Genomic DNA, 135811 nt, shown 5'->3' on the forward strand with positions numbered 1-135811 from the left:
GGAGTCTCGGTCTCAGTCATCTCTCCCTCCGCGATTCTCACCTCTTCCCCCGTACTGTCCGATTGATCATTAACCGTAATTGGAATATCAAGTGAACAAGTGAGAGGGTCTGATTCAGGTGTGTAATCGGCAGAATTTGACGTTGATACGTCAGTTGACGATAACAGATCAGTTTCCACATTCGTATATTTTAATAATTGATCGATATGCCTCTTACCTACAATATCATTCTCTAATTTTACCTCATACATTCTATTGCCAAGTTTCTTAGATATACACGCTTTTTTCCAACATGGTTTACGGTTTTCATAACATCTGGCCCACACTAGGTCACCTATTTCGAACCGTCTAACATTTTTATTGTTATCATTTTCCTTATTATTGTTTCCGCGCGGCGCCGGCGCCGGCGGTCGCAACAAGTCCAGCCGACAGCGTAGCTCGCGGCCCAACATTAACTTAGCCGGGCTGGCACCCGTCGTACAGTGTGCAGTGTTACGGTATTCAAATAAAAAGTCTTGTAACTTTTCATCTATGATCTGAGCACACGAGTGACACTGTAAAATGGACTTTAGCTGCGTCTTACAAGTGCGAACATTTATCTCGGCGATCCCGTTACTGCACGGGTGGTAAATAGGCGACGTAAGGTATTGTATCCCGTTTATTTTGCAAAACTCGACAAATTCCTGAGAAGCTATTTTTGCATCATTATCCGAGACAATAACTCTTGGAAGACCGAACCTAGCAAACAAAAACTTCAATTTTATTATTAAATTCCGCGTAGTTAAATTGTTCCCCATATCTAAGCATTCCAGCCATTTACTAAAGGCATCTACTACTATTAAGAACGACCTTTGACCCACCGAGAAATAGTCTATATGTACCCTTTGCCACGCAGAGGTGGGGCGGGCCCATGGCGAAGGAGGGGCGCGCGGGGGCGCGCCGCGCTGATGCACGCATACGGTACATGCATTAATCAGCTGTTCGATATCCTTATCTATGTTAGGCCACCATAAGCGCGCTCGTGCATTACTTTTTGTTTTGACTATTCCCTGGTGCGATTTGTGCAATTCTTGTAGCAACCTAGACCTATAAGTCGCCGGAATAACCACCTTATGCCCTCGTAATAAGCAACCTTGTTCTACGTCGAGTTCGTTACGGCATAAAAAGTATGGATAAATATTCCTACATTTAATTTTACGTGGCCAGCCATACTGTATATACCTAAGTACAGTACGTAAACACTTATCGCTGGCTGTCGCTACCTGAATATCTTTATATGTTAACGGGAGACTGTTTAATTGCATTGAATTTAAAGTATGTATTTCCTCATCTTCAAGTGCTGACTCCTGCGGATCCTGATTCTGAGTCGGTATACGCGAGAAATAATCCGCAACCTCGTTTTGTTTACTGGTAATATATTTAATTTTGTAATTATATGCTGACAAAATTATGCCAAACCGGATTAAACGCGACGCTGTCATTACAGGAATACCATTGCTCTTGCCAAATATTGCTAAAAGCGGTTTATGATCCGTTTTCAAAATAAAAGGCTCCTGCCGACCATATAAATATTGGTGGAACCGTGTCACACCAAATACAATTGCTGCAGCCTCTTTGTGAAGCTGGCTATAATGGCTGGCTGGCTGGTAATGCACGAGCGCGCTTATGGTGGCCTAACATAGATAAGGATATCGAACAGCTGATTAATGCATGTACCGTATGCGTGCATCAGCTGTTCGATATCCTTATCTATGTTAGGCCACCATAAGCGCGCTCGTGCATTACTTTTTGTTTTGACTATTCCCTGGTGCGATTTGTGCAATTCTTGTAGCAACCTAGACCTATAAGTCGCCGGAATAACCACCTTATTCCGCCTCCACTAAGTTTTGCGAACACTTCTTCGATACGGGGAAGCGGATACGTATCTATGTATACATCGTTATTTATAGTTTTGCTCGCCGGCTGTTAGGGACCTTGAACCATAGGCGAGCGGTCGCTCGATGCCATCGGGGCCAATTTGACCCAGTACTGCCCCAAGACCGTAGGGACCAGCATCTACAGCTACCGTCAGCTGCGCGCTCGGCTCAAAGTGTGTGAGTACGCGATCTGACGCCAGCTCGCGCTTCATCGCCTCGAACGCCGCCTGCTGCCGCTCTGACCACTCCCATTGCGCGTCAGCGCGCAATAGCTCATGTAAAGGCCCTAGCAAAGATGATGCATTTGGAACGAAATTTCGGTAATAGTTAGACATACCCAGGAATCTTTTCAATTCTGTCACATTATTAGGCCGAGGAGCACTCACAATTGCCTCAACTTTCTTTGGGCACTTCAGTAACCCGTCTTTATTAATAATATGACCTAAGTATGTGACGCTTTCCTGAAAAAAAGCACATTTATCTTTACCTAACCTCAACCCCGCATTTTGGAACCGCTTAAAAACTTCCTCTAACCTTTTCAGATGTATTTCTTTAGTGGGCCCCGTTACACACACGTCATCTAAAAACACGGCTACCCCTTCGATACCCGCTAGTACGCTTTCGAGCGCCCGTTGAAAAATCGCGGGCGCACTTGCCAATCCAAATACGAGACGTGTATACATAAACAGGCCCTTAGTCGTATTAATAGTAGTAAGCCTTTGAGAATCTTTGGAAAGTCGGAACTGATTGTACGCTTGACTACAATCCAACTTGGAAAAATGTTGCCCTCCACTAAGTTTTGCGAACACTTCTTCGATACGGGGAAGCGGATACGTATCTATGTATACATCGTTATTTATAGTTATCGAATAGTCCGCGCATATTCTTACACTACCGTTAGCCTTTCGTACCGGTACTATAGGCGTCGCGTAGTCGGAATGATTGACGGGTACCAATATTCCTTTGTCCACGAGTTTCATCAACTCCTCCTCTACGGGACCCTTAAGTGCAAAAGGTAGGGGTCGAGCTTTGCAAAATTTCGGTTTGACACCATGTTTAAGCTGTAACTTTACTTCGCCATATTTAAAACAACCCAAATCATCATTAAATAATTCTTTATATTTATTTAACAACTTATCGGTATCTATATCGCACGAACAGTTTAAATTGTAATTTTTATTTATAGGCAATATACCTAATCCGAACTTGGCCATAAAATCTCGCCCAAGCAAGGCTGGACCTCCATTTCTTATGACATAAAATGAAATTTGCTTTGTCATGCCATTAAATGATACTTGTGTGGAAAAATAACCCAGAGGTAAGATTTTATGACCGTTGTAGAAACATATTCTCATACTACAACTACTTAACTGTGTTTCTGAAAATTCTGTTCGATACATGCTATCTGAAATTACGCTACTGCTCGAACCGGAATCGACTTCCATATCAAACTCCTTTCCGTTAATGGCAACAGACATTAGTATAGGATCATAGTGTACGCACCTTAAACTAAAGACTTTACATTCCTGACAGTCACTGCAATCCTGGTCGTCTGGAGTTACATCTTCAACAGAAATGTTGTTCACACGCGCACTACACACCTTTTTCAAGTGACCTTTATTGTGACATTTTTGGCAACGATAATTTTTAAAACGACACTTATCAGCCTCATGCCCTTTCAAACCGCACACACTACACCGACGCATAGGCTGGTCTCGGCTGGCCGCTTGGCCCGCCCGGCCCATGCTCGCCTTGTACAGTGGCTCTTCCTTAACGGTCACGGTAGGTAAGGCCTTCACCTTCCTTGCACATTCCGCCTGCTGAGCCACTTCTACGGCTTTCGCGAACGTGAGTGTTGCAGCATCCTGTTCGAAAAGCTTGTCACGCTCCGGTCCTGCCCTGAACCCCAGCACGAGCCTGTCCCTCAATATCATATCCAGCGCGCTCCCAAACTCGCAATGCACCGCAAGTCCTCGAACTCGAGCCGCCCATTGCTCGATACTTTCGCCAATATCCCGCGTAGCCGCGTAAAATTTCGCACGGTCTGCGAAAGTACAGCGCTTCGGAGTAAAATGTTGATCGAGTACCTTCACCAACTCGTCGAACTTGACTTCCTCAATCTTCTTAGGATGAACAAGGTTCCTTGCCAATCGGTATGTTTCATCTGACAAATGCGTTAAAAGTAACGCGCCCTTTTTGTCTTCCCCCACTTGATTTAATTTGACAAACTGCAACAGTCGACTATGAAAAATCTCCCATTCCTGGGAATTATGGTCGAAAACAGACAAATTTCCGAAAAAATGCTCCATGTTTTTTTTTTGTTACGCGCGGGTAAGACACGACTCGTCGCCACTGAGATATATGTGGGTAGAGTGGGGAGCAATGAAACGCAATCGTACCGAGGCACAGCTGGTTTATTACTGACTTTGTATGTGTAGGTAATGGGATGCGTGCGCGCGCACACATAGACATGCATACATACATATCATTTACATTTTAATCCTTATTCTGTATAATATTTTTGAGAGCGCGACCAACCGCGGCGGGAAACTAGACGCCAATGAAGAACAAATTGAAATCTGGGAATGAACCAAAGTCATCCCCACTGCCAGGTGGAGGGAGAAATGAAGAAGGGGTATAGAAAGAGATAGCAATAACCGGCGGGAAACGTGCAGCCTATCTCAATTAAATAAGCTTCGAATAACGGTCAAGTCAAATTAATTGATGTAATGTTTGTTTAATTTGTTTACTTTGGGATTGTCGTTAGACGCGAGCGCTTCATTAAAAAAAAAGTTTCAGTTTATTATAGCATATTTCGTCACCAATTGAAAGCAATTCCAGCATGTTATATAGTAAGTATAATGCACCATTAAATAAGCTTTTACAGTACATATGGGGCTACTTTATAGCACTAGTGCGAGAAGTAGCATATTACGTTACTGTGTCGAACATTTAAAGGGCCATATGTACTGTAAAACGTTGTACGATACATGTGCGAATAGGTAATTCGCAACTCGTGTCGATTTAAAACACTCCCTTCGGTCGTGTTTTAATTTATCGCCACTCGTTTCGAATTTCCTATTTTTCGCACTTGTATCGTAATGTACTATTATATCATATGTACGAATAATAAGGAAACAGTAATCATAATTATCGGTAAAAATCTTTCTGATAGAACTTTTGGATCGACTAAGTATACAATATAATATTATTTTAAACATATTTATATTCTATCTGTAACTGTAACTGGAAACATTTTTCTTGAAAATGATCCGAACAAATAACACTTTTCTCGCTCGTAAACCAGTTAGGGCCCTCTTCCTGTAGCATTTATCCATTTTTCGTTAATACTGGGATTTTCGGGAAACTGTGGGGGCCAGCATAAATGTAATACTGTTATTATTTTATTTCTGAAATAAAACATTTGTACATTTGTACAATTGTACTTAATTAAATCAGTTTATTTTTTGGCTTACCTTTTCGATTTTTAATCCAAATTAATAAGTATTAAATTAAACATTAGGTGCATATAAAATAATTGTAAAATTTTATTTGAAAAATAATTACTTTCGTATGAAAGTAATTATTTTTAATGTGTGTATACAGTATATCCAAACATTTTTATCGATAACGCTCAAAGATCAATTATATGCACGAGCACCACTCTACTTCGCGGCGTCAATGAAGGGAGCGGTTGGCGGTCGTACCAAGAAACAATAATGTCACTGTGAATATCGTTAGCGGTTTAATGCATTGCGCCGTTGCTAAGGACACTACAAATAGTTTTCCATGCCAAAGCGTCAATGTAGAATGCATAGACAAATTGCCACGCGTTTGTATGACAACATGGTCTGACTCAGAAAAATCATATGTCACTGGATTTATTTGTTAAAATGTGTGGTTTTATTGACTAATACGTGAAAAAAAATGTACTATGTAACTCCATGATCCTTATAGTTTTTGGATGCACTCCTATTTCGACACAAAATAACGCTATAATTCGGCATTTCAATAAATTTGACGCGCACATTGTTCAATGACAGCTAATTTGCTACTGTCTTACGGCGGGCCGGTATGGCCACGATGTGGCCATGTCGCGGCGACACGCGCCACGCCTCCGTCAGCCATCTAGTACTTTCTATGATCTGAGTTTATTATGAACAATATTTTATTACCAATAGTATTTTCAAGCTAAATTGCACCCTCTTGTATACATAACAAAGCAGATTATGCGACAAACCGACGCTTTGATAATGTAAATAACAAATATAATGATGATTTCTTGTTTTGGTGAGATTATATTTCACAATCTAAATAACCTTCGTACTGTCAATGTCATGTGTTACGAAATGTTATTAACCAAATAAGGAGGAAGTATGGAGTGTGGAATTAAGAGGAGTGACATCTCTTATGGTAGAACTGTTGCAAAAGTGTCCAGCTGTCAGCTATAAATAATAGTTCCAAATCTCTCCAGAGTAGCGCTAGAGTAGCTAAGAATCTAGGCGCTATTGACGGAGTGAAGTGGGCTGTCTATGATTTGATTTTTTTTTTTCAAGTATTCTAGGTATTGTAGCGCCACCTATTTATGGTTTTTTGATGACACTTTTTGGTACATGGAGATTTATTTCCTTACCTCCACTTTCCGTAGGAGGAAGGGTGTGTGACATAATTAAAAAAAAATTGTTAGTATCAGAAGTGGCTAAATGGATCAGAGGAGGCTTATTATAACCGTAATAACACTTGACACTGACATAATATATCCATAACAAATGCGGATCAAATTTATATCTGTTATTACAATTAGAATAAGCCTCCAGGTGACCAAAATAACTTACGTCTTTCTATACGCAACGTGATTTAAGACTAATTGTTATCCTAAAAATATAATAGGCAACATAGGCACAATGATGGTCGATTTGCGGAAAATGTCCGGCAAAACTATCATTTCGACTTATAAATTTCTACTCATTAATTGTTTCCTCTCTTTTCTTTTGTATCTTTTTACCGAGTTGTGCCAATAAAGAGTATTCTTTTTTTTTTTTAATACTACGTCGGTGGCAAACAAGCATACGGCCTGCCTGATGGTAAGCAGTATCCGTAGCCTATGTACGCCTGCAACTCCAGAGGAGTTACATGCGCGTTGCCGTCCCTAACCCCATCCCACCCTCGTTGAGCTCTGGCAACCTTACTCACCGGCAGGAACACAACACTATGAGTAGGGTCTAGTGTTATTTGGCTGCGATTTTCTGTAAGGTGGAGGTACTTCCCCAGTTGGGCTCTGCTCTAGATCTGGAATGTATCTATCTATCTATCTAGTAATTATTGCTTATATTTATATTGTTGTCAGTCTGTATAGTTTTGTAGGCAGGCAGTACAATATATAGCGGTATAGCGATACAAATCTTTTGTAAAAACATTTGAAACGCAGGTCAATATGTCATACAGTTTTTTCTATTGTCAAAGTTCATTGCCGTTGCATTGTTCACAATGTTAACAACAAGGTGGCGCTCAAGAATACAAATAAATAATATAACATATATGAAATTCACGAAGACACTGGTTGACTGACCCTCCCACATTGATCACATCGTCATATTCATGTTTTAAATATTTACAGATATTCATACAAAGTTCCAAACATTGTACATTTCCCTGTCAAGCGACCCGTTACGAACTTACGTTCGTTTAAAAGTAGTATTAAGGGTTATTGTTAACCCGGTGTATACTAGAGGGTCAAGGGAGACCGGGCCTTAAATTTACAGTCTTACAGTCTGTGTGCACTTTGCTCGCTAGAGTTCAGTGCCTGCCCTACATCAGTGTTCAACCGCTGGTGTATAGTACTGACAATAAAGAGAGCCAAGGCGGCTGAGCAATCGTCTTTCAACAAGACATTGACTCGGTAACCTTACTGAACCTAATCCTAACCTAGTCCCAAAGACATCCAAAATCTATCAAGTTAAACTTGCTGTCCTAGTCAACACTCCTAGAACCCAACTGTCCTTAATTCCTCACCCAAAAAGGGAGGGTTCCTTAGTACTTCCAAACTGCCCTCCTGGTCATCGCTCAGTGGCCACGGCCGCTCTGTGTTGACCGCTCTCTCTCGTCAGGTACTAGGGCCGCCGCGCCCGGTCGCGCACTCGGGACGGACGAAGGGGGAATCGGTGCAGGCACATACAACGACTTCACGCCGCTGCTGCCCACTGCACTAAGTTAGGTGAGTTGTTGCACACTTCTTATCTCCGGGTACTTGAAAGCATCATGTCAGTGTCGTTTTCAATCAAAAGGTACCACTTTTTCGCTTAATCTAAGGACGAAATTTGCTTGTATCTTTATACGAATAACCTTTCAAAGCCTCCTTATGGTAAGCGACAAAGTGGTGTCTTTTGATTGAAAATGACACGTATATCGATTTTCTAGCTCTCTACGTTAGAATATTCAAGAAAAACACAGAGGCAAATAACGAAATTTAGATTTTTGAAAGTAGTTCAATTTGGAGACAGAAATGTATCGAAAATTTTGAGTGAGAGAAATCAATATTCCGATGATATTATGTAAAAAGTATAAAATAAAAATGTGTTGTACATTTATTATGCGTAACCTTAGCGACTTGATTTGTTTATTGTTCAAGGTACGTTATAAATACGTCGTAGGGGCGCCTAGATATTTGTGGAGACGCCAACTATGTTTAAATATAAAAGCAATAACTATAATTGACATTGGAATTTATTATTTGTGTCTGTATGTCATAAATAGATCTACTATAATAATGTAGCGCACGATATGCCTGCATCGAGTAAAATATTATCAATTTACTATTTTTTGCGGTAATCTGAATTGGTATTCGATAATCCGAAATCATCACGTCGCAAACCGTGCGTGCTGCCGTTGCAAGAATTTAGGAGTCTTGCGAAATCACAAAAATCATAGTTAACACGTCCGCCGCGATATTTCGTAATCATTAATTTGGTTGCATTAGATTTGCCTTGGTGTAGTTACACTAGTTACTCTAGCATTTCCTCACTGTAAGGAAAAGCGTTGTTTGACCCGGCAGCAAAGTTTATTTCCCTATAGTGCCCTCGCGACGCAGTAGAGTCCGCTTTTTGAATATTTGATAATTATCTTTCGACAGTTTCCACTAAGTGATTACCGGGTAAAGGTACCTTAGAGCGCCTAGTTTACGCTGTTTATTAACGACGCTCCAATACAAATACGGCAAAGCGGTAAACAACTGCCCCTTGCAAACAGATTACTGCATAAAAAAATCGAACATAGCAATAGTTTTAACTTCCTTATTGTACAGGTGCCGATTCACCCTCCGCTCGCAAAAAGCCCGACGATGCAGAGAGCGGGCGCGAGGCACCCGGATGCTAGCCCGTCCACCTCCGGCGCCATGGAGGAGCACTATGCTACGCTCAACGAGTACCTGCAGATGGAACACAAGTTCCAGCCGAGACTGTGTCTGCCTAACGAGTCCGAGGTACGTAGCTTATACCCTAATGTCTCGCTCGCTGTCAGGATGGCCGGGTTGTGCACTAACAACTCTGCTATCCTGACTGTGAGCAATTCTTGTTACCTATGTCTATGGACATTGAACCTAAGATGAAGATTCTCGAGCTAGATCCTTAGTCGTTGGAACGACGCATTTTCAATGTAAAACTGTAATAATTATTCTAATGTCTAATCTACAATGCTGTCAATGCCATCCCAGCATCCCACTCAGCTGGCGACCTTTGAATTCATTCAGTCATTAAACTCGTAAACATTATGATTTGCTATGTTGATTTAATACCTTAAGGCAATTCTCTCATTACCTACACTGTACAGTTTCAAACACATCAGCAATCCGACTATATTATTTTATTCAATACATATGCATATATTTCGATGATGACAGCACATCTTGTTTAGTAAATCTAATCTCTGATAAAAAATAAGTTTTTTTTTTAAATGTGTAAGTGTTTTAAGACACAAGGACAAACAATTTAAGCTTTGCCTCTGTTTTATCTAGAGACCTCAAAACTTCCCGATTAACCAAGTTGACAAATATCTGCCCACATTCTAATACATCTGCGACCCCAGCCGGACCGCATAGGAAGCAATCAAACACATGAAACCAATTCCCATCCATCTTGAACATTCAAAACACGCCTCTATTACGTATGGAATACGATTTAAAATCGGCCGAGTAAAACCCACCATGAAGGGCAATGTTAAACGCGACTGATTCGGCCTTAAACATTCACAATTTTGCATTAATTCGAGGTCTTTCGAAGACGATATACGCTACATTTCAAAAAGCTGTATGTATCTAAGAACAATGTTGGCTTACAATACGTTTTAAAATTCAGTAGAATTTTGTTTACGCCGACAGTAAACCTGTTTGAATTTCGTTATTAAAAATCAATGATAAGGAATGTTCGCGAAAAGTTGGTTTCTATTATTGAGGTCGTAGTGTACACGGTGCTAAGAAGCCTGAATGCCTTTTTTTTTGTTGGTTACAGCCTGACCTTCGTATAATGTTTTTGTTAACAACGTTTCATTGCATAACTGACGCGTGACGTTCTAGGCTCGAATCCCGACAATCTGTGTGATAAATGAGCGCGGATATTTGTTCCTGAGTAATGTAGATTATCTTTCGTGTATATCGCGTCTAGTCTAGTGCCTAAAACACAAGCCTAATTGGGTTTATTTTATTGATAGTATCGAATATATTAAATTTAATCCCCATAATCAAGCCGCTTTTGTACCAAGTTTTTACTTAAATGACAGATCGGTTGGACGAATTGTGACAATCGAACTGTTTTGTTAGTTGAGTTATCAAAACGACTACTTACTTACTCCTCTGGCGCAGCGGCCCAAAGTGTGTCTTGGCCTCCAACACGACCGCTCGCCACTGATCCCGGTCCTGTGCAGTTTCTCGCCAGTCTTCAACCCGGAACTCACTCAGATCCGTGTCCACCACATCCGCCCATCGATACCTAGGTCGGCCGGCCGGGCGGCGTGCTGTCGGTTTTCCCTCAAACGCTCTTTTCACCGCCCGATTTCCCGATTCCCGATCCATTCGCTCTAGATAGCTGAGCCACCGAAGCCTTTACGCCTTTGTGACACCCATGATGTTTGGCTCAGCAACTATCAAAACAAGATGTTTCCTTTTTTATGCATTTACTAATTGAATATAATTGTTTACAGAACGGGGAAGTAACAACTGGGGCCCGGGACGGCGCGGCGCATGTAATGCGCTGCCTGAAGGTGTGGTACGACTTGCCGACCGAGGTGCTCATAGATGCCGTCAGCCTCTTCGACAGGTGCGAATCCCTGACTGCTTGTACTGACGCTTGATAGTGACATTTCCTATTGAAGACCAGGCCGTTTAGCATGATTGGCGTTGTCGTGCGCGGCTACAAATATCAAGTCCATCCATACTTGAAGTCGCGTTCAAGAACGCAAGGCATGCTAAGCGTTCAGGTCCATAAGCTTCTATTTCTCCCCAAGCGTTGAAAGAATGTCCTTGATTAATATCTTTAAATGTTGTGGAGTAATGTTGATATACACCGTGTTTTTTTTGATTTGCGTTAATTTCAAGGGTGCATTCCTGAGCTTAAATTAAGTAACTTCCTCAAAGGTACCGGTATTCTAATTAACTTCATTTCGGAGATAATCAATATTTTATTTTTATCTTATAAAGCCCTTACGAGTGTGTACACTTACCTTAGGTTCCGTTCACATATTGATTAGTGTTTAGTAATTTTACATTTAGTTAATACATTTGCTACTAAACGTAAGTACTATCTCGGACGATCGATGTTCGAAATGACATTGACATGTCACAGTTTTCAATTGTTTGATTGAGATAAATGTAATGTCCGTGCAACAATAACGCTATATGCAACATTTAATTACTTTTTATTACAAAAAAAAATATTTAAAAAAAATAAAAAAAAATTTTTTTTGGAAAATTAACTATGTCATGTAGTTTTCTTAAACGTACTTACCAATACCCCGAAGTTAACGGAATTCAATAAAAACACGGTGTATACTTTTGTTGTGCAGGTTCCTAACCAAAATGAAGGTGCGTCCGTGCCACGTGCCGTGCATCACCGTGGCCTGCATGAACATCGCCATCGACCAGTACGCCGCACAGACTAAAGAGGCCCGCAAGGTCTCCGTCGAGGAGTTGGGTGAGTGACAATATGTCTTTAGTGATTAGACCGTTTATATTCTCCGATCCGATGTCGTATGCGAAAACAAAGAAGTAAACATTTGAATAAAAAACGCCTTCTGATATTTATCTATTGAATTTGAAATCATTTATTTCATGTAACTGTGACACATACATTTTGTTAGTAAAAAACAGTTTCCAAAGGGTTAGTACCTAAGCCTCAAAATTATACCTAAACCTACACACTTAACCTACCAGTTACCACTGTATGTGCACTATTCATTGTAAAATATAATCGTGAACCAAAATAGGAATTGATGCGATAGGGCACTTTCTAGCAGCTGCTTTTTTCCAAGTATTGTCGGACATCCAATATCGGATCCGACAACGTGAAAACGCTTTCAGGCTGGTCCTCACAGAATAATATAGGTTCTCTATAATTGCGTACTTTTCATGTATGGGCTTCCAACTCAACTATAATATTCATTTCGATATAATGTTGTCAATTATTAAGTTAAAAAAGAAACGCCGCCGCGCTCCCATAGAAAAGACATAAACGGGCAACTGTTGCACGAGCATATTCATTCAACGCGCGTTTATGTCTTTTGTACTATATTTTTGTTTACTCAGACTACTTACCAACTTTTATTAATGATGTAGGTTTTATAGTAAAAAAGTATTATTTAAGATGACTCGTAGAAAAAGTATTGTATACAATAGTGATATAATCAAGCTTTTCAATCTTACTTTACTTAGGTAACTCAGCCAGCTTCGTTGCTTAAGCACGGTACTCGACTGAAAAGCTCCCTATTATATGACGATTGTATAAAATACTAGTGTACTTGCTGCACTACTAGTGTAATGTTAGTGGAGTGCAAAAAAAGCATCATTTAGTGAAGTGTAAATAAATAAATAATAAATAAATAAATATTATAGGACATTATTACACAAATTGACTAAGTCCCACAGTAAGCTCAATAAGGCTTGTGTTGAGGGTACTTAGACAACGATAGATATAATATGTAAATATTTATAAATACTTAAATACATAGAAAACACCCATGACTCAGGAACAAATATCCATGCTCATCACACGAATAAATGCCCTTACCAGGATTTGAACCCGGGACCATCAGCTTCATAGGCAGGGTCACTACCCACTAGGCCAGACCGGTCGTCAAAGTGGTCGGAGCGTCAAGTGTAATCGCTGATGAAGGCCATAAAATGAAAGCATTTTAAATTGTCGGTCGTTTGTTTAACTCTTTGATCGCCAAAGACGTGAACTGACAGCTCAATATCAACCTTCGTGCATTCCGACAAGGTTCACGATGCCGCCGCGCGGAATAGGCGTGGCTTTCAAAGAGTTAAAGATCATCGAATTTTCGATATCTGTTACCACTTAACTATTTTGGACCTTTATAATAAGTTTTTTTTTGTTTTAGTGTCGATCTCCCAGTCGGCGTGCACGGCGGGCGACGTGGCACGCATGTCGCGCGTGGTGGTGGACAAGCTGGCGCTCGCGCCCGGCACCCGCGCCGTCACGGCACGGGACTGGCTGCGGCTGCTCACTCGCCTGCTGCAGCCGCACTGCCCTACCGCACCCGAGGTGAGTGTCTGCAGGACTACATGTAGGTCAGGCGCATGTCGCGTGGTGGTGGACAAGCTGGCGCTCGCGCCCGGCACCCGCGCCGTCACGGCACGGGACTGGCTGCGGCTGCTCACTCGCCTGCTGCAGCCGCACTGCCCTACCGCACCCGAGGTGAGTGTCTGCAGGACTACATGTAGGTCAGGCGCATGTCGCGTGGTGGTGGACAAGCTGGCGCTCGCGCCCGGCACCCGCGCCGTCACGGCACGGGACTGGCTGCGGCTGCTCACTCGCCTGCTGCAGCCGCACTGCCCTACCGCACCCGAGGTGAGTGTCTGCAGGACTACATGTAGGTCAGGCGCATGTCGCGTGGTGGTGGACAAGCTGGCGCTCGCGCCCGGCACCCGCGCCGTCACGGCACGGGACTGGCTGCGGCTGCTCACTCGCCTGCTGCAGCCGCACTGCCCTACCGCACCCGAGGTGAGTGTCTGCAGGACTACATGTAGGTCAGGCGCATGTCGCGTGGTGGTGGACAAGCTGGCGCTCGCGCCCGGCACCCGCGCCGTCACGGCACGGGACTGGCTGCGGCTGCTCACTCGCCTGCTGCAGCCGCACTGCCCTACCGCACCCGAGGTGAGTGTCTGCAGGACTACATGTAGGTCAGGCGCATGTCGCGTGGTGGTGGACAAGCTGGCGCTCGCGCCCGGCACCCGCGCCGTCACGGCACGGGACTGGCTGCGGCTGCTCACTCGCCTGCTGCAGCCGCACTGCCCTACCGCACCCGAGGTGAGTGTCTGCAGGACTACATGTAGGTCAGGCGCATGTCGCGTGGTGGTGGACAAGCTGGCGCTCGCGCCCGGCACCCGCGCCGTCACGGCACGGGACTGGCTGCGGCTGCTCACTCGCCTGCTGCAGCCGCACTGCCCTACCGCACCCGAGGTGAGTGTCTGCAGGACTACATGTAGGTCAGGCGCATGTCGCGTGGTGGTGGACAAGCTGGCGCTCGCGCCCGGCACCCGCGCCGTCACGGCACGGGACTGGCTGCGGCTGCTCACTCGCCTGCTGCAGCCGCACTGCCCTACCGCACCCGAGGTGAGTGTCTGCAGGACTACATGTAGGTCAGGCGCATGTCGCGTGGTGGTGGACAAGCTGGCGCTCGCGCCCGGCACCCGCGCCGTCACGGCACGGGACTGGCTGCGGCTGCTCACTCGCCTGCTGCAGCCGCACTGCCCTACCGCACCCGAGGTGAGTGTCTGCAGGACTACATGTAGGTCAGGCGCATGTCGCGTGGTGGTGGACAAGCTGGCGCTCGCGCCCGGCACCCGCGCCGAATGACTATTGGTCTAAGCTAAAACGGATATTGGTCTAAGCTAAAACGTGTGCCAGACGGTCACCGACAAGCCCCTCAGACCACGTGACCTTGGTCTGGACGAAGCGTGTAGACCGTTGTTTCCAGCAACATTTCGTTTTTCCTCCAGACCAGGCGAGCGCGCGCCAGCGACCATTTCGCTCGGAGGACGCACCGTTTACGTATCATAGTCATGGCAACTACTTTAAAAAAAAAACATTTCAACAAAATTGTAAATGCAATGGTAGTCCAGCAAATTAGGTTTAAATGACTTTAAAAAATGCAGTTCTCACAAACTTATACTCAATTTGCAGGAGGCGGAGCTGCTGAAGCTGCTGGAGATCGTGGTGTGCGACGCGGCCTGCGCCAACGCGCGCACCAGCGAGCTGGCGCTCGTGCTGCTGTACCAGCGCCTCGAGCAGCAGCTCGTGGACCTGGCCCGCAGCGCGCCGCTGCCCGACCACGCCTACCAACTGTTCGAGGTCGGAGCCCAGCTGCAGCACTACTGCAATGTATGTATATTGAAACCTTTAAAAAAACTGTTTTATGAGTTCTGTATTTCAAGGAATACTTAGAATTACTATTTTCCTTGCTATCTGTCAGGATGACTTATTTGTTCGTACGGAACGCGAGGAAATCGTTCGAAGCGGCTTAGTTTGCGAAGACGTATTTCACTAAAAACGTTGTAATTGTCTGTGAATTTGTCTTTTTGTCTGAATCCGCCTATTTATAACTATCTGAAACGGTTTCTCAAGTACTTATAATAACGATAATAATTGTTTAACTTGCAGATGTCAGACGCGTCGCTGGTGAGCACGCGAGGCCGCGTCCAACACGTCCTGGCGCGCTACGAGGCGCGCGCCGCCGCGCCGCAGCGCCAGCGCCTCGTGTGGCGCCTCTCCGAGCGCACGCTCAAGGTACCATCCCAAAATAGTCATCATTTTCGAAATCCGCACTATCTAGAACCTATAAAACGACATCCGTGACAACTTCATGACTTAGTGCATGGCCGCCATCTTGGATTCTAAAATGGTCATCATTTTCAAAATTCACACTCCCTAAAACCTATAAAACGACATCCATGACAACTTTTATGACATATATGGCCGCCATCTTGGTTTCCATGATAGTCATCATTTTCGATATCTGCACTCCCTAAAACCTATAAAACAATTTCCATGACGACTTCTGACATAGTGCATGGTCGCCATCTTGGATTCCAAAATGGTCATCATTTTCGAAATCTGCACTTAAAACCTATAAAACTATATCCATGACGACTTTTATGTTATGACATAGTGCATGGTCACCATCTTGGATTCCAAAATGGTCATCACCATTATTTTACCTGTTTCTAAAATAAAAACACCAATCAAACAAATTCCCACAATACACTTAGTTGTCTAACTAGAAAATATATTTAGTTGTCTAACTAGAACAACTAATCTAACTACCGATTACGAAATTACACGTGCGAAGTGACACTGCAAAGTTAATTGGTCAGAATCCATTCAGAAAGGATAATTTTTTTTATTAAATCAAAAAAAAAGTTATCAATATTAAAAAATATGTATTACTATGTATACATTTACATACAAATGTGGGTCAAATCGTGGAAGCTAAATTTGACCCACTTCTGAACTGAATATTGTCATACATATATAAGTTAATATTATGGTACCATCGAGCTGATCTGATGATGGAGACAGGAGGTGGCCTTAGGAACTCGGAGATGAAACAACACAACCTAATTGTGTTTGGGGTTTTTAGAATTGTACCGATGAGTTAGTTGGCTGTGGTAAAAAAAGAACAGTTAACGATAAAAGCTTGTACCAAAAATGAATTTTTTGCTAAAAACTTACAATGTATGTGGTAATGTAGGTGCTGCGGCCCACGGACCGGCTAGGCTCGCTGCTGCCCACCATCGAGGAGCAGCACTACGCTGTGGAAGCCACGCCAAACAGGAACAGGTACGCTTCATAACCTTTATTCTTAAGCCTTTTCCAGACCACACTTGTTTTTAATATATATATATTCCAATTTATAAAATTTTACGACCGGTCTGACCTATGGTAAGTGACCCTGCCTATGAAGCCGATGGTCCTGGGTTTGAATCCCGGTAAGGGCATGTATTTGTGTGATGAGCACAGATATTTGTTCCTGAGTCATGAATGTCTTCTATACTAATACCAGTCGGACGCCTAATTTAACTATCAATTTTAATGAAAAGAAATATAGGAAACTCACAATTAAGTCTTCGTATACATAATCGTATACATAATAACAATCGTGTGATATGAAATTTAGCATTTGGAATTACATATACAATTATTATCTTTATTTTATCCACCTCTGTCCAAATTTCGATACCTATGAAAACGATTAAGCTAATAGTACAATTTCCTCAACCAGATCCGGCAGCGAAAGCAGCGAGAACGAGGAGACCTCCGACTGGCCGCGCAGCCCCGTGCTGCCCGTCTACTGCGACCACTGAGCACTGCGCCCGCCTGGCGGGGGCCCCGCCACTAACAACTGATGTAACACTACTCCATTCTCACTAGAACACTTTGAAACACTTCCACCCGCAGGTTTTAATACAGTCAAAATAGACTAAAGTTACTTTAACAGCTCTCATGGCGACCCCGCCAATGCATTATGTATGGGTTAATTTAGCGATCTATCACGACTGTACTGCCTGAGCATTTTGATAAGACATGTTGTTACATATTTTATTATAGGTTTTTTAATGATCTGATGTGGAAGCGAGGCCCCTGGTCGTCTTTAAATATGGCTGGCGCTGTCCTGAGTGGTCGTTCGGGGGCTGCACTTTTAAAACCTCAACCGCTAAAACCAGATTGGTGAGACATGAGTAGTTCCTAAATGTGTGTAATTTGATTTATTTTGAAAATACGATCAAAATAGTGCAGCCCTTAGTCCCGTAAGTATAGTTTTCCTGGTATTAGGCAGCTTGTATGTCAACTGGATGAGAGCATGTGATCCCAATTTTGAGAAAAAGTCAAAAGTCCGTGATCCTGAAAGGTGTTATGAGTATTTAAAATAAACTGTTGTCTTTTACGATATTTCACTGTGTAGGCTGATTATTTTTGTTTTAATAGTCTAAATAGCGAATGTAGTAAACATTCTGGTTTAATTAACTGATTACGAAGTTTTACGGCCGAGCGCAGTGAGGTGTCGCAGGAGACGGCTGTATAGTTTAGTTAACGGTTAAGACATGGTCCAGTGCCAGTTCAAGCGTGTTTTAACGTTTTATAAACGAGAATAGGTAATTTTTCTACAAATTTACAGTTTTAAGATTAAATAGTGCAATTCAAGTCGAAATTTGTCTTGACATTTTTGGAGTATTATTGAATTTCTTTATTGCATGCGTCCCGGGCGTCGCTTATTCCAGAGACAAGACATACGAGCGCAAAAATACACTTAAATACTTAGATCTAAGTTCTTTCTTTTCTTATTTTTTTTCCTTGATTGCGCTTGTATGGGCGAGTCGTTATTGTAAACTAATATCAGTCTTTTTAAGCTTTATTAAATTTAATTGTAATTAATAGTTTTTATTTCGAGTAAGCGGCGACCGTGTTGCCCATAGCTTTCTACTGTGATGGTTTTATAAGAAAATGTTAAAAGAAAATTCCATATTGCGTAGATTATAAGGATACCCATGCGAGAACAGTGTGTAAGTAACGATATCCACCGAAATGAAGTGTACATGAGCAGTAAATTATTTACTATTATATGATAATTAATATATTTTTTCTCTTTAAATACCACTGACTAACTCAATTGAAGAGTTTCTAAATTTCATAACATTTAATCTAAAACGTTGGCATTATTATTTTCATTTATTTATATTATTTTATAACTTAATAATAATTCTTATAAAATATTTCGATTATTTCATAATTATGTCTAGCTATAAACAAATAAATGACAAAAAAATTACAAATCTTTGAAAAAATAAAAAAAATGATCTCAGGTAATGTTTTCAATCTGTCGCGAAGAAAATAAAATAATAATAAAAAAAAACAAATGTGAAAAGCATGAGCGGCGTGTCTATGGTTTGCATTTTCCCGCTTTTCTAAAAACGCACGCCGCTTGCGCTTTAAAAAAATCTTTCTAAGATTTTATAACTTAGCCTTAAACAGAGTCATGTATCGTGTGTAGCGAGTGAGGTGAAAATGTGTCTTAAAAAATGTAAAAAAAAATGTCCAAAAATCTTAGTAGCTAGTAAAACTCTGTGATTAAGTCTTATCAATAATGTTTCACTTTTTGAGCATTTTTACTGGTGCAAAAAACAGAGGAATAAATATTTATAAGAAATAATAAGAGATAGTCTTCTTTCCAATAATGATTTGTAAAAACATGAAATACAACTCTGTTTTTCTTGTAATGAAAGTGATAATAATTTAGAACATGTTTTTACGAATTATTCTCTTCTATCATTCTTCTGAATATGATTAGCTTAAGTGTAATTGGCATTTTGTGTGACTGGATTCAGTCTGTAAAACACCTGTGTATGCTTGAGTGTTTTGTGGTACAATCATGAAACGGAAAATATCTGAAATCTCGAATCAATAAGAGAATAAATGTTGAGACTCTTTACTTTTGTGTTTTATTTTTTATACCACTTGCTTCTTAGGGCCTACGATAGCTGACGCGGACGCCCGCCGCGTGCGCACGCACGCGGGTGCTATTTGTAGGTGAAATCCGCCGCACGCGTCCGCTTCAGTTAGCGTTGCTCATACTATTATTCGTTAACCCGCTCGTCCGCTCCGTGCACCCGCGTCAGCTAGCGTAGGCCCTTAGCCTCAACTATGGTCCTATCGGGCAGAAAGCACGAAACTTGGCATACAACAACAACATTGGCCGCCAACCGTAATGCCGAAGCGTGTTTCTTTTATAAACGTAAAAGAACGTTTTTGGTTTTTTAATGTCACCTTTTGCAACTTCTGTTACTTCTAGTTGGGATATTACATCCACACTTCCCGATAACGGGCCCGATTTCGGGCCTGATAAGCGTATTCCTTTCACGGAATTATCAGCACATCGTTAACAATATTTGAAATGAAATGTAATAAAAACGTTGTCTATCTATAATGGCCAAAAATGTTCAATATTTATTATTTTTACATATGAACCATTTTTTACATTATAATTATTGTAAGCGATGTGCTGATATTTGTGAAACGGAAAAATACTCTTTCTCGGGCCCGAAATCGGCTCTGATATCAGGCCTGATAAAGTGTGGATGTAATTGGCATTATGCGGGCATTCTTTTTAATTTAGAGCGCTCAAATAGCACCATAAATCTAAAATAAGTGATTGACTTCAATTTCTTTTCCGATCAAATCGGTCGAAGGGTCGAAGTACGTGTTGACTGGGCGCTAGACGAGATTGACACCAATTTTTTTCCTGATTGGGTTTATTAATTCGGCTAATAAACTAGTATCCAAATCTAGAATAGTTTTTTATAGTATTTTAAATGACAGTAAATTAACTGTCACTGTCATATTAGTTGACTGCTGTGCTGTTTGTGTTGTCATCTGTTTCGCCTTTATGTTTCATATTTTTACATTATGACTGAATTAAAACCATTGGTTACACTAAAATGTAAGCAACAAGTCATACGAGCTGTACGTTTCAACATTGACGGAACTTACTGCCTCACTTGCGGCGCGGACAAGAAGATCAAACTATGGAATCCTCACCGGCAGCTCTTACTTAAAACTTACGGAGGACACGCGAATGAGGTCCTGGATGCCGCCGGGAGCTGCGACAGCAGTCAGATTATATCCTGCAGCGCTGATAAATCAGTAATTCTCTGGGATGTAACGACGGGGCAGCCGCTGAGACGATACCGCGGGCACGCCAGCTCAGTGACTCGCGTTAAGTACAACGAGGAGTCTACTATGGCTGTGTCCGGCTCTGTAGACAACACAGTCGCCTTTTGGGACGTTCTAAGCCGTCGCCAAGAGCCTGTGCAGGTTTTAAAAGACGCTAAAGACACTATAACCTCAATACAAGTGACTGATTACGAAGTTGTGACATGCTCTGTAGATTCCCACGTAAGACGGTATGATATGAGAGTGGGGAAGATGTTTTCAGACTATATTGGACATATAATAACTTATGGGAGCTTAACTCATGATGGCCAGTGTTATATTCTAAGTTGTGCAGATAGTACTGTTAAGTTATTTGATAAGGATTCTGGGGAGTTGCTAAATACATTCACTGGTCATGAGAGTAAAGACTTTTTGCTAGAAAATGCAGTGAATGCTAAAGACAGTCATATTATCTCTGGCTCGGCAACAGGGGAAATATTTTTCTGGGATTTAATTAGTAGTAATGTTACTTGCAAGTTAGTTCATAATAAGAATAAGCCTGTAGTATCTTTAAGCCACCATCCTACAGAAGATTACTTGTTGTCGGCTTGTGAGGATGAAATCATTTTGTGGGGTGATGTCCTTCTACCATAAAATGGACTGTTAAAACTTAGTTATGCACAAATAAAATTTAATTTAATAAAAGTGGTTCATTGATTTGCTTTATTTCTCTAGCTTTTCAGAACACCATGGTAAATTAAAATACATTAACAATTAAAAATAATTCAATCATAATCACATAAAAAATCAACACAATGCTAAGAATCATCACAATTAAAATAAGTAGACTTAGGATTTTGGCAGCATACCATGGTTCTAGAATCCATGGAGTCGCAAACTTTTATTTTTTCAAAGTCAGAGTAAATATTACATGTATATGTATATGTAAAAATTACGTGAATTCTAGTAAACAGAATAAACGATTGGGGTATGGGGTAGGAGGGTCGTTTTTGGAACATATAATTTTTTTTCTTTTACAATCGAAAAGAATTGTTAGATACAGTTTTTTCTCCAATCAATATTTAATAAGATAAGATCAGAGAAGAGGAGGGTTCTTCAGTACATCTTGGTAAATATTGAATGGAGAATAGAAGTGGACATAACATAACACTCTTATTAGGCGGATCCACACAGAGCCAGCATACGCGCGAGGCAATTTTCTCACGCACAAACCGGCCAGTGTAGACGTGACGCCGCCCCGGATGAGGAGCTGGGGCGGCGCGCACGTTTTCGTTGCCTGATCGCGCCGCCTCGGCCGAGGCACGTCTACACTGGTCGCTTTGTGGGTGAGGAAATTGCCTCGTGCGTATACTCTCTCTGTGTGGACCCGCCTAATTAAACACATTCTTTACAATTGTAAAACAGAAATATAATTTTTTTCATCAGACATTTTCTGTCCCAAAACCAAGACTCCATAGATTCTAAACCACGGTATGCTACCAAAAGTCCTAAGCCTGAAAACAAGTTATATTATGTTACATAAACAAAACAACATTCAAATTATAGACTTTCCAATTTATCAGTCCTCGTTTATGAATAATTATAATACCCTATTTAAATTTATTATTAAAATCATAGTTTATAAATTGTTCATTAAACAACATATTATTTAAGTCATTTGGTTAACATTTATAAAAATTATCTCATTATAAGTTCTTCAGGAAAGTTGAATTTAGAATGTCTGGTTTACCTCAGGTTTTTCATTACTGTGTACTTTCATGTGGCGCTTCAAACGGTATGGCTGTCTAAAACCGGACTTGCAAATCTCGCATGTGTATGGTTTATCTTGGCTATGCGTCATCATGTGCCTTCTTACGCACGAGGGTGTTCTGAATGGTTTCCCACAAATAGTGCATTTGTGAAGTCTCTGTTCTGTATGAGTTTTGAAATGAGTGATAAATTCACTTTCTATATGAAACGTCAACTTACATATTGTGCAATCATATGTTTTTTCCTGGTGAAGTATCAGATGCGTTTGTAATTTTTTACTTGTTTCAAATTTGTCTTTGCAAATCTTACAAGTAAATTTTTCATGTGTCTTTGCATGCCTTTGTAAGTACTTGCTATACGGAGTTTTATACTCGCATATATCACATTTATATTCAAGCGTGTTATGAGTTTCCATATGCTGTTTTAAATGACCATTTCTTTCAGTTTTATAATCGCATATGGTGCAAGCTTTGTAATTTTTCTTTGAATTATGAATTTTAATATCATGGTTGATAAACTCCCATTTATTCAAAAATGCGCCCTCACAGATTGGGCATGAATATGTTTTAACTTTGTTATCAATATTTGTAGCTACATTTTTAACATAACTATCTGTTATGTCATTGATAATGGGTTTTCCATCAACTATCTGTCTATTGTTACTGTTATTATTCTCATTTTGACTAATATTTTCATTTTGCTCATTCAAATGACTTTTTAAAAATTCACCCTCAGAGGAACATTTATTCTCATCATAAATTGGTGCAACTTCCAGAGGCTCTGGGATGTGCACATTTTCTTTGTTATCAACGGAAGTCTCAGTAATAAGCTTCTCTTCATGAAGTATTTTAGAGATTACGTCGTTTTCAGCTTCACATTTTACTGCTGAAAAACAATAATATTAATAATTAACTTTGTTTAGTCACACGAACCTGGCCGCCACCATACAATCTAAGCTCTCATTTTAAAACGACGTCAGATATAACATAACTATGCGTCAAAATGGTCGAAAAACCAACAGAGTAGAGAATTAGGTGATTGGATTAGATACGTATTTCTATGTACTTCATTTCGCTCTAAGGGCACCAAGGGGAATTGGGTACTTGACACATGTTGAATATTATAACAAAATTTAGTTAGATGGATAGAAAATGAACCATCCATTATAAAAAAGTGGAATTTAAAAAATTATATTGCGATTATAAAAAAATACAAAACTCGGAAAATCTCAAAAAAAAAAAAAAAATTGTCTTTCAAAAATAGAAAAGAAAATGGTACCATTCGATTCCTTATATTTTATTGAAAAATTAATTGTATGACTATACACATAAACGCAATATTTCAGGGTCAAAATGGCAATTTCCTTGATCTTCCATACATTTAGGACAGACTTATATGATGTGACGTCACATCACCTTATCATTTTGTTAGAGGCGTTTCAATCGTCGAGTGGAAGCGTCAGACTTTAACTTTCATTTCTGATCTTTGTGTTGCTTAAATACCATGAGTCTTATATAGACATTTGTTCCTCAGGAAAATCAAGATCGTTTGACATTATTTACAAAAAACAGTCAAGTAGCCAATTTCATTGCAGAACTGAGATATCGGTATTTTAGTCAAAATGTCGTCGTTCAGTGAAGCGAGGCATTATTTACCGAGTGTCTGTGTGCAGGGCGCGTGGTACCGCCGCAGGTCCACGCGCAGCTCGCTGGCGAACTCGCTCCCGTAGAACACCAGCAGCTCCGTGAAGCTAGGGATTATTTTTATTGTCCTAAGAAAAACGTTTTTATTATTTTAACTTTACACAAGCCTTATTGAGCTTACTGTGGGACTTAGTCAATTTGTGTAATAATGTCCTATAATATTTATTTATTTATTTTATTTTTACGTTGCCTTGACGAAAATTCAGTCAGTGATACTGAAACGCTAAGTATGTCTGCTGACTATAGTAGTATAGAGCCGCGAGCAGCTGACGTATTTGTAGACTATGTGATGTGTACTATAGTAGATGCAAACCAAACTGACGACCGGGGTCATATTACTATCTCTCTCACTCTACCTATAACCACGCGAGTGTGAATGAGAAGTTTTATGACCCCGGTCGTCAGATTGGTTTGCGGCTACTATAGTCCGGTGCTCGCCTGTAGTACAGCTGACCCTGGTACTGGAACGCCACAGGGTTCTGCTCGCTGAAGTGCCGCGAGCAGTTGACGTAGCGCATCCAGTTGGACTTGTTGTGTCTAGTCTAGTACTCGTGCTAGTCCAGTACTCGCCTGTAGTACAGCTGGCCCTGGTACTGGAACGCCACAAGGTTCTGCTCGCTGAAGTGCCGCGAGCAGTTGACGTAGCGCATCCAGTTGGACTTGTTGTGTCTAGTCTAGTACTCGTGCTAGTCCAGTACTCGCCTGTAGTACAGCTGGCCCTGGTACTGGAACGCCACAAGGTTCTGCTCGCTGAAGTGCCGCGAGCAGTTGACGTAGCGCATCCAGTTGGACTTGTTGTGTCTAGTCTAGTACTCGTGCTAGTCCAGTACTCGCCTGTAGTACAGCTGGCCCTGGTAGGTACTGGAACGCCACAAGGTTCTGCTCGCTGAAGTGCCGCGAGCAGTTGACGTAGCGCATCCAGTTAGACTTGTTGTGTCTAGTCTAGTACTCGTGCTAGTCCAGTACTCGCCTGTAGTACAGCTGGCCCTGGTACTGGAACGCCACAAGGTTCTGCTCGCTGAAGTGCCGCGAGCAGTTGACGTAGCGCATCCAGTTGGACTTGTTGTGTCTAGTCTAGTACTCGTGCTAGTCCAGTACTCGCCTGTAGTACATCTGGCCCTGGTACTGGAACGCCACAAGGTTCTGCTCGCTGAAGTGCCGCGAGCAGTTGATGTAGCGCATCCAGTTGGACTTGTTGTGTCTAGTCTAGTACTCGTGCAAGTCCAGTACTCGCCTGTAGTACAGCTGGCCCTGGTACTGGAACGCCACAAGGTTCTGCTCGCTGAAGTGCCGCGAGCAGTTGACGTAGCGCATCCAGTTGGACTTGTTGTGTCTAGTCTAGTACTCGTGCAAGTCCAGTACTCGCCTGTAGTACAGCTGGCCCTGGTACTGGAACGCCACAAGGTTCTGCTCGCTAAAGTGCCGGGAGCAGTTGACGTAGCGCATCCAGTTGGACTTGTTGTGTCTAGTCTAGTACTCGTGCTAGTCCAGTACTCGCCTGTACTACAGCTGGCCCTGGTACTGGAACGCCACAAGGTTCTGCTCGCTGAAGTGCCGCGAGCAGTTGACGTAGCGCATCCAGTTGGACTTGTTGTGTCTAGTCTAGTACTCGTGCAAGTCCAGTACTCGCCTGTAGTACAGCTGGCCCTGGTACTGGAACGCCACAAGGTTCTGCTCGCTGAAGTGCCGCGAGCAGTTGACGTAGCGCATCCAGTTGGACTTGTTGTGTCTAGTCTAGTACTCGTGCTAGTCCAGTACTCGCCTGTAGTACAGCTGGCCCTGGTACTGGAACGCCACAAGGTTCTGCTCGCTGAAGTGCCGCGAGCAGTTGACGTAGCGCATCCAGTTGGACTTGTTGTGTCTAGTCTAGTACTCGTGCAAGTCCAGTACTCGCCTGTAGTACAGCTGGCCCTGGTACTGGAACGCCACAAGGTTCTGCTCGCTAAAGTGCCGCGAGCAGTTGACGTAGCGCATCCAGTTGGACTTGTTGTGTCTAGTCTAGTACTCGTGCTAGTCCAGTACTCGCCTGTAGTACAGCTGGCCCTGGTACTGGAACGCCACAAGGTTCTGCTCGCTGAAGTGCCGCGAGTAGTTGACGTAGCGCATCCAGTTAGACTTGTTGTGTCTAGTCTAGTACTCGTGCAAGTCCAGTACTCGCCTGTAGTACAGCTGGCCCTGGTACTGGAACGCCACAAGGTTCTGCTCGCTAAAGTGCCGCGAGCAGTTGACGTAGCGCATCCAGTTGGACTTGTTGGCGTCGCGCGCGTCCAGAACGTGTGAGGGCTTGCGCTCTCGGTCGAAAATCTATACAAGATAATGCGAGTTTAGGTTGGGTACATTTCGAAGTGTGTAAATGACCCCTAGTGTAAATTTATTCGATAGCGTGACGTGACGTACGCGTTTGCGTTAAGTCTCATTTGGTATGGGATTTAGAAACAGCGCGCCAAGCGTTTTGGAAACTCAAAATCCCATAAAAAATGAGACTTAACGTCACGTTTCGCTATCGAATAATTTTACACTAGGGGTACTGATTTGCACTTTTGAAAACTTTCCAACAGCACAGCACGAAAGTTATCAAAAGTACCAAATAATCACTTTGCAATTTTTTGAAAACTTCTCATTTTATTTATACTATGTCGGTGGCAAATAAGCATACGGCCCGATGGTAAGCAGTCTACGTAGCCTATGGACGCCTGCAACTCCAGATAAGGAACATGCGCGTTGCTGACCCTAATACTACGCACCCTTGTTGAGCTCTGGCAACCTTACCGGCAGGAAAACAACACTATGAGTAAGGTCTAGTGTTATTTGGCTGCGGTTTTCTGTAAAGTGGAGGTACTTCCCCAGTTGGGCTCTGCTCTACATCTGGAATGATATCCGCTGTGCTGTACCACACAAAGCGACATTCACAGGACCTTTAACCTAGATAGATAGGGTTAAATTTTACATACCTAATTTCTGACACCTGAATGCCCATTAAAGGGTTAAGGGATCTCATATATTTCGGACGTGTACATACCTACCTGATAGACACCTACCTGCCAACAGTAGGACGAGGTCACGGCGCGGGTCTTCAGGCCCCGATAGGGCCCGAAGCGGACCCCTGAGGGCAGCGTCAGCGTACTGAACACTCCTATCCCTGCACCTGCATCATGTATCATGGGTTTGTCACAGGATTTACCACACCAGCTAGTAAAACGGCTATTTATTCTTCCAAAACTGATTAGGAAGTTGCATGTTATTCACAAGTGTGGCAAAGTGGACGTTTAAAGTGATGATTTTGATTGTTAAATATTTCTCTCCTCCAGTTAGTGGTGAAATATTTTGTGTTTCACTCAGTAGCAAAAGTTTATCCCTGGTGTCTTCAATCAAACCCTCGCTACGCTCAAGATTCAACTTTTTGAACAACTCGCTACGCTCCTGTCTCAATTTTAGAATGTTTTGCTTGGGTATTAATATTAGCACGAGGGTTCAACAACATTTTGCCCCCTTGCAAAACATAACTATTATAGATGTCGCCAGCATAGGTTTCCTCAAGTTTCTAGGTTTTAGCTTACAGAGCAGCAGCATCTAGGTCATAAAACTCCAAAAAATACAAAATTTTACATTGTTGTTAGGATTGACTTGCAATAATATGTTACTTATGGAAGGTGGAGGTAGGGAAAGAAATCTCCATATACCAAAAAGTGTCATCAAATAACGCCTAGATTCTTAGCTACTCTAGCGCTACTCTGGAGAGATTTGGAACTATTATTTATAGCTGACAGCTGGACACTTTTAGCGCTACTCTGGAGAGATTTGGAACTATTATTTATAGCTGACAGCTGGACACTTTTAGCGCTACTCTGGAGAGATTTGGAACTATTATTTATAGCTGACAGCTGGACATTTTTGCAACAGTTCTATCATACGAGATTTCTTTCCTTTTATATCCACACTCCATAATTTAACAAACCCGAAAACACGAAAAAAAAAATACTCTCCCATAGAAATTATCATGGTCAGACAGCCATAATGTATGAAAAAGCTAATTTTTTTTTGCGATTTCGGGGTTGGTCCCATAGTAAAAGTTGCTCAGTATGACCTATATATTCACCCCGTAAATTATTGCAGGTGACTAAATAAATACCATGTATAATGTTGTTAGATATAAGTACTTGTTTTTGTCTGTTTGTATATTTAATTTGTTGCTGCATTATCGCATTGGGTTCAGCCTGTAATGATAATTGTGTGTGTGGAAATAAAATAAATAATAGTTCAAAGTTGGTATACCTGGTATGGTGGTCGGAGCCAGGTGCAGGAAGGCGCGGGGGAGGGTCAGGGCGGCGCGCGGGACGGGGGGCCCCGTCGGGGACGGCACCTACATATGTTATACAACGTGTGGTATTCCGTGTAAGGTGGGTTGGGATCACTTCGGAATCGGGGTAATTGACGACCGCTTTTGGTTAGACATAATTTAAAGAATAATGGTAGAAATAGGTTTTTACCGTAATTGTTATATTTCTAAATAAAAAAAGTGTTTCAGTACCAAAAAAAGTCCAAAAACATTTAACATTGACAGTTACTCCTGTCATAGGGATCAATATATATAGTGGGTTAGTGACCCTGCCTACGAAGCCGATGGTCCTGGGTACGGTATTCATTTGTGTGATGAACTCAGATATTTGTTCTTGAGCTATGGGTGTTTTCTATGTATATCAATATGTGTTTATATATATAAGTATGTGTATATCGTCGCCTAGTACCCATAGTTGGACAGGTCTGTGGTACAAGCTTTGCTTAGTTTGGGGCTAAGTGGATCTGCGTAAGATGTTCCCTATTATTTATTATTATTAATTATGAAAATTGCTAATATATATCTACTACGTGTAGGTGCACAAGCACTTTATATTATAGCGACAGTATGCAAGAAGTAAGCGTTGCAGTACCATTAAGCGTTGTTATAGTATGTCATATTAACCGGTTTAGAATAATAAAAACCGGTTTCTGCCTATGTCGGCACGTGTCTTTGTTTACGCGGAACACCACCAAGCCGGCCGGCCGGTTCGTCGCTTGTCGAATAAACCAGTTTATTTAGTTTACAATAAAGTTCTTCAAACGTTCGCGTTTTTATGAAAGTTCGGACTCTGATCAAAATAAACCGGTTTTTACCGCTATTTTTAAAACCGGTTCCGAGCGTTGGTTACAGCAGATACCTATGTATGTAATTAAAAGCAAGGCTCGGACCCGATTTATAAAATACCGGTAAATATCGGTTTCCATCCGAAATTTTATGAGAACGTGAACGTTTTCAAAACTTTAATGTAACCTAAAAAACCGGTTTATACGACGAGCGAAGAAACGGCTGGCCGGCCTGGTCGTGTCCCACGTAAACCTAGACGCCGACGTAGGAAGAAACCGGTTACTATTGAACCGATTAATTGGACAAGACCTGTTCTCATAAAAACCGGTTTAAAAATAAAGGTTTTTCGAGCGCAACCGAAATTAAAAGGCCAATTACATGATAACGGTTTGGAAATTTAACTGGTTTCCGGGCCTTGATTGAAAGTACAAAGGCGAACTTATTCCTATGATATGAGGGATGCTTAGTATTCGTCAGCACATTATTACTGGTGAATCTGAGACTACCTTTATTAGAAAACTAAAAGAGCTACTGATTTCTAAAAATTATTACTCCTTAAATGATTTTTTAAATGATAAGTTTTAAAAATATAGTTAATATATATAAAATAATATTAGATTACATAGTGCCTTCCTCCATATTTGCTGCGCCCAACAGGGTACATAATGTGAAAACATAGAATTAAGATTACCACCTGTATTTAACCATTATGTGCAATAAATGTATTGAGTATTGAGTATTGAATTCTCAATGTGACTACCTCGTCGTCGGGAATGACCAGCAGCGGCCCGTGGATGGAGCAGTACTCAAACACGTAGTCGCCACAGCTCGAGCAAACTGGAATCAAGCTATATTTATTATTATATTTATTTTTAGCTATTATTTATTTATTTTTGGCGAAAATCCACAAAAAAATGTTTAGCTTTCATCCTACGAGTTGGACCGAGCTACTCTGCGTGGCATGGTATCTGCACACCATGGTGACATGGTATTGCATGACAAAGTATGATAATATCATTAATATCAAATTACTTTATCTGGAATATCCGCAACAACAAGCTAAGCCAATTGCCAATAAAGAAATAAATAAACATACTAAAACTTACTAAATTCAATTCAAATTCAAAATTCAAAAATTTATCCTGCAAGTAGGCCTCAAGGGCTCTTTTACAAGCCAATACAACATTTATAGTAACATCATATAGTGACATGAAAAATACATAACAACATTTATAAATACAACAGCCAATACCTGGGTAAACATTACATTATAATAATCTTAAAATAAATAATTACTACAATACAATAGAGATGTATAGTCTCTATGGTTAAAAACAAATTAAATCTGGAGATGTAAAAGGTCCCCAATGTCAGAATACTAATACTAATAAAATTTGGAGGTGTAAAAGTCTCTCCAAGTGTCAAAATAAAAATTATACTAAATAACTAAGAACTTAAACTAAAGATAAAAAATTTGGCCCAAATCGCCGTCAATGGGCAAGGTGCCTAGAAAGCTGGCCGTATTTCCGCGCTGTATGGCGATACTTATACGCTGTACGAAATAGCGCCCAGTGATATATCAAATTACTTTAATAATATGACGTATATAATGACTCGTCACTTTTCTCCTGTTCAATTTGGAGCAAGTCAGCTTAGCCTGCTCTACGCGTTACATTCCTACTGACTACAGATGTGGACGGACTAAAATACAAAACAATATATATAAAGAAGTGGTGGTGGAGTAGATATGACGTCCAATGAGCTTTTCGGAACTTATGTACGAAATATCATTTGATATTTTACCACTAGCTTTTCGGCGAAGAAAAACATCGAGAGGAAACCTGCATACATCTGCGAAGAAATTAAAAGGTGTATGTGAAGTCCCCAATTCGCATTGGACCAGCGTGGGGACTATAGCCCAAGCCCTCTCGCGCATGAGAGGAGGCCTGTGCCAAGCAGTGGGACGTATATGGGCTGAATTATTAAATATAAAGAAAATAAATGAAACTTACAAATAAAGTTGTCGAAACTAGGCTCCTCCGGTTCATAATAAGAAACGCGATTTCGATTACGCTTTGCACGACTCATTTTAAACGAGAATTTATTTTTACGTAAGAAAAATATAAAAATGTAAATAACTGGCTGGACTGAGAGTGGGTGTGAATAGTGTTTCCCGCCAAAGTTTCCTTTTTTTCTCGAAACTTTTTTTAGGGTGCGTTCAGGAACATGTAAGAGTACAAACTTGGTAGTAAGAATGCATACATATCGCAATAAGCTCCATACTTGGCGTAAAACTTAGCATGAAAACTTACCGTGGGCCGACCCGTTTTTGCACATCACACACACCCAGATTGTAAATAACCGCTACTATAGTCAATATTGACAAAATAATAAAATACAAAAATTTCACAACATGAATAATAAACTAAATCTAACTACAATTAAAATAACTAAAGCTAAAAATTAAAAATACCTATCAAAATTTTGCGCCCTTGGTAGGGTGCCCATCACGCAGGCAGCGTTCCCGCGCTGGATTGCGATTGCAATTCTCTGCGCGAAAAAGCTGCCCGCGCGGGGGTCGCCCGTTGCCTCCCTCAGCCGCTTGCCCAGCGCCTTGTGGAGTATCTGTGCCCCTCTGCCCCACGAACCAAGTGTCTCGACGCCAAACGCAACGAATTCGTATTGAGCGCCGAGACAGCTATATTTGGCTACCTTTTGACGCTCCCGAGTGTCCGCCGCCGCACCAGCATGCCTGCTGGTCGATGGAAGGTAGGAAGCCGCTAGCGTGTCAGCACAAGTGGCGTCCCATACCAACGCGCGGCCCATCTTCCAGGGAATTAACGACATCCCGTCAGGGCGTTTACCGTCGTTCCGCACTATTTGGGGCTCCAGAGCGGCGGGAATGCCGGCACTGACGAGTGCCCTTCTTAGGATGTCGTTAAGGGCGGCATGGCGAGACAAGCGGCCGGCACCCGAAGAGCAGGCGAGCCCATGGTGTCCGAGGCGATCTACATGTGATCCACAAGACGCGCAGTCGTGGTCGGCACAGAGTGCAACTCCAAGCCGGAGACCGGCGGCTATGCGAAGCGTCTCTGGGTCGATAAAGGTGCCGGTGTTAGGCGAAGGATACGCGTGGAGCCAGTGACCTGACTCTGGCCTAGATGATGCCAGGAGCCTCGCTCGGTCCCTGCCTGTCGCGGTGTCTAAAAGTGAGTTTAGAGTGGAGGCTGAAGCTATGTTATCCCAGGCCCTTTGTATCTTCGGTCGAGACGGAACGTTTTGACTCGGTCCAGCTAGCCAGGCATTCGAGGCCTCAACCAGGCCCGCGATCTCGCAGTTTGTAGCCGGAGAGGCTTGGAGAATTTTACCTGCGAGATCGGAGGAGCTATGAATTGAGGCCAAGAATGCCGGCAGAGCAACACTTGAAATTTTACGGGTACCCAAACCACCATATCTTATCGGTAAGGTGGCTACTATAGTCTGTCAAGTCCTTAAAAAAAACGGGAAATTTAAAAATGAAGACGCGAATAATAATCCCATAAAAAATATGAATTTTCGCCTTTTCCTTTGGCAGTTGTTTGACAGACCATAAAGAGCTCTATCGATCTTGCAACTATAATCTGGCAAACCAAATTTAGTCAGTAAATAAGAAAAAAAAACTATACCTACTCATTCCTATTTTTGGTGCTAGTACTAGCGTAAGACAAAGACAGCATGATTCTCTGTTTGAAATAAGCATGAATCTAGTATTAAGTACGCCACTTTTTAATATTTAACAAATTGAACACATATACACAGCGAAAGAATAAGGATCAAAGTCAAATGGCGTTCTAAAAGTTTAAATTACGTGTCGAAAGATGGTAGTAAATTTACGTCGCTACAAAGTTCAATCAATTTTTCGTGTTATGGCTCCATCAAGGTGTTGATGATTCTGCCAATGTCGAGGTTGGATAAGACACGGCTAGTATATGAATCTTATTTCTTTGACAATACACCTCTATTCAAATTCAGAAACAATTACTTATGAAAGAAAAATAATGTAAATTATCGCATATGATTTATAATTCTTACATATTTGCAGTCACTTATTTTTCAAAAAAAGACACGTCAAAATCGCTTACTTTCTTTCTAGAAAACGGACTATACTTCTGCGAATTATCTAATCTCATAGGGAGTATTTCTGCAATGTTCTGCCGCCAGAGTGCAGGGCGGCTACCGGGAAAATCGTAATTCGTCAATTGCGGGCATTTTTCTCTGTCACTCTAATTACGTCTTAGTGAGAGTAAAAGAGAAACATCCCCGCAATTTGCGAATTACGATTTTTGCGGTAGGCCCCCAGCAATAGCACCTTTCGTAAACCATAGAGCAGGGGTGGCCAACAGGTCGATCGCGACTGTTAGTCCAGTCGATCGTGGCAAGGCAAAAAATATAAATACGTAGGCCGGTTTAATTTAAGGTTTTAAAAAGTATGTAATTGGTAGATCGCACAGGGTTTCGTTAGTAAACAGGAGATCGTGGGTCTAATCAAGTTGGCCATCCCTGCCATAGAGTAACTTATACATACTGTGCCTAAAACTGTTTTAAGTTTTCGCAGATAAAAAATATGATATTGATGCATCAAGGAGGTTTGTTTACAAAGGGCCTACCGGGAAACGCGAATATCGAAATTTCGATATCTGCCTCTTCATCGCTCGAATAAGCAAGAGTGATAGAGAGGTTAGATAACGAAATGTCGATTTTCTTGTTTCGCAGTAGACCCTCAGTTTGTGATGGATTGTGGTAGTGGCGCCCCCTACGCAGAGTTTCGCGTAATATTCCCTATTCTCATTCTTATATCAGTGTCATCAGTAAAATATTTCGACCGGTCAAACCCATTGGTTAACGGTTGTCTGGAACAGATCGCTGTTTAGCGAAAAGTCCGCCTGTTGTTACCTACATATTTTGTACCATTTTTTTTGTAGTGCATTTTATTATTATTGGTTTGATCGAGAATAAAAAAGTGTTAGTGCATATAGTTTATTTCGCTTTATGGGGCTTGGCTGACTTGGCCCGCTCCTTGGCCTGCTGCCGCTTCTGCAGATGCGTCTGGATGTGCCGGATGAGGTGCTCTCGACTCTGCAACAACCATATAAACACATTTCGACTTTATAGCGACTGACCAGTTTTAATATACAGTAAAACCCGCTTATAAAGATTTTGAAGGATACATTTTTCACCACACCAGATTGTAAAGGCTCTCTTAATTGTTAAAAAACCGGACAAGTGCGAGTCGGACTCGCCCACCGAGGGTTCCGTACTTTTTAGTATTTGTTGTTATAGCGGCAACAGAAATACATCATCTGTGAAAATTTAAACTGTCTAGTTTTAATTTTATCTGTCTAGACGGACGGACGGACGGGCAGCGGAGTCTTAGTAATAGGGTTCCGTTTTACCCTTTGGGTACGGAACCCTAAAAACGGATGAGAAATGCACTTTATCCATGTGTGGCAAAGTAATCAAATGCAAATTTTGAGTCGTTTCCTTATGTTGGCTGGTAAAATTGACGTGTAAATAAAAAAATGTGTTTCACTCGGTGACAATTTTTTTTAACCCTCGCAACGCTCAAGATTCCAGTTTTCGTAACACTAGTTACGCTCATCATTCCATTTTGGAATCTTTCGATTGCTCTTTCTTTAATTTACCATGCGTGGCGCTAATTATAAAAGCTTTAAAATATTTTATTTGCCAAAAACTATCTATATATATATATATATATATATATATATATATATATATATATATATCGTTGTCTGAGTACCCACAACACAACCCTTCTCGAGTTTACTGTGGGGCTTAGTCAATTAGTGTAAGGAAGAACATATAATCACGCCTATTACCCGGAGGGGTAGGCAGAGACCACGGATTTCCACTTGCTACGATCCTGACATACCTCTTTAGCTTCCTTCACTTTCATGACATTCCTCATACACGCTCGTCGGTTTAGGGTGCTCTTGACCTGGCCTTTCTTCAGGATTTCCCCGATATATCAGAGAAACAAGGAAGTTGTAAGGATGAAGGCGTATTATATTTACAGTGTAGACGCGGCCGCAGTAGTCGCAGATCCTGCCGGTGGACTTGAGCCGCCGCTTCTTGTACATTGCGGTGTTTATCAATCATCATCCCGCAGACGCTAGTATTGTATAAGTAAGGTATCGTGCACTCACAGTGTAGACGCGGCCGCAGTAGTCGCAGATCCTGCCGGTGGACTTGAGCCGCCGCTTCTTGTACGCTGCGGTGTTTATCAATCATCATCCCGCAGACGCTAGTATTGTATAAGTAAGGTATCGTGCACTCACAGTGTAGACGCGGCCGCAGTAGTCGCAGATTCTGCCGGTGGACTTGAGCCGCCGCTTCTTGTACGCTGCGGTGTTTATCAATCATCATTCCGCAGACGCTAGTACTGTATAAGTAAGGTATCGTGCACTCACAGTGTAGACGCGGCCGCAGTAGTCGCAGATCCTGCCGGTGTACATGAGCCGCTGCTTCTTGTATGTTGCGGTGTTTATCAATCATCATCCCGCAGACGCTAGTATTGTATAAGGTGTCCACGAAAGGACAAACAATAAGAAGTCGTAGTTTAAACTTGTAGATATTTAATTGAAATTATAAAAAAATACAAAATGTGTATGACACGCAAAGTTCCGTTGTAGAGATATGAGTAGGTATTGACAGATATACGATGATGTGGAGTTATTTTGACACTTGGTCCGTGACGTAGCTCTACTCGTCCGGTAATCATGTTAACCGTTCCGTTTCGCGTGAACATAAGGTATCGTGCACTCACAGTGTAGACGCGGCCGCAGTAGTCGCAGATCCTGCCGGTGGACTTGAGCCACTGCTTCTTATATGTTGCGGTGTTTATCAATCATCATCCCGCAGACGCTAGTATTGTATAAGTAAGGTATCGTGCACTCACAGTGTAGACGCGGCCGCAGTAGTCGCAGATCCTGCCGGTGGACTTGAGCCACTGCTTCTTATATGTTGCGGTGTTTATCAATCATCATCCCGCAGACGCTAGTATTGTATAAGTAAGGTATCGTGCACTCACAGTGTAGACGCGGCCACAGTAGTCGCAGATCCTGCCGGTGTACATGAGCCGCTGCTTCTTGTATGTTGCGGTGTTTATCAATCATCATCCCGCAGACGCTAGTATTGTATAAGTAAGGTATCGTGCACTCACAGTGTAGACGCGGCCGCAGTAGTCGCAGATCCTGCCGGTGGACTTGAGCCACTGCTTCTTATATGTTGCGGTGTTTATCAATCATCATCCCGCAGACGCTAGTATTGTATAAGTAAGGTATCGTGCACTCACAGTGTAGACGCGGCCGCAGTAGTCGCAGATCCTGTCGGTGGACTTGAGCCGCTGCTTCTTGTGTATGTTGCGGTGCTGTTTCATCTCGGCTTCTACAGCGAATTCCTGTAATAAAATTTATTTTTAGATCTTTGGGCATAACGTAATAACAGATTTTTATTGGTGAAATGAAGATACATTTTACAAGTCAAATTAAAATACAATTTCACAAGCAATAATTATAGATTCAATAATAGAAAACAATATTTCGTTTCAGTGTTGGGTCAATGATCTTTGGTTAAGGTTATACAACTCGTCAATTGAGTAGCATGCGTCAATAAGTAATAATTTAAGATTTTTTTTTTATTGAGTCAATTTTGGAGTCCTTCCTTCGTTGTATTTTTATTTATTATTTTTATTAACCTTGGGGCAGTCGGGGCAGTGGAAGGTCTGTTTGGGGTGGTCGCTGAACTGCACGTGCATGCGAAGATGCGTGGCCGTCGCGAACTTCATGCCGCAGTGGTTGCACGCTATCCTGGAATATTTGCTATTTTAGTGAGTCCGTCTAACACCATACCATCATGGGCGTAGGCAGGTACACGCAGAGGGAGGGGGGGGGGGGGGGGGGGGGCAGCTGCCCAAATTATCAAGAGCACAAATTTTACATACACAGGCCTGTATAGGGGGACCCTTTGCGGCGTCCCCCTGTACAGGCCGGTTCAATGTTACAATTTGTATTTGAATGAAATTGATATTTTCAAGATGTCTGACAATGTGTATAAAAAGAATGTGATTCAGTTGCTTCAAACAAAACATTATTATAGTCGCCCCGGTGGACCTTGCCGTTTTTACTTGCTCATTAAACTGTATCTATTCAAAACTACTTCTGCTAACTCAAAAAAAACTGTATCTATTCAAAACTACTTCTGCTAACTCAAAAAAAAAACTGTATCTATTCAAAACTACTTCTGCTAACTCAAAAAAAAACTGTATCTATTCAAAACTACTTCTGCTAACTCAAAAAAAACTGTATCTATTCAAAAATACTTCTGCTAACTCAAAAAAAACTGTATCTATTCAAAACTACTTCTGCTAACTCAAAAATTAATTTGTTAATGTATCTATAAACCTATGTTGTAACCGTAGCTGTGTTAATTTTAGCTTTATATCCTTTATATTGTTACCTAGCGCTATATATTGTAGATTTATCAGTAGGTAATCTAGTAATCTGTGGACGATGTTGTTGGTCTCACACTTTATTATTCTTTGTATTCTATTTATGTGTCTAAAACTCTGTTACTGTTTTTTTGTCCCAAATAAAATAAAATAAAAAACACCAAAATTAAATAAAGAACAAAAAGCATCAATAAAAGGTGTAGGTTTGCTATGTGCGTTGCAGCAAAACAAAAGGGTTCTGGCTCAGTAATATGCTCCACTCTTTCGGGTGAAGCACTTATAAGCCTGCTAGACCCAGATCACGAACATTTTCATTTTTTCATTTCATTTATTCATAAGCAACTTGTACATCACATTTGAAATTATACATTAAAGTACCGTAAAACCACCCAACTATAGTCCAAAGCTCCTAACTATGGTCCACAAATAAACTCAATTTTTCTCGTTCAGGTGTGTATTTTACTATATTTTTGTAGTTCTAAGGCAAAGTATGTTTATAAATAGAAGGTAAAACTAGGAGTAAACCAAAAGGAACATTGGTATAGATACTTCATTTCCTTTTGAACTTGTGGACCATAGTTGCAGTATTGGACTATAGTTGGGTGGTTTTACGGTAGTCTTACATAAACACAATACCCTATACACACACATATTACACGTTAATTTGCTCATCGATAACCAAAATAATTCACTAATAAAAAAAATATATATATATAACAAAATATAGAATGTCAGAACTTATAAAACTAAAAAAAATAAAGAATATGTCAATTATGTCAATAATTCTAATTAAAGTGTGTATAATGTCAATCCAATAAATAATTCTAATTAGTAGGCTGACAAAATTCTTCCACTGTGTAAAAACACAAAACAGATCATCGATGTAACAAAAAATATAATTAAACAAAAATAATTAGTCGCTTGCCTATTAAATAATAATGTCAAAATCGTAAGTGTCATTATGTAAAAGTGTGGTGCGTGTTGGTGTATAGTTATTATATCAGATGTGGAGTGTGAAACGGCCTACAATAATATAAAGTGTTTGTATACATACAGATTAGATTCGGTAATCTGCAACCAAGTACCGGTGCAGGATTCCTGCAATTTGTACATTTTAAAATGAGACTTAAGCGATTGCTTTGTTTTAAGGCATCTTTTTTTTTTATACTACGTCGGTGGCAAATAAGCATACGGCCCGCCTGATGGTAAGCAGTCTCCGTAGCCTATGTAAGCCTGCAACTCCAGAGGAGTTACCTGCGCGTTTCCGACCCTAAACCCGCCCCCTCCCCCCCTCGTTGAGCTCTGGCAACCTTACTCATCGGCAGGAACACAACACTATGATCTTAATGGTGGAGGGATATTATTCCAGCACTTGGTTGCGAACTACCGGAAACAGCCTGTAAAAGCGACGGTTTTGTGCGAGTCGGTTTCTAAAAGATAACGTCTGGTGGATCTAGTACCATGTCGTCTGTGGAATGAGGAAATATATATTTTTGAGTAAAAATATCCGGTTTTTGTCATTCAGGGCACCAAACAAGACATGCAAGGTGTAGGTGTCTGCGAGACGTCATACGTACGTAGTGCGTCTGTATCTTTACGTATTTAAATAAAAGTTAACAAACAATTTGTAAATTTTCGGTTAGTTTTAATATTTATTGGTTAACCAACCAAATACAAAACCGCCTGGATCTGTCACTGACCGACCTGACTTTAAACCTATATTATCTTATCATGTAATGTTTTCATCTACCCTCAACTGGATTAAGGATACATTTGAGGGTAGATTTTGTTTACCTTTTTTTAAATACCTAAAGATACAGAGTATAAGTATTGAGGCTTTATTTAAATGTGTAAGTTAACATACAGTATAACAGCATTTTTTAAAATTGGAGAGTTGAACGGGGGGTATTTGTTGCATACTTGCGCGGGTTGCGGTGCGCGGTGCTGTAGAGCACGTGCGCGTTGTAGGCGTGCCACGCCTTGAACTGCAGCCCGCACGGCGCGCACGCGGCGCGCGCGGCCGCCGCGCCGTGCGCGCGCATGTGCGCCGCGAACGTCGCGCCGTCCGTCAGCGTGATGGCGCAGTGCACGCAGCGGTACAGCCGCTTGTTGTGCAGCACGCTAAAATATTACTAATAGTACATTGTGCAACGAAGGGGGTGACTGAAATTTTGGATACGAGGGTGGTAATTAGATTAGATGATTTATTTCATTCATCAATTACATAATAAATTTGCATTGATGTCAAAAATTAAGAATTTCTATCATGATCGTCAAAATAAAATATATTTTTTTTCTCTTTATTTTGGGACAAACAGTCATTACAGAAGAGATAATAACAATACTAATAAAATAAAAGTATAGCTCCAATAAGGATTGTCAATACAATTAGAATAACAGTAAAGACCCGAGTTTGTAAAATTGTTACCCCCGGAGTTACACACAATGTTTTTCACCACACATGCGAAGAAAAAACAAAATTTAAGCGAAATAATTCTTAACGGCAACATATCAAAAACATCGTCCGCCATTTTGTAATTTCTTGACAGGTTACGCATCGAAGGCCCAAACCTATATGGCATTCAGTCACGATTGAAAATTATGTAAAAATATTTTAAACGGCGGTTAATTTAATCAAATTAAATAATTTTAAACATAAACAGAAATATTAAATAATAAACGTCAGTATTTTAAAAGTAAAGCTCATTTATGCTACTTAGTTTGTATGAATAATTGACATAATAAAAAAAAAGCTTTTTGTTTTCACCATCCAAAACTCCTGCGGGAACAATATAGGCCTTTGTCCTTCAGTACACCCGCATGAAATAAGATCTTTTTCGAGCAAGTGCGATGAAAAAATCATTTACAGGTCTTAAAACCCATATTACATCACATTAAAAAATATATAGGACATTATTATACAAATTGACTAAGCCCCACAGTAAGCTCAACATATCGGCAGCTAACGATGATGTATGTGATATACTCACGCCATGTGCCGGGTGAGGCTGGGCCGCGTGGCCAGCACCACGCCGCAGTCGGCGCACGTGAACCGCTTGTGGTGCTGACGCTTGTGTTTCCTGAACTTCTGCGGGGAGCTACAAGATTTAAAAAAATTAACTCGATACGGTTTTTTTCGTATGAAACCTAATCTTAGAAGAGCGTCCGAGCCTGGAACGCTTTCGTGTAAGACCAAATATCTTTTAAGGGTGAGTGTAGCCGCCGTGCAGGTCAGGATGTCGACGACTCAAATAAAACTTCGTTTTATAATGAAGTGAAGTATAATCTTCCAAAAGGTACTGGTTAATGGTTCTTGACAAAACGGTTACATGTAGAAAGTGGGTGTTGATAGTATGGAGGATGATGAGAGTGATTTGCAATATTTGATTAGTACAAAAGGTGGTTTTAATTTAGGTGCCTTTAATTGGCCGCGTTAGAAAATATGTGGAGCGCTCCTATTGGTGCTTTTGAAAAGCCTCCGAATACTAGCCGAGCCCGACGGCTGCGTTTAGCTACTGCATTGATTTTTATACAATAATAAGTTGCATTCGCAACAGTGAGCCTCCCCTCTGCGCCTTCAACCTAAAGCGACTCGAATTGTTGCCAGCATATATCAGATTGTCTCGACTTCTTGACGCTGCGTGGAAATGTGGCCTCGCTCTGCATTTTCTATCGCATGTATAACGGGGAGTGCTCCGAGGAATTGTCCAGATTAATGTCTGCTTCTTCCATCTACAGTACTGAGATGGTTGGCAGTCGTTTGAAATTTCCATCTACAGTACTGAGATGGTTGGCAGTCCTCAACTGTGACTTCCTCCAGAAACTTCCTATGCTATACATATATAGCTAAACTGTGGAATGAACTATCGCCTGCGGAATTTCCGGACCGATACGACCCTCAAACCTTCAAGGAATGAGCGTACTCCCTTCTTAGGCTGCGGTCTGGACGCACGCGGCGCGGCAAACCGCCGCCGCTGTCGTCCAGAAGTTTCATTCAAGTCTACACATTTTGATCGTACCGCCCGAACCACCACCGGTTCCGAGCGGCACGATCAAAATGTATAGATACAAGATATTTATTCATTCGTGTTTGAATACAAACAGTAAAAGCATAGCATTAAATAAACCAAGAAATACAATGTCCATTTAACTAAAACATTCATTCAACATCGACTTGCATGATATATAGACTTGTTGTTAGCGATATATAGACTTGTATGAACCTGTTTTGACCAACAGCGGCGGCCGCTCACCGAGTTCATCCAGTCCGCGGCCTCAAAGGCAAACAACGCAATTTCAATCCCTCTGGTGTTGCAGCAGTCCGTGGGCGACAGTAATTACTTACCATCAGGCGATTCGTAAGTAAGGAAATATTCTTTAACACTACAAAGAAATTTGAAAGGAAAATAGCACTAGATAACAACAGGCGGTCTTATTGTTAACAAGCGAGATCTCCATTTACTAGACTTAAATCGACCGGGATATAAACCGTGATTACCTTTTTTTGTTGTTGTTGTTGTGTTATTGTTGTTGTTGTGTGTTGTATTCCGGTCGATTTAAGTCCAGTAAAACTAACCGCGAATCATTCAAAACTGAGTTCTCGATTCGTCTACACGTTTGGCTCCTATATAAAAACAACATCAAGTAAAAAAACAGGCAGACTCACTCGGTGGTGTAGTGGCACTCGGCGCAGCGGAGACAGTTGTCGCCGTGCTGCTTCTTGTAGTGGTGCAGGGTATCGTCGTAGGTCGGGTAGCGCGCGTCGCACTTCATGCATTCATACCTGCGACACAGTATAGATTTAGTAACCCGAACCAATGGGAGAAGGGCGAGACGAGACAAGTAAGAACGAGGCGAGAAGTTTGTTATTCAGTTGCAGCCTGGGGACAAAGTAGTAGAGTCGGATAGAAGAACTGTTGTACCATGTTCTACTAACATGGTTAGTAGATGAAGATGACCCTTTTCAGAAGGGCATATTACCACAAAAGTTAATGTTGGTAATTCAAGTATAAAAAACTAGGATTTTAAGTGTCCCAAGCGACCGTAACCATAGCAAGAAAATGTTGATGGTGAATCACCTGGTGAGGTGTCGGAACATGTGGGTGAATCAACCACTGTCTGTAATACACGCTGGGTTCCTGTACAGAATGAACTGTTCACCTGGTGAGGTGTCGGAACATGTGCGCCGCGAGGCTGCCGGGGGGATGCAGCACGGCCAGGCACACGTCGCACGTCACGCTGCCCACTGTGTGTAATACACGCTGGGCTCCTATACAGAATGAACTGGTCACCTGGTGAGGTGTCGGAACATGTGCGCCGCGAGGCTGCCGGGGGGATGCAGCACGGCCAGGCACACGTCGCACGTCACGCTGCCCACTGTGTGTAATACACGCTGGGCTCCTATACAGAATGAACTGGTCACCTGGTGAGGTGTCGGAACATGTGCGCCGCGAGGCTGCCGGGGGGATGCAGCACGGCCAGGCACACGTCGCACGTCACGCTGCCCACTGTGTGTAATACACGCTGGGCTCCTATACAGAATGAACTGGTCACCTGGTGAGGTGTCGGAACATGTCCGCCGCGAGGCTGCCGGGGGGATGCAGCACGGCCAGGCACACGTCGCACGTCATACTGCCCACTGCCTGTAATACACGCTGGGCTCCTATACAGAATGAACTGTTCACCTGGTGAGGTGTCGGAACATGTGCGCCGCGAGGCTGCCGGGGGGATGCAGCACGGCCAGGCACACGTCGCACGTCATACTGCCCACTGCCTGTAATACACGCTGGGCTCCTATACAGAATGAACTGGTCACCTGGTGAGGTGTCGGAACATGTGCGCCGCGAGGCTGCCGGGGGGATGCAGCACGGCCAGGCACACGTCGCACGTCATACTGCCCACTGCCTGTAATACACGCTGGGCTCCTATACAGAATGAACTGGTCACCTGGTGAGGTGTCGGAACATGTGCGCCGCGAGGCTGCCGGGGGGATGCAGCACGGCCAGGCACACGTCGCACGTCATACTGCCCACTGCCTGTAATACACGCTGGGCTCCTATACAGAATGAACTGGTCACCTGGTGAGGTGTCGGAACATGTGCGCCGCGAGGCTGCCGGGGGGATGCAGCACGGCCAGGCACACGTCGCACGTCATACTGCCCACTGCCTGTAATACACGCTGGGCTCCTATACAGAATGAACTGGTCACCTGGTGAGGTGTCGGAACATGTGCGCCGCGAGGCTGCCGGGGGGATGCAGCACGGCCAGGCACACGTCGCACGTCATACTGCCCACTGTCTGTAATACACGCTGGGCTCCTATACAGAATGAACTGGTCACCTGGTGAGGTGTCGGAACATGTGCGCCGCGAGGCTGCCGGGGGGATGCAGCACGGCCAGGCACACGTCGCACGTCATACTGCCCACTGCCTGTAATACACGCTGGGCTCCTATACAGAATGAACTGGTCACCTGGTGAGGTGTCGGAACATGTGCGCCGCGAGGCTGCCGGGGGGATGCAGCACGGCCAGGCACACGTCGCACGTCATACTGCCCACTGTCTGTAATACACGCTGGGCTCCTATACAGAATGAACTGGTCACCTGGTGAGGTGTCGGAACATGTGCGCCGCGAGGCTGCCGGGGGGATGCAGCACGGCCAGGCACACGTCGCACGTCACGCTGCCCACTGTCTTGTAATACACGCTGGGTTCCTGTACAGAATGAACTGGTCACCTGGTGAGGTGTCGGAACATGTGCGCCGCGAGGCTGCCGGGGGGATGCAGCACGGCCAGGCACACGTTGCACGTCACGCTGCCCACTGTCTTGTAATACACGCTGGGTTCCTGTACAGAATGAACTGGTCACCTGGTGAGGTGTCGGAATATGTGCGCCGCGAGGCTGCCGGGGGGATGCAGCACGGCCAGGCACACGTCGCACGTCATACTGCCCACTGTCTGTAATACACGCTGGGTTCCTGTACAGAATGAACTGGTCACCTGGTGAGGTGTCGGAACATGTGCGCCGCGAGGCTGCCGGGGGGATGCAGCACGGCCAGGCACACGTCGCACGTCATACTGCCCACTGTCTGTAATACACGCTGGGCTCCTATACAGAATGAACTGGTCACCTGGTGAGGTGTCGGAACATGTGCGCCGCGAGGCTGCCGGGGGGATGCAGCACGGCCAGGCACACGTCGCACGTCATACTGCCCACTGCCTATAATACACGCTGGGCTCCTATACAGAATGAACTGGTCACCTGGTGAGGTGTCGGAACATGTGCGCCGCGAGGCTGCCGGGGGGATGCAGCACGGCCAGGCACACGTCGCACGTCATACTGCCCACTGCCTGTAATACACGCTGGGCTCCTATACAGAATGAACTGGTCACCTGGTGAGGTGTCGGAACATGTGCGCCGCGAGGCTGCCGGGGGGATGCAGCACGGCCAGGCACACGTCGCACGTCATACTGCCCACTGTCTGTAATACACGCTGGGCTCCTATACAGAATGAACTGGTCACCTGGTGAGGTGTCGGAACATGTGCGCCGCGAGGCTGCCGGGGGGATGCAGCACGGCCAGGCACACGTCGCACGTCACGCTGCCCACTGTCTTGTAATACACGCTGGGTTCCTGTACAGAATGAACTGGTCACCTGGTGAGGTGTCGGAACATGTGCGCCGCGAGGCTGCCGGGGGGATGCAGCACGGCCAGGCACACGTTGCACGTCACGCTGCCCACTGTCTTGTAATACACGCTGGGTTCCTGTACAGAATGAACTGGTCACCTGGTGAGGTGTCGGAATATGTGCGCCGCGAGGCTGCCGGGGGGATGCAGCACGGCCAGGCACACGTCGCACGTCATACTGCCCACTGTCTGTAATACACGCTGGGTTCCTGTACAGAATGAACTGGTCACCTGGTGAGGTGTCGGAACATGTGCGCCGCGAGGCTGCCGGGGGGATGCAGCACGGCCAGGCACACGTCGCACGTCATACTGCCCACTGTCTGTAATACACGCTGGGCTCCTATACAGAATGAACTGGTCACCTGGTGAGGTGTCGGAACATGTGCGCCGCGAGGCTGCCGGGGGGATGCAGCACGGCCAGGCACACGTCGCACGTCATACTGCCCACTGTCTGTAATACACGCTGGGCTCCTATACAGAATGAACTGGTCACCTGGTGAGGTGTCGGAACATGTGCGCCGCGAGGCTGCCGGGGGGATGCAGCACGGCCAGGCACACGTCGCACGTCATACTGCCCACTGTCTGTAATACACGCTGGGCTCCTATACAGAATGAACTGGTCACCTGGTGAGGTGTCGGAACATGTGCGCCGCGAGGCTGCCGGGGGGATGCAGCACGGCCAGGCACACGTCGCACGTCACGCTGCCCACTTTCTGTAATAATGCATCACTGTGGGTTCCTAATACAATATTGCCGACAGCAGTAGGACTTGCCAAGGCCTGGAAAAAGATCTAGGTGCCTAGCCAATGTGACAATCGCTTGCACTACGATAACGAAACGCTTTATGTCTCTCTATGACTCTTCCCTATTAAAACGACAGTGATAGTTGTATTTCGTATGCTACGGCGCGTAAACGATCGGCACATTGGCTACGCACCCTGAGTCCGACACGACTGTTTTATGAGGTACCGGCTAGATTTTAATCAGGCATTTCTGAGCCCAAAAGAAGGAATATATGTTATATGAGTTTAGGTCAATTTCACCAACAAAAAATTGTTTGATTTTTTTGTTTATTTTAATGTATTTGTATATAAAAAAACAAATGTTATTAGTAAACTGGTCACTTAAAATTTATTTTTATTTTTTCGTAAATCCTAGTTTATGCAAAGTATTATTTGTAACTTTTGTACATCTATCAATGAGGATATTTAGACTACGTCCCATAGTAGTAACATCGCCACCAAGAAGGCGTTTAGCACTAAGTAGCATTTTTTTTTCAATTGGCGTTAACTCGGAAACTATAGGCGAAATCCAGAAAAGTTTAGTCTTTAAATATGATCAGGAATATACTGGTAAAATATTCCGCGTTCCTCTTAAGACACCGTGTATTTGTGTAACTATGTCATCATAGGTAGTCTCCATTTTATATTACTCTCTTTGTCAATTCTGTCCAATCCTTTTATCAAATTAACTTTTTTTTTTCGCCCAATGGAGAACGCCTTAAGGCGTTGTCACCGCCATTTGTACTGTTGTTTGTTAAATTCTATAATTAAGTATAAATAAATAAATGAAAAAAACTGCATAAATATGTATTTGGCGATTTATCTGAAACCGCGACGAAAATATACTTAAGTTTATGATTTTATTTAGCAACAGCATTATTTTAAAATTATGGGTCACAATTATAGCGTGTCATCCACGATGACGCGCACATTTGTCAAATATGACCTTTATTAAAATGAAAATACTAGTCAAGGCGCGCGTCTTTGTGAATGACACAATCTATATACTCTATGAAACGTCTAAACGATTTGTTACTATAAGTGGTTTAAAAAAAATGGAAGCAGGGGGCCTACCGCGAAAACAGAAATTCGCAAATTGCGGGGATCTTTCTCTTTTACTCTTATTAAGACGTAATTAGAGTGAGAGAGAAAAATGCCCGCAATTGACGAACTTCGATTTTCCCGGTGGGTGGTACTTGGTTTTTATTTATTTATTTATTTATTTATTTTTATACCACGACGGTGGCAAGCAAGCATACGGCTCGCCTGATGGTAAGCAGTCACCGTAGCCTATGGACGCCTGCAACTCCAGAGGTGTTACATGCGCGTTGCCGACCCTTTAAAAATCTGTACACTCCTTTTTTGAAGAACCTCATACTGTAGACCCTCGGGAAAACCTCGGCAGGTAGCTCATTCCACAACCGGAGCGTGCGCGGGAGGAAGTTCCTCTTAAACCGCACAGTGCGTGACCATTTAGGTTCTAGGGTGTGAGGATGAACACCCTGCCGACGGCGAGCGGTGCGGGGATAGAAAGTAGCCGTCGGCATCATGTCAAACAATTCTTCAGAGCACAGCCCATTGTACAAGCGGTAGAACACACATAAGGAGGCAGTCTCTCCTTAGACTCAAAGGTTCAATACCGCTTTTAATAAATAAACTACGTTCTGACTTTCCAACCCAGAGGGGAAATTATGAAAATACACTATTATCATTGGTGACTTACCGGGCCATGTTTTCTCTTCATATGATCTTTTATATTCTCCTCATAGTTGAAGCCGACGACACAGCTTTCGCAGCGATATGGTAGTTTCAGGTAAGCAGGAGACTGTGCTTGTTTCAAGCGCTCGAGTACCAACTGTTCTTTGGTCAGGGTCACGGTTCGGACAGCCGGGTTCTTGTCTGGTGGTGCTGAAATAAAGTGGGGATTTCTTTATCAAATCCTGTAGCACTTCACAGTTAGCTCAATAATAGTTACTTGCTTTATAACGGGCAAAGTTGTTATTTAAGGCCGTCCCCTATCTGAATGACCTCGTGCGTTCCAACCTCCTTGACCCCATTCCTCGTTTTTCACCTTTACAAATTGTTCCCTCACTTACTCTCTTTAAACTTCAATAATCAGTGTCCTATCACTCAAAACTCCCAAAAGACAATACCGTACGATCAATTCACAGAGAATAATTGCGCGCGCGTCGAGTGCCACAGGATGCCCGTCCGACGGCCAACTGCTCCTCGTCGCCCGCGCAGACATCCGCGCGCCGGGGCAACGCACGAACTTGAATAGTATCGATTTCTCAAAAACTATTTATATAATTGAAAAAACCGGCCAAGAGCATATCGGGCCACGCTCAGTGTAGGGTTCCGTAGTTACTCTTCCGTCACAATAAGCTAAACTGGAGCTTAAAGTATAGTAAATTGTTAACCAAGGGATGAAACGGTACCTTTCACGCGAGTTAAACAAATAGGCAAATTTGCATAATCAGTACCTAATTAAAGTAAGTCTTTTTACTATGAAGGGAAAACTTTTTGCGATAACTCAAAAACAGCTAAACTGATCATGTCCGCTATAGTTTTCATTTAATGTCTTTCTTAAGCTCTACTTCCACGATTTTTTTTCATATTTTTTGGACCTATGGTTCAAAAGTTAGAGGGGGGAGGGACACATTTTTTTTTCTTTCGGAGCGATTATCTCCGAATATATTCACTTTATCAAAAAATGTTTGTTGAAGACCCCTATTAGTTTTGAAAGACCTTTCCAACGATACCCCACACTGTAGGGTTGAAGCAAAAAATAATAATTCACCCCTACTTTACGTGTAGGGGAGGTGCCCTCAAAAAAAAAATTTTTTTAGACTTTATTGTACGACTTTGTCTGCTTTATTGATTTATATATCCATGCCGAATTTCAGCTTTCTAGCACTAACGACCACGGAGCAAAGCCTCGGACAGACAGACAGACAGACGGACATGGCGAAACTATAAGGGTTCCTAGTTGACTACGGAACCCTAAAAATCGGCAAATGTAATGGAAGTGTTCGCCGATAGAGGGCAGAGCTCGAAGCTGCAAAATATGGGCTGACAACGGTGGACGGAAGCAAGGTACGCTAACTTTCCACATGGTGCAGATTAAGATACTAACTGACCATGATGTTTTGTTAAGTACCTGCACCGGAGAGAGAGGGAGGAATCCCCCATGTGCCATGAGTGTGGCGCACCGGTGGACACGGCGCGTCATACTCTCGAGGAGTGCCGTACATGGGGACTCCAACGGACCACCCTTCAGGCAAAACGAGGAGCAGACCTTCCGTTGCCGAGCATTGTTAATGCCATGCTGGACAGCGAGGAGGCATGGAAGGCGATGGCCTCCTTTTGTGACGAAATTATGTCGCAGAAGGAGGCAGCGGAGCGTGCTCGCGGGACCCTGACGCGCATTCACTCCGATTATGGTGCCTGACCACCTGGCGCCCAAAATGTCTGCAGCCTACAGGCTGCCCACCGGGGCACACGCTTTTAATGCTGATAGCAACACTGCGGCACCCCATCTAAGGCGGAGCCGGCATTCGTTGGTGGTTTTAGATGGTAGTCCTCCACCGGTTAGTCCGTCATCGCTCCTGTTTTCCCCCGGACTAGGTGGCATGCGTAAACGCATTTCCCCAATGTAAAAAAAAACAAGAACCAAGCAAGCTAAAATATTATGTACAGAACTTTATTGTTTATACAACGTTCAAGCATGTTATAGTGACGTAAAAACAGCGAATTTTTCCTGGTATTTCCTTAACCCCATGTGCTAATATTGATACCGGAGCAAGTCATAGATTCTAAAATCGTGGTATAACGAGAGCGTAGCGAAGCACGAGGGTTAAACAAACTTTACAGAGTAAAACAAAATGTGGCCAATGACCAGAGTAGAGTTATATCAATATTTCTATTGGAGTTTCAGATAAAATTGTGGTTTTCAAGTGCAATTAGGACCATTCATAATTCATAATTCATAATTGACAATAAATCAATTATGAATAAATTATGAATTATGAATGGTCCTAATTGCACTTGAAGCATAAGGACCCTTCTCTGAAGGTAAGTCACAAATATTTCACCACACCAAAGCGAGGAAAATACTAACTGTCAACATTACTGATTCATGGCAGCTCGAAGATTGTGGTTCTAGGAGATTTAAATCTTTACAGCGCTAGTGCAAATGTAGAAAGGTATTTTCACTGCTTTACTAATGTTTGTAACGTGTCCCAATACAACACGGTGACCAATGTAAATGGAAGAATACTGGATGTAGTGTTGGCGAGCCAGGAGTTGAGTGGAACGGTGTGTGTGCGGCCCGCGGACTCGCATGAAATCCTATCCAAAATCGACGGGCACCACCCGCCTATTATAATCCATGCCCGTTATAGGTTCGTATCAAGTAGGGTTATTATGGAGCCATCTAACATAGGGGAACAGAACGACTGGAATTTTTCAAAGGGCGATTATTACCAATTATATTGCGACATTAGGGATACGGATTGGGAGCAACTATACAGTATTGGTTGCTCCGATGACGCTGTCCAGTTTTTTAATGACACTTTGTATAATGCTTTCGACCGCTGCATTCCAAAGAAAAAACGAAAGCACTCGTGTAGTCGTACCTATCCAGTCTTCTATACGAGAGCAATCATTCGTGACATAGAACTAAAAGCACGTCTCCACCGACAATGGAAAAGGTCGGGTAATAAACTAGTTTATGAGCGCTATAGTCAGCTACGTACAAAAATAAAAACGGACTTAATGGCAGAACAAAATAATTATATGAAGCACGTGTCTCAGCGATTATCTCATAATCCGGCTAAATTCTGGTCCTATGTAAATTCCTTACGATGCAAGGGAGGGATAGAGATGAGGGTGACGCGCGGGGATAAAGAACACTCTGGCGCTGAGGCCGCCGATGCGTTTGCGTCTCACTTTAGCTCCGTTTTTCTACCCGATGAGCCTGTCCTAGACCCACGGGTAGCCAGCACTAGCTTGCCAGTCGACGCTAGGTGTATTGATATTGGGGGCTTCACACCGAATGACGTAAGGAACGCAGTGAAAAAGCTAAAACCTAGGTCGGCGCCTGGACCGGACGCGATACCAGCTTTTGTGGTCAAGGGGTGTATCGATAGTCTGGTGGGTCCGATCGAGTTTATTTTCAACCTCATTCTTCATTCTGGGGCATACCCGACAGTCTGGAAAAGATCGAGAGTAACGCCGATTCCGAAAAAGGGATCTAAACTTAAAGTTGAGAACTATCGTCCTGTTGCAATTCTTAACGTTCTGGCGAAAACTTTCGAATCGGCGACACATTCTAAACTACTACCTCAATGTCAGCCTCACATCACCAGTACACAGCATGCATTTCTCCCGAGAAGATCGGTGGCCACAAACCTGCTTACTTTGACCCACATTTTATCTCGTGAGCTGGATAGAAAAGCTCAGGTGGACGTCGTCTATCTGGATTTTCAAAAAGCTTTCGATCGGGTAGATAATGACGTTCTTCTCTTAAAACTGGGGGCCATGGGCTTTACACCCAGACTTTTGAATCTGTTTGCGAATTATCTATCCGATCGGAAACAGTACGTAAAGTATGGTCCTTACGTTTCTGAAAGCTACCCCACGCGCTCTGGTATCAGTCAAGGATCGAACTTGGGACCGTTTCTTTTCGTACTGCTGATCAACGATCTACCTGTTAAGGTGCATCACTGCACATTGCTGATGTTTGCTGATGATGTGAAGTTGATTAAACCGATCCAAAGCCTAAGGGATTGTGAGGACCTGCAGCGGGACATAGAAGCGGTCCATTGAAAATAAACTCTATTTCAATGCCAGTAAATGTGAAATGATGTCATTCACCCGAGCCCGCGCGAGGCGCGAGGCGGCGCCGACATATCGCGCTCGGAGCAGGTACGCGATTTAGGAGTACTGTTTGACTCAGATATCACGTTTCGCGAACATGTACAGACCGTGGCTAAAACTGCGTATAAAAGACTGGGTTTCGTTCTGCGTAATTCGGCGACTCTTACTGTGGAAGCCACATGCGTGTTGTATGCGGCACTCGTACGCAGCATACTCGAAACGAATGCAGTGGTGTGGAGTCCGCATGAAAGTAAATATATACTTATGTTGGAGCAAGTTCAGAAGTCATATCTCAGGGCGTTATACAAAAAGATACACACCTATTATCCGTACATGTACCCTACTCTATTTCTGCAGGGACATCTAGGGTACGACTCGCTCCAGTTACGTAGGTTGCTCTCTTTAGCAAAATTCTCAATCGGTGTGATTAGAAACACAATTGATAGCGTAGCCCTTGTCGAGGCCTTCATGCGATTATTTGTTCCTAACTGCGTCACTCGCGCGCGGCGTCACCCGCTGTTAGCGGAACGCGGCGCGCGCACGCGGGCGCACGCACAGGCGCCGGTCGCGCGCGCGCACGCTCTACTCAACTCCGTGCTCGAGGCACACCCGGAGTGTGACTTGTTTGTGAGTGCAATCGGACGACTGATGACTGAGTGTAAGAGAGTGATAGAGCGAGAGATGCCTGTAAGTAGTATTATATAATGTGATTATGTAGATACTTTTGTACTCAATTACTGTCTCCCAATTTGTGCCGCTGTGGCTTTAGCTGTTAAGGTGCAATTGTAAACTGATTAAATAAATAAATAAACAAATAAACAATAAACAAATTACATATTCTGCTAGTAATATTAGTAGTAAATAGTTGAGCAATACACTTTTCGTCAGTCGCGACACTCGAGACATCTAGTGTTACGTGGCGGTACTGATAAATCCGCTTCTTGATGCTAGATGTCAATTACGAAATTAGTAATTGTTTTGGTAAGACTGATTGTTTGACTAATTAGCTACCTTTAGTTTCCTCTTGCTTTTTCACAGGAACTATTTCTATCTCAACCTTTTCTCTCTCACTCTCAACCGGCTCAGCCTTAATTTTCACCACTGGCAACGCAGGTTCCAGAGACTCCTCTTTCTTCACAACTTTGTTTATCTGTGGTTGGGGTTGCCATTTTTCTGCAGTGTACTTTGCTGGTGGCAGGTAAATATTTACTGTTTTCTTTTCTGTTAAATTGTACTTGTTTTTATTAAGTTTGGTATAGTTTTGAGGTGATGTTGAAGTTATTTCCTAAAACAGAAAGGAAATTTAGAAAAAAATCATCAATATCATCACCATTATAAATGTACCATTGAAGGCTGTCGCCTGTCAATGAAATGGACACACACACGCACACGCGCAAATTACAATATGAGATGCAGCATATTACTAAAAAAGCTATAATAAAAAAATTAAGATGTTTATTAAAATAAAAAACCTCTATGAAAAAACCATTACACGCAACCAATTTTTCTCATCCCTCATACAAAGGAATACTTCTAAAGTAGTGACATGAAAGTCACTCACAAACATAAAAAAGAGTTATACCGTAAAAACATGGAGGTGATACATTATTACCCGGTACTCTAGTTGCACGAGGCAGGAAGATTTCTGCATCTAATGATTCATATGGGTTGCTCACCTCAGCCAATCTCTGAAAGCTCTTCACCACCTGCTGTCGGAAAGTTTCTATCATCTTCAGGACATTGTGGCACTCCAAACACACTACTTTCTTAGATGGTTCAGCCTAAAACAAGGTGTTATATAATAAATAAGTATTAACTATAAAGAGCACTATATTGAGAGATAGGACCATAATTATTCGGAACTGATAGGGGCAATGGGATTGTAGCGTTTTTCCAAATAATTATTCTTAACTCACATATGTGAGGAAACACACACACAGAGATTATTGTGATCATTTATACATACAGATATTCTGCAGAGGTATTAATATCTTATACCTTTAAACGAGCAATTCTTGTATATATATATATTTCTGTGATCTCGGAAACGGCTCTAACGATTTCGTTGAAATTTGGTATATGAGGGTTTTTGGGGGTATACAATCGATCTAGATTAGTCTTATATTTGGGAAAACGTGTGTTTTCGAGTTTTCATGCGTTTTTCTTTCGACGCAGAATATGGTCGCTAATTTCGTTTTGCCGGCCACTGTCAGTCTGGTCCAGTGGGTTAAGGACGCGGACGGCTAGAAACGAGTGTTACGGGTTCGAATCTCGCCCGGTGAATAACTTTTGTTTCTTTTTTATATGTCCATATTTATATATAATTTTTATTGTTTTAGACAAGTTTAATTTAGTAAAAAAATGTAGTTAAGATTATCACCTATACACCACCATATTACAATAAATAGTTATAACCGAGCAAAGCTCGGTTGCCCAGGTACTAACATATTATAGTAATAACTGAAATTACTGAAACTATTATTAGAATCTTATTGGACTATTGAGACTACATTGTACTAATACACCAATGTGATATGTATTGTATAATGTGTAAATAAGTGAAGTCTTACTTTGTAAAAAAAAAACAGACAACCTGATCTTTTATCATTCAAGTATATTGGCAATTTAATCATGGTTGCATTGCCACAGGTCCTTAGAAAATTGTCAGCCAAAACTTACCACAGTTTTGTAGAAATTTTGCAAATATATTTCATGTTTACAAGTCGACAAGTTGATAAGAGGTACATTGGAATCCAAACAACATATACAAGCAAGCGTTTGCGACTGAATCGTCTGTGTTATATCTTGGTTGAGACCAAAATCTTTAAAGTTTAATAGTAAAAAACGCGACATTGTGTTTATTTACGAAGATATCACTAATTTCGCAATTACATTTTTGTTTCGCTAATGCACACAATAATCGTTTTAATAAACAAACGTCAAATGCGTCAAAAATATACTTTTATTTTTTTCCGGATTCTTTAGTATTGGCCAAAAGGAATTGAATTGTTCTTTCCAATTCGTGGTTCCTTCAAAACTTGGCGAGTCTTGTTTCGCCAAGTGTGTAATTGGTACACAGATATTCAAAAAATCATTGGTCTGTAGCGATGTGGAACGCATCCTTAAATAACTGTCAAAATTTCACCTACGTCGCGCTGTATTTTGTAAACTTTATCAATGTTATTTATCACGTTTACCACTAATTGCCGTTTTATTTACACATTACGAGATCTTGCTCAATTTATAACCAATCAATATCGGTGCTAATGCTATAAAACACAAATCTAGATAGTATAAAGTTACGTTTCATTGTTAAGTATTTAAGCTATAGAAAATGTGTTCAAATCGCCCATACAAGGTGTGCTACTGCTAGGTGCGTCATTGTTGGGTGTCCAGGCAGCTATTTATAACAAAAGCTGCCCCAATTTCTTCTAGAACGTAAGTGTAAATTGCTCTAATTAACTGTGAAGGTTACATGCTGCTATTCAACTTATGTTTTTCTTTTTAGATTTTTTTCTTGCACACAGCTTTGTGCTTATTATTTTTTCTTCTATGATGATACAATAGTTTTTTATGTGTTTGGGGGTAATAAAAAACATAACTATCTATTAATAGCATCAGTTATTGGGTTAGTAACTTAGTATAATAGATTACTCATATCTTAACTTTCAATGTCAATGCTAAGTGTTGTTATGTATTTAGTTTTCTGCCCGCGTCTATTAGTAGTTCATTTCAATTTACTCTCTATTCAGCTAACAAAGAAGTAACATTCGGTGATTATTGGTCAGTATGGAAAACATGAGGTGTCTTGGTGAGGTGTTTTTGGTGTCTGTGGTGGAAATAATATTACCTGTTTAAAGGGACCTCTTCCACCCTTTAGTAGTTTCAATAATTTCCGATTGGAAGCAAGTTTGTTTTGTTTTATTTGATTTGAATTAGCTAAAGATTTGTATGGTAAGTGCCTAGACTAGAGTATAATAAAATATTTATTAGTGATTTGATTGAACATGAATTAAATATAAATTAAAGTCTAATTAATTGTATAATTATAATCATTAATAACTTTGTTCAGGTTTTATTCATTTACAGCTTTTTTGTAGTTATCAGGTTATCAATGTCACTATTAAATTATTTTATTAATTTTAGATATAATATGCTTGTCTAATTTATTTTTAAACTGTTTCACATTTTGTGCTGAAACCACAACTTCTGGGAGTTTGTTCCAAGCCCTCATCATCCAGTGGAAAAGTGTTTGTATGAGTTACTGTGAGACCTAAGCCTTTCTAGCTTTAAGTGATGACCTCTCAGATGGTTGTTGTTGTTGCGCTGGAACATCTCTTGGAAATCCTTGAGGTCATAGTGCCCAGATAGTATTTTGTATGTCTCTATTAGTTCTCCTCATTCTCTGCAAATAAATCTGAAATTGATCTAGATTGAAATGAATCTGAAATTGTTAGTGTTGTATAGGTAAATAACTTTACCAAGGCCCTTTGTATTTTGGGGGTATGTAAGTCTAAGAAGAGATCATGCTCCAGAATTTAACAGCTGATGAAGAGGGCACTGCATGCCCATGTTTGGGGGTATGTAAAGTTATGCAAAGTGTAGTTACCGTAACCACAAAACATGGGCATGCAGTGCCCTCTTCATCAGCTGGTAAATTCTGGAGCATGATCTCTTTCTTAGACTTTACACATCTCATACAGTAGCGGAAAAAATATATCATACCTATTGCTATTTTTTGCAGGCATTTATTTGAAAATTTATGAAATTAGACTTTATATCACGTAAATAATGATTATATCACAACCATATATTTTATACTCGTGTCCAGGCGTGCTATCATTGTGCAAGCGATCCATGAGTTTACATACTTCTTGCTCATCCGTAGGTTGCAAAAAGAAGGTTTTTAAGTGTTTAATTATTCAATTAAACAATTGAAAGCGAATTCTACTAATAATTAAACCTAGATGTATCGATTTTTCGCCGTAAGCCTTCTGTTTAAAAATGAAATTGCATCATTACATTTTAATATTAATACCCACTGTTAAATCTTGTGCAAACTAATTATTAAAAAAAATTAACCCTAGGTAGTTTGATAGAATTGTCGTTTTCGCACCCCTGTATTGTAAATTTCATCAAAATTGCTAAAGTCATTTTTGAGAAATTTTAAAAATAATTATGCAAATGTATCTAAAAAAATATGATAGATAATTTGTTGCTATTTATTATAGCGTTTATTGCTGGAAACTAAACTGCACATTATTGTTTATTAGTTTTATCTGTGTGATGCGTGTCTTGTGACAAATCCTCTTCCAGCTTCTTCCATTTCTCTCTGTCGTTTGCTATTTTGAGCCATTCTGTTCCTCCAATTGTATTGATGTCGTCTCTCCGTCTTTTAAATTGGCCACCTTGCTTCCTTTTCCCGTCTGGTGGAGACCAATCTGTAATATTTTTTGTCCATTTTGTTCTGCTATCCCTTGTCATATGTCCTGTCCATCGCCATTTTAGCTGCCTTACTTTCTTAAGTATGTAAGTGTCTTCTACCTTTGTGATAGATCTTAAGTCCTCTGCTCGTTTACGGTCTATTAGCCTGACTCCTAGCATACTTCTCTGGCAAGTTCTAAGTTTTAGGAGGTGTTTCTGAGTCAACGCCCAAGTCTGACATCCATATGTTAGGCAAGGTAGAATACATGAGTTGAATAGTTTTCTCTTGGCTGTCACAGGGAAATGTTTGCTTTTGAGTACTTCTTTAAGGGACCAGAATCTATTCCATGTGGAGGCTACTCTTCTTTCTATTACGAGGCTTATTTGATTCCTAAAGGATGTTAATTGCCCCAATTTATTGCTACTGTATGTTGAATCAAATTTGTTAATACTTAATAGTGTTCCATTTATAGTGTGTTTGAAAAGAGAAGAGTCTTGGAATGTATTGGGCCCATACATGCCGACTCTTCTCTTTCCGCACAGACTCTAGCAATTTTAGAATCCCTTAAAAACATTCCACTGGACCAATTTCCACCTAACAGTTTAATATAATTTCAGAAAATGGAAACACTGCACAAAACAGACATAGTCAATGATACCCGACGCGACAACATGAACAACGAAGTGTCCTCGACGTCCAGTGATGATTGCAGCGCCATCACCAGCGTCAAGCTAACCAAATACTACAAAAATAACTACGTGTCGGCCATGTCTGACAACGAGACCGGACACAGGCCCCGCATGCAAGCACGGACTCACCACAAAAGCATGGGCAACATACACGACATCAGAGACGTCACCATGGTACAAAATAGCTTAAGCAACATAGACCTAAGTCTACACCGAGAAGAAATAAAGAAATTCGACTCACTACAAATACCCATAGTTGGTTACGAAGTCATGGAGGAACGAGCTAGGTTCACGATCTACAAGCTGAAGGTAGAAGATGACAAACGGGACCAGTCTTGGCTAGTATTTAGACGATACACTGATTTTGTTAGGTTATATTCCAGAATAAAAGCGGAGCAGCCTAATATTATGCTTCCGTTGCCTGGCAAGAGATGGTTTAGAGACAACTTTGATTCTGCGTTTCTAGAAGAGAGAGTAAGAGGTTTACAAGTATTTGTGAATGCTATATTAAAGAAGCTACCGAATCATCCGTTTGTGAGGGAGTTTTTTTGTCTCGATGAGCCTCCGCAGGTCTTTAGTTACCAGCCGGAGGTCCAAGCCGTGTACGGAGCCCTAGAGGACTCCATAATGACGCTGAAAATGCAGCTAAAGCAGAAGGATGCGACCATAATGCATTTGCAGAAGCGCGTGGCGCAGTTAGAGGGGCAGGTTAAGAACTGTGCCAGTTGTAGTACAAATGTTAATAATAATAGTATGTAATTTTGGTACCTGAAGCTTGCTCTAACGTTACGTTTAGTAGAATCGGACCAAGTGTGATTAGTGACCAAGGAAACTCTGCAGCGCAATACTTCGACTACCATAATAGTAGATTGTTAACCAAGGGATGAAAGACACTCATTTCTACCGGGGTACTTTGGTCTTCTAACGCAGTGAGAGCGTTAATAATCCGAGGATCGTAGTTAAACGCTGTTACTTTTCATTTCGAAAACGAGGAAAGTAAAATACATGTGTTTTTTTAACATGACAGTCTAATTTTTTATAGGATTTCTTGAACCTACAATTAACCATTTAGGTAAAAGTACTGTTATTTATGGGGAGGTCAATATCAGAATGGAAATTGTATAACAGATCCATTTAAACCAACATTTAAAAACTAGTGTTATTTTAAACGTCAAACTTATATGAACTTATGACGTATAAATAACACTTGCACTGCGTGTGCTATCAAAAACGTTGCAGATTTATCTTGGTCTAACTATATATATACACCGTGTTTTTTTAAATTCCGCTAACTCCGGGGTATAGGTAAGTACGCTTAAGGGAAAAAAATGGCATAGTTAATTAAAAAATAATAATAATAATAAAGTTATTAATAGCATATAGCGTTGTTGTAACACGGACATTACATTTAATTCAGCCAAACAATTGAAAACTGTGACATATCAATATCAATGTCATTTCGAACATCGATCGTCTGAGACAGTACTTAACTTTTGTTGCAAATGAATAAACTCGTAATAAACACTAATCAATATGTACACAGGCCCTAAGGCAAGTGTACACGCTCGTAAGGGCCGTATAAGAAAAAAATTAATGTTTGATTATCTCCGCAATGGAGTTAATTACAATACCGCTGTCTTTGAGAAAGTTACTTAATTTAAGCTCAGGAATGCACCCTTGAAATTAACGAAAATATACAAAACACGGTGCATATATGCATTGGCAATATAAATACCCGGTACTACATACTACTGGTCCGGTAGCTTGCTATGGTTGTACCAATGTACCGCATTTTATTTAAGATTCTCATTTTGTAAATTAGGAAATATTTAACAGGGTTTCGATATATCGATAAATAAGCCACAAATGTTCTATGTATGATTATGAATTGTTCTGTATGCTCATTCAATAGGGAGTATTATTGCAATATTCTGCCGCCAGAGTTCAGCGGTAGCACACATCATAAACCATAGAGTAACTTATACGTACTATCAAAGAGAATTTGAAATAGAGGTGCATTGTCACAGAAAATTTTGTAGCCACAGTAAATTTACTGCCATCTTTAGACACATGATTAAAACTTTTAGCATGCCATGTGACTTTGATCCTTATTCCTTTCTTAATTGATTGAATATCAAAAAGTGGCGCCATCGCTTGAAACGATGCCGCCATAGCTTTGGTCTTTGATCTATTAGATGGCGCCACTTTTTGTTATATAACAAATTTAACACATATCAGTGAATGGATAAGGAGCATAGTCAGATCTAAAAGTTTAAATCATGTGTCGAATAATGGCAGTAAATTTACTGTGGCTATAAAGTTTTCTTTGCCAATCCACCTCTATTTAAAATTCTCTTTGCTAGTGCCCGCCGCGCTAAGGACAACTATAGGTGTTATGGCGGACGCTGTCAAAGTAACCTTCACACTTTCAAGTAAGGTTTACATTAGCTCGCTTGCTCCCGCAACCTTGGCGTTTGAGTGATGTTTGTGTTGTAAACAAACCGCCTTATATTTATTAATAAGATATAATATGTGAAAACTTGTCAAAACACTGTTTTACCTTTTGAACCCTTTATGTCATAAACACAAACATCACTCAAACGCCAAGCTCCCGGTCGTAAGCGAGCTAATGTAAACCTTACTCGACAGTATGAAGGTTACTTTGACAGCGTCCGCCATGACACCTATAGTTGTCCTTGGCGCTGTGGGCACTAGTAACGACGACATTAGGTGTTCTTGGCGTTCAAAGGGAAGTCAAGTCAACGGCAGATAAATTCTCAAGTGGATCCCAACATTTAAAAAAGTTACTCTACCAGGGGTTCTCAAACTTTTTGGTGACTGAACTCTTTTGGAAAGCGAAATATTTGATGGGGACTTAAATTAATTTTTTTTGTTTGTCACTGTGGACGAGAGATGGTTTTTTTTTACTCGCAGAACTTTGAGAATGGTTGTAATTAGCTTTGGAAAAATACGGAAAAATTTCCAAACGAGTCGTTTTTTTCGAAAATTTCAGTTACAATACTTCCGAAAAAAACTAATAAAGCCGAAAAAAACAACTTTTTTTTTAACTTTTGTTTTGTTCCATATGAATTTCATTGGGAATTTAAACAGGAAGGTTAAGGTTGCACGTCTAATGTGTTAGTTTCTGGCATTTTATATATTTGTCACTGTCATCAGTCATCACTCATCAGTGGCATTGTGTATGATATTTCTGAATAAAACAGGAAAAAACCGAAAAAAATCGAAATTTGGTAAAATTCCCGAAAAAATCATTTTATTTTCTCCGGAATTTTCATCCCTAGTTGTAATATAGCAACTTTTACTAACTACCTGAGATAAGTGATAGATCTATAATAGAACATCCGCTTCGATATAATGAGTCTGCAATTAAGCAATATTAGTACAAAATATAAATTAACTTAAATCAAACATGAGTAGGTAAATTACAAAAAATTGTAAACTAGGTCCATAATTGGTACTGAAGTCGGAAAATTATTTCCTGTTAAAATACAAAGAAAGTAGTAAATTAATTTTATTAATTGTTAACTTAGTGACTTGATTTTCTTTTACACCTTAGTACAATTTTGTACTTGTATATTCAACAATAAAAAAAAAATATTGTAGCTAACTTATATTAAAAAACTGTCAAATATATATGTATATAACTTACCTATATAAAAGACATGTGTCATTCACGAGTGAGTGATTTAAATGAACTATATCTTTTGATTGAACTCAGTCACTCTTTAACTCACTGATGATTTAACTCATCTATCTCTGTGTTCCTGGTTCGCTCTTTCCCACTCACGATTCGAATGATCCGGCCGAGTGTGACGAGCGAGTGAGACGATGCGAATATATGTTTCTGGATTTTAAATAGTATGTACAGTAAGCTGCAGAGATAACTGACCCCCTGCACGGAAATGTGTTTGCAGGGGGGTCAGTTATCTCTACAACTTATACGGTTTTGGTACAAAATTATCTCACTAGGCGCTCGATATTCCGGCAGGTAGTGTTTCCGTTGACCTGCTCTATAATTCGGGAGTTTAAAATACAGTCGAACGCCGGATTACCGATCGGTTGCATTGTTCGTTTGACCTTGACGGCCACATGTTTTTATTAGGTCATTTCCAATAAAACTTCACTAATCCGGTACCTTCTACAATCCGGCAAAGGGGGGAGAATCGAGTGCCGGATTACCGAGCGCTGACTGTATTTATTTTAGTGTGTGACATTTAACATTTAATTTAATTTTCTCATTAACTAAGCCGTGGGTGCGTAGCCAAGATGACTCCGTAGCGAACGATACGGCCCTCTCTCTCTGTCACTCAGATATTAGCGCGCCAAACATATTGGCGTCTCATTCGCCACGGAGCGTAAGCGATTGGCATCTTGGCAAAGCCCTCTGATATTTAAATTATTGTTTTTATTCTTGACGACCAGTTTGGCCTAGTGGGTCCCGAGTTCAAATCCTGGTAAGGGCATTTATTCGTGTGATGAGCATGGATATTTGTTCCTGAGTCATGGGTGTTTTCTATGTATTTAAGTATTTATAAATATTTATATATTATGTATATCGTTGTCTAAGTACCCTCAACACAAGCCTTATTGAGCTTACTGTGGGACTTAGTCAATTTGTGTAATAATGTCCTATAATATTAATTTATTTATTTATTTATATTCTACTGTATAAAAAATCCATGCTGCCTGGTGCAAACATTGAATAAATGTATTATATAACCAAAAATGTGAATAATTTACTGTTATGGTATTTTGTGAATAAGTTTATTATATTATTACTTTCATAGGTGCTACATGTCACTGATATATTTAGCATTTACCTATAATGTTGCATTTTTACACATAGCAAATATATATTGATTAAGATGCGTAAAATCATAGATTAATATAAGTAAAGAAAGAGTGGAGAACTTCATACATAAGTTTTCTTACCAAACGCGAGCTAATCGTAGTTGACATCTAGCGTCAAAAAGCGGAATTTATCAGTACTGCTACTTGACAATAGATGTCGCGACGAAAGAAAACTAATGCTCAACAATTTTCAGCTAATATTATAACCGGATTAACCGAAACTCTATTTTCAACTTCTGCTTGTAATAGGGAGCGTGCATGAACTGTAGAAGGCAGCACAGGAGCCGTCAGATTTTTTTGAGCCTTATTTGTATATAGAAAAAGATCTTTCTACATCCACTGATGTGAGTGGAGTGAAATGGATATACAATATATTTATATTATCTAAGGAAGCTTGCTTTAATACTAGATGAAACTTTTTTCTCACTTAAGCAGAAAGCTGTGCAAAATAGATTAATCACAATCCGTAGATTGCGACGTGACGTGAAGGCAGCCGAAATAAAATAATTTAATTTATAATTATTAATTACAATTAATCATTTATAATTATTTTATACACACAATATCATTAAATGACAAGGTATGTCCATGTTATGCAAAAACTGAAAACAGCTCACCCCCGCCGATCTCTGGTGACATCTGGTGTCAAGTAGCGGTACTTATAAATCCACTTATTGACGCTAGATGTCGACTACGAAATAACTCGCGTTTTGGTAAGAACACTGATTTATGGAGTTAGGTACCACTCTTTCTTTACTTATATTTCTTTAGGTAAAATCTTAGACAAATTCGTGTTAGGAATTTGACAGGTAAACGAGATGGCGCTGTACAGCTCCATACATTTTGCGGTAACTCGGATTTTCAAAAGTTGTCGTATCACAACTCAGTGACAGCTAAACATGGCGCAGTACAGCGCCATCTGTTTTGCATATAGCATATACAAGTAATAACAAAAATAGTGGGGATCATTAGGAAAAAGTGGAAGAAAAAATTATTTGACGTGAAATATTTTTGGCCTTTGTATGGAGTAATGGTTATAGTATATTTATGTAAGTTTATTACCATTAGTATATATTATTTATCGCTATTTTTGCTTGTTTTAAGTTACTTATTCTGTTTTTTTTTGTTTAATGCCTGCACGTACTACTGTTTCTGTTTAGCCTGATGGTTGACTGGTAGAGAATGCCTTTAGGCATTAAGTTCGCCATTTGTACTTTATTTGTTATATTGTGCAATACAGTTTAAATAAACAAATAAATAACGGCCGACTTGGGCGTCCTGTCCCATGGGAAAACATTTTTTTTTTGGGCCAAAATTTTTTTCTTCTTTTTTCTAATCCCAATATTTAAATAGATCCCCACTATTTTTGTTACATCCTGTAGATAATTATTTAATAGAGTCAGACCAAGATAAGTTGGCAGCGATTTTGACAGCCCGGACAGTGCAAGTGTTGTTTTAAACGTCAACCTTGTATGAAATTATGACGTTTACTTACACTTGCACCGTCTGGTCTATCAAAATCGTTGCCAACTTATCTTGGTCTGACTCTAAGAGAGTGTAATGTGTACACGCGTTTTATAAAAGGCTTACTTTGTAATGACTTAAACAGGGAAAAGTGAGAGAGTTGCATTAGTTTTTATGAGAACCTGTCAAATTAACCGGTTTAGAAGAATAAAAACCGGTTTCTTCCTATGTCGGTGTCTTTGTTTACACACACCACCAGGCCGACCAACGGTTGCGTCGCTCGTCGAATAAACCGGTTTTTTAGGTTACAATAAAGTTCTTAAAACGTTCGCGTTCGTATAAAAGTTGGGTGGAAAAACGAAATAAACCGGTATTTACCGCTATTTTAAAAACCGGTTCCCAGCCTTGGGTGAAACCTATGCGCTATCTTAAGAAAGTTCATCATGTCGTGTTCCCTCCCTGTCACACTTACGTACGAATTTACAAGTGCGACAGAGGCAATACGTCGAACATGGTCCGCGGTAGGCCCTTAGCGTGTGCGGTGTATAATTTATCACAGAATAAATAATATCGTACAAAAATGACGCTTCCTAGACAATCGAAGTTTGACAGCGGTTCAGGGACGAAATAATGCTGTTCTTTTCTAATGTATGGCACTATCCCTTTCGGGCATTTAGGGATATCAAAATTCAAGTCACTATCGTATCTGTGGTTGTGCATGCAAAGGGACGTCAAGTTGCGCCAACCCTAATTATTGCTCGGAGCACTGCTGAGCCGAACGGAACCGAGAATGCCCGAAAGGATCTGTGTCGCCCCCTGATTTTTATTAAGTTTGATTAGTGAGTAGGTAAATTAAACTGAATGTACAAGCAATAATTATCATAAGATGTGCCTTAGCTTATGTGTTTTAAATGTATTAAATGACAATTTGTCAATAAATAAGATTTGATTGAACTTAAACTTGTTTTTATTTTATTTGGGTATGTACTACTTCCTCGCGTTGTCCCGGCATTTTGCCACGGCTCATGGGAGCCTGGGGTCCGCTTGACAACTAATCCCAAGATTTGGCGTAGGCACTAGTTTTACGAAAGCGACTGCCATCTGACCTTCCAATCCAGAGGGTAAACTAGGCCTTGTTGGGATTGGTCCGGTTTTCACCGAAAAGCGACTGTTAAATATCAAATGATATTTCGTACGAGTTGGTACGAGCCGGGGTTTGAAGTGTTTGAACCCGCGATCTCCGGATTGCAAGTCGCACGCTCTTACCGCTAGGCCACCAGCGCTTCTTTTATTTGGGTATATACGATTGGTAAAATCATAGACTAGCAGTCATTAAAAATAAATCATCATTTCCATCAAAACAAGCATCATCATCTGGTCCACTTCATCAAATTGGTGGTTTTCGAGAGAAAATGCTCGAGTTGCATAAGAAAAATCCACGATTTTCACAGACATCTCTTCTAAATACCTAAAACTGTGTTCCTCGTTGTCTCCAGAATACGAATTAACCGGTTTTCGTTTATGGACGGGGGGACGGGTTGAAAAAAGGGGGGAAAGATGGCGGCCGACCATCATTGATATTTGTTCACATCTCGAGTTCTATGGGACCGATCGGATCGTGTGAGGTGTCGTTTGAAAGAATATTAATCGTGCTATTATTGTTTCCTAATAACCGAAGTGATAACTGTAGTCGTTTACAAAATATTTGAAAATGTGATTTTTTACCGTGCATGGATGACAAGTACTGATGAAACATGCTTCTAACTCTATAAATTATAACTTGATCGCAATTAATGTTATTACAAAATATACGACACATTTCATTAGCTTTCCAAAAACATAGGTTTTATTGATGTATGACATTTTATAACCAAGTAATGATGATTTTTGTTCAGCATGGGTCACTATACACTCACTACTGGCCGTCATATAAATGGCGGCCGACCGTCCCGTCGTTGACTTAATTATTTCTCGGGTTCTATTTCATTTATCAATTCGTGATAGATGTCATTTGAAAGTATATTGAACGTACTATAATTGTTTTGTAAAATCTGTAGTCGTTTACAAAATAATTGAAAATATATGTTTTTCCCCGTGCATGGATAGCGTAAGTACTGCTTAGACATGCTTCTAACTCAGTGGTTGTTAACCTTTTCAGAGGTCAGAGCCCCTAGTGTAAATTTATTCGATACCGAAACGTGACGTACGCGTTTCAATTCAATTCAATTCAAATATACTTTATTCATGTAGGCCTAGCAACAAGCACTTATGAATAGTAAGACAGTATTACATATAATTATCTTAATCTAATTATCAGAGCAATTTATTGATGTTGTAAATATTATTCCATATATAATATTAATGAATATAATTCATAGATCAAATTTAATACTAAAACTTTCACAAAATATAGTCATACAAAAAAAAAATGTATAAAAAATACTAGTCTAGATTGTTTCTAGAATAAATTCTAAATGTCAAACAAATATAATAAAAACAACAAAGGAAATACATGCATTGGAATATCCATTTCATCATCATTATTCAAATATAATAAATAATTAATCATTTCGAATCACAATTAATCCCACGTTGTTTTATCATTCATGTAGTCGTGTGTGGTATAATAAGCTTTAGAAATAAGTTTACGCTTTACATGATTCTTAAATTTATTAATTGGTAACTCAGTAATATGGTTTGGAAGTTTATTATAAAATCTCACACAATTACCCATGAATGATTTTTTAATTTTATGGAGCCGAGTGAAGGGCACGGCGAACTTATGTTTATTTCTAGTATTAATATTATGAATGTCACAATTTTTCTTAAAATCGGCAATATTTTTATGCACATACAGAATATTCTCATAAATGTATTGACAGTGCACTGTCATGATGTCAATTTCCTTAAATTTATCTCTCAGTGAGTCTCTATGGTTCATTTTATATATTGCTCGAATAGCCCTCTTCTGCAGAACAAAAATGGTATTTATATCTGAAGCACCACCCCACAGTAAAATACCATATATATGACATAATGCTATGGAAGTAACTAAAATATACTAATCGAGCTGTTTTTACATCAGTTAACTGACGGATTTTGCTTACTGCAAAAGCTGCAGAACAGTCTATTCGAAAGATTAGCAATATGGGGACCCCACTGGAGTTTAGAATCTAAAGTTATACCAAGAAAAAACTGTACTATCAACTAATTCCAATTCCTCATCCTTCACAATGACACTTGTTTTTACATGCCTTACATTACTAGTGACAAACTTAATACATTTAGTCTTATTTTCATTTAACAATAAATTATTAACATTGAACCAATTTACTACTTTTGAAATAGCATCGTTTACATCATTGTAAGCTTGTTGCTGTCGTTTGACTTTGAAAATAAGTGAAGTGTCGTCTGCAAACAATACTATATCATGGTGGGTCTTTACAAGGAATGGCAAGTCATTTATGTAGATAAGGAACAGGAAAGGTCCCAATATTGACCCCTATGGTACACCCATAGAGACCAATGACCCCGGTGATCGCTGTCCATTCACATCGACCCTTTGTATTCTACCATTTAAGTAGGACTTAAGTAAATCCAGTGCCGCTCCTCTAACTCCATAATAGTTTGCGTTAAGTGTCATTTTTTGTATGGGATATTGAGTTTCCGAAACGTCCCGCTTGGCGCACTGTTTCTAAATCCCATACAAAATGAGACTTAACGCAAACGCGCACGTCACGTTTCGCTATCGAATAAATTTACACTAGCCCTATGCCTAACTAGGGAATTCAATTTTACCCCTCCTCCCAATAATTATCAATAATTCTTACAGGTCATTTTTTATATTTAATTGAGCTTATTACCCCCCGTAAAATAACAGTTTTACCCCAGGTTAGGAACCGCTGTCTAACTCAGAAATTATAATTTTACCGTAATTTTATGAGCTTTCCAAACACATAAGGTAACATGTAATGATGAATTTTATTCAATATGGGCCTTGCGCGCCGTCATATGTGACATTATCTATGAAAAGGGACCTTATTGTCGATGGCGCTTACGCCGCACTGTGTAGCGCGGCGTTGTTTATAATATGGGAGCATCGTTGATAATGGCACATGGCACATATAAATGGCGACTGGCCGTCGTTGATTATTCATCATTCTTCGGGTTCTATTTTACTGATCAATTCGTGATGGATACCATTTGCAAGCATATTAAATGTAAAGATAATACTCGGTTGTTTGAAATCTTAGGCGCAAAATTAACTATTTTAAAAATATTTAAGAAAATGTGAAGAACATCATTACCTAAGTTTGCTTAGTGATCGAAATAATTTGAGAAAGAGATAATATAGAAAATATAGCGTGAATTTTTTCGGAATAACAATCAACAAATTATTAATTAGCTCTCCAAAAATAAATATATTGTTACCCTACAACTATAAACATACAATGTGCTACACCAGCCACTGAAATTGGTGTGAGTACACGTTGTATAGGTTGTAATACTTGTAATATGGCAATTAGCCACTTTTAGTATTTAGCAGTAACACACTGGTTTACTGCGACATAAACGCATATTGCTTGTGTCAGCGCAACCTAACGTGTATATATAGGCAGGCTTTTACAGAATATACGTTCTTATTTCGACGACCGGTTTGGCCTAGTGGGTAGTGACCCTGCCTACGAAGCTGATGGTCCCGGGTTCAAATCCCGGTAAGGGCATTTATTCGTGTGATGAGCATGGATATTTGTTCCTGAGTCATGGGTATTTTCTATGTATTTAAGTATTTATAAATATTTATATATTATATATATCGTTGTCTAAGTACCCTCAACACAAGCCTTATTGAGCTTACTGTGAGACTTAGTCAATTTGTGTAATAATGTCCTATAATATTTATTTATTTATACTATGACACATAAGGTGTTTCACTACTACTCCCTGGACCCGCTCGAAACAATATTAACAAGATACACTCTTATTATTTGATCTAACGTTTATAATATAGGCAGGCTTTTACGTTCTTATACTATCACAAATAAGGTGTTTCACTACTTCACCCTGGACCCGCTCGAAACAATATTAACAAGATACACTCTTATTATTTGAAGGTCATACTGAACAACTTTTACTATGAGACTTACCCCGAAATCACGTTAAAAAAATTGACTCGCCCATACAAGATATATATTTTTTTAAGGTTTCGAGCATTTGTGTGTAGTATATTGCACACTTTCGTTGTTTTTTTTTTACATATTGCAATTTAATGGACGAACGTCATTGGCCTTCTTTTATGTAAGCATTTATATGTTTAGTTATATTTACGGCTGTTATCCTGAATACTAATAAAATAAATAAATAAACATCAGCCAGACAAAATGTACGAGAGAGTAATTTTTTTCGCGATTTCGTGGTTGGTCCCATAGTAAAAGTTGCTCATTAGGATCTATACAACGTATACCCATCCCACATTCAGTGGCTGGTGTAACACGTTGTACAATTTCGTCATGCCATAACCAATTTCGTCAAGCAAATACAAATGACGCGGCAGACGCCTCGATAGAACAGTACATTTACATATAATTTCGTTCACTGCTCAAATGAGGCAAAATTTGATGAGGGGGAAATTTGATAGAAATGTACATATACGCAATGCGACAAAATTAAAAACATGTTTTAAGATGAATATAATTTGGTCGGGTTCATTGTTACCCAGCATAAAACTAAAGAGAATTTGAAATAGAGGTGGATTGCCAAAGAAAATTTTGTAACCACAGTAAATTTACTGCCATCTATGCATTAATTGCCATCTATGCATGCGTAAATTTACTGCCATTATAGTTCCAAGGAGTTGACAAGAATTATTGCGAATAACAATCTAAATTACATATACTGATTTCATACACGTAAAGAATCTTGTCTAGACCAAATTTTATCAAATGTTTCCGAAGCTGAAAGTAATATTTTGGAATTGGGCTTGTCGGACCACGAAACTGCACAGACTCTGACTTTTTCAGTTAGCAACATAGAAAAAACACGTTTGTGCTTGTATAGTTATAAAAGAGATTACAATCCAGAAAATATACTAAAATTTCGTGAATGCATCAGTAGTTTATCTTGGTCTGACGTTTATGACAAAAATGATGTATCCGTCGCTTTCAAACAGTTTCATGACACATTTACTCTCTTTTATAAGCTATGTTTCCCTGTAAATAAGATCCGAACAACTATTAACAATAATTCCATATGGTTTACAAAAGGAATTAAGAAATCTATAACAACAAAGAGACGGTTGCGATTCAGATATTACATGCAGTCTAAAAAAACATGGTAGCCATCTGCAAACCAAAATAAAATATAATAATTATTCCAAACTGTTGAGACGGTGCATACACCAAGCTCAAAAGATCGCGCACGCGACCTTTATTAACAAATCTAAAAACACATGCAAGGCTACATGGGACGTAATTAAAAATGTGTCCAACAAAACTCAGTTAAACGATTCAAATTTAAAGAAAATACTTATTAATAATAATACAATTCTTAATCCTACTGAGATTGCAAATTCCTTTAATAATTATTATATAAATTTGACAAATTCTAATTCTAATAATAAAAGTAAACCTGATATCTCTTTGGTAAATGCATGTAACGCCACCATGTTTTTGTCTCCGACAGATGATTATGAAATACGTAAAATAATTAATAACCTGAATCCAACTAACTCTGCTGGCTTTGATGAAATTCAAACCAGGATAATTAAATCATGTAAAGGAGAAATTGCAGCTGTTCTAAGCTACTTAGTAAATTTATCGTTCACAAATGGTGTATTTCCAGAAGTCTTAAAAATAGCGTTAATAAACCTCTGTACAAGAAAGGTAACAAAGAATGTGTCGAAAACTATAGGCCAATCTCACTTCTTCCTGTTATTTCAAAAGTATTCGAGAAGGCATTTCAACTACGCTTGATGTCATTTCTTAACAAGTTCAAAATCATAAAGGATGAACAGTTTGGATTTCAGAGAGGTAAATCTACAACGTTAGCAGCCTTTACCTTGACAAACAATATCCTTGGCTATATGAACTCGAGTATGCCAGTAACCGCTATTTTTTTCGATATGAGCCGAGCTTTCGATTTTGTTTGTCACGAAACGCTATTGGTCAAATGTGAGAAGTATGGTGTAAGGGGAGTAGCGAATAAATGGCTCCAGGACTACTTGCACGCTAGAAAACAATTTGTGAAAGTAACCCAAATTGATTCTGCAAATACAGTAATGTCGTACAAATCTTCTACTATAATAAATAATGTAGCTGTTCCCCAAGGGAGTATCTTGGGGCCTCTACTTTTTATTCTATATATTAATGATTTGCCAAATATAACTGATCATAATTGTACACTTTTTGCTGACGATTTGTCTATTGTTATACCATGTAATGATAGCAGTACCTATAACAATGACATAAATATGACAATTTCAAATATAACTACTTGGTTACGCAATAATAACTTAAATTTAAACATTAATAAGACGACATTTATACAATTTATAAACAAAAACGGCAATAAACAACCCCTGACAGTAACCATTGAAGATAAAAATCTAACAGAGTCCTGTCATACCACATTTCTAGGCTTATGCTTGGACGACAAATTCTCTTGGAGCGAACATATTAATAATTTATGTAACAAAATAAATTCATTTGCATACGCTTTATGGAAACTATCAAGAGTTAGTACAAGAGAAAACTGCCATCCAAGCTTATCATGGATATATTGGCTCCCTTCTAAGATATGGAATCCTTTTATGGGGTAACTCAAGTCATACAACACAAGCATTGATAGCCCAAAAAACAATGTGTAAGGGCCATTTGTAATATAGATATCTTAACATCTTGTAAGCCGTTCTTTAGAGATTTAAAACTGTTGACAGTGCCAAGCATGTACATATACGAAGTTTGTTTATTTGTAAAATTACACCCAGACCTTTTTAGTAAAAAAGGGACGTATGTGAATTTAATACGAGGTACCCAAATCGTCTTGTAATTCCGCCTAAAAAGACGCAATTGTATGGGAAAAACGCTTATTGTATGTCAGTTAGTATTTACAATCAATTGCATGATGACATTAAAGAATTGCCACTTAACTTATTTAAATCTAGACTTAAAAAATGGCTCATACAAGAATGCTTCTATTCTATTAATGATTATTTTGATTATTATAAGTCGTGATTTTATTATTTAAGTTTTTATATAAACATTTCAATATTGACATTGTAAATATCTAGTTGTAGTATCTTAGATTTATGTTTTATGGTTTATGTTTTTTTTTGTTCCTTATTGTTATATTATATTATTTTTTGTGTTATTTTGCATGCCAGTTGCTGGTAAAATGTGTGTTTCCTATGATTAATGTAAATAACTTATGTACCACATTTTATGCGGAATAAATGATTTGATTGATTGATTGATTGATTGATCTTTCGACACATGATTAAAACTTTTAGAGCGCCATTTGACTTTGATCCTTATTCTTTCCCTGATATGTGTTAAATATGTTAAATATCAAAAAGTGGAAATGGTGGTGGTATAACTATTATTCATGGTGGCACTAAAAAAGTGAGACGCTGACAAACAATAATAATGATTTTTTCTGCTACTCCTACTGAGAGATACATAAGACTATCCCTTTCGGTCATGTCGCCCCCCCCCACCCTCTTGTCTGATGTCTGATTCCTTGACATTTTCGTTTGTCACTGACGAAAGTCCTCAACAAACTAGTTCTCATTTTCCTCTGGATATAGGGAGCGTGCATGAACTGTAGGAGGCAGCACAGGAGCCGTCAGATTTTCGGCGCGGGCGTAAATGTGAAGTTTATTGTTCCGATGTAGCCCACAAGTTGGCAGAACCGACTATGCACAAGAAAACACATGACGTGTAAATGTATATGTTTATGGTTCCGATTCAGGCCACAAGATGGCAGAGCCTCCAACGCGCACGGTCCCTATTAACATTATTGAAAATATTTTACCACACTGTAATGTATATCAACGTGCTATGCTCTACGTTTGACTTATTTTCGAATTTATAATTATTATAAGAGTAAAGAGCATTTTAAAGTTTGTACCTATCAAATCTGTTTTTCGCGCCAAATTTTTACCATATTCGAAAATCAACAATCAAACCCGTCAAACGTAGGGGTACAGCTACGGTTAATGCACAAGAAATTATGTAAAAATATTTCCCATACAAAATAAAAATAAAAATTGTTTATTTCAGACATATAAGTGTCCCTAGAAGTATTAGTGAAACTTAAAGAAATTAATAAGACTATGTTAGTTCATTTACATACTAAGTATAATGAAAAACAAAAGTTTAAAAAAATGGGAAACATTCCATTGCCAGAAGTAAGCAGTGAAAATAATTTATTCACTACTTGGTCCTACCAATGACCAACATCAATCCAGTACTTTGTTAGCGGGCAGTCCAGGCGCTCCGCCAACACCCTCAGCATACAGTTGCTGCTGCCACGCACTCGCTTTAGCATCGAGGCAATTCTTTTCCGCCGTATGGCGAAAAAGTCATCCGCCCGTGCCTCGGCAAACATGCCTGATGCACTGCAGTGCTTTGGCATCCTCAGCAGCATCCTGAGGATGTTGTTGTACTGCACCCTTAAGGTGTTATAGGACCTCTGAGTAAAGCTTACCCACAGGCTGCACGTGTAAAAAGTTTGTAATGTCAATATTCAGAGAGGAAAATACTACGTTTGTATGGAGAAGCGGAAGTCCCCTTTTCTTTTAAGATGTTATTTGCTATGACGATTGCATTTACTTTTTGCAGTAGTAAATGAACCTTTTATATAACTTATTAGAACCGCCTTGTAGTAAGTAAGCATTTCTTTGAGAAACATTGTGTCTACGACAACAAGTGACCCATTGTAGGTTCAAAAGGTTAAAAATATGTATTGAGGACTTGTATATTGTAATACTTATTCGAGAAATAGGACCTGTGTGTCAAAATAATACAATTTACTTAGGAACATATATAGCATTTATTTTTTACGTTTTTACATTGCTCAATATAAATAAATATAGTCTATGTCTTGAAATAAAATGATTTAAAATTCCGTTGTTTGTCGTTCGTTTTTCGTGCATCGTAACTGTGTTAAAATGGGTTATTTTATTATAGTCGCTTAATTCAATTTAAAACTGAACTCCAATCTGGCGGCGGACGTTCCATGGGATATCTTCGATGCTGTCGTAGCATACACAGACCTTCCCATGGCCTGGCTTGCCGGGTCTGATCGGGTGGCCCGGTCTACTTGGAGCGCCTGATGGGCCTCCCGGAGCGCCTGGTCCACCGGGAGCACCTGGTCCTCCTGGAGCGCCTGGTCCGCCTGGAGCGCCTGGGCCTCCCGGAGCGCCTGGTCCACCTAGAGAAAACACATGAATGTAAATAGCCGCGAAATGATTTTATAACAAATGTTTGTGTAATAACGTATATCAATGCTAGCGGCGCCGTTTGAACTTATTATCCTCCATAAGATTTGGCGAAGAAAACCCCACAAAGTTAGGGCAGAAACAGTCGTGCGCGTACCTGGTCCACCCGGAGCGCCTGGGCCTCCCGGAGCGCCTGGACCTCCTGGAGCGCCTGGCCCACCTGGAGCGCCTGGGCCTCCCGGAGCGCCTGGTCCACCTGGAGCGCCTGGTCCACCTGGAGCACCTGGACCTCCTGGAGCCCCTGGTCCACCTGGAGCGCCTGGTCCACCTGGAGCGCCAGGGCCTCCCGGAGCGCCTGGTCCACCTGGAGCGCCTGGGCCTCCTGGAGCGCCTGGTCCTACCGGAGCGCCTGGGCCTCCCGGAGCGCCTGGTCCACCTGGAGCGCCTGGTCCACCTGGAGCGCCTGGTCCACCCGGAGCGCCTGGTCCACCTGGAGCGCCTGGTCCACCCGGAGCACCTGGTCCTCCTGGAGCGCCTGGGCCTCCAGGAGCGCCTGGTCCACCTGGAGCGCCTGGTCCACCAGGAGCGCCTGGGCCTCCCGGAGCGCCTGGTCCACCTAGAGAAAACACATCAGTGTAAATGCGGGCGAAATCGTCTAATAACAAATATTTTGTATTGCCCACATAATTAGGGTAGCACCAGTCGTGCGCCTACCTGGTCCACCTGGAGCGCCTGGTCCACCCGGAGCGCCTGGTCCACCCGGAGCGCCTGGTCCACCCGGAGCGCCTGGGCCTCCAGGAGCGCCTGGTCCGCCAGGAGCGCCTGGGCCTCCCGGAGCGCCTTGTCCACCTGGAGCGCCTGGTCCACCTAGAGAAAACACATGAATGTAAAGTAGCCGCGAAATGATTTTATAACAAATGTTTGTGTAATAACGTATATCAATGCTAGCGGCGCCGTTTGAACTTATTATCCTCCATAAGATTTGGCGAAGAAAACCCCACAAAGTTAGGGCAGAAAACAGTCGTGCGCGTACCTGGTCCACCCGGAGCGCCTGGGCCTCCCGGAGCGCCTGGACCTCCTGGAGCGCCTGGCCCACCTGGAGCGCCTGGGCCTCCCGGAGCGCCTGGTCCACCTGGAGCGCCTGGGCCTCCTGGAGCGCCTGGTCCACCCGGAGCGCCTGGGCCTCCCGGAGCGCCTGGTCCTCCTGGAGCGCCTGGGCCACCTGGAGCGCCAGGGCCTCCCGGAGCGCCTGGTCCACCCTGGAGCGCCTGGGCCTCCTGGAGCCCCTGGTCCTCCTGGAGCGCCTGGGCCTCCCGGAGCGCCTGGTCCTCCTGGAGCGCCTGGTCCACCTGGAGCGCCTGGACCTCCTGGAGCGCCTGGTCCTCCTGGAGCGCCTGGTCCACCTGGAGCGCCTGGGCCTCCCGGAGCGCCTGGTCCACCTAGAGAAAACACATTAGTGTAAATGCGGGTGAAATTATTTAATAACAAATAGTAGAAAACCTTACAAAGTGAAGGCAGCACCAGTCGTGCGCGTACCTGGTCCACCCGGAGCGCCTGGTCCTCCTGGTGCGCCTGAGCCTCCCGGAGCGCCTGGGCCTCCTGGAGCGCCTGGTCCACCTGGAGCGCCTGGACCTCCTGGAGCGCCTGGTCCACCCGGAGCGCCTGGGCCTCCCGGAGCGCCTGGTCCACCCGGAGCGCCTGGGCCTCCCGGAGCGCCTGGTCCACCTGGAGCGCCTGGTCCTCCTGGAGCGCCTGGTCCTCCTGGAGCGCCTGGGCCTCCCGGAGCGCCTGGGCCTCCCGGAGCGCCTGGACCTCCCGGAGTGCCTGGTCCACCCGGAGCGCCTGGTCCTCCTGGAGCGCCTGGTCCTCCTGGAGCGCCTGGGCCTCCCGGAGCGCCTGGGCCTCCCGGAGCGCCTGGACCTCCCGGAGCGCCTGGGCCTCCCGGAGCGCCTGGTCCTCCTGGAGCGCCTGGGCCTCCTGGAGCGCCTGGTCCACCTGGAGCGCCTGGTCCACCTGGAGCGCCTGGTCCTCCTGGGGCGCCTGGTCCACCTGGAGCGCCTGGTCCACCTGGAGCGCCTGGGCCTCCCGGAGCGCCTGGTCCACCTGGAGCGCCTGGGCCTCCTGGAGCGCCCGGTCCACCTGGAGCGCCTGGTCCTCCTAGAGAAAACACAAGTGTAATTGCGGGCGAAATGATTTTTTGCTAAATGTTTGTGGAATGTTGCATATCGCAGTCGTGCGCCTACCTGGTCCACCCGGAGCGCCTGGGCCTCCTGGAGCGCCTGGGCCTCCTGGAGCGCCTGGGCCTCCTGGAGCGCCTGGGCCTCCTGGAGCGCCTGGGCCTCCTGGAGCGCCTGGTCCACCCGGAGCGCCTGGGCCTCCTGGGGCGCCTGGTCCACCTGGAGCGCCTGGTCCACCTGGAGCGCCTGGGCCTCCTGGAGCGCCTGGTCCACCTGGAGCTCCTGGTCCTCCTAGAGAAAACACAAGGGTAAATGCGGGATGCGTTTGTGGAATGTCACATAACAATGCTAGCCCCATCGTTTGAACTAATAAAACTCCATAAGGTTTAGTTTAGAAAACCCCACAAAGTGAGGGCAGCATCATTCGTGCGCCTACCTGGTCCACCCGGAGCGCCTGGGCCTCCTGGAGCGCCTGGGCCTCCTGGAGCACCTGGGCCTCCTGGGGCACCTGGTCCACCCGGAGCGCCTGGGCCTCCTGGGGCGCCTGGTCCACCTGGAGCGCCTGGTCCACCTGGAGCGCCTGGGCCTCCTGGAGCGCCTGGGCCTCCTGGAGCGCCTGGTCCACCTGGAGCGCCTGGGCCTCCTGGAGCACCCGGTCCACCTGGAGCGCCTGGTCCTCCTAGAGAAAACACAAGGGTAAATGCGGGCAAATGATTTAATAACAAATGTTTTTGGAAATTTGGCATATCAATGCTAGGGCCATCGTTTGAACTAAACTTCATAAGGTTTAGTTTAGAAAACCCCACAAAGTGAGGACAGAACCAGTCGTGCGCCTACCTGGCCCACCTGGAGAGCCTGGGCCTCCTGGAGCGCCTGGTCCACCTGGAGCGCCTGGGCCTCCCGGAGCGCCTGGTCCACCTGGAGCGCCTGGGCCTCCTGGAGCGCCCGGTCCACCTGGAGCGCCTGGTCCTCCTAGAGAAAACACAAGTGTAATTGCGGGCGAAATGATTTTTTGCTAAATGTTTGTGGAATGTTGCATATCGCAGTCGTGCGCCTACCTGGTCCACCCGGAGCGCCTGGGCCTCCTGGAGCGCCTGGTCCACCCGGAGCGCCTGGGCCTCCTGGAGCACCTGGGCCTCCTGGGGCACCTGGTCCACCTGGAGCGCCTGGGCCTCCTGGAGCGCCTGGGCCTCCTGGAGCGCCTGGGCCTCCTGGAGCGCCTGGGCCTCCTGGAGCGCCTGGTCCACCCGGAGCGCCTGGGCCTCCTGGTGCGCCTGGTCCACCTGGAGCGCCTGTTCCACCTGGAGCGCCTGGGCCTCCTAGAGCGCCTGGTCCACCTGGAGCTCCTGGTCCTCCTAGAGAAAACACAAGGGTAAATGCGAGATGCGTTTGTGGAATGTCACATAACAATGCTAGCCCCATCGTTTGAACTAATAAAACTCCATAAGGTTTAGTTTAGAAAACCCCACAAAGTGAGGGCAGCATCATTCGTGCGCCTACCTGGTCCACCCTGAGCGCCTGGGCCTCCTGGAGCACCTGGGCCTCCTGGGGCACCTGGTCCACCCGGAGCGCCTGGGCCTCCTGGGGCGCCTGGTCCACCTGGAGCGCCTGGTCCACCTGGAGCGCCTGGGCCTCCTGGAGCGCCTGGGCCTCCTGGAGCGCCTGGTCCACCTGGAGCGCCTGGGCCTCCTGGAGCACCCGGTCCACCTGGAGCGCCTGGTCCTCCTAGAGAAAACACAAGGGTAAATGCGGGCAAATGATTTAATAACAAATGTTTTTGGAAATTTGGCATATCAATGCTAGGGCCATCGTTTGAACTAAACTTCATAAGGTTTAGTTTAGAAAACCCCACAAAGTGAGGACAGAACCAGTCGTGCGCCTACCTGGTCCACCTGGAGCGCCTGGGCCTCCTGGAGCGCCTGGTCCACCTGGAGCGCCTGGTCCACCCGGAGCGCCTGGGCCGCCTGGGGCATCTGGTCCACCCGGAGCGCCTGGGCCTCCTGGAGCGCCTGGTCCACCCGGAGCGCCTGGACCGCCTGGGGCACCTGGTCCACCCGGAGCGCCTGGGCCTCCTGGAGCGCCTGGTCCTCCTAGAGAAAACACAAGTGTAATTGCGGGCGAAATGATTTAATGACAAATGTTTGTGGAATGTCACATATCAATGCTAGCCCCATCGTTTGAACTAATAAAACTCCATAAGGTTTAGTTAAGAAAACCCCACAAAGTGAGGGCAGCACTAGCCGTGCGCCTACCTGGTCCACCCGGAGCGCCTGGTCCACCTGGAGCGCCTGGGCCTCCTGGAGCGCCTGGTCCACCTGGAGCGCCTGGGCCTCCTGGGGCTCCTGGTCCACCTGGAGCGCCTGGACCTCCTGGAGCGCCTGGTCCACCCGGAGCGCCTGGGCCTCCTGGGGCACCTGGTCCACCTGGAGCGCCTGGGCCTCCTGGAGCGCCTGGTCCACCTGGAGCGCCCGGTCCACCTGGAGCGCCTGGTCCTCCTAGAGAAAAACACATAAGTGTAATTGCGGGCGAAATGATTTTTTGACAAATGTTTGTGGAATGTCGCATATCGCAGTCGTGCGCCTACCTGGTCCACCTGGAGCGCCTGGGCCTCCTGGAGCGCCTGGGCCTCCTGGAGCGCCTGGTCCACCCGGAGCGCCTGGGCCTCCTGGAGCACCTGGGCCTCCTGGGGCACCTGGTCCACCTGGAGCGCCTGGGCCTCCTGGAGCGCCTGGTCCACCCGGAGCGCCTGGGCCTCCTGGGGCGCCTGGTCCACCCGGAGCGCCTGGGCCTCCTGGAGCACCTGGTCCTCCCGGAGCGCCTGGTCCACCTGGAGCGCCTGGTCCTCCTAGAGAAAACACATAAGTGTAATTGCGGGCGAAATGATTTAATGACAAATGTTTGTGGAATGTCACATATCAATGCTAGCCCCATCGTTTGAACTAATAAAACTCCATAAGGTTTAGTTTAGAAAACCCCACAAAGTGAGGGCAGCACTAGCCGTGCGCCTACCTGGTCCACCCGGAGCGCCTGGTCCACCTGGAGCGCCTGGGCCTCCTGGAGCGCCTGGTCCACCTGGAGCGCCTGGACCTCCTGGAGCGCCTGGGCCTCCTGGAGCGCCTGGTCCACCCGGAGCGCCTGGGCCTCCTGGGGCGCCTGGTCCACCCGGAGCGCCTGGGCCTCCTGGAGCGCCCGGTCCACCCGGAGCGCCTGGTCCACCTGGAGCGCCTGGTCCACCTGGAGCGCCTGGGCCTCCTGGGGCTCCTGGTCCACCTGGAGCGCCTGGACCTCCTGGAGCGCCTGGTCCACCCGGAGCGCCTGGGCCTCCTGGGGCACCTGGTCCACCTGGAGCGCCTGGGCCTCCTGGAGCGCCTGGGCCTCCTGGAGCGCCTGGTCCACCCGGAGCGCCTGGGCCTCCTGGAGCACCTGGGCCTCCTGGGGCACCTGGTCCACCTGGAGCGCCTGGGCCTCCTGGAGCGCCTGGTCCACCCGGAGCGCCTGGGCCTCCTGGGGCGCCTGGTCCACCCGGAGCGCCTGGGCCTCCTGGAGCGCCTGGTCCTCCCGGAGCGCCTGGTCCACCTGGAGCGCCTGGTCCTCCTAGAGAAAACACATAAGTGTAATTGCGGGCGAAATGATTTAATGACAAATGTTTGTGGAATGTCACATATCAATGCTAGCCCCATCGTTTGAACTAATAAAACTCCATAAGGTTTAGTTTAGAAAACCCCACAAAGTGAGGGCAGCACTAGCCGTGCGCCTACCTGGTCCACCCGGAGCGCCTGGTCCACCTGGAGCGCCTGAGCCTCCTGGAGCGCCTGGTCCACCTGGAGCGCCTGGACCTCCTGGAGCGCCTGGGCCTCCTGGAGCGCCTGGTCCACCCGGAGCGCCTGGGCCTCCTGGGGCGCCTGGTCCACCCGGAGCGCCTGGGCCTCCTGGAGCGCCCGGTCCACCCGGAGCGCCTGGTCCACCTGGAGCGCCTGGTCCTCCTAGAGAAAACACATAAGTGTAATTGCGGGCGAAATGATTTAATGACAAATGTTTGTGGAATGTCGCATATTAATGCTTGCACCATCGTTTGAACTAATAAAACTCCATAAGGTTTAGTTGAGAATACCCCATAAAGTGATGGCAGCACCAGTCGTGCGCCTACCTGGTCCACCCGGAGCGCCTGGTCCACCTGGAGCGCCTGGGCCTCCTGGAGCGCCTGGTCCACCTGGAGCGCCCGGGCCTCCTGGAGCTCCTGGTCCACCCGGAGCGCCTGGGCCTCCTGGGGCGCCTGGTCCACCCGGAGCGCCTGGGCCTCCTGGGGCGCCTGGTCCACCTGGAGCGCCTGGTCCACCTGGAGCGCCTGGGCCTCCTGGAGCACCTGGTCCTCCTAGAGAATACATATAAGTAAAATAGCGGGCCAAATGATTAAATGACAAATGTTTGTGGAATGTCGCATATCAATGCTAGCGCCATTGTTTGAACTAATAAAACTCATTAAGGTTTAGTTTAGAAAACCCCACAAAGTGAGCGCCTGGTCCTCCTAGAGAAAACAGCCATTGTTTAAACTAATAAAACTCATTAAGGTTTAGTTTAGAAAACCCCACAAAGTGAGGGCAGCACCAGTCGTGCGCCTACCTGGTCCACCCGGAGCGCCTGGGCCTCCCGGAGCGCCTGGGCCTCCTGGGGCACCTGGTCCACCTGGAGCGCCTGGGCCTCCTGGAGCGCCTGGGCCTCCTGGAGCGCCTGGTCCACCTGGAGCGCCCGGTCCACCTGGAGCGCCTGGTCCTCCTAGAGAAAACACAAGTGTAATTGCGGGCGAAATGATTTAATGACAAATATTTGTGGAATGTCGCATATTAATGCTTGCGCCATCGTTTGAACTAATAAAACTCCATAAGGTTTAGTTTACAATACCTCACAAAGTGAGGGCAGCACCAGTCGTGCGCCTACCTGGTCCACCCGGAGCGCCTGGTCCACCTGGAGCGCCTGGGCCTCCTGGAGCGCCTGGTCCACCTGGAGCGCCTGGGCCTCCTGGAGCTCCTGGTCCACCTGGAGCGCCTGGGCCTCCTGGAGCTCCTGGTCCACCCGGAGCGCCTGGGCCTCCTGGGGCGCCTGGTCCACCCGGAGCGCCTGGGCCTCCCGGAGCGCCTGGGCCTCCCGGAGCGCCTGGGCCTCCTGGGGCACCTGGTCCACCTGGAGCGCCTGGGCCTCCTGGAGCGCCTGGTCCACCTGGAGCGCCCGGTCCACCTGGAGCGCCTGGTCCTCCTAGAGAAAACACATAAGTGTAATTGCGGGCGAAATGATTTAATGACAAATGTTTGTGGAATGTCGCATATTAAATGCTTGCGCCATCGTTTGAACTAATAAAACTCCATAAGGTTTAGTTTACAATACCTCACAAAGTGAGGGCAGCACCAGTCGTGCGCCTACCTGGTCCACCCGGAGCGCCTGGTCCACCTGGAGCGCCTGGTCCACCCGGAGCGCCTGGGCCGCCTGGGGCACCTGGTCCACCCGGAGCGCCTGGGCCTCCTGGAGCGCCTGGTCCACCCGGAGCGCCTGGACCGCCTGGGGCACCTGGTCCACCCGGAGCGCCTGGGCCTCCTGGAGCGCCTGGGCCTCCTGGAGCGCCTGGTCCTCCTAGAGAAAACACATAAGTGTAATTGCGGGCGAAATGATTTAATGACAAATATTTGTGGAATGTCACATATCAATGCTAGCCCCATCGTTTGAACTAATAAAACTCCATAAGGTTTAGTTAAGAAAACCCCACAAAGTGAGGGCAGCACTAGCTGTGCGCCTACCTGGTCCACCCGGAGCGCCTGGTCCACCTGGAGCGCCTGGGCCTCCTGGAGCGCCTGGTCCACTTGGAGCGCCTGGGCCTCCTGGGGCTCCTGCTCCACCTGGAGCGCCTGGACCTCCTGGAGCGCCTGGGCCTCCTGGAGCGCCTGGTCCACCTGGAGCGCCTGGTCCACCTGGAGCGCCTGGGCCTCCTGGAGCGCCTGGTCCACCTGGAGCGCCTGGTCCACCTGGAGCACCTGGTCCACCAGGAGCGCCTGGGCCTCCTGGAGTACCTGGGCCTCCAGGAGTGCCTGGGCCTCCCGGAGTGCCTGGGCCTCCCGGAGCGCCTGGGCCTCCCGGAGGCCCAGGCGCCATCGTTTGAACTAATAAAACTCCATAAGGTTTAGTTTACAATACCTCACAAAGTGAGGGCAGCACCAGTCGTGCGCCTACCTGGTCCACCCGGAGCGCCTGGTCCACCTGGAGCGCCTGGTCCACCCGGAGCGCCTGGGCCGCCTGGGGCACCTGGTCCACCCGGAGCGCCTGGGCCTCCTGGAGCGCCTGGTCCACCCGGAGCGCCTGGACCGCCTGGGGCACCTGGTCCACCCGGAGCGCCTGGGCCTCCTGGAGCGCCTGGGCCTCCTGGAGCGCCTGGTCCTCCTAGAGAAAACACATAAGTGTAATTGCGGGCGAAATGATTTAATGACAAATATTTGTGGAATGTCACATATCAATGCTAGCCCCATCGTTTGAACTAATAAAACTCCATAAGGTTTAGTTAAGAAAACCCCACAAAGTGAGGGCAGCACTAGCTGTGCGCCTACCTGGTCCACCCGGAGCGCCTGGTCCACCTGGAGCGCCTGGGCCTCCTGGAGCGCCTGGTCCACTTGGAGCGCCTGGGCCTCCTGGGGCTCCTGCTCCACCTGGAGCGCCTGGACCTCCTGGAGCGCCTGGGCCTCCTGGAGCGCCTGGTCCACCTGGAGCGCCTGGTCCACCTGGAGCGCCTGGGCCTCCTGGAGCGCCTGGTCCACCTGGAGCGCCTGGTCCACCTGGAGCACCTGGTCCACCAGGAGCGCCTGGGCCTCCTGGAGTACCTGGGCCTCCAGGAGTGCCTGGGCCTCCCGGAGTGCCTGGGCCTCCCGGAGCGCCTGGGCCTCCCGGAGTGCCTGGGCTTCCCGGAGTGCCTGGGCGTCCCGGAGCGCCTGGGCCTCCTGGTTTACCTGTTAAATAAAGTTTTATTTAATATTGCAACCATGCGTTAATAATACATTACGATACAAGTGTGAAAAATAGGAAATTCGAAACGAAGTGGCGATAAATTAAAACACGACCGAAGGGAGTATTTTAAATCGACATGATTTGCGAATTACTTATTCGCACATGTATCGTACAACGTTTTACAGTACATATGGCCCTTTAAATGTTCGGCACAGTAACGTAATATGCTAATTTTCGCACTAGTGCGGTAAAGTAGTACGTAGTACCATATGTACTGTAAAATACAAATAAATAAATAATAAATAAATATGGTAGGACATTATTACACAAATTGACTGAGTCCCACAGTAAGCTCAATAAAGCTTGTGTTGAGGGTACTTAGACAACGATATATATAATATATAAATATTTATAAATACTTAAATACATAGAAAACACCCATGACTCAGGAACAAATATCCATTGCTCATCACACGAATACCTGCCCTTACCAGGATTTGAACCCGGGACCATCAGCTTCGTAGGCAGGGTCACTACCCACTAGGCCAAACCGGTCGTCAAAAATACAAAAACCAACAGCTGAGAGTTAAATATTTAAAGAGCTCATAATTTTTACTGTTTTTCGTTATTTCGAGTAGAATCACTGGACTCAATTCGACCGGAATATGAATCGTGATTACCTTTTATATACTGTAGATAGGAAATTTTACTGAAAGAAAACTTCATTTTTCTTTATACTACTAACTGCTTTCAAAGAATTATAAATAAGCGCCTGTCTGAACCGGGAATCACTATCAGACTACGACAAAAGTATATACTGTTCTCTCATAGCTTAACAAACAGAGACAAGTCTCTTTATATATAACAATTAACATGTCCTGTGCCTTTATTAACCCTTTCAACGCCAAGAGCCCCTAAAGCGTCGTTACTAGTCGTGCCCGCAGCGCCAAGGATCACTAGGTATAGGTGTCATGACGTACGCTGTCAAACCTTCACACTTTCAAGTACTTTGACCCGAGGTCCCCTGGGTCCCCGAGTACCCGGGTGGGTACGTCTTTAAACTACGTCCAAAAGACAGGTATAAGCATTGTGAATGTCATCTCGCTTTATGTGGTAGGGCACAGCACAGCAGATGTCATTCCAGATCTAGAGCAGAGCCCAACTGCAGAAGTACCTCCACCTTACAGAAAACCGCACCCAAATAACACTACCCATAGGGGTGTGTTCCTGCCGGTGAGTAAGATTGCCAGAGCTCAACGGAAGTGCGGAGTGTTAAGGTCGGCAACGCGCATGTAACTCCTCTGGAGTTGCAGGTGTACATAGGCTATGGAGACTGCTTACCATCAGGCGGCCGTATGCTTATTTGCTACCGACGAAGTATAAAAAAAACTTTCAAGGTATACATTAGCTCCTTTGCGCCCGGGAGCTTGGCGTTTGAGTGATGGTTGTGTTTAGGACATAAAGCGTTCAAAAGGTTAAACCCCCATTCCGGGGATGTTTATTATTTAAATTAGAAAAAAATGCAATAGTTTTTCTAGAGTAGAAATAACCTAGCTTATAAGATATCTATGGAACCAACAAATGTGGACCACTGAGTTGCCTGAATAAAGAAATTATTTATTCATTCGAGCTGCCATTTGGCGACATGTGTAATTTTGGCTTTCTGGGGCCCATTTCTCGAACGGTAGGTATTAGTCTAATATTATTGGTGTGTTGCCATGGTAACCCATGGAATTTGACAGTTCGTGGACTAATAATATTAGTCTAATACAATTCGAGAGATGGGCCCCTAGTCATAATATTCTCGATGAAAATTGGTTTGTTAGTATGACCTATATTGTTAGTGAACAAACATACCTCTGTGGCGTGAAGTCTTACTAGATTCTTCGGACGAAGAACTTCGTGACCTGCTGGACTGGTGAGTCCTGCGGTACCCTGCAAGCGAAAAGTTTTTTTAACTATCTTGATTTTATTACGTAACAGTTCAGAGTAGGTTTCCTACCGTCCATATAATTTATTTATTAGCGAACTTTATGCGAAATGTTTATGCGGGAGGAACTTTGCAGCCTAGGTTTTCCCTAGAGAGGGCACACATAGGCGTAGGCAGGTAGGCAGGGGTAGGAGGCAGATGCCCTCAAGCTGAGCTCAAATTTTACATACAACGTATGCCCCTCTGTGGCCTCTGTACCATTGAGAACAGACTTTCTCTTTGTACCATTTAGAGAAGAGCTATATGATTCGGGCATTAGTATTGATTGATTATATATGATTAGAATTGGGGCGTATTTATAATTCAAAGAAAGTAATATATACCCTAATAATATTGTTTTATTTTTCTCACAGGCCCCAATTATACCCATACGTTTTCGGAGCGTGTCCAAATCTCAGTAGTTATGTGAACAGTCTAGCATGTTCAGTGGCTAGCGTTGCCAGATTATCGCTAGTTTGAATGCGATATTATATACATATTAAATATATATATGTCGGAGAACGACAGAATGTGCCATCTATTGCCTTTAGGAGGCTATTCATCACGCCATATTTGACCAATAGAGCAAGCTGGGTGTTACGTTACACCTGCCAGCCTAGCCAAGGTGACAATCGCTATCGCTTCGACAACGAATCGCTTTGTCTCTCTTTCACTCTTCCATATTAGTGCGACGGTAACAGTTGCGTTTCGATCGCTACGGAGCGTAAGCGATTTGCACGCTGGCTACGCGGCCTGAGTGGCGTTCGACGCAGTTTCGCCAAGGCGTCATAGAGTGCGCTGTTAAAACAATTGATATCGAGAACAATTGAAGTTATGCTGTCAATCATTCTGCAGATGGTACGGAAGGTGGAGATATAAGGAACGAAATCTCCATGTACCAAAAAGTGTCATCAAAAAACTTTAAATAGGTGGTGCTACAATACCTAGAGTACTTGAACAAAAAAATCAAATCATAGACAGCGCAATTCCCTCCGTCAATAACGCCTAGGTTCTTAGCTACTCTGGAGAGATTTGGAACTATTATTTATAGCTGACAGCTGGACACTTTTGCAACAGTTCTACCATAAGAGATGCCACTCCTCTTAATTCCACACTCCATAGCAGATGGAAACTAGAGAAGATGACGTCGGTGGCGGTTCCTGGGTCTAACCCACTGGCTTGTGCTATGATTTGTAATCAGTCTTGCTCAATAAATACTGTGAGTTGAAAATCGTATTTCATTAAAAGCCATCGTCATCCACTATTGAAGGTTCTGATGTGCTGTCGCTAGTCTGATACGCCAACGATTTCCCACATATATTTTTAATTGTATACACTTACACTCAGTCCTTGACCTCGGCACAAGTTTCATGACAACAATGCCATCCTCTTCCTCAGTAATAATGTCGTATTCTTCGTTTCCTGTGAATTCGATATGAATACCATATTTAATAACCACATTCGTTACTCGTATGCTGTTCTAGCGTGAATATGTGTAGGTATGGTAATGTGAATATGTGGTGAGAATCAGTAAGATGTTAATGAAAAGTTTTTATTTATTTAACTAGTGTTTCATGGTTCTTGTATAGTTTGTGATACTTACTCGGCAGTTTTATGTCGACCAGCCTGTGTTTTTCTGTAAAAATAAATGAAAAAGATTTTTTTCAAATAAGTGTGTATACTAAATAGGTATTCATATCAAATTCTTAATCTTAATAATGGCTGCTTGTTTATCTAATATGTAGAACATACTGACGCTCAGTTATTGAACAGTTAGTTCCAAAGAATGTTGAACTGTCAAGGGTTTTGTAGCTGGCGCCAGCATAGGTTTCCCCCGTTTCAGCATAGATTTGCTCTATTGGATTTGGCTTAAAAGGATTAACGTCATAAAATCCAAATGCCGTCTTTACAGCCTGATACGAACTGACGTTGAGTTTTCCCTTTACATGATCCATGTACGCTCTCCGTGATCTCCTCTTCTTCTTTGCTCCAACATTATTCCAAGTAAGTTTAAACTTCCAAAGCTCAACGCCCTGGCATTAGCCGTTATATCCATTAATTCAGCAATATTACTATTAATAATGCCTTATTATTAATGGTAATATTGCTGTCGATATTGCCGAAGTCCTGTATATAGTTGTACCTACCCGTGTCTATATCATCGGAGTTGCTATTGTCGACTCCCTTCTCTACAGTTTCAGAAGACTCTAAAAACAAATAATTAAATGATTAGGGCTTTAAATACTTTGTTGTTCGATTGACATATGCGCTTGAGAAGTTGCCTTCCCAATGCATCTATTAGTCAGACCCCCGAACAAAAACGATCCACCCATCGTACCTACTCTACCTACCTGTGGTTTTACTCGCTCCCATCCCATCCTCGTCGCCACTGATAAATACGGAGCGAGTAAAACCACTGACGGCCGTTAGCGTACTGACATATATTTAAACAACCAACAGCGTGTGGACGCAGCCTCAGGCACACATATGCAACAGGTAGTATGAAAGGTTACCACTGGGACGGGGTTTAAAGTTATTTAGATTGTGTATTATCATATATAAGCAGATAATCATACGGATATATGACAGGCGTCTATATAAACCCCTTATAAGAAAGAAAACAAACAAAAATATGAAATAATATACTCTGCCAACCCAAATTCTCAGTAGAAAAAGGCGCGAAATTCAAATTTTCTATGGAAGGCGCGTCTTCTTTCGTGTCTATTTTTTTTTAATTTGCCGCCTTTATCTACTGACGGAAATAGCTTGTCAAACTAAAGATTCCTGTGTAACTCACCGCTGCTTTGCTGAGATTGGGATTTCTGGCTCCTTTCCTGGCTCTCTTCGACGTCAGTCTCGCCGGTCTTTTCATTCTTGATGGACCATTTGGATTGCTCTATGGGGATAAAAGTTGGTATACTCGTATTAAAAACTTTCCGTCATTAAGCGCGCGATTTTTTTACGCGATAAACGCAGCGTTAAACGCGATGCGTTTGCCGCACGCTAATTGTATATCAGAAAATCAAATGTCCGTGTATTGTTTGACGCGGTAAGCGCATCAAATTGTCATTTTTCCTTAGGTACATTCTGTGATCGCATGCGTTCAACGCTGCGTCTATCGCAAAAAAAAAGTATACGCTAACGTGTGCCTTGGCATGTTTGCAAAGTTTCTTACAAAGCCCTTTGTATTAATATTCTGTAACTTTAGGTATTTAAATAAAAGTCAACAATTTGTACATTTTCGGGTAGTTATAACATTGGTTACCTAACCAACCAAATACAAAACCGTCTGGATCTGTGACTGAACGACCTGACTTTAACCGACATAACAGAATGTAATGTAATGTAATATTGTTATTGAATAAAAAAATGAATGAATGAATTATTTGATCATGTTATGTTTTCATCTACCCTCAACTGGATTAAGAAGCCATTTGAGGTTAGATTTTGTGACTTATTTAAATACCTAAAAATACAGAGTTATAGATACGATCTTTTTAAATATTTTTATTTTGTGGTTTCGTTTGTTGATAATGACTTAAGTATGTGTATCGAGTGTTACCAGATTTCTCTTGAGCCTGAGCTCTGTTTTCGCTCGACTTGCTGCTTTTTTTAGTGATCTTGCTGCCATCCTTGCCTTGTCTGGTAATATCGGAGGTTTCTACAAAACACAGACATGGATTTTATGATTTGCAGTGATCGGAACTATCGGAGTAAAACTTTAACAAAACTTGTTAAGCGGACATAAAATAGTGCATACAGCCCTAAAAATATTCATGTCCATAGGGATAGGAATAGTATAGTACTTACAGCCATAAAAATATTTACATTAATAGATAGTCGAATATTTTTAAGGCTATAAGCACTCTTTTTACGTCCGCTTGATAAGTTTTGTTGAAATTTTACTCCCATAGTTCCGATCACTGGTAATCTACCTACTAAAGATACTAAGGCGTAAATAAATGCCATGAAATTTGCTAAATAAATTTAGAATATTACGGTATGATAGGATTTGGTCTCGATTATAGCTTAGATCTAAATTTTATCAACTTCATCTATGTTTTCCTTATGCAGATTTTTTAGGAGTTTAAAGAGGGTATGAAGCTTGAATCGTGTATTTTTTATATCTTGGCCGTTAAATGGCTAGGCCAACTGAAAAATGATGAAAAACAGGTTAGTAAATAAGTAGGAATTACCGGATTTCTTCTCAGAAGCAGCGCTCTTCTTGTCTGCAGAGCGGGACTGAGCAGTGGTCACGGTGCCGTCTCGATTGATCTTCTGGCTGAGGGCGGACGCTGTGAAACGAGCATGATTTGAGGTCGCTGGGGATAAACCATTTTAAAACTGCTCTGCTCCAAAGAAGACACTTTTCGAACAACAATTTATCTAATATTATAAATAATATTTTTACCAGCAATTTTTTTTATACTACGTCGGTGGCAAACAAGCATACGGCCCGCCTGATGGTAAGGAGTATCCGTAGCCTATGTACGCCTGCAACTCCAGAGGAGTTACATGCGCGTTGCCGACCCTAACCTCCTCCCTCCCCTCGTTGAGCTCTTATCTTATCTTTTTATCTTTTTTTGCAGGTTATAGTTATATACAATAATGTATCTATATATATACCTTCCAATGACTCTTGTTGTGCTTGTTTTGCTGACTTGGAGCTCTTCTTGCTGACGATGGATTCTCCATTGCCGCGTTTTAGCAACGACGAAGATTGCTCTGAAAAACACGAAAATGTCGGTTGAATTTCTTAGTATCTGAAGAACTGCTCTCCCGCGACCGTCTTAAATCGCAGATAAGTGATAAAATAAATAGTTTAGTGGATATGTAAAAATTGTTCAAACTGCATTCGCAGTTACGTTACGTACAGTCAAGATACCTATTAAATATCGGCACGGAGAAAGTGCCAAAATATGTACACACTATCTTAATGAATGTATAGGCAATAATGTTGTGTATACATAAAGGTTTAAGTTATGTGTATTTAATTATGTGTTCGGAACCGATCCTTCCGATACCGTTTAGCAAGGTACGCTCAATGCTGCTGGCACGTACAGGGAAACTACACACAGAACACTGGCTGAACCAGACTGGATGCAGACAGGCAAAAGAAGCCATGACTGGCATCAACGGAAAGCTCACAAGGGCGCTCCTGCGACTAGGGAAGGTCCGACTGAGTATGGTAACCAGTGTCATAACAGGTCATGGACATGGACTATTTAACAAACATCTTTTTACAACAGGTGTCACAGACAGTCCCCTGTGCCGAGGATGCATGGAGACAGAAGAAATAGCCTCTCACGTGGTGCTGGAATGCAGCGGAGTTACTCCATACAGGGCTAAACATCTCGGATCTCCGAGAGACCCCTCCCCGAGGTCCTACTCTACATTAAAGGTTTGATAGGATTCCTCGAGGAGCTGGGCTGGCAGGACTAGCCCACCCCCAACATATCACGCAAAATAGGCGCAAGTCGTCCAGTTGCGGAAAATCGGCCGTATACAATATGTGTATTTATATATACCATCTGATGACTCCTGTTGTGCTTGCTTCGCTGACTTGGAGCTCTTCTTGCTGACGATGGATTCTCCATTGCCGCGTTTTAGCAACGACGAAGATTGCTCTGAAAAACACAATAATGTCAGTTGAATTTCTTAGTATCTGAAGAACTGCTCTCCCGCGACCGTCTTAAATCGCAGATAAGTGATAAAATAAATAGTTTAGTGGAGATGTAAAAATTGTTCAAACTGCATTCGCAGTTACGTTACGTACAGTCAAGATACCTATTAAATATCGGCACGGAGAAAGTGCCAAAATATGTACACACTATCTTAATGTATGTACAGGCAATAATGTCGTGTATACATAAAGGTTTAAGTTATATTATTATTATTAATTTCCAAAATAGTTGTACAGCATAACAGTATATACTAAGTCACTGCAAAACTACAAACAAATTGAAACAAAAATAGGTTAACTAATAATATTATGTACAATTACTAATTAGGCATCGACAGTTTCTAGGCAGGTTACCACTCTAAGATATAACAACCACATTCAAACAGTTGAAGGACGTGCATCCATCCTCTCACAGAACCTCAACAATTCATCTCGCACTTCGCTCCACCTGCCAGCAAATAAATCACACTCGGGCGCTGATGCTAAGAGCACATTCAGGAGGGGTAAAGGGCGAACAAGTGGGGATTTTCTGTGAGACACGGTTCGCGAAATCAAGTAGACCACGGTCACGAGGCCGGAAATTGACTCTGGTTGGCGTATATGTATTTATATATACCATCTGATGACTCCTGTTGTGCTTGCTTCGCTGACTTGGAGCTCTTCTTGCTGACGATGGATTCTCCATTGCCGCGTTTTAGCAACGACGAGGAGGATTGCTCTGAAAAATACAATAATGTTACTCAGTTGAATTTCATAGTATCGGAAACACGAGACAATTTTAAAAGCAGATGTTGATACACGGCCAAGCAAAATATTACAATATTGGTTCTAAAAGTGGAATCATCGGCGTTGCTTTCAAATTACTTTTCCAGTCTTGTGAATAAAATGCAACTATCTAATCAGTTATTGAAGAATGAAGAGATCTTTTCCGAGCTGGTGTTGTGAAAATTTATTTTTATGTACGACTAACAGATTGCGACGGGCCGCGTTCGATCGAACCAACATACGGTATTAATTTGAAATAAGTTCATCGCATCGAGTATTTCAAAATGAAATAATCTAAAGTGATGATTTTTACTCACTATTTATATCAAATTTAATTGCATTGAGTGTCTGATTTACAATCTGAATATCTTGCGTGGTTTTATAATTCTAATGGCCTTTCCATGTTACCGATACATTGCCGCATTTGATCGATCGATTCGTTGCTCCTACTTAGCCGGCAATAGGGAAAATTACGCGAAACTCTGCTTAGAGGGCGCCACTACCACAATCCATCACAATCTGAGGGTTTTTTTTTTATGATACAGGAGGCAAACGAGCAGACGGATCACATCAGGCTGACGCAACTAGGAACAAAATAAGTTTTGTATGGAACTTGTTTCGCAAATCTTTGCCAACGAAGAAAAATAAAACGTCAGTGCTATTTAATCTGTCAAGTTTACATCAAGTCAACTGTCAGCCTAATTGTTTTGTTTGTTATGAAGCCTTCAATGTTTTGTTCGGGTATTTCGTGCAATTTCTTTATTATTTAGTGAAAATATAGAAAATAGTGAACCGTGATCAGAGTAAAGAGCGACTTTGTTACAATGCCACCGAGAAAACGGTTTACTAAGTGTGAAATATGTGGCAAGCGAGCCACTCGAGAAAATCACGAAAAGGAATTTTATGGCGAAATTTCCCTTGGATAAAGACCGGTACGTATTGCTTTAGATACTTTTGACCTTATTTTGGTGCAGCAGGCTTTAAACACATCCAAAATATGATATTTTATATTATTTTTAGCTGTGAACTAGAACTATCTACTACTAAAACTATCGATAATTGTGTTTATTTGTATATCAGTGTAAGTAATTAAATAAAATATGTGAAATTTCCTGAGAACTTCATGCAATATGACACAAAATTAATTCGTCGAAGATTTTCAATGGAAAATGATCTATCATCTATGCATTAATGGTCATTATTTGATATATATTTTTTAATCTAGTAATTATTTAATATATTAATTATAAGTAAATGAATCTCTTTTTTTGTGATCAATAAAAAATATTATACGACATTATTACACAAATTGACTTAATCCCATAGGAAGCTCAATAAGACATGTGTTGTGGGTACTTAGACAACGATATATACATATAAATACATAGAAAACACATGACTCAGGAACAAATATGCATCACACAAATAAATGCCCGTACCAGGATTTGAACCTGGGACCATCGGCTTCATAGGCAGCGTTACTGTCCAGTAGGCCAGACCGGTTCACATGATTAACAGACATATAAATACATAAAAAGTTAGAGCATTGATAAAGGGTTGTTGATAACTGGATGCCGAAAAACATGATTTATAGATGCATATTAGCGCTAAATAAACAGTTGATCATCTCATTAGCAAATACTTGGAATATAAACTGTAGATAAAGTCATGTTTGTCCAAGGTATGTTAACTGTATGTTTTCAGATGCAGGCAGTGGGTGAAACTTGTTGGGAACGAAGACCTGACGATACATCTTCCCATAGAAAAGTTACATTTATTGAAACATGTATGTGCAGAACATTTTGAAAATAAAGCTTTAAATAAAACAACACGACTTAAAAACTGTATTAAAATAATTCGGGTCCACATTAAGCCCGACCAGATATTAGTCCACTCAAAGAACTACCCACTATATAACATCCAACTTAAATGTGGACTCGATGCTAACCTGATTTCGAGTACAAAATTTGTAGACAGGAGCTTATGTTTCAACCCTCCCCATTTTATCGATATCGATAAGAATCGCAAGCGTGTAGCGTACTACACTATTTAAATGGGTTATGTTGGTATTATGGTTCCTTGACAGTTCTTTGTCGTAGATTTTGGTAATGATTTGCGAAACAACCTGATTCCACTCGCTAGTATGGAAGTCCCGTCTCTTAAAACGTAGTGATTATATGCTCTTTGGATCACATCATCATCACGGGTGTATCGCGAAACAAAAAAAAACGAAATTTCGTTATCTAACCTCCCTATCACTCTTGCATATTCGAGCGACAAAGAGATAAATGAGATAGAGATAGTTGTAAACAAACCGCCTTGATGCATCAATGTCATATTTTCTATCTGTAAAAACTTGTCAAAAATCAGTTTAAGGCACAGTATATATAAGTTACTCTATGGTTAAATAAAGGTGCTAGTGCTGCACTCTGGCGACAGAACATTGCATATAATACTCCCTATTATCCAAAATCGCATGCCATGTGTTGCAACGTTTGTAGAGGCCTTAAAAAAATACCTTTCGCCATAACCAATCGTTACCTTCAGACTTCTGCTCAGCCTTGCTCTTGTGCTGAGATGAAGACTTTATCAGCGAGGATCCGCCGTTGGAAGTATCTCCGCTGGACTTTGCTGTAGGCAAAACATATATATTGTTATAAAATAATTACTAAATCTAGATATATGCGCCGCATCTGTCAATTTGCTTCATAGACCAGGATCTTTAGAAGAGTTTCGTACGCATAATTGTTAAATCGGTCTAACTATAATATATTTCAAACTTATTACTGGACGACCTAGCTAAACCTCGGCCTACACACACTACACAGGGTATTTATTTAGTCACCTGCAAGATTGTTTTTTTTTTTGGCGCGAAAAAAAATAATCTATGCGACAGATTGTTCAAGTCGGCCAATCCTCCATAGGAAGGCCAAATAATTTTCTCGCAAACAGCATTGAAACTCTAGGTCCACGGGGTTCCAGCGCGTACAAGTTTTTTGCGGAGATCGCGAAGTAACTGGTTGACGTAATGTTGACAGAAGGGCTGGCTGCTTCGTCGCACAACGTACAGCATTGCGATACAACGAGGAAATGCCGCCTGCATCCTTGGTAATGCTTCAAGGGCCTATTTTAGATTTAACTTAAGAGTAATCCTCTGTATACATATATCCATTATGTATATTGTTATTGTAAATAAAATATTAACTCATCAAATAGAATTAATTTAAACTTACTTTCAGAAGACGAGGACGATTCTTCGCTCGATGAACTTTTGAAGGAGGATGATGAAGAGGATTGGGTAATGGCTGATGGAGTAGAATGTTTTTAAATAATGATTAATAACACTTTTTTCAACAATATACTACATACAAAGAACACAGAGGGACCGTAAAGTCGGGTTATATTTGCCCTGGAAGGTAACTTCAGAAGACGAGGACGATTCTTCGCTCGATGAACTTTTGAAGGAGGATGATGAAGAGGATTGGGTAATGGCTGATGGAGTAGAATGTTTTTAAATAATGATTAATAACACTTTTTTCAACAATATACTACATACAAAGAACACAGAGGGACCGTAAAGTCGGGTTATATTTGCCCTGGAAGGTAACTTTGGCCAATTGGACTAATTTTGGTGCTGGTTTGAACGCTTTATTTCATAAACACAAATATCACTCAAACGCCAAGCTCCCGGGCGCAAGGGCAAATGTAATCTTTACTCGAAAGTGTGAAGGTTACTTTGACAGCGTCCGCCATGACACCTATAGTTGTCCTTGGCGCTGTGGGCACGACTAGTAACGACTTTAGGTGTTCTTGGAGTTCAAAGGGTTAATTGTTGCATTGAAATGATATCATAATTTTATCATATAGTTAGTTTTATTTGTCCATTAACATTTTTATTAGATGTTACTGTATGTGCTACTCAAGTGGGGCCAAAGTTACCCTTTGTTGGGTCAATGTCACTCGACCTTACGGTATTAAGGTATTTTGCTGGTCCTTTTCATTAAGAGCTAATGTAATCAATACTTGGAAATGAATTTAGGCTTAGTACAGGTATTGAATTACATTTTAAATTTGGTATCATGTCTAATCGATAATAATTATAAAATGCAGTACTTTTATCAAATTAAGACTGTATTTTAAAAAACAGCGGATTTTTATTTAAGCGCACAAAAACCGAACTAATAAAGAATTTTATTAGTGTTCTGTTATATAGTCTGAACTATGTAGTAGGTATCTTATGTAATCTTGGAAAAAAGTGCCTTATGTTGTGTGATAGCCAGAGATCGGACAAATTTGCGTCATTGCTCGCAATAATGTGGACATGACTCCAAAATTAATCAAATATGTAATCATTTAATTAATTTCTTACTTGACTTAAATTTTAATTCTTAGTCTATAAATACAAAAGTTTGTTAAAGTATAGATTTATTAAAGAAAATAATCAGTATTTTTTCCAAATTTTCTGCAGTTAGTCTTTTTACATCAAAAAGATACTTAAGTGCTGAAAAACTCCGCTCGCACTCCACTGATGGTAATGGGGCAAACTTAAGTAGTTTTATAGGAATATTATTATTCCAGTATAATTCAGAGTTTATTTTCTGTTCTTTGTTTAGTTTATCCCGATTTTGAGGTTATCGCCCACAACTTTTGTATTTATTGACTAGGAATTAAAATTTAAGTCAAGTAAGAAATTAATTAAATGATTATATATTTGATTAATTTTGGACTCATGTCCACATTATTGCGCGCAATGACGCAAATTTGTCCGATCTCTGGTGATAGCCAAACATCGATCAAATGAATTGACACCTCAAAGCAAAGTATACTATAGAGTTGACAGAACATGCAAAGCGACGAAATTAAAAACAAGTTTTTACATTCCTGACAACATATCGAAAACAACCTACGTAATTCAGTCGGGTTCATTGTTGCCCACCGAGCACCGGTGGGTAACAAGTTAAGAACAATACGTCTTGCGTTGGACCAAGCTAAGTTGGCAGCGATTTTGATAGCCCAGACTGTGCAAGTGTTATTTAAACGTCATAATTTCATAAAAGATTGACGTTTAAAATAGCACTTGCACAGTCAGTGGGTCAGCGTATCTCTTCTACTTCTACTGAAAGTTCCATAAGATCATCTCGTTCGGTCATCTCCACACCTCCCCCCCCCGCCCTTGTCGCCTCTATAGTATTGTTGCCCTGAGAATTCAGCCCCAAGTAAATGTGCCGAAAATAGGGTGCATATTATTACTTTTACTTTACGTGACGTAAAACTAAGGCGGTATTTTTTGACACGATGTTTGGCGACAAAATGGTGGCGGCTATCGACATAAAAGCGACATGATAGAGCATCACTAACACCTCTCAATAGTGGTAACGGCTATATCGTATCATTATCACGCGATAATATCGACAGTTACTTCGTGTCATCCACGATGACGCGCAGATTTGTCAAATGTAACCTTTAAAAACATGATATTACGACTCACGGCACGCGTCTTCGTGAATGACACGATCTATATATGTATAATGTGTAGGTATGTCTGTGTGATATGACTATATGAGTAGTGAATGTTACGTAAATAAATGTATAGATTAATGGCACATTTAAGAAAAAAATTGGAGTATTTTTGATATTTCACCGACACCTGTAAAAGTTGAATCTCCTATTCGTCCTTTATGTTTTCAATGTATTTAATGAAAGAATCTGCAATTGGTTTCAATATTATTAACAAAAAAAAAACTATGTTTTTTTTGGTGCAGTCATGGGATGTATGGCGCCATTAATTGTAAAACAAAAGAAAATCAGTGAAATATCAAACTTAAGTAGCTCTTATGGCTCGTGTCTATGGTAAAATGTTACCAAGCTTAGAATAAATTTGAAAATGGAAAAATCCAGAGGCCGTGAGTTCAAGTCTCAGCCAAGGCAGTAATTTTTCCATTTTAAAATTATTCTAAGCTTAATAGCATCGTTCGCAGACGTTTCTGTTAGTTAAATAACTTAATAGTTTAAAAAACACTAGATAAACACGCTTTTAAAAATGCTCGAGAAGTGCAAACACGACTATGATACGATATTCTATCATGGAATGTCCACAATGCCCTATCTTCCGGCTTCATCATCAGACCTAGACACCTAATCGTGGTCAAAGTTCATTACAAGACTTTTCTAACAAATCCAAACACAGCTATGATACGATGTTCCATCATGAAGTTCCAGTTCATATCTTCCGGCTCCATCATCAGATCAGTTTGACAGTACCATATTATTGTATTGTCATCAGAACTACATACAGCTGCCAATTGTTATGACGCTACGATCCTTGGAAGATGGTTAAATTAGTTACCTTAGATTCCATTACATAGTTAGTTACATACAGGTCGACCTAATAAAAGCGTGTTAAAAATAATTTAAAATGTTACCAATGGTTAAAACCTGATGATAAATACTTATTTTATTTCATTTTTATCATATTTCTGTCGCGCGTTCTTATCATATGTATCGATGGTAAAAGGTATCGTGTCGTGCTAGGTGTGCTTTGTGGTTTGGACGGGTAAAGGGTTAGTTAACCCATTATCGACTTACCGGATTCGTCATCCCATTTGTCTTTCGGTGCCGCTTGTACACTCAGGATCTGTAACAACATATTAACAGGATATAAAAGTAGGCTTCATAATGTTTGTGACACCTATTCTTTGACTATAAAGTATCTATTTATTTTAATTAGCATACATATTACATTATAATAAATAAGGCTTAAATACATATTGAAAAATTTTAGGGTAGAAAGGGGGTTTCATTCAATCCATTTGTGGATGGGCGGCACCGTCTTCGAACTCAAGCCACCTGGCAGCGGACTTAAAGCGGTGGCTCGTGCCTCGAATGCACATGCTGGTGGCGCGTATAACGATACAGGTCTCGTAGCCAACGTGCATATCGTTCACACTCCGTGGCGAACGAAACGCAACTGTCATAGTCGCACTAATATGGAAGAGTGATAGAGAGAGATAGTTACGATACGCTACGGAGCGTGAACGATTGTACGTTGGCTACGCGGTCCGAAATAAAAATAAATTGAATTGAATTGAATACAACATTTATAGTAACATCATATAGTGTTATGAAAAATACATAACTGCCAATTACACTTTATCAGGGCTGATATCAGACCCGATTTCGGGCCCGAGAAATAATATTTTCAAATCAAATTGCAAATCGTTTACAATATTTGAAATGTAAAAAAATGGTTCATATGCAAAAATATCAAACATTGAACAGTATTTTTTTCATTTCAAATATTGTCAACAATGTGCTGATATTCCGTGAAACGAAAACTATTATCACGCCCGAAATCGGGACTTATTTCGGGCCCGAAATCGAGTTATTTGGATGTAATTGGCGCTATAGCAACATTAATAAATAATAAATACAACAGCCAGTGAGAAAAAGAGAGTACTTACACTGAGGGCACACACCAGTAGCCCAATAGAAAGCCAACGCATCTTGCAGTCTTTATCTTCCGAATATAAGACTGAAGCCTAGGCGACTATGATTACCTCCTGAAAATCCGTGGCTTATATACTCCGAAAACCAGCATGAGCAAACAGTGTGAACTGCGGAGGGTAATAAATAATTTCGGCTGTCAACTGTTCAAATTTTCATTGTTCTTGGTTATAGGTATAGTAATGTTATTGATAATGGGAAAACAAATATACTGAATATGCTCGTGACTCCTTACCTCCGTCCGATATACCGCACCACGCATACATATGTGCAAGTTTCCAAAAAGTTGTCGGAAATATCAGGAATATCTATAGACTGCAGAGCTTAGAACACCGTAGAAAGTTAGCCTGTTTATAGGTATTCCTGGATATATTTCGGGGAGTGTGCGATGGGATTACATAATCTAATCTCCTCATCTCTGTTCTGCTCCCGTGGGACTAGACGCGAATTTGTGTTTCACCCTTACGTCGTTAATCTGCCGCTGATTCGCACTAAACGCTACGCATCCAGCTTCATCATGCGAACGGCTAAGGAGTGGAATTCACTTCCTGCAAATCAATTCCCAGTCCCCTATAACTTGGATCTTTTTAAATCGAGAGTGAATAGACTCTTTTAGGTAAGCATGTTCCATCCTAGACTGCATCGGCACTTTCCATCAGGTGAGATTGTGGAACTGCTTACCTACCTTACAAAAGGAAATTAAGGAAATTTTCAATTTGGGAACGGAAAATTTCGTTACCCACAAAATCGAAAATATGAGAACATTACGAAAATTTTCAATGCAGAAAATTATGGAAACAACAACAAATTCCCAATTACGGAAACATCACAGCTTCGAAAATGCGTGCTTTCAAGATTTCTAACAATTCTAACTAACAAACTTATATAGTAAAAGGGCAAGTTAAATAAATGCTTGTAATAAGTTTTTGGCAAAAAATTCATTTTTGGTACAAGCTTTTATCGCTGACTGTACTTTTTTTCCACAGGCAACTTGTTAGAGACAATTCTAACCCCAAACACATTGGTTTGCCTTGTTTTAATACAGAGTTCCTGGAGCAAAAAAAACATTGTTTTAATTGGTTAATAATATTGAAACCAATTGCATTAGCTTTCATTAAATACATAGAAAACATAAAGGACGAATTGGACATTCAACTTTGAAAGCATAAAGCGGTAGAAATATTACAGATGTCGGTGAAATATTAAAAATACTCCAAATTTTCTCTTAAATGTCCCATGATTGGTGCCGTTAACATATTTCGTTTGATTTATAAACTGCAGCTATAATTATAAACTAATTATAGGACAGGACCTCGTCATATGTGCAAAGTTTCATTACAATCCAACAGCACGTAATTTTGAAATGAGAACGAAACTCCCTCCGTTGAGGTGAAATTCAGCCGAGCTTGCTGGGGGCTCTTAATCAAACATTATCATGCTAAATAATAGCTTAGCTATCAAAACCCCTAGTGTACATTTATTCGATATTGTGACGTAAAGTACGCGTTTGCGTTAAGTCTCATTGTACGGGATTTAGAAACAGCGCGCCAAGCGGGACGTTTTGGGAACTCAGAATCCCATGCAAAATGAGACTTAACGCAAACGCGTACGTCAAATCTCGCTATCGAATAAATTTACACTATGGGTACTGTACCCCTAGTGTAAATATTTTCGACAGCGAAACGTGACGTACGCGTTTGCGTTAAGTGTCATTTTTTATGAGATTTTGACTTTCCAAAACGTCCCGCTTGGCGCGCTGTTCAAAAACCCATACAAAATGAGACTTAACGCAAACGCGTACGTCACGTTTCGCTATCGACTAAATTTACACTAGGGGTACAGAAGTGTCAAAAAATAGCGTCACGTACATTTGGTGTGGTGCAACTGCAGATGAAGACCATTTTATAACATGATCAGAGGAAACCGATAATGTAAGGGGGAGGGGTACTTGACTAGGTGGGAGACATGAACCATTTAAAAAAAAATTGCCTACTACCTAATTTAACCCTAACATTGACGAAGACGCGTGCCTTAGCTAGAATTTTTATGTATTTATTTAATCTTTATTGCACAAAAGAAAACCTTATAGTACAAAGGGCAGACTTAATGCCATGAGGCATTTTCTACCAGTCAACCTTTAGGTTAAACAGAGAGATTGAGGCGTAATGTCATGTTAGTAAAGGTTAAATTTCACAAATTGGGCGTCGTGGATGACATGAATTAATATGGTTCTAGTCTCTATAGGGAGCGTGCATGAACTGTAGGAGGCAGCACAGGAGCTGTCAGATTTTTGACGCGAAGCGTAAATGTGATGTTTATTGTTCCGATGTAGCCCACAAGATGGCAGAACCTACTATGCACAAGAAAACACTTGACGTGTAAATGTGCCTGTTTATGGTTCCGATTCAGACCACAAGATGGCAGACCCTCCAACGCGCACGGTCCCTATGAATCTAAAATAATAATTATAATAATTCAGCCTATATACGTCCCACTGCTGGGCACAGGCCTCCTCTCATGCGCGAGAGGGCTCGGGCTATAGTCCCCACGCTAGCCCAATGCGGATTGGGGACTTCACATACACCTTTGAATTTCTTCGCAGATGTATGCAGGTTTCCTCACGATGTTTTCCTTCACCGAAAAGCTAGTTAAATAATATTTTATTTATTTATCTTATTTCTTAGGAAAACTTACAGCTAAAGTAACAAAATATGTTTCGAAATAAAAACAGTAGGTAAGCCAATTACAAGTTTCCACAGGTAGAAACTGCGTAAAGTACATGACATGACGTGCGAAATTGCAAAATCTATAATAACTATTATGCTTATAATTATGTTGCTTAACAGTAAGCGTAAGCGTAAGCATATTCGCTCATTAGACAGCTTCCATCTGAGATGCCTTCGCGAAATTATGGGCGTCCATTGGTCTGACCGTGTTAGAAACACGGAGATCCTTAGGCGTGCCGATGTCGCTGGAATAGAGGCCTACCTAATGAGACGACAGCTACGATGGTGCGGTCACGTCTCCCGCATGTCCCAAGACCGAGTCGCGAAACGCATCTTCTACTGCGAACTGCAAGATGGAAAGCGCAAACAAGGCGGCCAATTCTTGCGGTTCAAAGATATGTGGAAACGGCATATGAAGAGAGCTTATATAGAGCCAACGAACCCTTAGTTAAGTACATAATAAAAGTTCAAAATAGATTTTGGAATATGTACAAAAATTTGTACTCAGGGTCTTAGGAGGTTAAAACAATGCATGCTTGTTCCATTTATTTGTTCATATTTCTATTTTCTTTTAAAGGTATGCTTTACTAATAATATCGGCCATTAGAGCCATGCAATAATGATTTTTTTTTTTTTTTTTATATTTCATGGAGACTTTGTGGTCTCTGCCTACCCCTCCGGGACATAGGCGTGATTATATGTATGTATGTACTTTGAAATTTTCAAAAATTCTTTAGCACATTGCTAATATAAAACGAATCTAAACTAAAATTATTAAAATGTATTTAATACTTACTTCATTCTTCATAAATCATACATTTCTAAATTTTAATTAATATACAATCATACAAACATACATTTTTAATTGAATCTTATTTCTGGAACGACCCATTATTATATATTGTATTTAATCAACTGTTTCGTCAAATGTATAGTTTTTAACAAAAGATTAAATTGATTAATAGACTACGCATAATATGGACAAATACTGCATTGTTCTTGCACAATGATTGGAACAAACATGTTGAACTGTGTTTATCTTGGAAGTGACGTAGTTCGGAAAATAACAAGAATAAGTATATACTACTGGCCTTAGCGTCTATTTCAGACGATCTATGGTGCAATGTCCAGAGACATTGCACCGCCTGGGACGGAGTTAAGGAAAACGCAGGGATGCCCAGCACCTGCGCCACCCTCTCGACCTCACTGGCCGGACCCACAGGAAAGGCAAGCGAATACGTGTGGAGCCAGGTTGGCTGCAGGAGTCTACCGCAGATTTCAGGTTGGACCCTACTCACGCCTAACGGGGACTCCGTCCCGGGTTTGATTTTGGAGCTTTCTTTCTGCTAGATAAGTTGCAACCCAATGCTAAGAGGCTTATCTCCCCTGTGACGAAGCGTAAGATGACGGCTTCCTTCGTGAACTTAGTCGCCTCTTACGACACCCTCGTTCTGGGGTGGTGCTATTCTTAAGTCGGACACCACACGGAAAACGGAGTATATAGGTATCCTTTGATGGTAAAAACTTTACAAAACTGTTTGAAATAAATAGATGAATAGCTTTTCTGGCAGAAATCGCGAAACATCTGGTTGACATAAGTATGGTGACCGAAGAGCTGGCATAAGCTCGGTCTCCCAGATATTAAATATTATAGACAATCTTATAAAAACAGACCTACTAGACGACGATATATACATATAAATAGTAAGTTAATTTTTTATATATCAAAACATCCATAACTCCGGAACAAATGTGACTGCGGCCGACAAAACGTCTCACTTTGTCGCTTGCCATAAGGACGACATTTGCTTGTATCTTTATACGAATAACCTGTAAAGGCATTCTAATGGCAAGCGACAATGTGGGACGTTTTGTCGGCCGCGGTCACAAATAAATAAATAAATATTAGGGGACATCTCACACAAATCGATCTAGCTATTTATATAAATAAATAAATGAAAATACATCCATATTATGTTGGTAATAACTTATTTAATGTGTGGAAAATATAATTACAATTATTACATATTTATTTACAGTAACAATATACATAATGGATATATACAAATGATTACTATATAACTAGCTTATATTTAAAATTCTAAAATAGGCCCTAGCGGCATTGTACCAAGGATGCTGGCGGCATTTCCTCGTTGTATCGCAATACTGATACGTTGTGCGAGGAAGCCGCCAGCTCTCCGATCACCAGTTACGCCAACCAGACGTTTCGCGATTTCTCCAAAAACCTTGTGCGCGCTGGGACCCCATGGACCTAGAGTTTCAACGCCAAATGGTACAAATTGGTACTCTCTACCGAGGCTCTTATATTTATTACGTTTCAAAATTTCGGCGCTTTCCGCCGCTGCGCCCGCTTTTACATTAGTCCGTTGGAGGTGGGACGGTGCCAGTGTAATTACAATTAGAAATGCACATGTAAAGACATCCAGTGAATAAGGCTGTCCATCCTCTCAGCGATCACCTTCAGGAGAGTGTTGGTACTGCCCCGCACGCGCTCGCCCAGGGACGCCACCCGCTTACGCAGCACGGCTTGGAAGCAGTCTGTTCTCCACGCAGCGAACATTCTTGACGCGCTGCACTCGCTGCAGCGCCAGAGCAGCCCCAACAACCTGCTGAAGCCGTTATTGTACTAGATGTGCAGAGCATTGTAGGCTTTTTTGGTGTAGTTACTCCACAGGTTGCACGTGTTGACAATACGTTTTGAACAGGGTTATTTTCACCTCCGTAGAACAACAACAAAATATAAACTTATAGACATAGAAAACATCCATCCAAATTCAGGAATAAATATCTATAAGTATATTCATCACACACCTTACCGGGATTCGAAACCATCGGCCTCATATTATCATCAGTCAAAATTCAAAATTCAAAAATTTCAAAATTCAAAAATTTATTCTGCAAGTAGGCCTCAAGGGCTCTTTTACAAGTCAATACAACATTTATAGTAACATCATATAGTGACATGAAAAATACATAACAACATTTATAAATACAACAGCCAATACCTGGGTAAACATTACATTATAATAATCTTAAAATAAATAATTACTACAATACAATAGAGATGTATAGTCTCTATGGTTAAAAACACATTAAATCTGGAGATGTAAAAGGTCCCCAATGTCAGAGTACTAATACTAATAAAATTTGGAGGTGTAAAGTCTCTCCAAGTGTCAAAATAAAAATTATACTAAATAAATAAACCGCGTCTGGACTGTTAAACTAGCAGTCTCATAAACTAATGCTACATTCTGTACATAACTAGTATGTACCAAGTCAAGTATATTATACAATATGACAGAGACGTATAGTCTCCACGGTTAATACATTAAGTTTGGAGATGTATAAGGTCCCCACGGTCTGAGAAAAATAATAATACACAATAATAAGATTTGGAGGTGTAAAGGTTCTCCAAATGTCAAAGAATAAAAAAAATAAAAAATTGTATGAAATACATGTTTCACGTCAAGAGACTGTTAAGCTAACAATCTTAAAACTAGTTCTACAGAATACATAACTACTATGTATTTAATATGTCAATGTCATCATCAAAATAACTAAAACATAACAAACATTAATACATAAGGTTAAACAGCTAGAAACAACAGCGCTATATGCCTCTCCGGGACACTGCACGCAAAACTATTACAGCTTTTGAGACTGGATACTTAGCCATGATTCCGTGTCTCCCATAAGTCAGTATTTGACGACCGGTCTAGCCTAGTGGGTATATAGTAACTACCTACTATATACCCGCTAGGCTAGACCGGTCGTCAAATACTTATTTGTAATAAACACACAAATAAATGCCATTACCAGGATTCGAACCTGGGGCCTCGTGTTTGTAGGCAGGGTCACCAATTAGGGTAAATTAAAACATGGCATTTCATAAAAATGGGACCCGGGTACGTCCTTAAACTACGTCCACAAGAGAGGTATGGGCATTGTGAATGTCATCTAGCTTAGTGTGGTAGGGCACAGCACAGCGGATATCATTCCAGATCTAGAGCAGAGCCCAACTGGGGAAGTACCTCCACCTTACAGAAAACCGCAGCTAAATAACACTAGACCCTACTCATAGTGTTGTGTTCCTGCCGGTGAGTAAGGTTGCCAGAGCTTAACGAGGGTTTACATTGCGGAGTGTTAGGGCCGGGAATTCCATCACCCGCCTGAAGAGGTTTCGAGCTGAAAGACCCTCAAGTGCTCCGAGGCGCGTTCAGCGGAGTAGGCTGGTGCAGCAGCATGAGTAGTGTCTAATGTTATTTGGCTGCGGTTTTCTGTAAGGAGATATTTCCCCAGTCGGGCTCTGCTCTAGGTCTGGAATGACATCCGCTGTGCTGTGCCCTACCACACGAAGCGAGATGACATTCACAGTGCGCATAAAGCCTGACCAGTAATATATAATCACGCACCATATTGCGGAATTTCATGGGAACTAAAAATTTCATACTAAACATGAACTGTCACTCTATACATGAAAATAACAGCGCCTTCTTGACAATGATCATATATTTCTGGTCGGTCTTTACCTCTGTTTTGGACGTAGTTTAAGGATATACTTACCCGGGTCCACACAACTAAATATACCGTAAAATGGGGTGAGTAGGGATAAAACTGACATTCAAACCTCGATAAAACTTTATTTTTACATGTGGCAAACTGATTTTTATACGACTGTACGACTGACATAAGGGCGGTCACAGACTAGCGTTTTATGCGAGCGTACGCGTACAAGCGTGTAAGCTCGTATAGACCAAATGCAGGGAAATGTAACGCGCTTATAAGCTCGTACATCAGATATATCGGAGCGGCCAAGGTGCTCATAAATATCTGAACACGCCTCTATTGTCAAGGCGCTAGAGTTCATATTCAGATACTTTTGAGCGCCTCGTCCGCCCTGATATATCTGATGGCGACTTTACCCCCGAAACGACCGACGCGCGTAAAATATAGTATTCTGAAACCGCGCCAACAACTACGAGTACTACTAGTACTAAAAAAACTTTGTGTAAACTTTTTGTTTGAATATGTCCCAATGCTCTAACTTCGCCTACCTATACAAGACCTATGGGACATATTTTGAGCAACTTTTGTCCAAGACTTTGGAATACAATGTTAAATATTTAAAAACACATTTTTTTATAGAATATGGAAAGAAAAATGTGAAATAATCAACCAAATAACCTATACAATAATTTTTGCTAATTGTTGTGTTGTAATTTTTTTTTGTTTGCTGGGTCTTTTATTGAGGTGTGCCAATAAAGAGTATTCTGTCTTTCTATATATACAATAACCTATACAAAATTTGTTTTTCTTTATGAATTACCCTTAAAACAATCATAAATCAACAATTTGTAATTACATATTTGGATAAGAGAATGTGAATTTAGGTATTTACTTAATAACATAAATTCTGCCTTTCCAATGAAATATCCTTAAAACAATAATTAATATTAAAGTGTTCCCCGCTGTGTGCGGGAAAATCCATTGAATCTTTGAATCATAAAATTACTGGACAATGTACTGTCCCGTATTGGTTTCGCTAAATTACGGAAAAAATGAAAAATTCGTGCCTTAAATACGGGACAACCCGTAAAATACTGGATATGTAGCATCCATTCTGAACTATGGCCTCATCCTATGGGGTAACTCTGTAGATGTTGAAAAGGGCATTCAAACTTCAAAAGAGATTTATTCGTCTAATTACTACTACAGTAGTAGTGGTAGACTTTTGTTCAAACAGTTCAAAATCTTACCTTTCGTATGCATAATATACAGGGTAAGTATACATTTTGTTTTTAAATTTTAACTAGGTATATTAAGTTCAAAGATTATTAAGTAATAAATAAATATTATAGGACATTGCTACACAAATTTACTAAGTCCCACAGTAAGCTCAATAAGGCTTGTGTTGAGGATACTTAGACAACGATATATATAATATATAAATATTTATAAATACTTAAATACATAGAAAACACCCATGACTCAGGAACAAATATCCATGCTCATCACACGAATAAATGCCCTTACCAGGATTTGAACCCGGGACCATCGGCTTCGTAGGCAGGGTCACTACCCACTAGGCCAAACTGGTCGTCTAGTATTGTTTAAAAAAGCATATTATTCAGGGTTGGCAAATACATGTGGAACATAATGTCGGACATATGTCCACCACTAACAGCAGGCAAATGTGAGCATATTTTCGCACATTTTCGGCGTTGTCTTCGTTTTTAGGGTTCCGTAGTCAACTAGGAACCCTTATAGTTTCGCCATGTCCGTCTGTCTGTCTGTCTGTCCGAGGCTTTGCTCCGTGGTCGTTAGTGCTAGAAAGCTGAAATTCGGCATGGATATATAAATCAATAAACCCGACAAAGTCGTACAATAAAATATAAATATTTAATTTTTTTGAGGGTACCTCCCCTACATGTAAAGTGGGGGTAATTTTTTTTTTTGCTTCAACCCTGCAGTGTGGGGTATCGTTGGAAAGGTCTTTCAAAACTAATAGGGGTCTTCAACAAACATTTTTTGATAAAGTGAATAGATTCGGAGATAATCGCTCCGAAAGATAAAAAAAATGTGTCCCCCCCTCTAACTTTTGAACCATAGGTCCAAAAAATATAAAAAAAATCGTGGAAGTAGAGCTTAAGAAAGACATTAAATGAAAACTATAGCGGACATGATCAGTTTAGCTGTTTTTGAGTTATCGCAAAAAGTTGCTCCCATAGTAAAAAGACACTTTAATTAGGTACTGATTATGCAAATTTGCCTATTTGTTTAACGCGTGTGAAAGGTACCGTTTCATCCCTTGGTTAACAATTTACTATACTTTAAGCTCCAGTTTAGCTTATTGTGACGGAAGAGTAACTACGGAACCCTACACTGAGCGTGGCCCGACATGCTCTTGTTTATTTTTTATGATACAGGAGGCAAACGAGCAGACGGATCACCTGATGGTAAGCGATTACCACCACCCATGGACACCTGCAACACCAGTAAGTAAGTGCGTTGCCGGCTTTAAGATAGGAGTGCGCTCTTTTCTTGAAGGTCGTATCGGTCCGGAATACCGCAGGCGACAGTTCATTCCATAGTTTAGCTGTGCGAGGCAGGAAGTTTCTGGAGGAACGCACAGTTGAGGACCAATAATTTTGTGTTAGATGGTCGGTTTTAACTGTTTAAATTTCATTAGCTTGTTAAGTAGCATAGACACGCAAATAGAGAAACAAACGCCAATTTCAAATTGATGGATAAGGACAAACGATTATAAAGGGCTTGTATGACTTGACAGGCTTTAAGTAAATATCATCTAAGCGCCACATTATCATAGACCGTTATATTATGTGCTTAAATAGTATGTTTTCTACTGGTCGACTGTAATGGTTGGATTAAGATGTCGTATAGCAAACTATAATTGCGTTCTTTTCATGTATGGGCTCCCACTCAACTATAATATTCATTTCGATACGCTGTAGTGCTTGATTATGTAATTGTTGTATATACTTACAATACTTTTTCTAGGAGTCATCTAAAATAATACCTTTTCTACTTAAAACCTAAATAATTAAAGAAAATTAGGTAAATATCTCAGTAGTACAGTCAGCATCAATAGTTGCGGATGAAACAACGCGCCAAAAGTATCTGACATCCCGCATAACTTTTCCAAATATAGATAAATTTCTAAAATTCATATTCAAAAGTAGGTATATCTTTTTACAATCTTAGTTGTTCTATAACTATACACTTTTTGTTAACAAAATGGTAGACTGTTACATAATGGTAGATACTTATGAAGCGTATACAAGTGTCTTCCCCGCAGCGCCACGTAATTGGTCAATTTTATTATTGTTGACTACAGCGTTTGCTTATGAATATTATAGTTGTGTTGGGCGCCCATACATGAAGAGTACGCAATTACAGTTTGGTATACGAAATCATAATTCAACCATTACAGCCGACGGGTAGAAAAAAATAATTAATTCGTTTATTATTCGGTTTGGAAAACAGGGAAAGCCACCAAAGATAATTTAGATTTTGGACCCGGGTATGTCCTTAAACTACGTCCAAAAGAGAGGTATGGGCAATGTGAATGTCATCTCGCCTTGTGTGGTAGGGCACAGCACAGCGAATGTCATTCCAGATCTAGAGCAGAGCCCAACTGGGGAAGTACCTCCACCTTACAGAAAACCGCAGCCAAATAACACTAGACCCTACTCATAGTGTTGTGTTCCTGCCGGTGAGTAAGGTTGCCAGAGAGCTCAACGAGGGGGGTGGGGTTAGGGTCGGCAACGCGCATGTAACTCCTCTGGAGTTGCAGGCGTACATAGGCTACGGAGACTGCTTACCATCAGGCAGGCCGTATGCTTGTTTGCCATCGAATAGTATTAAAAAAAAAATTAAAAAAATAAATAATCGCTAGACTTACAGCTGTATAGGGATAAATAAGAATATCAATATTTCAGTTAATATACTTTATTTTAACCTAAGTTATCTTGAACTTTTGACCTTTAATTATAATTATCAATAGGGAGTATTACTGCAATGATCTGCCGCCAGAGTGCAGCACTAGCACCTTTCATAAACCATAGAGTAACTTATACATACTGTGCCTTAATCTTTTTTTTGTCAAGTTATTACAGATAATAAAATATGACATTGATGCATCAAGGCGGTTTGTTTGCAAAGGGCCTACCGGGAGACGCGAAAATCGAAATTTAGTTATCTGCCTCTTCATCGCCCGAATATGCAAGAGTGATAGAGAGGTTAAATAACCAAATTTAGATTTTCTTGTTTAGATCGGTAGATTTTCAAATTGTGATGGATTGTGGAAGTGGCGCCACCTACGCAGAGTTTCGCGTAATATTCCCTATTCCGTATGGAAGGTAGAGGCAAGGAACAAAATCTCAATATACCAAAAAGTGTCCGACAAAAAACCATAAACAGGTAGCGCTACAATACCTAGAATACATGAGAAAAAAATCTAATCATAGACAGCGCACTTCACTCCGTCAATAACGCCTAGGTTCTTAGCTACTCTAGCGCTACTCAGGAGAGATTTGGAACTATTATTTATAGCTAACAGATGGACACCTGCAACAATTCTGCCTAAGGAGTTTCTGTTCCTTGCCTCTACCCTCTACCTTCCATACTATTCCGACATAGGACTTTTCGTGGCCAAATAAAGGGCTTGACAAAATGAACCATCGACAAATCTGTTATCGATAAGTTTTACATATATCAATAAACAGAAAAGCATATGTGATGTACCGTTCAAGAAGTTTCAAGACTGTAAATCGTTTAAGTTACAAATCGATACTGCGGCCAAGGATTTATTTCTGTAGGTACGAAATGGTGCAAAATAGTTATTTCTTTACAAGGGGCCAAAGTTGTTGTTGAACCGCTCGTGCTAATATTGATACCCGAGCAAGCGTATGATTCCAAAATTGAACCACGAGCGTTGCGAGGGTTTCAAGGTACGAGGGTTAACCAACTTTGCCTCCGAGTGGAACACAAAAAAAATTTCACCACACCAACGCGAGGAAAATACTATAATAAACACCCCTATAATCGAACAGGCACCAGTAATGTGATGACAAATCCTGTAAAACAAGTATTTACCGTCAGTTTTTAATCGTTGGCTACATTTTACCATAAACAAGAGCCATAGAGCTGCTTAAGTTTAATTTTTCATTGATATTTGTTAGTTTGAAAATTAATGGCGTCATACATCACATGACTGGAGCAAAAAAACATAATTTTAATTGTTTAATAATATTGAAACCAATTGCAGTAGCTTTCATTAAATACATAGAAATCATAAAGGACTAATTGAACATTCAACTTTTAAAACATAAAGCGGTAGAAATTTTACACATGTCGGTGAAATATCAAAAATACTCCAAATTTTCTCTTAAATGTCCCATGATTCGTGCCGTTGACGTAACTATAAAATACCAAAAAAATCGAATCGAATTAAATCCAAATGATATGTTCATTTCATAAAAAAATATCATTCAAAATCACCACTTAAAGGTCAATTCTACGAGCTAACATAAGGAAACAACTCAAAGTTTGCATCTGATTACTTTGTGGATAAAATGCATCTTTCTCGTTAGTCTTTGAACAATCAAGAGGGCTTTTACCAGTTGGTGTGGTGAAAATTAAATCAATTTGACTGTACATGTATTTTATATTCAAAATGTATAAAAACGAGAGATGTAGTATACAGTTCCAAAATCATAGAAATCTACCAAAGAATTAGCAGACGTGTCCTGTACTTCGCGTTAGCTATCTTTAATAATGTTTTTTCTGCTCCAGCACTTTTATTTGTCAATTTACCAGCCAGTCAGCCAGTGCCAAACTCAAAACCAGCCAGCCAAATTTGCCAGTGAAATGAACCTCATAGGAAGCGCGGCACGTGGGGCCCCGGCGCCCGTCTATAAGATCGCAACAGCAGTGTTGTTAGGAATATTCATACAATATTATGCAACTGTTGTATTTTTTTGATGCTGAATTGTAGGCAAAGATTTACAAACCAATAAATACATTGATTTTATTTATCATTTTAGGTGTTTGCTGCTGTTTTAGAAAAAATATTGCGTGCTTAAAATTCTCGGGCTTGTCTTTACGAAACTCAACTTCGTTTCGTTTTGTAACTTCGGCCCTTGCATTTTAAGAACCCGTATTACGTCCCTGTTGCACAAAATACTATAGCATAGATACCTAACTCTAACCAAAGAGAATTTGAAATATAGGTCCAAAGAAAGAAAATTTTGTAGCCACAGTAAATTTACTGCTATATTTAGATACATGATTAAAACTTTTAGAACGCCATTTGACTTTGATCCTCATTCTTTCACTGATATATATTAAATTTGTTAAATGTCAAAAAGTAGCGCCATCTTACCCGGCATAACCCAAGGGTTGCGGCGCTATCGCTCGAAACGATGCCGAACGAACGAACCAAAGCCTTCGATCTATTAGATGGCGCCACTTTTTGATATTTAACAACTTCACTGTAGCTATGATATGTTGTTAAATTCATTTGTAAAGCATGCTGTGTATACTTATGTTTCATTTATTTTTTGAATCAAGTTATCATAACATTAATACAGCTTACGCCAAAGCTTTACGTAGATTCATAACTTAAAAACTACTTGTTTATTAACTAAAAACTAACTTACTTCTACGAATATCTATCTTGCATCCTTTCAAGCACTCCCTTTCACTCAGATATCAGCCTTCCTATCCCTGTCGCAAACAGATCACACTCTGGTAGTGCCGTGAGTAAGGAGTTAGCGAGAGCAGTTGCGCGCAGTACGGGGGAGTGCAGGCGCAGACGAGTACGCGTGCGCAGTATGGTCAGTAGGGGCAGTCGCCTCCGTCTACTACAGTACGCATCAGGTACAGAAAGTTTTAGAAAATTTTTAGGGAGGCCAATACTGTCTATCTTACACCTCAAAACCTTACTATAAAGCATGCTAATCCTAGATTTCTACGTAGCTCTAGTGAATGTTCATGTTCACATGATATTGTACGATTTCTTTTAAGTTTACCCAATAAAGTAAAGTAAAGTAAACACGTATCAGTGAAAGGATACGGATCAAAGTCAAATGGCGTTCTAAAAGTTTTAATCTTGTATCGAAAGATGGCAGTAAATTTACTTTGGCTCCAAATTTTTTTTGACAATCCACTTCCTTTTCAAATTCTCTTTGCTCTAACTAACGTTTTGATAATATCGATAGGTACATGTCGATATTTTATTTTGTCAATCACTTGTTTTTGCCTCGAATGGGTTTAAACACACCCCTATCTCCTTTTAAGAAACCAGTACTCGGATTGTCCTGAGTTACGCTTCTGTACGTAAACGATTATCGGATCCTTTTTCTTTCTGCCCAAAGCTTCCACCATCTTCTGTCCATTATCGTCCAAATCTAAATACGTAACCTCAGGTCGTACTTCTTTGTCATTATTAATTAATTGTTCTTCTTCTTTGCCATCATTTTCTAGGTGTCTATTTTTATTCTTTAATTTTTCATCTTCTAGTTTATTAGCTTCTGCGTTAGCACAGACCTGGTTTTCTTGTTTTACTATACCATTATTCTTTAAAATATTATCTTTTTTTTCACGGACTTCGGGTTTATTAACTGTTTCCTTTTCTTGTTCCGTGGTTATTTTTTCTGCTTCTTCATGAGCTTGCGAGTTTTTATTATTATTTTGTTCGGTTTTTTCACTCAAACGGTCTTGTTTTTTATCAGTATCAGATTTAATATCATTTTCGTGTACCTTTTTCAAATTATGATCTTGTTTCTCACTTGTATCAGATTCCTGTTCCTTTTTCAGTTCCGCTTCTTTTTCTCTCTCTAGCTTCGCCTTTTCTCTGTGATGATCAATCTCTTCTAGATCGTCGTCTACCAATTGACAGTCGTTGACAGAGAGCTGTAGCACTATCTCTTTCTCCTCCTCTTCCTCGACATGCTGCTCTATGGATAGCTTGAGGAGACGGATGTCGAAGTGTTCGTGCTCTATGGTCAAATTGTTGAGGAATTGTCCTAGTTTTTCGACTATCTGGTCGATTTGTTGTTCTTTCTCTGGTGACATTTTGATGCAGTTTGGTCGTCGTGGTGGATCTGAAACTGTAATTTAACATTAAAAATATATGCCTATAAGATTTGAGGACAATTTGCCTCAATTCCTCGTTGATCCTATCATTAGAGCTGGGTTTTAAAAAAATGGGACCAACTTGGAACTCGAAAAATTTCTTGGAACTTTCAAACAATTATTTTTTTCTCGAATAGGTTCAGAAATGACAGAGTGTTAACTCTTGAGGCAACATAAGTACATACAAAAAGAGTACGGTCGAATTGATAACCTCCTTCTTTTAAAGTCGGTGAAAAAATATTTATTTTTAACCTTTTAACCACCGTAGTCTGATGTATAAGACAATATCCAGCTCATTTCGCCGCAGTCTAATAAATCAGCAAAAACTTTGTGTTACTTCGTACCGGCGGCGACACAAGCACGCACGCAAAAATTATAAGTGGTTAAATGATATTATAACCAAAGTTTTATTTATTCACTTTTTTGTATCTTTTATTGACAGGATTTCTCAAATTGGAGTACAGAGATTGTTTTGTTCAGAATTCACGAAAAGTCTCAACGAGTTTTGTAAAAAATATATTGAATGGTTATAAATTTGGATCAAAAACTTTGGAGAAAACTTTTTCTGTGGTCATTAGAGAAGTAAACGATTTGGATATCCTTTTTAAATAAATAAATAAATATTAATGGACATTATAACACAAATTCTAAGGATTTTATCATACAAGGAGCAGAAGGTGCCTAATTGCCTTAAAGGATAAAGTAATAATATTAGTCATGAAGTGTATCTTAGTTTATGATCTCAATAAGAAAGATGCATAATTTTTTTTTACAATATTTTATTACGTAACTCATAAGAATTAATATCATTAAGAAAGAAGATTTTTTTAAAGCATTATGAGGTTTGAAGCTTGATTTTTTTTATAATTATAAGTAATCTTAACTCATACTACTAACTCATAATACTTAATTGTTTTATAAGGCGGCAAAGTTGTTGTTTAACTGCTCGTGGTAATATTGGTACCGAGTATAGCGAGTGGTTCGCCAACTGGAATCTTGAGCGTTGCGAGGATATCAAGGCAGTTAAAAAGGGTGAAACAAACTTTGCCACCGAGTGAAACACAAAAATGTTCACCTCACCTCACCAACGCGAGGAAAATACTAAATATGAAATACTAAAAAAGTCAAACCAAATAAAATCAACGTAATTAAAAAGTTATCATTCAAAATGACCATTTAAAAGTCAATTCTACCAGCTAACATAAGGAAACAACTAAAAATTTGCATGTTGCATTATCGGCACTGGTCTTCTCTGCATTTATCTCTACTAACAAAATATGGACCATGTTTGTCTGAAATAAATGCTTTTTTTTTTAATTTTTTTTTTTTTAAACAATTCACTCTATTTATTGACAATAACAATATACATAATGGATATATACAGATGATTACTATAACTTTATTTTTATTTTATTTTTATCGTAAAAATGCAACTTTCTCATTAGTTTTTGAACAATTAAGAGGGCCTTTACCAGTTCGTGTGGTGAAAAAGTTTTTGACCCATTTGAGGCTATTAATTAAAAGAAATATTAACAAGTAAAACACCTTGACTAGGGAGCGCCAGAGATAAACTTAGGATCTGAAACAAACAATATTAACGGTTAATAAACAAAATATAAAATAAACCTGCCAAGTGCGAGTCGGGCTCGCGCACCGATGATTCCGTATAATTAGAGTAAAGAACCCCTAAATGTGTCGTTTCAAGAAAAAGTCTCACTTTGTCGCTTGCCATAAGGACGCTTTGACAGATTATTCGTATAAAGATGTAAACAAATCTCGTCCTTATGGGAAGCGACAAAGTGGGCCTTTGAGTAGGCTTCGACACAAATAAGTTCTTAAGAGGCGGTTAACACAAAATTCAAGTTTTTATAATTAATTTTACATTTTCTATTAATATATAGATGGTATGATCGTATAGATGTGCTATACGCGTGCGCCCGTGAGGGACAGACAATATAGTATTATTGTTTAGTTCTGTTTTATAGATAAGTACGTTAGTTTTTCTTTATCACACTTGCTCGAAAAATCTTATTTCATGCAGGCCAAAGGCCTATATTATTCCCGTTGGAGTTATGGATTATAAAAAAAGCTATAACTAGTTAAATAAAAAAAGCTTTAAGTAGCTATCTTCGATGCCTAACCTATATCGCACCCAGTAGGGCTAAGATGGTCGGCTCTTTATCATTTGTCACCATGCCTGTCACGTTCTAACAAGTATGTAAGTGCGAAAGTGACGGGCATAGTGACAAGTGATAAAAATGGAACCATGATGCCGCCGCAGGCTGCCACCGCAGGCCATATTAATTGTTAAGACAAAAATGTCTAACCTGTCAAGAAATGACAAAATGGCGGACGAATGTTTGTTGTGTCACCGTTTTTAAGAATTATTTCGCTTAAAATTTAGTTTTTTCTTCACAAGTGTGATGAAAAACATTGTGTGTAACTTCGGGGGTAAAAATATTGCAAACTCGGGTCTTTAATTCCCTCGTTTCCAAAATTTCACTTACCCCCGCGTTCCACAATGTACTTTAATGTATTATAGACAATATTTATTGTAACAAAGGATTTTTCTACTTACGGATAATAATAGTGCAAACTCCATGTTGGAATATGAACCGACGCGACACATAGTTTCAGAACAACTGAGTAAATTTCGCCCATAACGTACGTAGGCGTAGAAAATTGTATCAATATTGGTTTAGCTTTGTTTCTAATGCGTATTGTCGTAACCAGGCATTTGAGAGCCATGTGTCTTGCTTTGTTATTGAGAATATTTTTTGCTAACGAATTTATATGCGAAAATTAGCAACGTGAAAGAAGAAATTGAGTACCGGGAACCCGGTCGGCGGGTTCTCTGTTCGTAGTCGCTTTCCTCTACAAAGCGGGAAAACGCTGGAATCGGCTACGAGCGTAGCGCTACGAAAACGTTGGTAGACCATTCTCAAAAATTCTGGAAAATTCCGTGAAAAAATTTCTGGAAACTAATGAAAAAAATTCTGGAAACTTTCTTAAGAATATTCTCATGAAAGTTATTGTAACTCAATGTTGTTAAGAGGGTAGTAGACCACGTATTCGTCCATAAAAAAAGAGAAAACGTTTTTCCACTTCTAAATATTTCCATTCTCCATGATTTTTAGTATGTTATTGACAAAATGAAAAGCGAGGTCAATAGGTTTTCCATTTTTTTCCAAATTTGCAATACGCCTTGAATATAGCTATTATGCTGATGCGATCGACATCAAAGTCAAAGTTTAGTGATTTGTTAAGATTTAGTTAGTGGAATCCGTTTACTCCCGAAATGGAAATTTCGTAAAAAAAAGTGCCTAGCTAAGCTATTCTTCCCTCTAACTGGTGAAGGATTTGCCACACTGGATGCGTTCTGCGGTCTGCGGTCAGGTCAGGTCAAATTGAAATGTATGCAATGACCTGACCGTGACCGCAGACCGCAGAACGCAAAATGCAGAACACAGTGTGGCAAATCCCTGACGATTGTTTCATTTACCTAAATTTACGTCACTCATTGGGGTCTAGAGTTAGACCAAGCTATGTTTTGGCAGCTATTTTGATAGATCGTAATTTCCTAAAAGTTTGACGTTTACACTATCCGTTGATACATAAATATACACTAACTGGTGGACGTAACTGGTGACCGAAGAGCTTCCTCGCACAACGTATCAGTATTTCGATACGAGGAAATGCCGCCAGTATCCTTGGTACAATGCCTCAAGGGCCTATTTTAGATTTAAGCTAGTTATAGTAATTATCTGTGTACCATTTGATTGTTATTGTAAATATTTCTAGCCAATAAATATACACTCGAATAATACGAACATATTATAACATTATATATCAACTTTTCTAATATTATAAAATAAATGCGATGATAACTTTGTGTGCATTTGTGTGTCTTTCTGTCTGTCTGTCTCTTGCCTCTTCAGGCTTAAACCGCTGAACCTTTGGAGATACTTTGAGGCCCGCAGAAGGACATAGGATAGATTTTTTTTATTGACAATCATCATCATCATGCTCTACTCAACTCCGTGCTCGAGGCACACCCGGAGTGTGACTTGTTTGTGAGTAGGGTTGCCAGATCGAAAGGCGCTATTATCGGGAAAAGATATCAATTTTTCGGGATTTTGGGACTGAAGTCGGGAAAAAAAAACGTTCAAATTATAGTAATTGTATTAATAACAACGATATTTTACATTATTGGCACTACGTCAGCTGCTCTGCCCATAGACGTTTTTATATAAAAATAATATAAATTCTTTGAGATCTTGAACAAAAAAAAATGTCTTCTCATTATCTACCTATACTATCATACTTATACTTATTAGGTATCAATAATCAACCAAATTTATGGAAATAATTTATTTCTTAGCTTGCCACATATATTTTATATTACTTTTGACCGATTTTACCATTTCTTGGCCTTTTTCGCTATTTAAGCTAGACTTGAAAGTCATGCAGTTTTCGTCAAAGTTGAGTCGAATCATTACTTCGGCTTTAATTAGATCTATTCCCATTCTATTTCTTTCTTTTGTGTAGAGGTAAGGCAAACGCGCTCCCGCCCCGCACCGCACCCCTCACCGCACAATCTCACGCCAGCTCGCCACGCGCGCCCCGCGCGCGCGCAGTCAGACGCCCTTGACGCGGGTCGCTCGCTCGTTCGCTCGGCGACAGTTCGGAACTTGAAATTATTGTTTTATTATAACGTGAAGGTGTTTTTCGGGACAGTCTTCACTTCGTCGGGAATCGGGAACACATGCTAAAAATCGGGAGAATCCCGCCAAATCCCGACCATCTGGCAACCCTATTTGTGAGTGCAATCGGACGACTGATGACTGAGAGTAAGAGAGTGATACAAATACAAATACAAATGTTTATTTCTTAGAATATGGTACAAAGATAGTCAATTCATAATAAGTGCATCATATTCTGCCTCTATCGGCGTAGAAATATTATAAACTAGCTGTGCCCGCGGCTCCGCCCGCGTGGTATTCGGTCTGTGTCAGTAACTGGGTCATTCACAGCAAATTTTTCTGCCTCTCTGCTGGAGGTGGAGCTTGAAGTAAAGTTGACAGATGGATACGCTAGAGGACTGTAGTCTAGATAAAATATTTTACAATTAGGTACCACTTAATAAAACTACACTCCAAAATCATTTCTTATTTTTTTTCAAATCCGTCCTTATTCAAATTTTTGACGTGATTTAAACGACATACAGTAGTAGATGTATATCGGACAATACAGTTCCACTTTTGTATTTTTTTTACGTCCTTGACTGTACCTATCCAAATCATGTCCATGGAAAATATCATCCAAATCGGTGCTCCAGACCAATCAGACTAAGCATGAAAAGGTAAGAAATATACCCATAGAAATCCATACTTCCGAACACTATCGAATTTAGGTGTAATACCTATTAGTTAGAAGTAGGATTACAGGAAAGGAGAATACTCGTAGATATCAAAAACTTGAGGCCGAGTATTTACATTTTGTTTACAGTTATGTTTATGTATGCACAACTAAATGTATATGTACATATAATTATATCTACAGTTACATACTAATAATTAGGTATGTAATAGTATATTTACATAACATTGACATTTTACAATATTTATTTGTACACCACATTGCGAGTCTCCCCGGCGGGCATCAACACGAATAGCTCCGTGCAGCTGGTAACGCGCGAGCACGTCACGTAGAGCTGCCCGTGCGAGAAGCAGCCCGTGCACAGGTCCACGCCAGCGGCGCGCAGCGTCTGCCTCTGCGACTTGTTGATGTTCATGGCGAAGCAGGCGCTCACGGAGAACTGTAGGCGCTTGAAGTGGAACGGGAAATTGCTCAGGATGAGGGGGATGCGCGGGATGAACACGACTTCTGCGGCACCGCACTCCGTCAGGATCTGCACCTCAATGAGGTTACGCTGCAGCTGCACTACTTTTAGCTGGGTTCCGTTGCATAACTTCGGAAGCGACAAATTCCGAAAAAGCATGATTGTAACTCCAACTTTCGGGGTTAATGTGTGTGCTGGGAGTCCTGAAGCACTCAATGAGATAAGGAACTAAGGAACTCTACCACCCGGTAGAGTTCCTTAGTTATGTTGTGACATTGCCTTCATCCAAGACAGTGTTAATGGAATTATATACTGCATGTTCACCTTCGATTTCCGCCTGCTAATTTTTCTGCGTGAGCATGGACCGTTCCTCTATGGGCGTGAGTATGGATCTCTCACAAACCCAAGAATGGCTCAGGTCTTCGTACACGCTACGAATGAGGTTTTCAATGGATGGAACGATCCTGCATAACGTCTCTGGTAGTTGTGGCTACGCCTAAAATCACGATCGTCGCTATAGTTTCGTAACGTCAATGCGTTGTGAGACTTTCGTGAAAGGTTCGCTTTTTTTCGGGAAGGCATTTTCAGTTTTTAGTTCTTATGGCATTTTAACGCGTATAAAATGCGAGTCCCAAATCGTTTGACATTTACACCGCAAACATCAGAGAATTATTTTTTTCATAGTACCCACCTTCGTAGCCATTATTAAGTGCTTAAAAGAGGCGATACGTATGAATATGGATACGATAAAATTACGATTAGGTATAATTCATGACGGAGAAAATATTTTTTTAAATAATTATGCAGTTATACGCGTGTTGATATGTGTGTTGATTTTGCCACTACTTAATAATAATAATGTCATTTTTAACCGACTTCAAGATTTCAAAAGGAGGAGAATCGAGGGAACTCTTCAAATATGAAAGTCATACCTACATATAATGATTTTTGTATTTTCTTTAACAAATCTAGCATTTACATTTAAAAAAGTGACATTTGTTGAAGTGGAACTGCTGATGATGATCAGAATGGAACTCTTCAACGACACGTTTGGCGATTTGTCCTCTTCGCTGTGTTTGTTAAGTAAATTAGATTTTCAAGACAAATTTTTGTCTAGTTCGAGTTCTGACGATGGGGTCCATGAGGAATCGAGGGAACTCTTCAAATGTGAAAGGCATACATATAGTGATTTTTGTATTTTCATCAACAAATCAAGTATTTACATTTGTAGAAGGGACATTTGATGAAGTGGAACTGTTCATGATGAACATAATGGAACTCTTCAACGATGCATAGTTCACGTTTGGCAATTTGTTATCTGTGCATCTTTGTCAAGTAGTTAGGTTTTCAAGACACATTTTTATATTTCTATCCTATGTAGTTTTTTTAATAATTATCTGGTGCTTTATTTCATGCATGGTGTGAAATAATTTATCTTAAATACAGTCGAATACCCTATTGCGGGTATCTTACCAGTCAACCATAGGGCAAATCTGAAATGTGTCAAGGTGGGTGCAGTGACAAAAAAAAACATGTTACCTCCTTTTCTACATAATTAGGCGTAGGACGCTGTCTTTTTAATTTAATTGTATGAAATCAAAAATCAACAATAATCGTTCTTTCACCGGTCTACCTCATTGAAGTCGGTTTTTTTTTTCTTAAAAATTATTAGTTTACTTGATTACTAAATTTTTACTCAGTTTCCCAAAAGATGGCACTCTGCAATGTATGGCAATTAATTTACTGTCGTTTAATTTCGTTGTATTATTACATCAACACAATTGAAATTGAATTAATATCCGTACCCCCCTCTTCTAACTTTAGAGTTAATTTGGCAAAATCCTTCCTCGGTGGCTTAATTGCAGCACCATATCTGTTAGTTTAGCAGGGTACTCGATACTCGTAGCACAAAAGTTTGCACCTCCTTCCTTAGCGCCATAAGATTCAGGTGCAAACTTAACTCAATCGAGTGTAGTGGCTACCCCCCATTCTAGGGGTTGAATTTTTATAGCCTATAACTTGGCCGGGCATTTTCTCGACAGATTAGTAAAGTTTGCATCAAAATCCGTTCAGCCGTTTTCTCGTGATGCGAGGTCAAATAAACAGACAAACAGAAAAACAGACAAACAGACAAAAATTCTAAAAACTGTTGGAACGTGTTCTGTTAACGATTCTTAGTATCCCCAGCCTACTTTTTTTCGAATATCTTCCATGTACAGACTTTCGACCCCCTTCAGCTTTATTATATGTATAGATTAGGTTGCTATACCTATATAAAATTATTGCTAACATGCATACCTATATATTATAACAATTACAGATCCAGTATTCATAACTCTTATAATTACCTACCTAAGTATTGACACAATACAATAGTAGTTAAGTCATGTTTTAGTTACAATACAGCTTATACAGCTTATGCAGCAATTTAACTTATATTACAACATTAAAATAATTAGTTTATTAATAATTGAGCAACTCATTAATGGAATAAAAACACATTTCAAGTAACCAATCAAACATTTTTTTCTGACAGTTATTTATATCTAGTGATTTTATGTCATTTGGAACATATAGTTTGTCTGGATACCTGCCATTTGTTTTATTATGAACGGCATCATGCAGAGGAAACAGGTTTGGGTGTTTAGCAACCTCATATACTTATCAGTGGCGGCGCGTCACAAACATTCGTAGGGAACCCGGAGCTAATTTTGCTTTCCTTTTCTCCATAAACCGATCGTGAAAGTACTCAACGGGCTGAAGTTTAGACAAGCCGGTGGGAATCGAGTTCTTTGAACGATCCGCCACTGATACTTATATACAAGCAGGACAGCGGAAGAATTTTTAGCTCCTTGAATATTGGTCTGCAGTGGGCTAAATATTGGGCGCCAGATACAGCTCGAATACACTTTTTCTGAGTGATGAATGCTCTCTGTATATCAACTGAATTGCCCCAAATTATCAGTCCGTGGCGTAACACAGATGATACATATCCATGATACGCAGAGAGAGCGGCCTCTTCAGATGTTACAGTTCTAAGTTTTCGTAGCGCAAACACAAATCTGTCTAATCTGCTGCATATGTTATCGATGTGTAGTTTCCAGTTACATTTAATGGGAAACATACAGCACATAATAAAACAAAATGGTAAAAACTAATCTAAATTAAAATATATCTAAATAAGGCCCCCGCGGCATTGTGCCAAAGATGCTGGCAGCATTCCCTCGCTGAATGGCAATACTAATGCGCTGCGAGAGAAAGCTGCCAGCTCTCTGGTCACCGGTAGAGTCTATGAGCCTTTTACTCATTTCCTTAAAAAGTATCTTGGCGCTTGGACCCCACGGCCCTAGTGTCTCGACTCCAAACGCCACAAAGTGGTATTGGGGGCCGAGACTTCGATATTTGAAAACCTAAGATGTTTCCAGTTAAGATGCTTGTCTATTGTCAAACCAAGGAAGGAGGCTGAGTAATGCAGTGCTGTCATCTGCATAGCAATGAATCTTGTTAGTTAATAACATACAGTAGAATTCATTTATAACGACGTCGCTTATAACGACTAACCGTTTTTAGCGTCGATATTATTTACTCAAGTTCGGTTTAATACATAATTACATACATATGTAAATAGTATCCGTTTTATACGTCATCCGGTTAGTACGACATAATATCGCCGGTCCCTTGAAGGTCGTTATATCCGGATTCTACTGTATATACAGAAGGAACAGGGTAGGCGATAGTACAGAGACTTGGGGTACGCCAGCGTTTATGGGCAGCAATGAAGTCGGCAGTCATGTCGCGCTGCAATACTGCTGCAGTAATGCTGGTGCAGTCTGAATACGAACAGTACCTTAAGGTCTTGTTTAGATGGGATGGGATTTTAGCTACATTGCGGACTATTGAGGATATAGTACATTGTATTCTGCCGACCGATCAAATACCGCAATGTAATAAATCTCGTATGCGACTTCTCTCATAGTCTAAATTAGCCCTAATATATTGAATTGTGGAATTAAATACATTTATTTTAAATTAATATCGTTCTCCCTATTCTCATCCTAATATTTCAGATCACTATTAGGGTCATATACTCATGTCCCATTATAGGGGACCCATCACTGGTTCCTCTCCATTACAGGGGTTCCATCACTGGAGCTTTGTGGTCTATGACTGGAGAAAAAAAAACATAGTTTTAATTTTCCGATTATGTGGAAACGAATAGCAGTATCTTTTGTACAATACGCTTGAAACATAAAATACGGATGATAGGAGATTCAACTTTTAACACGCTAAGGAGTATAATTTTTACATTTTACAGGGAAATGTTACAAATGATACAAATTTGCTCTTAAATGTCCCATGACTGGTGCCGTTACCCTATGTGTGTAACAGAGTCGTTAACTTTGATTGTATTGTCCGCAGAAGTGACCTTTTTCAAAAAGGTGTTTGACCCGTTTAAGACCTATGTTTGTAATTTGTTTCTATCGATCGAAAGTCAAGTCGAATTGATGAAGTTACTAGAAAAAGGCCTCAAGATTGTTATTCATATTGGCAACCGTAAGTATATTTACCTTAGGTATATCTAGATCAGATATGGAAGACCAAAAGGAAGATGGAAAGACGAGATCGTAGAGATTGCCGGAGAAAACTGGCCAGTAATAGCGTCTGAAAGAGACGATTGGAAATGCCTGGAGGAGGCCTTTACCCGCCGAGGGGTCCACACACAAACTACACCGAATGTGTGTGTAAAATTATGATATAAGTACTTACTCTTACATAAAAAAAAAGTATACTATTCTTATAAAAATTCTTTTTTTTAATGAACGTAATCGATTTAATGAATATGAAAAAATTCAATGATTAATGATTAATTTATGAATACATGTACCTCTATTAGGACACAACAAAAAAAATATAATATATATATGTATATTTTCGTTTCCGTTTAAATGCATTCATTATTAAAAAATGAAATTTAAACTATAATTTATCAAAACGAAATATTGCATGATGTAATCAAGATTTGGAATAATAAAGCCTTTTTTATTTTATTTTATATCTATGAAAGCGCTACGATTTTTCAAAAACTCTACTAGCTGTACCTACTGCGGCTTAATAATCGGTCAAAAATATCAGACATCGGACAGCTGGGGGTCTTTATTAAATGGTTTTTAAATATTTAAACTAGTGACGACACTAATATGCCCATTTGCGTCTTATTACAGCTCTTTGTTTTAATATTCGCAATAAATACATGTCACCAAGAAAATAGACAAAAGAGGCCCGGCAAAGGTGACGGTCGCCATCATTACGTCACTTTAAGGCCCACTTACCATTTCGCCGAACGATATCGGCTTGTCAGTTATTCGCAGCTGACAATCTCGAATAACTGACAGACTGATATTGTCCGGCGAACTGGTAATCAGTGGACCCCTTAGATCCATAATGCCTGCAAAAACCAGAATATCATCATTGATGCGAAGAGTTCTGGGTAGCACCAGCAGCATTTTGAGCTCACTTGCTGAACGGGTAGATTGCCCGATAATGCGTTATTGGGATAAGATGCATGCCCCAGTGCGCGCCTCTCCCCGGAGATATTAGGTTTAGGTTTAAGTAATGTATGTCACTAACACTAGTTGTAAGTAAATTGTACAGTGTTGTAGTTGTAAGTGTATTGTGTGTATTATACTAACAAATTATGGAACCAGAGTCCGACATAAATATTTTAATTTAATTTAATTTAAAAAGTTGTACATAATGACACTAACATAACCTATAACAGTACCTATTTTACATAATTAAATTTATAAGAAATAACATTCAACTATTTCCAATTAAGACATTTAAAAGTTCACGTATTACACTAAAACACAAAAATTGTTAGACTCAACATGTTGTCGACTTGCTAAATCCAACAAAACAGTATACATTGCGGGGCCAGGTACCTACAATAAACTACCTGACAACATTAAAAATAATGATAATGATCAGACATTCTTTGCGAAAGTAAAAAAATGGCCGCCACAAATGCATTTTACGACATGTCGGAATATAATAATAATTGAATTTAATTTTAATGTAATGTTTTAATTTTGACTATGTAATTTGTATTGATTATTTATTACGTGTTATTTATTGTTTTTATTTTACTCTTTTTTGATGATAATTATTTTAATGAATTGTGATTTAACTGACATACTTATTAATATTACACCAATGACATTTAAAATTTTAATTTAATGAATAAATGAATATGAATATGAATTAATATGAGTACCAAAGAGAATTTAGGATGTACTTAGTTGAAAATTCGTCAACCATTGGTATATTGTGCGGGAAATATATACTCCGATTTAAACGCCTGCTAAAAATACTTTGCAATGATCATATTGAAGCTGTTAAAGATTGCTGTTAATTTTTAACCAGGCGTTCTATCTTAATTGTATAATACTTAAAATCATATAGGGTTCGTTGTAGCAACGAGTATCTAATTATATTATTATTGAAAAAACTGTAGACTAAAAAGGAGATGGCGGGACGGCGTGGGATGTAGAATGTTAACATTAAGTCATAACGATTGGCAGAAGAAGGGAAGCTAGGTATGTATATTTATTTCTAGGCCCGTATTACAAATATGCTATACACGAACAGTATACCAAAATTACTTAAACATAAAAATAAGCACTATTTAGGCGACAGAACAGCGTGGCTCCGTTGATGCCTGCTCTTTTGACGGATTCGCAGTTTTGTTTGCTCCGAAACTTCCTAAGTCCGAAACACGACACCGTTCGGGCAGAAATCGGCGCACTCGATGGTCCCCTGCCGCCCTCGCGGAACACCCAGCAGCAAAGAGAATTAAGGAGACCAAGAGTGCTCACTCCATACAACGGTTTTGTTACCAAAAATACTATTATTAGTAGTCTACATCTAGCGTCAAGTAGCGGAACTCTCAGTACTGCTACTCGATAATAGATGTCGCGGCAAACGATTTTCAGCTAATATTATAACCAGAGTAAGCATATGAGTTAAAAATAGAGTTCCGGTTACTCTGGTTATAATATTAGCGGAAAATCTTTGACCATTAGACTTTTTGTTTGCCGCGACATCTAACAGTATTTTAGGTAACAAAACCGTTGTATGGAGTGTGCACTTTCTTCTTAAGAGGCTGTCAATACCTAAAGCGCGCACACTGTCTATTTGTATCGGAGTAAATGAGATAGCACTGTCGCATGTTACTGGGCCTGAGCAAGGGAATAAGAAAAATATTTAAATAAAAAAAAAGGGGATTATTAGTGTTATATTTTACTTAACCACGGTTTAGATATAAATGTTTTGTAATTGTGATTTTAATTGCAGACCTATAAGTCAAAACAATAAAGACATAAAACCGTTTAATTGTGATTTTAAGACCAATCTTTGCAATTATTTTCTATCGAGCCGATTTCGTTCAATCGTGTATCGAGTACAACCACGGTCTTTGAAATATAATAATCTTTAAATTAATATGAACATATATTTTTCTTACTTGACTAAAACAAATAATCTTTCTTAAAAAACTGTTTAAGTAACATCAATTTCAAGGACATTGGGTGTTGACAGCCTCTTAATTCTCTTTGCCCAGCATTGTGACATAATATAATATAACTAACGAAAAAAAAATAGGTAGGTATTTGATTTAATAACAGTATTTTTCAATTGTTCGCAAAAAGGCTCAAAGATTTATAGGTACAGTCAGCATCAAAAGTAGCAGCTTAACAAAAAGTGATGATTAACATACGAGTAGAACAACTAAGATTGTAAAAGATATACTTATGAGCGCGAATTGTAGAAATTTATCTATATTTGGAAAAGTTATGCGGAATATCAGATACTTTTGGCGCGTTGTTTCATCCGCTACTACTGGACCCGGGTACGTCCTTAAACTACGTCCAAAAGAGAGGTATGGGCATTGTGAATGTCATCTCGCTTTGTGTGGTAGGGCACAGCCAGTGGATGTCATTCCAGATCTAGAGCAGAGCCCAACTGGGGAAGTACCTCCACCTTACAGAAAACAGCAGCCAAATAACACTAGACCCTACTCATAGTGTTGTGTTCCTGCCGGTGAGTAAGGTTGCCAGAGCTCAACGACTCCTCTGGAGTTGCAGGCGTACATAGGCTACGGAGACTGCTTACCATCAGGCGGGCCGTATGCTTGTTTGCCACCGACGTAGTATAAAAAGAAAAATACTATTGATGCTGACTGTACGTTAGGTCAGTACCTTCTAGCAGGTAGGTTTGTGAACTTTAGATGTATATTTTAGTATTAAGCTATTATTTCTCGAATCAACCGCAAGTGTTACATCACACAGAAACGATTCAGAAGTTAAGTAATACTACGAGGTCAATGACCCGGGCGTGGAGGCTTGCTCATTCTCATAGCAGGTATATGGAGCTAATTGGTTATCCACTGGACTGGTTCGCACGTCACTCCGATGTGCGAGCGGGATGCCGCTATATTACGCGCATAGCGTTGCTCGCTCAAACAAATAGTTAAATAGTTGAAATAACGTAAAAAATATGCGCTTACGCGTACCTAACTGCCAATAGTTATTTGTTTTACGGGGACAAAGTTGTTGTTTAACCGCTCGTGCTAATATTGACACCCGAGCAAGCGAAAGATTCCAAAATTGAACCACGAGCGTAGCGAGCGGTTCGAGACGCGGAATCCTGAGCGTTGCGAGGGTTTCAAGGTACGAGGGTTAAATAAACTTTTTCTCCGAGTGAAACACAAAATTTTTGACAGATGACACCCAGATTTATTACTCTTTCAAAAGCAGTGACACGAAAATGGCTGAAATTCTAATAAATTCGGATCTCAACGCAATAAATCGTGTTAAATCCGTTAAAAACTAAATTCATGCTTCTTGGAACTACCGCACAATGTATGGAAATTAAAGGGAATAATCCAATTGTTAAAGTTGATAATCAAATAATTGAACAGGTTAATGTTACAAAAAAACTAGGTATTTTAATGGATAGCATGTCATGTGATAGAATGTCAGTAATAAGGTTAGACACGCATATTATCGTTTAAAGGCGCTTTACACCTTAAGGGAACACTTGTCAGAAAAGGTACGGGAAACCCTTGTTGAAGCCTTAGTTTTGTCACACTTTAACTATTGCGATTGTTAGATTCTGTTATATTATAATGTGCCAAAGCGCGCGCATGTCATGGCTCCTCTACACGATGGCCCAGCGTAGGCCAGTCCAAGGGACGCATTTATGCGTTAGAGGGAGCAAGTGATATTGCTATCTCATTCCACTGCATAGCTACGTCCCTTAGACTGGCGTACGATGGGCCATCGTGTAGAGGAGCCATCACACCTTTCCTTAACGAAAAAGAGTCCTTAAAAATGGCGGCACGGAGGAATCTGCATCTAGCAACACAGGTATACAAAATCGTCCAAACTTGGAGACCTGAGTACTTACTTGAAAAGCTGAAGTGGCCAAAAAATAAAGACCGAGGAGTTCCAAGTATGTACGTTAATAAGGTAAATGTGCCGACGCATAAATTTATGGACTTTCAAGGAAGTTTTCGCTATCGAGCCTCGAAAATATGGAATGATTTACCTCCCCCTCTCCGTACTAATATGTCATTACCAACCTTCAAAACTTATTTGAAAAGAAGGCTTTTAAAAGAACACAAATGTGAACGATGATAAATTGCAAAATTAAAATTAATTATATGAGTGAGTTAATTTTGAAACGCCTAGGGCCCCATTGCTAGACAAAGATACGTGAACAAGTAATTTATGCCTATATAAAATTTAAATGAGCACCTACTTTAATGTGAACGCAGGCTATGAAGTCATGTATTCTCCATATAGCTAGCAAGTAATTTTAGTTTTTTTATAAGCAAAGAGGTACGGGCTGAAAAACAGCGCTGTGCAGTCACCAGACTCGCGGCAAAAGCCGAGTCCCGAGCCCATTGTCGCACTTAAGAGTTTGAATGTAAACAATAGTTCTGTATGGTATATTATCATAGTTCTCAAAAGCGGTATACTTATTGCTACTGTCCTGTAATGAATGCTTATAGGGTGGTTGACTGTTTAGTCGAATCAAGTTGCTCAGTCAAAACGATTAGTCAATCATGTTTGCTGCTGCTAGCTGTATGTACTATTTATTTATTTTTTGCGACAATAAATGACTTTTTTTTAACTACTAAGAAAAAAAGTCAAAAACCAATAAAATCCAAATTAATGTAAGAAAAAAATTATCATTTAAATGTTTATTCTACCAGCTAACATAAGGAAACAACTAATATATTGTGCTGAAGCCATCAAAAAAAAAAGTACCAGTATGGTATAAGTATACCATATTTACTTCAAAGTTCACTGTCTTCGAGATATTTGGCATCAAAGTTGAACAATTTTAGCCCAAAAAACTGGTTTACTGGCCATAACTTTTGTGTTAATTCGTTTAAAATTAAAATCTCTGACCAGTTTTTAGAGACGTCGAAGACGAACCCATATGTGTAGATTTCGTACATGTAAAATCCTTCACAGCAATCGAGTAAGGAAAAAGTGTTTTTTTAGACATTATAAAAAAAAAGTGTTAATTTCTTTCAAAATCCGGCAAACCAGAATGGAGATAAAAGATTGAAGAACCGATAGCCGTTTGTATTATAATTCTATCTATAGTGCAAATGTAGAAGTAACGACTCAAAACTAGTAAAAAATCGATGAAAACCGCCGAGGGCCCGTAAATTATTTTTACATTTCGGGTACTGTTGACGATGTGCTAATGGTTGGTGAAACCCCGGTGGGCTTGTTACTGGGCCCGTTTGCATGTGGATGTAAAGCGCGACCAGAAATATATGATCATTGTCAAGAGGGCGCCGTTATTCTCATGTATAGGGTGACAGTTCAGTTTAGTATGAAAAATTTTGTTCCAATGAAATTCCGCCTTAGTTTTTTTTTTTTTTTTTTATTATTATTAACTATTAATTTTGAAACAAGATTTAACACAAAAAGCCACTATTGAAAACCTCTAGGGTTTATGTAATAGTTGGCGAGATCGCGCGGCCCGATCCGCGTATGCTTAATACCATTATTACATACTTAGTTATATTTTCCTGTCGAAGCTGTTATTGTATCTATCGTTTAAATATCGGCCTTATGTACGAGACAGTAGAATCAATTTACAACGACAGCTCTTACAGGTGATCAGTAAACTTAATTTATCTTTAAACATTATCTCTGTACTTATATCTAATATACATTACTCTGGGCTTAGGTAGTATTTTTTTGATGTTAATGAGATTATACAGTAAGTTCTTAGGTAAGGTAAGTTATCTCTATTAGTTACATATTTTGATGTAATATATATATATATATATATATATATATATATATATATATATATATATATATAAATAATATGGCGCGTGATCATAATATATATTACTGGTCGGGATTTAATTGGCCTGTAGCCGGAACCGGCCTTAGATAAGTGGCAAGACCATTGCAATACTGCCATTCACTTTAAAAAGTTACATTTCGGCGCGAAGCTCTATGGTCGACATCGGCAAGTAACAGCAGGTCAAGTCCGTGATCAGGTAAACGTTGAAATGGAGTTAAAATCGATACAAGTGCGAAAAATATGAAATTCGAAACGAGTGGCGATAAATTAAAACACGACCGAAGGGAGTGTTTTAAATCGACACGAGCTGCGAATTACCTATTCGCACATGTATCGTACAGTACAACGTTTTACAGTACATATGACTCTTAAAATTTTCAACATAGTTACATAATGTGCTAATTTACGCACTAGTGCGGAAAAGTAGCACCATATGTACTGTAAATTACATTAATAAATGACCTAGTGTACGCGGATGAAAGGCCGTTGGTGTTGAGTCCGGTGCCTCATTGGGGTCATGAAAGACACCCCAAAACGACAAGTGACGTAAATGTTCGCTCTGCAGACGCGGCAAAATTTGTGTTTTACGTTTTACGCGACTTCAGTACCCCTAGTGTAAATAAATTCGATTTCGAAACGTGACGTACGCGTTTGCGTTTAGTCTCATTTTGTATTGGATTTAGAAAGAGCGCGCCAAGCGGGACGTTTTGGAAACTCAAAATCCTATACAAAATTAGACTTAACGCAAACGCGTTCGTCACGTTATGATGTCCATTAAATGTACACTAGGGGTACCGATACCCCTAGTGTAAACTTATTCGATAGCGAAACGAGAAAATGAGACTTAACGCAAACGCGTTCGTCACGTTACGCTATCCAATAAATTTATACTAGGGGTATGGTTCGAGCTCCGTCTTAATAGTCACGCCTCGTGAATTCCATTGTTTTTTGCTCATTTATAATATTTAAAGTGTAATATCGATAGATTACTATACAGTAAACTAATGTGGTAGTATGCAGTGAAAGGAGAATTAATATTGAAGCGCGTTTAACCAACATTTTAGAGTCGACGGCCGGTAGTACACGCGCTACTTGGAAAGTATAAATATCGCGGATGATGACACCACAAAATCTAAGTTAAATGAGAGCGCAGCTTAGATTGTACGGGAGCGGGTTTTTTGGCGGCGAGTTCGTAAAGTAAATCTTGATAATTTTGAAGTTCACCGCCAATTACCTCTGTCATTTTTACCCACGACGGAACGGAGACGGTATATGCGTTTAGGCTGAGAGGATGTTTGTGCAAACCAATGTTGCCATTTTTCATAAAAAGTACTAGTCCTATTTTGATGTGGTTTTCAGTGATGGGTTCGGGTTTGATTGGTGCATGTTTTTAGATAGGTGACAACTCACCAGAGGGCTCTACAGTAAACATTTTTTTGAGCATCCTTTTTCAATTACGTTTTAACCGCGGGTTTTTTCAAAAAAAAAAATTAGTTTTTTTTAATTACTTTTAACACGTGTGAACTATATCGTCGTGTTATCCACGATGACGCGTAGATTTGTCAAATCTAACCATTAAAAACATGACATCACTAGTCAAGGCACGCGTCTTCGTGAATGACACGATATAAAACTATACATACCTACACCTCGATTCTGAATAAATGAATAATTAATCAAAATAGCCACGGGAAATCCGAAACAGCAGAGGAAAATAGCTAGTCGTCCTTGGCGAGGGCGAGCTGGCCGCCATGTTCGTTTTTAGGGTTCTGTATTCGATTTAGAATATAGATCTAGAACTTTTTCTAGCAAACACGAGATTGATAATCTAAGTTTCGGAAGTACGGAAGTTAATGAATATACCTATACTATACTACCAATATGGCTATACGCTTTTACTCCAGTTATTTCATCTTGCATGTTACGTAACCCCGTCCATCTTGTGTGGCCTTCAGCCGTGTTATATATATGGCTGCGTTTCCATACGAAATTTTATTTTATTTTATTATTTATTTTAAGATTATTATAATGTAATGTTTACCCAGGTATTGGCTGTTGTATTTATAAATGTTGTTATGTATTTTTCATGTCACTATATGATGTTAGTATAAATGTTGTATTGACTTGTAAAAGAGCCTTTGAGGCCTACTTGCAGAATAAATTTTTGAATTTTGAATTTTGAGATGTGCGATAATGCGTAGCGAGGGATGTGTTTTTTATGAACCAATAGAAACACTAAATTTACCTATACTTACCCGCTAAGCGCAGCTAGTGCAAACAGCTCAGCGGGGCGAGGTTTTTAGGGTTCCGTAGCCAAATGGCAAAAAACGGAACCCTTATATTTGTTCATACAAAACAAGGGAAGGATGTGAGCGAGGAATCTGGGGGCTTACCGCTAAAATCGATATTCTCAAATTGCGGGGATCTTTCTCTTTTACTCTTACTAAGATGTAATTAGAGTGACAGAGAAAAATGCCCGCAATTGACGAACTTCTATTTTCCCGGTAGTTGCGAGTTGCTAGGGATGTGTTCGCTCCCGCCTCACCGCACCTCGCTCGCTTATTGGACAAGAGCCCGCTACACATCTTCGCTACGACGCATCGCACCGCTCAGCTACGACAGCTACCTCGCACATCTCTGGTGAAAACGCAGCCTATGATTTATTATAAGAATTGCATACAATGTCCTCTACCACGCCTTATGTAGCATGAATTAAATTACAATATTTATAATTAATCAAAACACTTATCCTACATCATTGTATGCAAAATTGCTAATCTGTATGAGTACATTGGTAGTTTTATTAGTCTGCATGTTATATAAGGAGACGTTAAAAAAGTCATAAAGTTAAAATATAGCCTCCGCCCGCGTAGATGTCGTTGAGGTAGTTCGATTTCTATACAAAAAACA

General features: G+C 41.1%; 9 protein-coding genes and 2 long non-coding RNA genes across 12 annotated transcripts in view; 3 read left to right on the top strand and 8 right to left on the bottom strand.

Moving 5' to 3' along the window:
• Window positions 1-6941, bottom strand: part of LOC133532646 (uncharacterized) — a 7761-nt gene extending 820 nt beyond the window's left edge. Inside the window, exon 1 of the mRNA XM_061871403.1 lies at window positions 3420-6941. Within this exon, the coding sequence (XP_061727387.1) occupies window positions 3420-4225 (806 nt within the window). The 5' untranslated portion in view covers window positions 4226-6941. The remainder of the gene's footprint in view (window positions 1-3419) is intronic.
• The window catches only part of LOC133532645 (uncharacterized), a 54830-nt gene extending 35205 nt beyond the window's left edge, over window positions 1-19625 (top strand). For both annotated transcript variants that reach the window (XM_061871402.1, XM_061871401.1), the window contains 9 exons: window positions 8024-8130; window positions 9217-9393; window positions 11106-11221; window positions 11967-12094; window positions 13518-14905; window positions 15323-15520; window positions 15800-15925; window positions 16890-16978; window positions 17421-19625. In XM_061871402.1, the coding sequence (XP_061727386.1) occupies window positions 9253-9393; window positions 11106-11221; window positions 11967-12094; window positions 13518-14905; window positions 15323-15520; window positions 15800-15925; window positions 16890-16978; window positions 17421-17502 (2268 nt within the window). In that variant the 5' untranslated portion in view covers window positions 8024-8130; window positions 9217-9252 and the 3' untranslated portion in view covers window positions 17503-19625. The remainder of the gene's footprint in view (window positions 1-8023; window positions 8131-9216; window positions 9394-11105; window positions 11222-11966; window positions 12095-13517; window positions 14906-15322; window positions 15521-15799; window positions 15926-16889; window positions 16979-17420) is intronic.
• An 899-nt stretch (window positions 19626-20524) lies between these two features.
• Window positions 20525-21571, top strand: LOC133532650 (WD repeat domain-containing protein 83). The gene has a single exon (XM_061871409.1). It carries the CDS (start codon window positions 20600-20602, stop codon window positions 21497-21499), a length of 900 nt encoding a protein of 299 aa, XP_061727393.1. The 5' UTR covers window positions 20525-20599; the 3' UTR covers window positions 21500-21571.
• On the bottom strand, window positions 21555-28565 carry LOC133532651 (histone-lysine N-methyltransferase PRDM9-like). The gene is made up of 4 exons (XM_061871410.1): window positions 27357-28565; window positions 26477-26622; window positions 24271-24386; window positions 21555-23500 (listed from the first exon to the last, which is right to left on the bottom strand). The coding sequence occupies exons 1-4, from the start codon at window positions 27477-27479 to the stop codon at window positions 22578-22580; spliced, it is 1308 nt and encodes a 435-aa protein (XP_061727394.1). The 5' UTR covers window positions 27480-28565; the 3' UTR covers window positions 21555-22577.
• A 5877-nt stretch (window positions 28566-34442) lies between these two features.
• Window positions 34443-43707, bottom strand: LOC133532821 (zinc finger protein 668-like). Its single transcript, XM_061871672.1, has 8 exons — window positions 43631-43707; window positions 43107-43346; window positions 42613-42729; window positions 40937-41044; window positions 39867-40067; window positions 37194-37305; window positions 36792-36896; window positions 34443-34555 (listed from the first exon to the last, which is right to left on the bottom strand). The coding sequence occupies exons 1-8, from the start codon at window positions 43705-43707 to the stop codon at window positions 34457-34459; spliced, it is 1059 nt and encodes a 352-aa protein (XP_061727656.1). The 3' UTR covers window positions 34443-34456.
• A 2072-nt stretch (window positions 43708-45779) lies between these two features.
• Window positions 45780-55259, bottom strand: LOC133532754 (uncharacterized). Its single transcript, XM_061871547.1, has 5 exons — window positions 54972-55259; window positions 53969-54073; window positions 53304-53577; window positions 48136-48320; window positions 45780-46343 (listed from the first exon to the last, which is right to left on the bottom strand). The coding sequence occupies exons 1-5, from the start codon at window positions 55143-55145 to the stop codon at window positions 46251-46253; spliced, it is 831 nt and encodes a 276-aa protein (XP_061727531.1). The 5' UTR covers window positions 55146-55259; the 3' UTR covers window positions 45780-46250.
• Window positions 55260-55373: 114 nt separating this feature from the next.
• Window positions 55374-65696, top strand: LOC133532756 (sorting nexin-16). Its single transcript, XM_061871549.1, has 2 exons — window positions 55374-55730; window positions 58335-65696. The coding sequence occupies exon 2, from the start codon at window positions 58338-58340 to the stop codon at window positions 59163-59165; it is 828 nt and encodes a 275-aa protein (XP_061727533.1). The 5' UTR covers window positions 55374-55730; window positions 58335-58337; the 3' UTR covers window positions 59166-65696.
• A 9056-nt stretch (window positions 65697-74752) lies between these two features.
• LOC133532823 (protein FAM186A-like) lies at window positions 74753-95498 on the bottom strand. The gene is made up of 23 exons (XM_061871673.1): window positions 95495-95498; window positions 95297-95386; window positions 92607-92708; window positions 91836-91934; window positions 90934-91032; window positions 90504-90629; window positions 89870-89968; window positions 89105-89203; window positions 88455-88514; window positions 87671-87729; window positions 86196-86273; window positions 84170-84340; window positions 83243-83503; window positions 81505-81675; window positions 81179-81340; window positions 80655-80897; window positions 79610-79852; window positions 76667-76743; window positions 76214-76484; window positions 75940-75948; window positions 75761-75796; window positions 75401-75436; window positions 74753-75173 (listed from the first exon to the last, which is right to left on the bottom strand). The coding sequence occupies exons 1-23, from the start codon at window positions 95496-95498 to the stop codon at window positions 74934-74936; spliced, it is 2835 nt and encodes a 944-aa protein (XP_061727657.1). The 3' UTR covers window positions 74753-74933.
• On the bottom strand, window positions 78206-79227 carry LOC133532618 (uncharacterized). Its single transcript, XR_009801730.1, has 3 exons — window positions 78975-79227; window positions 78416-78568; window positions 78206-78275 (listed from the first exon to the last, which is right to left on the bottom strand). It is a non-coding gene; the product is annotated as an uncharacterized LOC133532618 (long non-coding RNA).
• A 678-nt stretch (window positions 95499-96176) lies between the features above and the next one.
• Window positions 96177-100316, bottom strand: LOC133532617 (uncharacterized). The gene is made up of 3 exons (XR_009801729.1): window positions 100216-100316; window positions 99341-99389; window positions 96177-96247 (listed from the first exon to the last, which is right to left on the bottom strand). It is a non-coding gene; the product is annotated as an uncharacterized LOC133532617 (long non-coding RNA).
• Window positions 100317-114327: 14011 nt separating this feature from the next.
• Window positions 114328-117421, bottom strand: LOC133532791 (reticulocyte-binding protein homolog 2a-like). Its single transcript, XM_061871642.1, has 2 exons — window positions 117208-117421; window positions 114328-115637 (listed from the first exon to the last, which is right to left on the bottom strand). The coding sequence occupies exon 2, from the start codon at window positions 115600-115602 to the stop codon at window positions 114811-114813; it is 792 nt and encodes a 263-aa protein (XP_061727626.1). The 5' UTR covers window positions 115603-115637; window positions 117208-117421; the 3' UTR covers window positions 114328-114810.
• Between the last annotated feature and the right edge of the window lie 18390 nt (window positions 117422-135811).

This window comes from Cydia pomonella, chromosome 27 (assembly GCF_033807575.1).
Source record: "Cydia pomonella isolate Wapato2018A chromosome 27, ilCydPomo1, whole genome shotgun sequence".
Lineage (NCBI taxonomy): Eukaryota > Metazoa > Arthropoda > Insecta > Lepidoptera > Tortricidae > Cydia > Cydia pomonella.

Excerpts from the sequence above, each read along its gene's own strand:
- LOC133532823 (XM_061871673.1), bottom strand. Across the intron at positions 90,630-90,933 it reads ACAACAAGAGTCATTGGAAG|CGACCTCAAATCATGCTCGT; the intron begins GTATATATATAG and ends GTTTATCCCCAG. Across the intron at positions 83,504-84,169 it reads TGGTGGACCAGGTGCTCCAG|TTCAAACGATGGCGCCTGGG; the intron begins GTGGACCAGGCG and ends GAGTTTTATTAG.
- LOC133532650 (XM_061871409.1), top strand. The coding sequence starts at position 20,600 with ATGACTGAATTAAAACCATTGGTTACACTAAAATGTAAGCAACAAGTC.
- LOC133532754 (XM_061871547.1), bottom strand. The coding sequence starts at position 55,145 with ATGTCGCGTTTTTTACTATTAAACTTTAAAGATTTTGGTCTCAACCAA. Across the intron at positions 53,578-53,968 it reads GCTTTCAGAGATTGGCTGAG|GAAATAACTTCAACATCACC; the intron begins GTGAGCAACCCA and ends TTTCTGTTTTAG. Across the intron at positions 46,344-48,135 it reads TGAAGAGAAAACATGGCCCG|AAAGTGGGCAGCGTGACGTG; the intron begins GTAAGTCACCAA and ends GCATTATTACAG.
- LOC133532651 (XM_061871410.1), bottom strand. The coding sequence starts at position 27,479 with ATGATACATGATGCAGGTGCAGGGATAGGAGTGTTCAGTACGCTGACG. Across the intron at positions 26,623-27,356 it reads CCTCGTCCTACTGTTGGCAG|ATTTTCGACCGAGAGCGCAA; the intron begins GTAGGTGTCTAT and ends TATCTTGTATAG. Across the intron at positions 23,501-24,270 it reads GCCCTGCACACAGACACTCG|CAGTAAAATGTGAAGCTGAA; the intron begins GTAAATAATGCC and ends ATTGTTTTTCAG.
- LOC133532791 (XM_061871642.1), bottom strand. The coding sequence starts at position 115,602 with ATGTCACCAGAGAAAGAACAACAAATCGACCAGATAGTCGAAAAACTA.
- LOC133532756 (XM_061871549.1), top strand. The coding sequence starts at position 58,338 with ATGGAAACACTGCACAAAACAGACATAGTCAATGATACCCGACGCGAC.
- LOC133532821 (XM_061871672.1), bottom strand. The coding sequence starts at position 43,707 with ATGACGTGCGACGTGTGCCTGGCCGTGCTGCATCCCCCCGGCAGCCTC. Across the intron at positions 42,730-43,106 it reads ATGTTCCGACACCTCACCAG|GTATGAATGCATGAAGTGCG; the intron begins GTGAACAGTTCA and ends ACTGTGTCGCAG. Across the intron at positions 40,068-40,936 it reads AGCCTCACCCGGCACATGGC|CGTGCTGCACAACAAGCGGC; the intron begins GTGAGTATATCA and ends GTAATATTTTAG.